The sequence below is a fragment of the Phalacrocorax carbo genome, chromosome 1, assembly GCF_963921805.1.
Source record: "Phalacrocorax carbo chromosome 1, bPhaCar2.1, whole genome shotgun sequence".
Lineage (NCBI taxonomy): Eukaryota > Metazoa > Chordata > Aves > Suliformes > Phalacrocoracidae > Phalacrocorax > Phalacrocorax carbo.
In genome coordinates, this window is record NC_087513.1 from 24,418,487 (window position 1) to 24,562,665 (window position 144,179).

General features: G+C 38.7%; 2 protein-coding genes across 6 annotated transcripts; both read left to right on the forward strand.

Moving 5' to 3' along the window:
- Positions 1–6,710: 6,710 nt before the first annotated feature.
- Positions 6,711–86,885, forward strand: POT1 (protection of telomeres 1). 5 transcript variants are annotated; one of them, XM_064446207.1, is made up of 20 exons: positions 6,711–7,028; positions 15,489–15,622; positions 20,155–20,227; positions 21,694–21,785; positions 27,543–27,653; positions 29,694–29,741; positions 30,921–31,035; positions 43,461–43,591; positions 54,807–55,097; positions 58,990–59,145; positions 66,548–66,708; positions 68,840–68,928; positions 70,040–70,084; positions 70,519–70,675; positions 72,956–73,161; positions 75,987–76,122; positions 78,873–78,967; positions 80,567–80,658; positions 83,821–83,926; positions 84,956–86,885. In XM_064446207.1, the coding sequence occupies exons 2-20, from the start codon at positions 15,500–15,502 to the stop codon at positions 85,066–85,068; spliced, it is 2,340 nt and encodes a 779-aa protein (XP_064302277.1). In that variant the 5' UTR covers positions 6,711–7,028; positions 15,489–15,499; the 3' UTR covers positions 85,069–86,885. The 5 variants fall into 5 exon arrangements, with proteins under 5 accessions (XP_064302277.1, XP_064302254.1, XP_064302269.1 ...); XM_064446184.1 differs by having other exon boundaries at positions 7,009–7,069; XM_064446199.1 differs by lacking the exon at positions 6,711–7,028 and adding an exon at positions 7,091–7,321.
- A 42,463-nt stretch (positions 86,886–129,348) lies between these two features.
- GPR37 (G protein-coupled receptor 37) lies at positions 129,349–142,982 on the forward strand. Its single transcript, XM_064446231.1, has 2 exons — positions 129,349–130,854; positions 142,080–142,982. The coding sequence occupies exons 1-2, from the start codon at positions 130,168–130,170 to the stop codon at positions 142,896–142,898; spliced, it is 1,506 nt and encodes a 501-aa protein (XP_064302301.1). The 5' UTR covers positions 129,349–130,167; the 3' UTR covers positions 142,899–142,982.
- The last annotated feature ends 1,197 nt before the right edge of the window (positions 142,983–144,179 follow it).

Sequence of the window (144,179 nt, forward strand, 5' to 3'; positions counted from 1 at the left end):
TAAATATATATTTTTAAAAATACAGTGATGCAAAGCCAAAGTGAGAATGTAAAAAAGCAGCAAAAAATAGATATAGATATTTTGAATAATCCCACTACAGCCTCTGAAGATAGAATTATCAGAATTAAGCCCTAAGAGCTGAAGATTTTTCAAGAAAAAGATCAAATGCTTTTTGTGCTTTTGGGGTATTTGAAATATACCAAGAAGCCTGCGTTTTCTTAAATTAGAAATCATTTTATGTATTAAAGTTTTCTCCAGGCTGGAGAATGTAATGATGTCTAGAAAACTGGTACCATTATCACATTAGTGAAAGCTAAGTAACTTCATAGAAACATCTCAGTAACATCTCTTTCCAAGTCTCCTCTTGCTTTTTTTTTTTGTTTCAAAGTAAGTATCTCACTACATTTTAAATTAACTCCAGATCTAACTGTCTTAGTGCATTTTGACTGTACACCTAGCGGGGTGGAGACTGGCTTTTTTGTTTGACATTGGATTGTTAAACACAAAAGGATTCCAGTTCGTGATGGCATCTATATATTTCCACAGGGAGGACAACGATGCCTGTGATAATAATGACTTTCGTTCCTGAAACTGAAGAACTTCAATTTTCCAAATAAAGTGGTTCATAAAGAATTCCATTTAAAAGATCAGAAAACAAATCTCAGGCTTTAGTATATAACATAGAAAAACAGTTGCTTCAGTTAATGAAAATAAGAGATCAAGAAACTCTTTACTATTTTCCAAGTAATACTTAAATAGCTTTTATAGAAATAGTTCTATTTGTCTGTGCTCCTTCATCTGGGTCCTGTGTCTTTTAATGACTTCCTTGAAAATATACGCCTAGGTTCCTGTCTGTTGTCTACAACTGATGCACACTTACCAAAATTTACATGCAATGAATGGACATACAAACAAATGCTCCAACATTACGTACAAGCACTTAAAAAATTAAACACCTCTGTGATGCCTATTTGGTTTTAATTACTTTGTGCCTATGAACATCATACTTTCCTTGCAGAACTATCTTAAGATATTCCTGTTTTTATTCCCGCATTTGCAACAAAAGAAAAGATCCAATGCTTCTGAAGTGTTGGGGTTTCTTTTCATTATCTTACTCCCATGGTATGTGTCACACTAACACATCAAATCCTTGGGAAATTATATAAATTAGGCTTATTTTTGCAGTAGCCTTCTTAGCCAGTATAAGCTTATAAGCATCACTGAAGGAAGCACAAACTTCTACAGATAGACAGCTGAGGTTTTAGAATAAAGAGCAATATTTCAACATTCTTAGAGCTAGGAAGTATTTAATTTAAAATATAGAAAAACTACTATGCAAAGAGATAACAAATATTTATTATTGTTCATTTCTACAGAAGGCTTTTGGATAGCTGCCTCATTAGAAAATAAAATTCTATTGCTAAGCAAATTAGCTAAGAACAGAACCAGAGTGCAAGCATACTTAATGAGTGCATTAAATTTAGAAAAGAAAAATGTCTCATTCTAAATGAAGCAGACTTAATACTGGCAAACAAAAATCTAATCTGCAGCATCTGTGATGATTCAATGAATAGGAAACCCTTGAAATCTTGAAACCAGTGGAAAGACTGACATCGACTTCAAACAGCTTTGGGTCAGGTTCCAAAATTTACAGTGACTGTAATAAGTCTTCTTATTCTATTAATATCTGTCTTATTAATGTTCAAAACCCCAGTAAATTTTGAAGTAGCCAGTAGGCACAAGAACTATTCTTTTGTGAAAGACTCTGCATATCATATATCACCTTCTTTTACAAGAAAACTTGGAGATTTTCAGGCATATTTTAGACTTATTGCACCAGAAAATTGCCACAAGCAGAGATGTCTCCAGAATCACAATAACAGACACCTTCTTCACACCCTGCTTACATTCAGTCTCCTGCTTTTTTCCTGGATCCTCTCCCGGTTCTTTTCCTTACCCCTAAATATATGAGAAAATTGCCTCCTGCCCAGAATGAGTCTTTCTTCACCCACTACTCCATTAGTCAGCTATTCAAAGCTGGCTTCTTCTGTCCAAGACGCCAGTCATGAATCTGTTCCGTGAGTGAGCTACTGAAATGCCAGCAATAGTCTGTGAAGGTGTTCCATTGCTATCATGTAACACGCACAATCTATAATCTACACAATTTGGTCTAATAAAAGGTTTATCCTCCTCTGCAAATCTTGCTTCTTAAATTATTGTAATGTACCCATTAAATACCTACTAAATGTATGTTCTATTTTATTTTTACACCCACATAAGCTATATCCATGTAAGTGAGCTTCAATTACATAAAACACTAACATAATACAAATAATGAAGAATTACTTATTTCAGTACTTACTATATACTTATTTCAAAAGACTAATTCTGGCCTCTGCATTTCAGCTTTGCCAGCAGCGGTAAGAAAAACTCATGGATCTGACTGTCCTTTCAGAAAGAAAATCATTTAAGCACGGCACTTTGTAATGAGAAGCATGCTATAATCATATGATTTTTTATTGATTCATTGCACATGAACTATGTTTATAAAGATGCAATTAGTCAAAATGCATTCTTGGAAATAATCTAGAAATTATTAAACATTTATACTGTAATCATTTTATTAACTTTAATAAATCTGGATTTTTAACTTCTAAGAGGCTATCAACTTTAACAAGCAACACTTCAGATGTACTGCAAAGAATGTCTGCCCCATAACTGGTCGAATTTGGTGTGTATCCATAAAAGTCTACTAAAAAATCAAGTGCTTGCATCAAAGCAAAGTTAAAGGAGTAGAAAAGGGCTGCCTTTAGCTGTAGAGGTATGTGGAAATAGTTTTACAATAGCTCTCAAATGAAGTGAAAGCTGATCCTTTTTGAGACCTGCATTATTTAGAATCTGAGTATATACTTCCCATTTAACATTGTATCAGCAGCCTACAAAATGTCTCATGCTGATCTTAGAAAAAATTATACCAAGACAGCAACTAATGCAGATAGCCTGCATTCCAGTAGGACAACTGCCTTGCTATTGTTTGCTAAGATATCAGAGGAAAATATGGTTAGACAGACAGAATTTTCAATATTGCTTATGAATCTGAATGCCATTGCAATGTGTGTTTTTCAAAACATTTGAAAATTTCACCCAGTATTTTCAAATGGCTCCAAAATTTTGAAAACAACTTGAGGTTGGTGCTAGTTTCCCAAACACCTATTTAGTCTCCTGCCTCATCAAGAGAACAGTCTTCAGGAGCTCCTGTGACTAAGTATTGTTTTAATGTATAAAGTTTCTGTTTCTGAAAACTTTGGTTCAATGTCTTACGTTACATATATTTTGGATATAGTTAGGGGGTAGTTTTGGTCTTGCTGAAGTAAACTGAAAGTTTTCATTGTTTTCGTGATCAATGGAGCAGAGTCTGGATGGAGGCCTGTCACTAGTGGTGTTCCCCTGGGGTCTGTGCTGAGTCCAGTCGTGGTCAACATATTCATCAAAGACCTGGATGATGGGATAGAGTGTAACCTCAGCAAGTTTGCTGATGATACAAAATGGGGAGGAGCAGCTGTTACACCAGAAGGCTGTGCTGCCATCCAGCAAGACATGGACAGGCTGGAGAGCTGGGCCGAGGGGAACCTCATGAAATTCAACAAGAGCAAGTGCAGGGTCCTGCACCTGGGGAGGAACAACCCCATGCACCAGTACAGGCTGGGGGCTGAACTACTGGAAAGCAGCTCTGCTGAGAAGGACCTGGGAGTGCTGGTGGACAACAAGCTGACCATGAGCCAGCAATGTGCCCTTGTGGCCAAGAAGGCCAATGGTACCCTGGGATGCATCAAAAGGAGTGTGGCCAGCAGATCGAGAGAGGTTATCCTCCCCCTCTACTCTGCCCCAGTGAGACCACATCTGGACTACTGTGTCCAGTTTTGGGCCCCCCAATTTAAGAAGGATGTGGAACTGCTTGAGCAAGTCCAGTGGAGAGCTACCAAGATGATCAGGGGACTGGATCATCTCCCTTATGAGGAAAGGCTGAGAGACCTGGGTTTGTTCAGCCTGGAGAAGGCTGAGGGGGGATTTCATCAATGCCTATAAATATCTAAAGGGTGGGTGTCAGGACAATGGGACTAGGCTCTTTTCAGTGGTGCCCAATGACAGGACAAGGGGCAATGGGCACAAGTTGGAACACAGGAAGTTCCATCTCAATATGAGAAAAAACTTCTTTCCTGTGAGGGTGCCAGAGCAGTGGAAGAGGCTGCCCAGGGAGGCTGTGGAGTCTCCTTCCCTGGAGACATTCAAAACCCACCTGGACGCATCCCTGTGCCCGCTGCTCTGGGTGTCCCTGCTCAAGCAGATGGGTTGGATGCGATGACCTCCAGAGGTCCCTTCCAACCCCTGCCATTCTGTGATTCTGTGATCAGAATTTCAGCTGTATTTGGGGCTTTCAACAATTCCTAAACTGGTTGGGAGCGCAGGCATCAGTTACCTGTGGACCTTCTTTGCAGACCCTCATTTCAAAACACAAATTCAAGACATAAAGGTACTGTGTTGTGACTTATTTATGAACTTTAATTTAGTAGTGAAAGCTTTAAACATGAAAGTCACACAGCACACCAGTGTCAAGATCAGAAATCTGTTTTCTGGGAGTTTTGATTGGCTTTTTTTTCCCCGCTGCAGAGGTATTATTTTCTACTACGACACATATAAATTGCAGCACGTTCCAAGATTAATGCAAGTAGCATGAGAATATACAGTACACACTCACTGGAATATTAAAAATCACCTTCTGATGTGATTCAACATATTATTCACTAATTTGTCATATTGTCTGTAATATTCCACTGGCAGAAACTGGATACTTTCCTGAAGGAAAATGAATACCTGAAAAGGAAGATGACTACCATTAAAAAACAGTATTAGAAATTAAAGAAAACCAGATTTTAGGCTAAATTTATGACAGATCCAACAACTGCTCTGTTGTCACATAAAACTGGTATCTATCTTCTTTTATCAGAATTCTGCTTATATACAGCTTCTCCTTCATTTTTCATTTTTTTTTATTATATACAGGACAGCACATACTAAGCTCAAATTTCTCTAAGTTTGAGATTACTTTATCAAATAATTTAATAGCAAATTTAGAAATGGTACCTGGGAACAGAGGCCGCAAAAGATGAGAAAAGTAAGATCAGAAGATCAAGTAACCATTTAAATTACTCAGGAGTGCAACTTGTTGTTTCCAAAAGATTTTAATTTAAGTCATCTATAATGTATAAGCTTTCCATGATTTCACTTCACCATAATTATAATTGCTAAGCAGATCTTTTACAGACATGAAAAAAGAAACAGAACAGAAAAGAGGAGCGCATCAGCGGGTTAAAACAGAATTCCCTCACTTTGCACTCTTTCAGATTTTCCAGAGTATTTTTTAGTCAATAAGGGGCTCTAAAAACGTTTAATTCCTGATTGTATCCTTCACTGCTTTATCAACTTTTTGCTGATAAATTTTTAATTGCGATCAACTGTTGTTTTCAAAATGTAGATTTAAAAATGAGGTCTTAAGCGAGGACAGACAATATTCCACCAGAAATGCTCACTTAATAGTCTAAACATAAGGTTGATTTCTCCAAACATTCTGATAGAAACAAAGGATGTGGGTAAGTGGCACCAATCTTCTCAGCCTATCTACTCTGCTGTAGTTGGCTCTTCAGATGGCCAGATCATTAGTCCTCCAGGTAACCGGGGGTGCTGAAATTCCCAGCTCCATCTTAGCTCTGACTGTGGGCTATTTTTATCACGCCTGTATAACCAGGTCTTAATGATATTTTTGCTTATAACTAAGCATGCTACATTAATACCCAGTGGAATATATAGGATTAAAATTTGTTGAGAACATTGATGATCAAAGAAAAGAAACCTGTTCCAGAAAAGGTTGGCAACAATGAAAAGTAGCACAAAACATAAATGTCAGTGAATCCCCCTCCAGAAGCTTCCTGAACATGGATGGCTTTAAGTTCCAATTTTTGAACTGAATTTGAATTCAAAGTGTAACTAGAACACTTCAGAGACTTAGCTAAAACAGTTCCAAAATAGGCGGAGGGTTGTGATGGAAAAGATTTAAAGGTAGAGAAAGGAGAAAATTACTTCCAGTGGGACTTTTTTGAAGTCGTTAAGTGATGAGAAACAAGAAAAGGAAAGCTGTCCCAGATACCCAGGACTGCAGAGATGAGAAAGGGGAGAGCGAGCACGCAGCCTGGCAGATCACATGTCTCAGAGGTACTGGAGAAAGTGGAAACCTCTAAAGGAAGAAGCCTTGCTGTTGTGATGTTGAGCCATGTACCCTCTAATTTTGAAATAGCAAGCAATGCAAACAGCATCTTGGCATGTGTCAACTTGCAGCATCCAAACATCAGCAAGCCTGAGGGTTCCTGCGTCTCCAACAACCACGAATACTTTCTTTCAAAGCCTGGCCTGATGCCTCCCGCCATTTAAACAACAGACGAACGCCAGCAAGAAGCAGGGGCTCTTTTCCCCCCGTATTTTTTAACCTTCTGCAGGTGATAGCTTTTAAGCGCCTGAACCGGGTCGCGGCACCCAGGTTTTACCGGCCACCCAACACTGGGCCGGTCTCCTCCGGTACCCCTCCCGAGAGGGCTGGGACACGGCGCTACCTGGAACCGCCCGCGGCCCGCCGGCAGCCCCAGGGGAGGCGGGGACCAGCAGGAGGAGGCGGCCGCCCTCAAGGCCGGCGCCGGTCCTGCAAGCGGGCCTGCACCGACCTGGCCGCCGCTGGGCCTCGCCGCCTACGCCGCGGGACACAGGGCCAGGCCGGCGGGCCCCGGCCACGGGGACGCGCGGCTCCCACCTCCAGCCGCGCCGGCGGATCCCGCCCCGCCGCTCCGGGCAGCGCCTTCCCGGCCCCGCATAGCGCATGCTCGCACCGCCCTCTGGCGGGACCAACGGCGGGAGGGGTGGCTGGAGCCGTCGCCACGCATGCGCGGTCCGCCCGGGCATGCTCGGTGGGCGCCAGGCGTGAGGTGAGGGCGGAAGTGGCGTTGGTGGCTGCCAAGGGAGACAGGTACCGACGGGCTTACGGGCCTCCCTCCCCCGCCCCAACCCTGGCGGCGTGGCGCTGTGTGGGAGAAGGCTTGGCGGGGGTCCTGTCCCCTCCGTAGGGCTGAGGGGGGCGGGCCGTAGAAGAGGGGTCTCCCCTAGGCCCCGCGCCCCGGCGGAGCGGAGCGGAGCCGAGCCGAGCCGAGCCCAGCCCGCGCCGCCGCTTTGTGCCGCTCTGGCGCTTTGCGGGGCTTTGCTTTGTGCTGTGAGACCTTCGGTGAGCTCGCGCCAGCCCTCCCTCCCCGAGCTGCCGCGCGCATGGTCTCTGCTGTGGGAACTGAGTCCCCGCTTTGACACAGGGCTTTACGGATTATAACTTCTCTCCTCTCCTCTCCTCTCCTCTCCTCTCCTCTCCTCTCCTCTCCTCTCCTCTTCCTGCGTAGGCACTAAGCGTGCTGAACAAAGTTTTTGTTGTTAATGCCCCTATGCTAATACATCTAAGCTCATGGTTTTAAACATCTCACCTTCTTGCAATTGCTGAGCTGAACTCTCCGAAGTGATTACAGTTCGTGTCCTGAAAGGATCTGCTTTACAGCCCAGTCTTCCTGAGGTCTGTTTGTTGTGTAGTGGGTGACTGCTTTCTAGAGCTGAAATATTGGTGAGATAAATGGAAGTGTAAGAATGCATTTTCTGCAGGGAACATCTGATTGTGGCCTCTTTTGCACAATACCAGATTAGTAAAATTTAAGCTGCAGTTAACAAAGGATATTTTGGTTTGGCTTTTTTTTTGGGGGGGGTGGGGGTGGGGGATGGGATGGGGATTCTAGTTGTATTCTAGTGAAAATAAGTACCAGTGGTGTTTTTACAAGTAAGAATAGCCTAGGACTTCTTTCCAGAAGATAAGTGCCTGGAGAGCTGCAGCAACGGCAAGCTGAAGGCTTGCAGCTAAGGGACTAAGATTTGTCACATTGCTGACATGGTTTCTCCTTTTGTTTTAGTTAGCTGATGTGTTTTCTCCTCCTGAGAATTGTCAAGGAAATCACAAGTTAAAAGATCAGACCATTAAAAAAATTCTAGACTACAGACTTTGTTCTTCGTGAATGGTCCTCTTGATTTCATTAATACTGCCGTATGACAAGATTTCTCTTGTGGCTGATTACAGGCTGTGTTTATGGTAGTTCTGTACTGTCTGCTTTGTTCAATGGTGTAAATGTTCATTTTAATGAAACAAATGGTATAAACTGTATAAAGAGTGTATGGCTATGTATTCATATGTGTGCGCATTTAAAGTGAGGCATTACCTATTCCATAATTGTTTTAACTTCTGCACAATTAGCCCAAAAATTGCACTGACTAGTATTTGTGTTTACAGTGGCTTCAGAGATCTACCATTTTGACTGACCACATCAATAAGATGCTGATGCTTTTGGCTGTTCCTTCATTCTTTATGAAACTTTGGTGAGGTTCCCTCCAGAGGTCAACACAATCATATTTTTTATTCTCTGATTTGGAGAATGAGTTTACATGGCTCTCTGCAAGTAGCATCTGCTTCAATAGATAAGGAATCTCCTCATGCCTCTGACTGCTACAGCTTCCTTTTCCCAAAATGACATTAATACCCTTTATGTCATTTTTGTGTGTCACTGAAGTATTTCTTCGTTGTAGAGAGGGCGTAATCTTTCCAATTTACTTCTCACTTCTTGTGTTTGCTTTGCTTTTCTGCTCCAAAGCTAATTTATCATTAGTTCTTGAAGAAAAGTTGTGTTCTACAGGAGGCTACAGAGGAATAGTCCATTTGTTGTAGTAAGAGCTAGAGTCAGGATGCAGTAGTGTGTATCTTTGGCTTGAGCAAAGGCTCAAATGTTGGGTGGATCTGAGTAATCCAGGCAAAGAGGTGTTAATTATGTGCTATCCTGCTCACTGGATTGATGTACTATGTTGGTAAACCATAACAGAAGAGCAGATACAACTTTGACTTCCTCCTCCATGAAGTTAATTCTGGAGTCAAGATGGAGAATATTAATATGCTTATTTTTCAGTCTTGTTTTTTTCAGGATTAAGGGCTTACAGTTTTTACAATGGAGTTCTATTGTCTATAATATTTCATTCATATTTTGGGCAGTATGATCTAAAAGTGGTAAAGCTCGTCTTGCATCTTATATATAAATTAAGGTGCTAATAGGGGCTCAGTTTGATTTTTTTTAAAAAAATATGTCTTGGTGGAGTTTTATTAAAGGAAATAGAATTGTAATGTTTTAGAGAACTAGATGTGGAAGACAAATATGATGGACTCATTTAGCAAATTAAGACAATGGGGAAAAGTCTTGCTTTGTGATCTCTTTGTCCTTCTCCAGAAAATGCTTGTTTCTCTTGACCTGGGAGGAAAAAACCAAGATATTACCTCTGACTGTCATTACACTGTTTTCCATATGTTACTTGTTCCTCATTATGTCCTCAGATACATGAGTTCTATGGGACATCATTCCATAACTAGAAATGAGTTTTCCTATGCTTTGTTACCATCTGTGAAAGTTCAGTTGATGTTCACTGAATCCAAGCGATTCTACTTGCTCAAAATAATTCAGCAACTTGTATATTCAGGAGGTTGACTTGATCAGTCTGCCATGGCTACTAAGATGTTTTCCACTGCTAGATTGTTCCCTGGGGCTTCAGACTATTGTAAGGCACGTTGGTACCTTTAGTTTAACGTTGACAGCATATGAGAACATTTTTGTATACTGAACTTGCTGCCTACAGCTGTTTGTACTGAAACCTGGAAATTTTGTACTGATTTACTCTGTTAATTGCCATACAAAATTTGGCTATTTCATGTTGCTTAGAGAACTATGGAGGAAGGGGAGAAACAGTGATGAATTATCTTGATAATAAGAACAAATGTGCCTGCCTATGTGGTTTATTTTAGTTTTGCTCCTGTCTTTCAGTCACGTTGTGCTGGTGTTCGTGTGAACAATTCTGTATTGTTTGTAGCTGTGTGATGTTAACTTCACTTGCAACTACAGCTTGTGGTTTCTTAATGATTTTCAGTGTGCACTAAAGGGTGGTATAACTGATTTGAGAGTTTAAATTCTGGTGTTTTTCCAAACGTAATCTAAGAGTATTTTTTTTTTTAATTATTATTATAATGAAGGTTTAAAAAGCCTAGAGAAAGAAGATGAAAGGCTTTCACAAAAAGACTTGAACGATCAGGTTCTTCCTACCACCCTATTTTGCAATGCAAAGCTCAAAAATTACAGTCTTTAAACCTCTTGTAGAGCCACTGTTTGATTCTGTAAGTTCATAAGCTTTTGGGTGCATACTTTGTCTTAAATACTGAAGTTACCAGGCTCTCAGAGCTTGTGTCTGGGGTGTGCTGCACCTAGAAGGAAATGCTAATTATTTTGCTTTCTTTGAGAACTGATGGAAAGCTTTTCTTGTTTTTTGTGTGTGCACCCCAGACCATACCTAGCTGCCTAATTCAGGTCTGTAGATGTTTAAACTTCAAGTTGCAAGTGAGAAGGATGAGGTTAAAACCTTCAGATATTTTATTAGAGTGTTTCTCTTGCTTCTGGACCTAGAGGCAGAGACATTCTGTGACTGCAATATTTTGATGGAATAATGTCCTCATTCCAGAGGAAAAAAATCTAAAATGACTGTTTATTTCTGTTGAAAGTTAACCCTTGCCCTAAGCCATTTCTACTAGGCAGTTGTTTTCTTGTGTACTGTAGCTTAAGATGGTTTTTATGCTTTTGGAATACATGTTAATATTCCATAGGCAATTAAGACAGAACTAGTGGGTTGGAGCAGATTGTTCCACTGTCAGAAATGTAAGGTCTAGAAGATTAGTACATAGAAAATGAAGGATAGGGCAGAGGAGCACATAAATGTTCAGTTCATAGCCATCCTTAAGCAAATTATATATATCACTCTATCTTCTATGGTGTTACTTCTGGGTTCTTACACAGTGTACGTCTTTTCATATAATTCTTTGCTTGTTAATGTTACTAAGCTTTTTGGTTGCATTCTGTCCATGTTTTTGTCACTTTCAGCTATTGGAAGGCAAAAGGTTTTTGCAGTTCATTGCCTTCTGCTGTGTTGTGGGTCCCTGCTGTTCCAGGAGTGTCCCATGATGCTGTCTACCTTTCTTGCAGCCTCTTTGTTTTTTTAACCACCCATCCTTATGAATAGCTCTGTTTATACCACTTGCAGACTTCTTGAGCAGCAGGTTCAAGCTGGAATGATTCTTGTTAGTGTTATGAAGTCAGCCTTTTGAGAAAAAGAGATACTTCACAGACTTGTTTTCATTTAGTTGCTATTCAGGAGAGCTGTGAACACCAAGGACAGCACTAAAGCTAACTTCATGTAGATTTCAGAAGGCAGTGCTGTATCAGTGTGGTTTCAAAAATTTACTTTCATAGGTCTTACAGCTGGATACTCAACATCTTTGTTTTTTAATTGCAGAGAACAAGAATCTGGGAGCTTCAGTGGTTAGCAGTTAAAATACATGATCTTAGTTTTATAAGTACAGAAGCTTAAGGTCTGAAAAAAAAATCATTTTCTACTTGAATGTTATTTACATGAATGTCCTAAACTGTAGGATTATACAGTAAGTAAATAATATGGGCAGGTCCTGCTGCATATGGCTCCTTTTTAGAAATTTTCCTTTGTAACTTTGAAGATGTGTGGAATATTTGTCCCATTAAAATAAGTGGCAAAGACTCTTTTTAAATGAAAGCAAGGGAGCTGCAGAATTTGAGGACTGTCATCAGAGATTATTTCTTAAACCTTGGTTCCTTTCTTTGTTTTGTTTTAGCAATGATGTTTGAATTGTAACAAAATGCATCTTGCTGGTAGACATCTTTGTGAGGAAAAAAAAACCAGGAAAGACTATTTAATTGCTCAAGTACTATAACAGAGAGAAAAACCTAAAAAAAAAAAGTGTTAATCCATTATGTTGTATGTGTTGCTGGATAAAGATCAATATTGCTGATTAACTTTGAAGTTGACTGTTTCTAGGTGGAATAGATCAGCTTCTCAGCCTGCTAGAGTATAGTGTGAAGTAGATACTTTGAACTGAAAATCTTTGTAAGACTTCTAGTTGCTCTTTTCACTAGGGGCTTAAAGTCCTAGTAATGACAATGCTATCCTGGTTCATATTTGGAAACTTACTGATAAAGGCATAATTTTAAGCATCAGTTAGTGATATTTTGTAGAAATTGTAATACCCCAGTAGTTAAAGCAGTCAACAGAGACGGAACAGTATCTGCATCTCTGCACCAGGCTTTTGCCTCTCCTTCAGCTCAAGTAGAAATTGAAACCTGTCTGGTGATGTACCTCCCAGCTCTGTGCTGTGGTGGTTGACCTTGGCTGGCTCCCAGGTGCCCACCAAGCCACTCTATCACTCCCCCTCCTCAACAGGACAGGGGACAGAAAATATAACAAAAAGCTCATGGATTGAGATAAGAACAGGGAAATGACTCACCAATTACCATCATGGGCAAAGGAGTCTTGAACATGGGGAAATTAATTTAATGTATTGCTGATCAAATCAGAGTAGGATAATGAGAAATAAGAACAAGTCTAAAACCACCTTTCCCCCAGTCCCCCCATCTTCCTGGGCTCACTTACACACAGAGGCACACACACTCACCCCCACCCACCAAAAAAAAAAATCAAAACCAACAATAAAAACCAAACCAAAACCAAACACCAACATTGCTCATTACCATTACTGGGGAGCTTTGTGGATGATATTATGTCTTTCTAGCTCCTTGGCCATTGGATGTTGCAAAGGAGAAGGGTTTGAGATTCCAATTAGAGATTTGTGAACTCTTGTAAGAATTTAGTAATTACTGTTTCATATCAAGTAACCAACATTTGGTAATACTTCAATTTTACACCATTAAAAGAGTGAGATTTTTGTTCCTGTTTTATGATGTGCTGAAGCTCCCTGCCTTGCTGCCCATTCCAGGAAGTGTTTGGTCTTGTTTGTGCCTTCTGGGTTCCTTTGAGAATAATAAAATTCTCTCTGAGACGAAAGACTTTCAAAAGCTTAAGTAATTAGGCTTAAATTTGTCAATTTTTTGAGTTGTAAGCTAATACGTTCTTTGCAATGGGACAGGTTAACATTATACACAGATAATTACTGAGGTGAAGGTTGGTAATTTGTAACTGTAGCTAATTCTTGTCCAGTTTCCTGTCCCTATGTAAATCCTTTCTGCATTTGTTTATTCCCAGATAATAAACTTTTTGAGTCTTGGTAGTCAAGCTTTTAAATTTATTAATCAGTATTTGGTAAGTTACGTCTGTTGCTCAAAACCTGTGGGATTTTGAGTAATGTTGCCTTCTGGAGCCTCTGTGTCTTCTGAATGTTGTAAGGCCCCCTTATTTCATGCACACTGAGGAGGAAGTTACAGAGCAACAAGTTGATTGTTGGCTTTGTTGTGAAGAAAGGGAAGCAGGGAAGATGCATGGCAGGGTGGCTTTGTTATTCTGCTTTGTTAGTCTCCCGAGTTCTTGGGGCTGCTTTGTGTTTTGGAGTAGATGAGGACTGGTTTTCAAAGGCTAAGCTACAATTTAAAGTAAGACCCTCAAGTCAGGCACTAATGTTTTTCCTATTTGAGATATGATATTTATCAGACTTGCTAGAATGTATTTTGCTTTTAAATGCATACTTTACTGCCTAGACACAGTAGCTTAAGAAGCTAAAGGTTCTTTAGCTATTACTGCTTTTTAACTCTTATATGTTAAGAAAAAGAATTGATATTGCTAGCGAAAAGTTTACTAGTCTTCTGAGAATTGCTGGTTTAAAATTAATGTGGCCAACTTTTCACTTGCTACTGTATATGACAAAGTAAAAGGTGACAAGCAACAAGAGAGGTATGTAAATTGGAAGCTAGGAGAAAATCAAAAGCTAGTCATCCTACATATAGTCATTTTGGCTGAGAGATCCTTGAACCAAAGTATTTTATTTTATAGAGGTCTCATTAGTGAATGTGAATTGTTGATAATATCTGTTAGACAAGAACAACATCCCTGGGGAGTTTCCTGGAAAATGGGGAAGAAGAAAGAACGGTAATTCATAACTAGATAAACAGTCATGAGCAATACATGAAGTCGGATATCTTTGGATACTGGAGTGACAGGAAGGTGGAGTTTTGATTTTTTTTTTTCCTGAAGAATAAGTTGTTTGATTGTTTGCTTTAATATCTATTATATTGCTGAGTGGCTGCATCTATATGCATTGACTTATGTTTATAACATGATCCAGTGGTCTTTCCATTTCACAATAGCTTCCCATTTCCATTTAATTGTAAGTGAATTTTTTGTAAGAATTCAGTCTAGCACTGAAAAAGCACTTATGAACTGAAATGAAAACATAGTTTAAGCTTTTATTTAGTAGAATACCAAGTTTTTGTGTCCATCCAAAAGTACAGGAAATACATTTTTTTTCCTTCACTGTCATATAAAAATTGCTAAACTCTGTGTGAAGTTAGGACTGTGGCTGTAATACCGCCAGTTGGGTTTTTAGAAAATAGGGAAGTGTTGTTTGCTTCATTTATTAAGACTTACTGGAACCAGAAGATTGATAATGCTGTGGCTTTTCTATAGATACCTGCTTTAAATAAAAATTGTACAGCAGAAAAACCAAAGATACCCCAAGAAGAATGAGATGACCATGTAATGAGAAAATAGAACTACTTATTGCTAGATCACTTTCTTATATTCCTCATATGTATAACTCCACTATAATAGACTACTTCTTCCTCCCCATTCTCAGTATTCTAAGTTATGTCACCAAGAATTTATTTCATTGACTTTTAGCACACTGAGAACAAACAATAGACAAGTCCTGCATTTCTTAGATTTTTTTTCCAGTGCGCTCAGTGTTTAGCATTTGTAGATGCCTATCTTTTTTTCTTTACTTGATACATTGATCAGATCTTTTAATCTGTCCATAAGCATTTTTTGTTCATTATAAGTTAAAATGACAGACATTTTACTTTGAGGCAGTCAAATTGTCTTACAAGGAAACAGCTGAATATGGAGACTGTTGATCCATGACCTATGCTGGGGAAGTCATTCAAAGTCTTTGCTTGGTTTTTAATGTGTGTTTCTGTACATAAAATATTCATATTGTTTACATTACCTTTTCATATATAAAGTAATATATTGTTGCCATTTGTAGTGTTTTGGAATGTTTGCAAAATAAAGTAATTTGGATGGCTGTCTATTGCCAAGGAAATGTTACTTTCTTTCTTCCTGCTCTTCATCGTACTAAAAGAGGCGGCCAATCCCTCTGAAGATTTTTGGTCTTGCATAATTATTTTTTTAATTATGAAATAGATAGATTAAAAACTCCCCTTCTGAGTAAATTGCAACTTCTAGTGACTCTTAATTTGAACAAGATGAGTAGTGTGAGGAGTCTGTTTATCATTTTTGTTTAGATAAAGCAGCTATGCCTGTTCAATTGCTGAAGATCATTAAAGGAAAATCTGAGACTCTACTACCAAGCCATTTGCAGAAGGAGGATTTGAAACATTTGCAAGAAGGCTTTGATCATACCAACAAATACTTTCAGGTAACTTAAATAATAAAAGAATTTTGGCTTAGTTTGAAATAGCTCCTGGTCTATTTACAAGGGCCCTTCATATCCCAGCTCAGTGGGTGACTTGCTGCAGCTGTGTGTCTTTGTGCGCATCTGTTGCATAACTTTAAGCAATGCAAAATTATGACCCTGTAGAACTTCGTTGCATGTTGATTTTGACTTCATTGATTCACAGTTCCACCCCTTCCTCTTACATTGTCAGACTTAAAATTTATAAGAGGTTTTCTTAGTTTCTAAACTGCGGACCCATTTAAAACATTAATATGTAGAAGGCTGTGCTGAAAATGGAGGAATTGGGGGAGGTTAAGTGGGTTTTTTTTGTTTGTTTGTTTTTTAAATAGTAATAAGCAGCACCGTCCTGTTAAAGATCAGATTTCAGAGTAATGACTTCTAAAGCAGTTTTTCTTTCTTGTATGAAGCAATACAATATCCAGTTTTATGAAAAGAGGGCTATGTAGCATCTACCTCCATCCAGATACAATTCGGTTTTTTATCATTACCAAGTGTGCATTTATATTTTACAGTAGCCCCAAATATATTTCAGATTGGAAGAATCTAGTATACTAGTGAAATGCAGAAATATCTTTTCATCCCTCAAGCAAATATACTCTGTAAAAGGCAGTGTCAATTCTTGAGGGTTTTTTTTTTTAACCTGTTTAACTTTTTTTGTGCCTGGTTCTGAAAATCCGTTTAACTATCCCTGACGCTTAAGTGGCAGGAAATCAATGCCATCCCAGACTTGCCTTCAGTTTCGTACCAAAAAAACAGGCAGGGGGAGAAGGCAAGCTAATTTGTAGAAAACCTTAGGTGGCTTGAATCCTTAAAAAAATGGCACAAATATTTTAAAACTATGAGCTGAACTGGCCTAATATTTTTCTGTATCCAAAACCCATTTCTGTTTCCCCAGCTGTATATTCCCAGTTCCAGCTCTAGTGCTTATCTGACCCTGTGATTGAGTTTGTTTATGAGAAATAAATGGGCAGAAGACTCTGCATGTTGATGGGGAGAGGGTAGTTTCTTGCTGCTCTCACTCTCTGGACTGGTTCATTATGGTGTCTAAGAGATGCCAGGAGTAGTACAATTAGATAAACCCAAGGAGCAAAACTGCCCTTTCTGGAAGCAGGCAGAGTGTGATGGGAGGTGATTTGATTGAGAACGATCCAGCCTCCCTTAGGTCTTGTAAAGGAACAAATAGAAACATCAATAACCATTGCTGCTAGTAAACAGGGTTTTTATTCCGTGGGGTCTAGTTTTCTGTCCCCATTCACCTGCAGGGCATATAGGCTTTCCTGCTTTTAAAAGCTATGTCTGCAAGCACCCCTGACAGGAAAGGCATTAATTGATGTTGTTCTTGTGCACAAAAGAGATGTCGAAGCAGACAAAAACAAATTATAAATTAGAAAGTGTTTCTGCAAAAAGTAAATGTTTCCATTAGGAAAGCAGAACAATTATTACCAGACTGTGATTTAAAGCATACATGCAGTGTTATAGCTGATTGCTGAAAGAGTAAGTGTATAGAATCTCTTACTCAGACTTCTGCCTTATGTTAAGAGAACTTTGTGCTGCTACTGATATGGATTAGTAGGCAACTAAAAGAGTTTGGCACAAAACCCATGCAACTGGTATTAGCACCATAAAGCTGGTGCTAATGCACCATTAAATATGTAGGAAAATCCAGCTTTGCAGGCTGAGCTTGAATCAAACCTTAGACTGCACTGATGTCAGGTTATCTTAGTGGTGGCACAGAACACTCACTCTAGACCTGCCAAAATAGGGATCAGGGCCTGCTTTGAGGATGGAGGAAGGGGCGAAGAAGATTTTTATGAAGTTTGTTCTGAGAAGAAGCAATAAAAAACATCCAGGATGCTTCTGTCTGGCTTGTGTGCCTCAGTCCATTATTTGTTAAACTTTTTTTGCTTTCTGGCATCCTTCTGAACAATACAACCTTTAATTTATATTTGTGGGAATGCAGTACAAGCAATGTCCATACATCCTCAGTCACGATTCCCTGACGCCTTCTCCCATTAATTCATCTGGATTTTGCTGTGGCAAAGCTGAACCAAACCTGAAAATCAGCTGCCAAATCAGCTGTTGGACCAGACTGAGGAATGAGGCTGTGGCAAGGAAGAAGATTTGATAGAGGAATTGCACGTAGTAGGTTTGAGAGTGAGTCTAGTGGCATATGGAGTGGGGAGGGTTTTGGAAGAATTTTGTTTATGAGGTCAGTAAGCAGTGCAGGATTTGTGGGGGAAGAGTGAATTTGGGTAGGCTCTGCTAAGGTAGGTTTTGTTGAAGTTTGGAGCCCAAGAGTTTCAGGCATGTTGAGAAAGCAGCAGGTAGTATTTCTGCTGAGGAAGAGAACTAGAGCGTGGGTTCTTGGGATGCAAAGGAGAGTGGTGGGGCCAGACTATTCAGCAAAGAATGTGGCCCCAGTATTTGACAACTTATTGGAAGATACCAGGATGGAAAAGGTAAAATGAAAAGAAAAAATGGTCAGAAAACACTCTATCAATGAATATATTCTGCTTTTAAATAGCACGCTTCTGCTGACTGAAATTTCTTTAGTAAGAAAACAATTGATATGTAATTATTTAGTAAGAGAGCAATTTATATGTAAATACAGAGTGTTCCTGAGGTGATTTTGTTTCATTGCAAAGACTTTATTACAAGAAAAATATTTTAGTATTTTATTTACCTGTGAGTACGGTTCAAGACAAACGATCTCAGCAAGAACTTCTATAATATACAATGATATAAATATATATAATAATATATAATACTCACAATTTTTAAGAAAGTTTGAATTTCGAAAACAAGTGGCAAACATTTCTGTAAGGATTCATAGACAGTTCTCATTATTTTGCAGACACTAATTGTTAAGAAAAGTATTTGATACTTAAGTCTTCTTACAAAACTCATTAGTCTTCCCTGTGAAAAATAGGAACTTACCTGTTAAAAACATACGGTCATAGATTTTTGACCTTAATTTTGGTCTTAAATGAAACATTACTACTGCCTCAAAAGCAGTAAAGCAATATGGTACATGTTAAACATAATTCAAATTGACTATTTTTTTAGTGTAATAAAATTAAAATATACTCTGGGTTGGAAAAGGATGGTTTGTGGAGTCTTAGTATTTCTTTATAAAACAGATAGTGAACTAAATTGTTGAATTTTATTGGATTCCTCCTCAGTAGCAGGTTGTAGGACTAATTTTACTCTGAGGACCTTCTACAGTAGCCATTCACTTCTGTGTATTTTATCCTAATTTGGTTTAAGAAGTGTTTACTAACACTTAAGTCAAGCTTCCCACTGAATATGTGTAGTGTAAAATCATTATGATTTACCTGACTATCCTCTTAATGTTGCTTTTGTGCATTTGTAGACAGATTGCCCCCACTGTCTCATTACAAGAAACCTTTTATTTGTTTTTCCTGACCTGTTTGTGTAGTTCTCTTAAAAATTTTATAGAGCCTGTTTTCAAATTTTTAAATTTTTCTTTAGTGAACCAATTTCTGTGTTTTTATCCTTGAGAAGGATACAGTGCTTTACCTGCCATACTGTGGAAGAATATGACTGACATTTTTGCTACTGTTGGAGAACTTTTTTTGATGAGATACCATCTTTCTAACACAACGCTTTTGTTCAAAGAGATGTTAACATCACTGAAATTGCTGGTCTGTGATTTTTGCTTCATTGTAACTTCAACTTCACTATCAAGAGAGTATTTTTACATAGTTAATAGAACCTTTGCATCTGTTAGAGCATTTATGTTATTGTCAAATTAATAGGTCACTACAGTTTCAAAACTTTTTAATACTCTTTTCCCAGCTGTATTAGTTTTTTATTTTCGCAGAAGATAATTTATAGAATCATAGAATCGTTAAGGTTGGAAAAGACCTCTAGGATCATCAAGTCCAACCATCAACCCAACACCACCAAGCCTCCTAAACCATGCCCTGAAGTGCCATGTCTACACATTTTTTTTAACACCTCCAGGGATGGTGACTCCACCACCTCTCTGGGCAGCCTGTTCCAATGCCATATCTTCATATACATCTTTTATCTCTTGACTGTGATTTTTGTTTTGATATTTATGTTGTAATCCCTGCCAGTATTTTTTGAGAAGTTGCTGTATCTTTTAAGATTTTGATCACCCTATCTTTTTAGGGACCTTTCAGGCTTTGTGCTAAAATTGTAGCCTTTGTGCTATTGTAATTAGTAAAAGGGACATCCACAGCTACTATTTCATTGTTTAGACTAAGCTTATCATCATCACCTAGTCAGTAGCATCTAAGTGGTATTGACATGTAATGTTTCCTTTGTTATATCCCAAGAATATTGTTCTTTAATGCTGTCTTTAGCAGTTGTTATTTTTTTAAGAATTCAGATGGTAATGTGCACTTATCACTTCAATTCTACCCTTTTTTTCTAGCTTACAGATGTTTCTATAACTTAAAAGCATATAGTCTTAGTTCACAATATTTATTTATTTTACTTTTTAGGGAATAGTTATTCTTTCCTACCCATTAACGAAACTCAGAGATGGGAGAAACTTTTTCAAGGTTGTTCTTCAAGGTACTACATTTAAGTATATATTATTTATTTTTTTGAACTTCTTGACACTTTTTATGACACCATGCTATTACATTACTAGTATCTGCTCTTTTAGTGTTCAGTAAAATGTTATATTTAAAATACTCTAAAAGTGTTCATTCTCTATGAAAATAGATGATTATAAACTTATGCCAGGTAAGTTAATGGAAACAAGACAGTATTAATATTTCAGTAAACTTCTTGATGCTGAATCTTTTAAAATACTCTCCTGCAAGTGCATTATGTAAATGTACAGATTTAATAGTGTATTTTTAAACTGCATATCGTAAAGAAGGACTAAGAAAAATGCATACTTAATAGTTACTATAGGAAGTATATAGTATATACTATGTAAGTGTACACTTAATATAGGTCAGTATTTTGATTAGCAGCAAAATATTTGTATTTCATTCTGGTTTAATCTAAGGACTTAAAAAATGATATTTCACCTGCTTACTCAGGATTTGAATATCAGTAAACACATTAACACATTGAAATACTTAAGTTGTTCATCGTGTAATAAATTATACTAAAATTTAATATGTCCCTCAAGTCCAAAGCTCATTACCTCCTCCAGCCAGGAAGGAGGAGGATGTCATTAGTCAGGAGTCTGTTGGATTCAAGGAACTTTCTTTCCATTTCTGTCTCGGCTTCTTCCTTACACTGGTTAGAGAATCATCATTTGTTCCCTCTGAGCCTTCCTGATTGTACAAATTCTGTGATTGTGACTGAAGAGCAGGCTGGGAGCTGCAGATCCTACGTGGTGATACTGCTTGTGACTGGTTTAGCAGAGGTGGATTAAGTTGATGGGACCTGAGTTAGTTTCCCTGCTGGCCTCAGGTTTCCTAAAGAGGGATGCAAAACTTCCTTGAGTCTTGCTAATTTCACGTGGCTGTCCAGGAGGGCCAAGAGTTTCTGCACATTCTCCGCAGCCTCAAAAAATATGTTTGCACATCTGAATCATTAGAGTTGTTTCTGAACAGCAAAAAGTAGAAAACTTTTTTAAATAACAGTGGAAGTTCTGCTTCAGTCCTCCTGGAAGTCTGTTTATTGATATGTCTGTGTCCTGGAATATCTCCAGTATATAAACTTCTACAATATGATCTGTGTTAATGTAAAAAAATCAAGTGTGACCGGATAATATTTCCTCTCTAGCACTATACACTGAATTGTCCAAGTGGAAATCTTTATCGTTTCTGTTTAATGTACACTGATGTACAAAGTGTGCACATATTAAATGGTCCTCTTCTGAAGAATATTCTGCTTGATATGCCTATAGTTAGCACATAAAAGCAGCTGTATAACTAATTGAAAGGATTTTCTCTTTGTAGAGCAACTGGAATGAAAAGTGTTAGTGTAGATTAACTGATTTTGGAAATCTCTTCACATTGCTGTTCTGTTTTGGAGAAGGTATGGTGATTGGAATTGCTTCTGCTTTTTTCCTCTAGATTTGGATAACTCGTTTTCACGGATCAACAGCATCAATATTTTAATATACGGAAAAATGGCAGAGGATTGTGCAAATGTTATACGCCATGGGGTAAAATATATATTTTTTGTAAGAGTTGTTTTCCACAGATGTATGTTGATTTATCTTGGCTTTGTATAGCTATCACCAAAATGAGAAATAGTGCATTCAGTCAGTTCAAATCTGTAGATGTGAGCTAGAAAAAAAACAGAAAGTACCTGCTTATGTAAATACTTTGTAAGAATAATACTGAAATAAAGCAATTCTTTTTGCCAGTGCTGTTTACCTAGCAAGTAAAGGATCATGAATATAGATGAATTTGAATGTCTATTCCTATCTGATAAGACAGAGTTCAGAATGAAATTGATTTAAAAGACAGTTACACTGAAAGCTTTTAAAAAAATTAATTCAGAACTATGCACATGGTTTTCTTTATTGTCTGGGTGCTGGTCTCTTGCTTCGTCAGAAATAAAAGCTTGGGTTGATTAGCATCAGGTCAGCCGATGAGTTTGTGAGGCAGTGTTGCAACTGAAGAAGGAAAACAAGCTGAAAATAACTACCTCAACTTAATATTTCTTATTAAATTGCCTGTCAGTTTGGTAACATTTCAATATTAGCCCAATATAAAATTAAAATTAATGTACAATATGTTATGAGCTCATGTTCATGTTTTTTCATTTGTGATACAAACTCACAGTAAATCATAGAATGGTTTGGATGGAAGGGACCTTTTAAAGATCATCTACTCCAACCCCCCTGCCATGGGCAGGGATATCTTTTACTACATCAGGTTGCTCCAAAGCCCCGTCCAACCTGATTTTGAACACTTCCAGTGATGGGGCATCCACAATTTCTCTGGCCAACTTGTTCCACTGTCTCACCACCCTCAACATAAACAATTTCTTCCTTACGTCCAACATTAATCTACCCCCTTTCAGGTTAAAACCATTCCCCCTTGCCCTGTCACTACAGGCCTTGGTAAAAAGTCTTTCTCCAAAAGGATGGAAAGTTATTTAGTTAAAAAAAATCGGGCTTTGTTTTCATGTTCTTAGAAATATTTTTTATGCACAAAGGTTAAGGGCTTTCTCAAATACGGAAATAGCAGTGGCTTAGTTAGAATTCTGTCAGGCTTTTTCAGCTCAGATGGACTAGTACACCTGAACTCTGGTGACCTGTACATTGAAAGAGGGTGAAAATTACAGCAGACCTTGGGGCATGACATCAAAATATCACTTAAAGTACAAATTCTCTAAGTTTATGGAACATTTCAATTTCAGTTCAGAGACACGCATATTCTTTTTATCTAGTTCTATGTAAGGTTAAATAATGACTTTTGATTAGTTCCCAGCTCTTTTTTTTTAATTATTTTTTGAGAGGGAAGGATCTATTTATATTCCTTGAGAGTGATCTTGCTGTTTCTGGATAGTAGCTTACACCCAGAGTTGTATCAGCTTCAGAGATGCATGCGTCAGTTCATGCAATATATGGGACCAAAGCTGCTAATTTCAAGAATTACACCTATAATTAGAGCTGATTCATTTATATAATGTTTAGTGGCCTATATTATAGTTTTTATATAGTTATGTGCTTATAAATATTCAGACACTGAAAATGTTTGAATCCCTGTGTTTTCAATATTGTTAATTTGAGTAAATTAACATGGATTTAATGAATGCAAAGAGATTAGAGAAGAGGAACTGAATGTTTATTGCTTTTATTATGCAGTCTTCAAACAACAGGTGACATACTCTGGCTGCCTCTTCAGATGGATAAAAAAAGGCATCCAAAAAATATCTTGCCCAAGAAGAAGTTTAGTGTTTCTCCTTTTTCAACAGAGATGTAACTGATTTGAGATTTTTATAACTTTTCAAATTTTAGTTGAAATCAGTAAAGAGGTTTGGAAGTTCCAGAACGTGTAGGCCAGACTGACATAACAGTGACATTTATCTCTGTAAAAAACAAGGCTAAAAATACCAGTTTCATAAATGTGTAGTGAATAGTTGAGAAATTTTATTTGAAGTTATAGTTGTGACTCAGTGCAGCATTCAATTAAAAAAATAATTGCAGGATCACGTATAAGTGTAAACTTCCCAAGGAAAGGAAGGATGCTGCCATATACTTTGTAGATCCTTCTCTCTCTTTGTCATTCTTATGTTGCCTTATTTCCAATTGCATCATTTGCTTTATTAAATATTAAATTAATGATAAGTAATAATAAATATTAAAAATACCGTATTTTTAATGACTCTGTAAAATACATCAGAAGTCTTTCTTAGCAGTGTGATTCCTTGTACTTTGAGGATTTTTCTGTCATCATTTACCATATGGCTTCCATAATCAGATAGCCGAGCTTGTGTCATGAACTGAATGGGCTAAAACTTTTTTTCTGAATAAATCACTGAATCCAAGAAACATTTTCCAGCAAAAGGTGCTTGCTCTGACAGGTAGCATGGTGGTAGGTCTTAGGAAGTATACATTATGTGTAGTGTGTAGTCTATTAAATAAAAGTCTTGAGTGAGAGCAAAAGAAAATTCTATAGGACATCTTCCTTTACATCTAGTATCTCTCCTCCAACCAACATAGGTTATGTGATGGAAAAGTCAGTAACACCTAGTGATTGTGAATGAAGGATTTCACCGATACAATTCTTTCCAATGAATCTACACATAAGGAATAAAAATTACCTAGATCCTTTTAGTAGAACCTGTTTAGGGATTGTGCTATTAATTTCACCTTGAAATTGGTGCATGGCCCTTTCAGCCCTTTGATATGTATGAGCTTGAGGGAGCAGCATGGAGGGGTTCGGGCCGGGTGGTAAGATGTGCAGGTCAGAGAGTATTCAGTTTTACATTGCATTCCGCTGTGAATCAGAACTTTGTTTTAATGTTTGTCGTATGCAATGCTAAAGAGAGAAGCGTGCCTTGAAGATCAGCAAAATCATTTCATTCTGTTTAGGGCAGAAAAATCTTTCAGAACCGTCAGATATGTATAAAAGAAAAAGTGACAGTCTTTATACAAATGTCTTGATTCCACAGAATTTTGACAGTGAGTCCAGGATGGGAAGTTCCTGAATTAATTTGCTAAATATACAAGCCACAGAATCATTTCTAATTTAAAGAACAAATCAGTTTTATTGTCCTGATAAAAATAAAAATCTTGAACAAAGCCCTAAGCAGCAATTAGAGGGTAGAAAGTTCAGTACTAAAGAGCTGAGTAGGAAACCACAACCCACAACCCTCAGACAGCCAGAGTGAACTAAAACCAGTCTTTGGTCTTCTCCAGTGAACTGAACCTTCATGGTACTTTCCACGTGTCTCAGTTGAGATTTTTAATTTTGGAAGAATCTGAATCTGAGGCAACAGAATGATTTCTGAAATGAGCAGAGTTACAGTTCCACAGTTATAAAATAGATCTAATTTTTTTTTAAAAAAAACAAAGTTTTAGCCATTAACAAATTATTCCAGTAAGGTCCAATGTTCCTTACAACTTCAAACCTCACAGTTTTGTAGATTTCCCTATCATACTTCCATTACTGTAATAGCTTGAGCAAATTAGCCTGGCGAGAGGGGAGGAGCAGGCTATTCTCAAAAATGTGAATAGTTGCGGTGTTGTCTCCTGAAAGCCTTCTGGTTCTGTAACAGAATAACCATCTGGGAAAATACTATGATTCCTTTATTTCTCACTTCTTTTGAATGAGGGGAGTAGGATTTCTTTTTGCTGTTTAAAAATGTTGTAATATATGCAACATAACACTTTTCTGTTGATGAAAATCCACCAATTTATGTAAATGTCTTTGATTCCCAAGTGAATTATAAGAGAACTTATAAGAATTACTCTTAGCTATAGATGAAATGGAAACTAATCTATTTGAAAATTAATATATCATTAAATTTCAAAGCACTGTGCAAAACTTATGTAAATTTTTTGCATATTTAGAAACTGCAAGTCGCGGCCTGTCAGAGTTGACCATGAATTTGTAACAAATCTGAGAATATACCTGTTCTATCTACATGTAAAATTAGTTTTTGAGGTTAGTGCTATCTTTTTTCCTTATTGAGATTGCACAGTCCTTTCACAGTGTTTTTCGAATGTAATGTTACATATTGCATATTACATGACAGTAATCACCAGTGATCTAATGTTATTCACAAAAAAAAGCTTCCATTTATTATCAACTGGGTAAAGGCTTGAGTCTGTGTAATTCTAAAGTTCCTTTGGCACAGGAGAACAGGACAAGTGAAGTCACCTGTACAGAGCTCCAGTCCTGAGTCAGCAACTGAAATGGGAATGATGTGAGCAGGGCATAGCTTTTTAGCTGGAGGTTGATTCCACTGTTGAAGGAACACCATGAGTAGCATCAGCAACAATGAAAGGGAAGACACATGCAAAATAGCTGAGTTTCCCGAAGCTTGTGTTTGTGTGTGTTTGTATTTGGAAACAATTAAACCACTTTAATGTCTGTTAGCAGGGAGGTGTGTTGCAGGTGCAAGGAATACTGAGTTGTCTAATTGTTTTGACCCATTTTAGCTTACTTAGCTCTGAGTATGGCTTATACTTAGGAGACTTACATATTATCTTTTAGTCAAAATACACATTGTATTCCAGTTTATGCCACTGCCTGAAAATCACCTTGCCCTAAGTAGTCTCATTGTCTATTAAAGTGTCTGGTTAAACTTAGGTTTTCTGCAGTAATTTTTTTTTTTTTAGCAAATCCTTTAATAACTAAATATATCACTGTCACTTAACCTAGCAGCCTGCCTTTTTCTTGTGTAAAACATTAAGGTTTTGGATCTTAAATCAGGTAGAGTAGCATTGTCAGATTGCTGAAATAGGAAGAAAGAGCCATCATAGTGCAATATTTGGCTAAAACTGTGAACTTTAATCAGAAAACTCTTTTATTTGTTGTAATCAAACACATGAACAAAAGTATTTCAGTAAAAGCTTATGGACGTGCTTTTGGTATAAGATCGAATAGAAATGTGGTTCTGAGCCCAATATGTTTATTGGAATGGATTACGCTGGTATAGCCCTGCTATACAGTTCTGGTACCAAAGGAGCTGACTTCAAAGGAGCTTTACTTTGTTTCAGAGTTCCCAGCATTATCTTTGGTCAGATAGCTTTCTTACCTCTACCTCCTGTTTTCTATCTTCTCGTTCGCTTTGCGGTGTTTGAGAAACTGTATACCAAAGTGAAAGTGCAGTTGGAAGTGCAATTGCTTCCCATGCCAGAATCTCAGGAGTGACGCCAGAGTTTGTAACGTCTCTTTTGCTACCAGAAACGTACCTATTGATTGACCTACCTATTTGACCCTTAAAGAAGAAATTGGAAGATGTTGATCCAACCAGAACAGAAAATCTCTATAGGGAGAGCCTCTTCTAAGCGCAGCTGTAACTCAATAAGAAATAAGCTCTGAGAAAAGAGTGTTTTGTCACTGTTGATCCAATGTGTGATTCCTTTTCTAGCTTAGTTAAGCTTACCCAGAAAGGAGATGGTCTTCAGTATATTCAAAGGGCAATGACTCTTTTGCTTTATTCAGTGTGACTCTTCCCCTCTAGCCCTTGTCAAAATCAGCACTTGGTCACAGTAACATCGAGAGTGTGAAAATTTAGCAGAACTTGAAAAAAAATGCATGCTGGCATTTGTTGGAAATGCAAATTCTGTGGGTAGAAGAACTAAATAGAGGAACTTAAAGGCAGTGTTCAGAATTTGCTCAGGATTTTTTTCTTGAATGTCTTGAGACTTTAAGATGAAATTTCACATCACATACTCTTAAAATAGAGTATGCGATACAGCCTATGTAATCATCTGTTTATCACCCTGTCCCCATAGGACACTATTGTGGTTGCAGGATTTAAGTTGGCAAAATCACCTACAGCGAGAGAGGATGGTAGACATGGTTGCCACCTGGAGGTGTCTGAAGAAGCTGGATCAGCTGTTTATGTACGTGGGTACCCAATTTTTTTTTACCCTTTTTTTTTTCCCCAAATACCAAGATTAACATTTTGCTTTACAGTACAAAAAAACCCCAATAAAATCTATTAGAATCTGAAGTACTACAGACTATTTTAGCGTGTCCATCAGGAAACAATCAGAACGCTTTTGTGTGTGTGCACATGCAATTTTATAACACCCCTGTCCATGCAAGACCAAAATTATCTCAGTTCTTTCAGGAAAATTTCTGCTTGTTGAGTGCAGAAATTTGACCTTAGATGGCTTTAGATAGATCCCTAGAGCTGTTTAAGCCTTTCTTGTGCATAACACAATGCAGTAATGCAGGCAAGGCACAGGATGCAAGAGTGGTGTTAGGTCTATGATTTTTAGTTTTCTCTGGGCTACAGGTTTGTACTGCTTTAACACATATCATTACACTTTGCCTTTGAAATACATGGATTCCTAGATTCTTAATTTCTAAAATAGAATTAGAGCCTTTTTTTCTGAGGAAAATATGTGCTCTGTTGTACTATTCTCACATCAATACTCTTCATCTTAAATGCTTCCATCTCTTGAGATATGGGAGTATTCTGCTGCTGTCTCTGTTTGTAGTAATACATCTGCAGCGCATGTTTGTTGCAGCCACTGTCTTTGCCTCGAGAAACTGCCAGTTTATAAGCCTTAGCATTAATATTTCTAAAGTTATAGGACTTAGAAAAATTACAGAAAGTTTAGGATATTCTACATTTGGAAACCTCTACTTGCTGGGGCGGGGGTGGGGAACACGACAATGACTGGGTATGGAATGAAACTAAGGTTTCAAAAACTTTGTTGGACACTTCAGTGGAGTATTTATAATATTTCTTATAAAGGTATCCCAACAGTTATGGGCTTCTGGCGAGAAAGTGTTGCACATTTTTCATCACTGTAATAGTCAACTACTGTTAAAAAGAAGGATGATAGCATTGTACTAAACTTCCAGTGGCAATGCTGCAAACCCCATTCTGTAGTTAGTGAAAAGGAAAAGGCACCTTCACTGGAAAACAACATAGCATTACACTATATGGTGATTCCTTTGAGCCTATTCATCAGATTTTGAAAAAAGCTTAGAAATAATTATAAAAACTTAAACACAAAATCATTTAAAAGTGACTTACTAAAATAGCGTGCCATTGTCAGTGTTTGAACTTTTGTGTGTGTAATTGTTGTCTGACAATTTTAAATTTAAGAAAATAGTTTTTTTTTTAATTTCAGAAAGGTATTTTTTTCCAGAATTGACCTCTATAGATAATTAAAGCTTGCCATGTAGCTCAGTGAGAAACGAATTAAAATTATAGTGGAGACTGTTTCATGACATTATCTGTTGGTAACGATGATATATAGGTAGAAAAAGCATGTTTCATTGAAGATAATAGATAGCTCTTGCTATCTGAGTCTGGGTGAGTGTGTCTAAACTAAATGTACCTAAATTTTAGGCACTACATGAGGCACACAGTTGAGTATTGGCAGGACCTTACGACAGTAATCCCAGGGAAGATGAACAGCTCAGTGAACATGTAGGTTGTGCTGAGGAGGTGTCTGTCTCATCATTGACCACAGAATGAAGCTAGTAGCACTTAATTTACTGACAGTCATTGAATGCTTAATACAAATTATCTGAATTTTTTCTGTGCTTCATTTTCTCAATCGTAACTGTTTACCTGACTATTTAAAATAAATATATGGAAGTAAAACTAGCTTCAGGAATGCAGTTGAGGGTGGAGAGTAAAACCAGATACCTAGTGGGAGTCTGTACTGCTGAGGTGATGTGCAGCTGTAACACGGGACTGGCATGTCCGGCAGACGGGCCGTGGTGTTGCATCAGGATGGCAGCTGAGCCTTGTGTTTCTCGTTATAGGGTGGGTATGTGTTGGCATTATGCCAAATCGGCACAATCAGTCTTTACAAGACAGACCTTGCGCTGTTTTATGTTTGTTTCAGCATTATCAAATTTCATATTTGCAGTGCCTTCAATTTTGTAATCAGAGAGTTTGCTTTTTTTTTCCTCAGATTTATACTAGACCAAGAACAACCGCTGCTTCAGAAACTGCGTCTGTGGTGAGTTTATGTTTGGGATGTTTTTAAACCATGTGAGACTAACTGCATGTAAATAAGAATGTGTGGAATTCTTTTTCTTTCCTGTTTCTTTGAATTCCATGCTCTCATCCCAGCAGTCATTTGTTTAGCTTTTAATTTTACAAATAATATGCCTGGAAAACAGAATAAAATAGAGAAAGTAGTACTTTTTCTGTACTTGCAGTATAGTTCCTATCTCAATCTCAAAATAGACTGCATGTTGGTTTAGAAAATATGAACTAGGAAAGTAACTTCCATTCTAAAGAAGATCGTGTGCTTGTGCTTTTAAAAAAAAATGGAAATATGAATCTTCCTTTGATTTAAAATCAGATTTCATGTACAGGTCCTAACATTTCTTTTGATTACTGTTTGGAACAAGCATCTATGTGTCTGAATTCAAATTCTACAGGAAATATTATATTAAAGGCATAGAAATTGGAGCATGAAATTTTATTGTTTTTTATAAGGTTAAAGATTTACTACTGAATATGATACAGCTTGACTTCATGTTAATTTTATGAAGAGTTTAATTTTTTTTGTCCCGATATAGTAATAGAAAACCACATTTTTCAGTCAGTTTGGCAGAACTTGTATTCTTTAAAAGAGACTAATCAGCATATAATGTAACCTTAAGATGAGAGTAGTCCTTAAGTAGCAGAGGGTAGTCCTTAATTTCTTTAATCTTCCAAGTGTGCTATTTTGATAGGAAGACTTACACAATGGCTGTGAGAGGTAAACTCACCCAGCCCCCCTGAGACAATGATTCTGTACAGTGAGACTGCCAGTAAGAATTACAAATTTATGTATGTGCTTTAAAAAGCCGTTTGGATGGAGATGTTAAAATCAATCAGTAAAAAATTACTTTTCATTGTTCTTTATTATAATGACTTTTATTCACCTGTTTCATGTATTGAAACTTACTGGCTAGTTTATTGTAAGGAAGATGCAATCAGAAAAAAAAATGGAAATAAGTCTTGGGTGCTTTATTGCTTGCGAATATATATATCTCTTTAGAGAGTCTAAAGTGAATAAGATAGAAATAGATAACCTTTTTTTTTAAAGATTAAATAAAGCATATCTGAGGGTGGATCGTGTTAAAATTCTGAGTGAATGTTTGAATAAGTTTTTCTTCTGTTCCCTAATTTTATCATGCCTTTCCAGTCAGTTGCACCAAAATATGTGTATACTCCTCTGAATCATCTTAAAGATGGAACTATAGTGAATTTGTATGGCGTTGTGAAATTCTTCAAACCTCCGTATGTAAGCAAAGGAACTGGTATGTACTGTTATTCAAGAGATTATCCTCCTCCAAACAGAATTTTTCTTACTATGTTTGTTAAAAATCAACCAGAACAAAAAATTCAGGTGATCCTTTGACCATGGTTCTCAGCTAACGTGAAAGAAACAGAACAACAAATATGTAAGTAATATCAATCGGTTTAGGCAGACTGCTGGAGACAGCAAATGAAGAAAGCATTTATCAAGCTAATACTATCAGTATAAAACAGAGAGGAGGACTTGTACAAAAAAAAAAGTACAAAAGCCCTGGACCTCTCCTTGTTGGAAAGGATTGTTGTGTAACTATGTGCAATTGTTCCTTGAGATTCCAACAATAAGTGGTATGATATGCTATAAATGTGGTGCCAGCAGATCTGTTACTTGTAGAAGCCGTGCAACAATGGAATAATTTTTTCTCTCTGTGAGGTGAACACTTACGGATGTGCTAGTTCTGCTAAAAGATTGTACCGTTTCACTAGGTGCTCAGTAAGTACCCAGCTAGGTGATATCCCTGCTGAATTCAATTAAGCAATAGAATTTCTTATTTGATTCAGAATTATTGAAAGTATTTTCTGCTTATTATAAATTTACTGTGCATTCTAAAGTTGGGGTTTTTTTCCCCTTCTAATGTATTTCTGATCAAGCAAAAGAAGAATACATAACGATAGTAACTGTTGATTTTTACAGTTTTAATTCTGCATGCAAGTTTCTTGAATAATAGTCAATAGCCATGAATTTTGCTTCTAAATAGAGAAATTTAGGAAAAGAGCATGAAATCAGAACCAAGAGTTAGAGGCTTGTCGCTGAAAGCTGTGCAAACATGGTGGCACATCCAAAAAATTTCCAAGTCCAACTAAAGTTCTCTTAATAGCTTCACTTTCTGAAGAGCAAGCAATCTGCAGCCTTTGTTTGAATCAATTTAAAGTACGTGAGTGGGGTGAACATCTGGGAGGTCTGTGTAAATACGTGTATGATAGCTTCAGTATGTTCAACTGAACTATACTGGTATAATCTGCATTGTGGGCATGCTATATTACTTCCATTTGGTGCACGTAGTATTCTTCTAGGGGAACATACATTGCTATGAAAGACCCTATTGACAGGAAGTTTTTGCTTTCGCTTATAGCTAAATTGTGGCTTCGCTGTACTTGTAGCTAAAGTGTGGTCTAACGCTTTCCCACAGAAAAGCCGAGACATGCGTGTGCTGCTCTTGGGCTGTCATACACCGTCAGCTGTACTAAGGCAGCCACTGGCCCAGGCAGCAGTCAAGTTATGCAGAGCAACATAGGGTTTTTCAAGAACATATTAGATTAACTGGGTCAACAAGCTTTTAGGAATATTGGAATATTTTGGTTGAATAGCTTCTGGGAATTCAGCATTTTTCCATACCATTGACCATGTCAACAGAAGAAACAGCGTACTTGCAGCACTAGGGCTCAGTGTCTGCAGGAGAGTTCTGTCCTTCCCATGCAGTTAGTTGTCCGAATGTATTTCCATTGGTGTTTATTATAGCAGGTGTCAAGACTTGCTCCTAGAAAACCTTTCTGCTCTACATTCTTACTCAATGTTGAGAAGGCAGTAGTGTTCCCCAAAATAACTCTGAAACATAAACAAAAAACAAGTGTGAAGGATATGAGATTATCTAATTTAAACATTAACATTTAAAAATAGATGTAGTCATTAAGTTGGGAACTGAGCCAGTAACAATCCATCTGTTTTTATAGCTAATATAGTGCATGTTTGGTTTTTTTTCTCTTGAGACTAAATAAAAATGAATATTATCATATTCTACATAGTCATTGATACACCAAAGTTATTTTGCTAAAAAATAAACTGCAAATCTTTTCAAGGAAATGTTGTTTTGAATGTTTTATATATGGAAAAGCAAATTAGTTAGAGACTAATGTTAGAGAAAGCTGTGGAAAAGTTGGGTGTCACTGGGTTTTTTTTCAGAAAATAATTGCTTTTTTATAATACTGTAACCCAATAAAAGTGGAGAAGTACAAATTCCAATCATTTTACATTATGAATGCTACAGTACAACAGATATTCCCAGATGTAAATGAGGAATAATGGTAAGTGAAAGTATCTGCAGGAACTCAATGCATTTAGACTGGAAACAGAAAAGTCTTCTGGCATCTAATCAGAAATTCAAACATTCATAAAATACTAAATAGTGTGTGCATTTTTGCTGTGTGTATAGCAAATGAAGTTATACTGCAAGCTTAGAAGTAACAGTAATAAAAATTATTCTGCCCCTAGAGCTGAAATCTTATGGAACTGTTTTGTGAATTAGCTACAGTTAAATAATACTTAATATTCAAAAACTATTAATTCAAAGAAAGACTCTAGAAGGAGCTCTTCAAAGGTCAGAGGTTGATTCCCAGATAGTAGTGAATGCGTGGTGTTAGGTTGCTGGAGTCTTAAGGAGAAGGATTTGGGGCTGCCAGGCGTGAAGAAGAATCGAAAATGGGAAAGCAAGCTATGCTGGATTCAGGTGCCCAGGCACTGGCAGCGGGGTGGGGGAGTGACCTCTGTGAGGAGGGGCCAGGGCTGCCCGTGCCAGACACGGCCAGTTCCAACCCATCGACCCCAGGGCACAGCTGAGCCCCATAGCCACGATGGCAGCGCCTCTGGGAAAACAAAGTTAAGAAAGGGCAAAACACTGCATGGCAGGGAGGAGCGAGGAAAAAGAGTGTGAGAAAGCCCTATGACATGAAGGTCAGAGAAGCCAGAGGGGAGGACGTGCTCCAGGTGCTGGAGCAGAGATTTCCCTGTAGCCTGTGGAAGAGACAGGTTAAGACAGACAATGAGCAGATTGATCTACACTGCAACCCATGGAGGACTCATGTTTGAGCAGGGTTATCCCAGAGGACTGCAGCCTGTGGAAGGACCTATGCTGGGGCAGGAAAAATGTGTGAGAAGGAAGGGGCAAGAGAGAAAAGGAGCTGTTACGGATTGATCACAATCCCTCATCCCCATCCCCCCCTGCACTGCTCGAGGGAAGAAGAGAAGAGGTAGACATGTTGGGAATGAAGTTGAAGTTCAGCCTGAGGAAGAAGGAGTGGGGGCAAAAGGTGTTTTATTCTTTGTTTCTCACCATCGTACCCTATTTTAATTGGCAATAAATCAAGTTAATCTTCCCCAAGTTGAGTCTGTTTTGCCTGTGATGGTAACTTTTGATTTCCCTGTCTTTATCTCAGCCCATGAGCTTTTTCATGCTATTTTATTATCTGTCCTGCTGAGGAGGGGGAGTGAGAGAGCGGCTGGGTGGGTGCCTGGCAGCCAGCCAAGGTCAACCCAGTACGTATGCTGAGACTCTCCAGGTTTTTCAGACTTTCCTGTTCTTTGAGCTATAACAAAATGAGTACAAATCTGGAGAAGGGATCTTGAGAAACAAGTTTCCTTTGAAGATAAAAATCTCTTTAGCTTAAAAAGAACAATAATAACACATAGTCTTTATGCTTCTCAAATGGAAGGACTAAAAAAATTTACAAAACTCTTCCTTTGGGTGAAGATCTCATCACTGATATTCTTTCCTGCTTGACATGCAACTAAAATCTGTAAAAGACTTAATTGTAAAGGTACAAGTATAGTCTAGACCTGTACACAACAGAGAACAGTATTTTGATTTTAATATAAAAGACTTATAAATTATCTCAATATTGATTTACTTTATTTGGTCTTTCCTGCACAGGCTGCCGAACAGCATCTTTCTGTCACTGTAGTGAGCTTCTCCAAATCTTCATTTTGTGGTTGTGTCTGGTGATTGCTTGCTTATGTTAGACCTGTTCAAATGCCATCAGTCTTACTATACCTACATACTATATAGATATATAGAATGCATATATATATATTTACTTGAAAAGTTGGTCTCTTACTGAGTCCAGGTGCAGTTATAATAGATTTCTTAGCTGTATTTATAAAGAACTGAAAAGATAAGCTGTATCTGTAATAATACAGAATATTGCTGGTGGTGAATGGGAAGGTACTTTCCTCTTGAAAAATATTGTAGATTTAAAACTCAGGCTTAAAAGCAAAGAAACAAAACAAACCCCACAGATCTTTGAAAGGTTTTGTTTCCTTCATTCACATTGCTGGGAACAAAAAGGGTAAGAAGAAAATGAAATGTAGAAAGTGCTGCTTTACTCTTTGAGTAAATCATGGAAGGGCAGTTCTTGAAGGGTCATGTGGCCTAGATTTGTCATTTGTCCAGCTTCATTAACAAGACTTTGGGGACCTGAGGACTTTGAACATCTTACTTAGACAAGCACTGATTGCTGGAAATTATTAAGACAGCTTTTCATTCCAGTTATGTAAGAACAACAAAGTTAAATTTCAAGGTAATATATCTCTGAAACAACTAGGACACTTTTTTGCAACTGAGTTATTTGACAAGTTAATCACTTCAGTTTCATAAATAGTAGAAATTTAATAGGGAAAATTATTATTTACTTAACAACTAGTCCTTGCCTGGATGTCATCAATAACTTCCTAATATATCTTCCCTGTATATTTTCACTTGGTAATATAAAAAAAACCCAACACAACAATATCAGTGGAGATCAGAGACACAATTTGAAGGTATTTATGAAGGTAGTTCTGATTCACTGGCTACTTTATCATGAAAATCTCTAAAACAGTTTTAATTGATTTGGGGTTTAGTGTAAAAATATTCACTACTTAGTTAAATATTTCAGTGTTGGTTTTGGGGTCTTTTTTACACAATCCAGAGTTACGTCTGCTTGAGAGGGTGTAAAATGCTCAGTGGTTGCTCTGAATTGCCAGGGCATGAAACGGCTCTTGTCAGAAAATTCTTTAATCGCTTTAGATGTGGCACAATCCTGCACTATTACATTCTCTTTCTGACACTGTGTTAATAGAATCATATAGTTTTAATCTGGTACCTGCTGGAAGTATGGGCAGTTGAACCACTGTACTTAATCCATATGGGTCTTTATTTTCTATATAGGTATGCCCCTAGATGAGAGATATTGCTCCTTACATGTATTAAAGCTTAAGGCTGATGCTTTGCACTGTGTTCCCACTGAAAGCAAGTGGTACCTAATTTAGCCTAGTCAGTTTATATAGCCTGTAATTAAATGTTAATCAGTTTGATTACCATTATTGCATTAGACAAATGTTAAAATACTGATGAATGAAATGAGTTTTCAGTATGATGATAAATTATTATTTATTCCAGTGAAAGTTGTTTTAGCTGAGCGTGCTTTAGCTCGGGGTGTGTAGTTTGGAATGTCTCTACATGAAAATTTTATCTGAAAACTGTCCAAGGAAGTACTTCAGGTCCTGCTTGGTACAACAGGCAGATGGGTTACTGTCTGCTGGTGCTGGATGGTCTGTTGGAGGTGTTCAAAATTATATTCTAACCTTCCTTCCTGAACAGTTTGAGAGTCTTTAGATGTTTTACATTTTTTAACAAAGATAATTCTCTCCTCTCTCCCCTTCCTTAAGCCCAAGGACATCTCAAGTATTTAGCCTGAGTAAAAACAGTAAATATAAAAGAAAAAGAGCCTCTGTCTTTGTAGTGTCCAATTACAGAGATTATGTGCTTGACCATGACATTTTTGGGACATTACAATGTGTCACTACTGCTTCCCCAACTCTTTATCTTTTTTTTTTTTTTTTCCCCTGCAGATATTAGTGTTTTCCATAATGCAAGGAAAAATTATGGCAAGAAGGATCCTTGCTGCTGGTTAACAATGTCATATGAGTAATGTCCTGTTTTCCTGGGGAAACCCCCACCTAGCTTGTTCTCTTAGATATATGCAGTATATTCATATGTCACATGTTGAATTAAAATCTCATTTTAGCCTTTCTAGACATCCATGTGGACGGTAACTATTTTATTTTTATTAAATATTTATTAGAATCAAAATTAATAAAGGATAGCATTTTCAGAAAGTACACTTCTGAAAACCTTGAACAGCTCCAGGTCAGCAGTTCTTAAGAACCATAAATCAGATTCTTAAAGGTATTTTGAAGACCTAAGTTTTATTTTTATTTTCAATTTTTATTTGATCTTGAGCCAAGTTCATCAACATTCTTAGCCCAGAATTTGTTTAAAAATATGTAGCTTAAAAAAATTACTTCAAACTAGAGCATCTTGGCAACTTTAATGAAAATAGTCAACTTTTAGTAAGTAATAGCAAACCAACTTCAGAGTGCAAAACAAACCAGTCACAGACTGTTGTGGTGTCTCGTGGTCTATTTGTGAGGAAGTAGACTCATCTGCATTGGTTTTGTTCTTTATTGTGTTCCGTTTTGTTTTCTCTAAATCAAAATACTGGGGACGTATTTAAATTTTGCAGAACAGAATAAAAACTGTTGCAGAGATAGAGATAGTGATTTAATTTCTGGAGCATAAAGATGAGAGCGAAGTCCTTTTCCCTTCTGTTCACAGTGGTTTGTATGTGTTTCTTTTTCTAAGAATCACTGTTACCTATTATCTAATAGTGAGAATAAAAAAAAGTTTAAAAAATTTAAAAAGGAAATTAAACAGTTGAATAACTAGTTAATAGAAAGAAATCTCGACAGTTGCTTTGATCTGCAATTTACAAATGACAGCATTAAAGCATCTGTTTAGCCAGATGCTTCTGGTAGTTACTGAATGTTTGTATCTCTTAAGCGTATTGCTGTGTTAGGAACAACAAGCTGTAGTAAAACATCCTCAGTTTGAGATTTTTTGGGGGGGCTTCTGCAATATCTGTGTTTGTACGTACTTATATATACACACACATAGGAGTGTGTGTACATCTGTATTATTTTTCTTCCTGTGCTATGTTGAACATATTTGGTAAGTTAGCTGGTTCAGCTGCTTGCTTTTAGTAAAAAGACACTTGTGCATTGAACGGCCTCAGTAATTCTTGAAAACAGTATTAATGTTTGGTGTAGTTTTGGAGAGAGAATAATTTGCTACAATAATGTGTGTACTGAAATATAAGAAACAGAAGGCAATCTCTAATCAGAGTCCCTTATTGCCAACAACGTTGCCAAAAACATTTTAATCTCTTTTCAGGGGGAAGTTACTGATTCAGGGTAGTGGGTTTTCAATTTAATGTTAGTCAGGAATACATATATGATTGCCCAGAAGGGGACTCCTAATTAGATCGATTAGACCTTAAAAATTTATACAAGCATATTTGATAGGAACATCTGAAGTCCTCAGTAAAACTAAAATAAATGTTTAATCAGTAAGTGCTAAATGCCTTCCTACATCAGTAATAACTAATTTGGAAAGCTTTTGCAGTAATTCTGGTTTTCTTATGATGACTGAAAAATAAATTTGTAAGTGAAGCTGTGGGTTTTGGGGGTTTTTGTTGGGGTTTTTTACATATCTGTACACCTTGGAGAGATGCTGACTTCCTGAGCATGCTAGTGACTGACATAGCAGTCCATAAAAAGAGTGGAAATGCTATGGCACTTATAAAAAGAAAGCTAAAACCTGAAGAATGAATGTAAACCATCATCACAGTGGAGGAAAGTAGCTTTTCAGTGACTGTTACAGAGCTACAAAACATTAATATTTCAAACTAGTTAAAGTCAGGACCTAGAAGCACGGAGATCAGCGTCGTCCATGTAGTTAATGAAACCTTCTACTGATCTTGCCTTGGAATTTTATTGACTTTTAGTCCTTGCAATAATAAACTCCTTTTCTTGCATAAATTGCTTTTCTAAAGCTGCTTCACCAAATAGTTGTGGCATTTTTTGTAATGAGATTTAATAAAAACCTAAGTAACAAGTTAAAGTAATTGTCTTTTTAAAGAACAGTAAGGACTAGTCTGAAAAGATACAAGAAGCATGTAAGACAGATGCATCACTCTGTACTTCCATTTAAACCAAACATCACTTCTCTCTCCTTGTTTTTGTAAACACCAATTCTGCGATGTTACAAGTGTCCTTGCAGATAGCTGCCCATTGCTGGTTGTCCCTCACGTGATGTTGTGCCTGAGTGGGAATACCTCTTCATAATAATTAAGTATATTAAAAAATCCTATAGGTGCAGTTTGGAGTTCTGTGTAGTATTAACCTAAAACCAATGCTTCTACTGAGACAGTCTAATATGAAAGTATAAACTTTCTTCTATAGTATATGAATTTGCTGAACTGTGCATCCATTGGGTCATTATTCTAAACCATATTATTACAAGGAAAAATTACCAGTTTTAAAATTTCCCTTCTTTAAGAGAAGTTAATCAGTGGAGTAAAGTTATCTAGTAAAGGAAAATTGACTCCAATATGTAAACTGTCATTTTTTAAAAAAATTCAGCGTGGTAACTGGGGGATTTTACTTCATTGGCAAGTATACTGTGGAAAATCAAAAGTTGGAGCAATGGTATTTGTTATATCATTTCCTATAACACTGGGACATTGTTTAAATTCAGTAATTCTATTTAGAGTTTGACTCATTATTTGTGCAGAAAAGTGAATTCAACCATTGACCTGTAATGCTGCTATGGAAAGGAGAAAGCAATTTTCACATTCCAGCTGGGGAAGGAAAGACAAGTGGCTTTTTATTTTTAACCTTCAAAGAGGACTTGCTGGATCAGGATTTCTTTAAAAGAAAAATCAGTCTTCATGCCTTGTTCTTGAAGAGCTCTATTGTAACTAGGTTTATTGTAGAAGTGATGTTTTGAGGTGATAGTTTAGAATGGAAGTCTAAAATCACAGAGATGGAGAACCTATATTATATAGAAGGTGTCCCCTGACAACATAAGGCAAGTATAATATTTTATACTACTTTGAGTAGGATGATTATTAGTCTTTTGAGTATGCTAACTGCACAGAAAATGGAGGGAGTGTGTGAACTTTTTTTCCCCCTTAAATAGGCAGCTGCACATGTATGAAGCTGACTAGCGTATGTAATCACAGCATCAAAGGATAACAACTATTTTAATGTGGAGTGGTTTTATTATTTCACTCTTGATTTCTATGTTGGATTATATCAATGCACTGTAACATGTTATCCTGTATCCTCATTTTGCTTATATCGCTTTGCAGCTGATCTGTTAAGTTAACCTGTAGAATTCACACCCAAAGAAAGAGAACAATCCGTCTTCAGATTACAGCGGTAAATACTTGCAGTTTTGTCAGCCACTGTCTAGACTTTATTCATGTCTGCTTATCCTAGCACAGAATGTCAGAATAGGTGCTACATGGCACCTGACCTTGTGCCTTCGGTGGGAGTGTGCAAAAGAATGATGCTTAGCAATTTCTCAGTGCAGTAGATGAGAATTTATCATTATTGAGTCTGTGTAAAACTCTCGGGGAGGAAGAAGAGTAGTGATTTTTTTATAGAAATACTATAGTGGTTTATATCTGTAGGAAAAGTAGTTTTATTTTTCTTAGTAAAACTTTACTGGATTTCTTTTCAACACTTCAGTCACTCAAAACATGAGGGAATTTAAACTTTTACAATTAAATGATAGTAGAATTTAAAGGTGTATTTGCTGGCAAAAGCAGAATAGTTCTTTTGAAGGCATAGGCGGTGCACGTACAAGCATGTATTTTAATCCAGTCTAACGTATGTCTCATGGTTGGGGAATCTGTTCAGAGTTTACATACGACAATTGTCGTCTTTTGACTGCCTTCCTGTGGCTTTTATTTAAGGCAAATCTGTCAGTTTTAGTAGACTGATAATATTCTCTTTCAAAGTGCTCTAGCAACAATTTATGTGTCTGTAGCTTTATAAAATGAATGATGGAGATTTTATTTACTTTGTTTTAGTGCTATGACACCTTTGTTCAGTTCCCAGATATGTACTTTCTGGTTTAGTGTTATTATACTAACTACATCATAGAATTATAGCTAAGGGAAGTTGGCGTTTTTGATTTGTTTGGAATTTTTGCTTTTTTGTTTGGGATTTTATTTTTGAGAGTTGAAAAGGTGTCTGTCATGGGCAAAACAGATTTGACTTGGGGAATTTAATTCATTGCCAGTTAACATAAACATTTAATAACTGATTCAGGTATTGAGAAACAAAGAAGAGAAACATTTAAACACTTAGGGAAAACACCTTTTCTCCACCTTTGCCAAGCTCAGCCTCGCTCCAGACACCTCTCCTTCCCCTTTCCTCGTCTCCATTCCCCTTGTTATTGTTGCAGGTTATACTGTCTCTCTTAGTGGGGCGCAGAGACTAGGGTTAGTACCTACCACTTTCTTTCTGCTGCTACTTGTTCTTTAGTTCCCCACCGCCATCCCCACCGCTCCCCGGTACCTTCCTTCTGAGTGGTGTCCTCTGCTCCAGTGTGGGTTCCTCCATGGGCCTCAGGTTTTTTTGTGGGTGTATCTGCTGTGCCGTGGCCTTATCCACAAGCCACAGTCGCTTCAACCTTGAACTTCATTTACAGTCTTCCGGTGTTTAATTTCACCGTTGCAGAAGTTAAGAAAGCTCACACTGTGAAACAAGAAGCTTCTGGTCATTTGTTTCAAACTGCAGTTTTATATAGTCAGTTCCTGTAGTTTGTTTGAATATAAGCAATAGAATTCATAAACAGGTTTATTCATTGCTGGTTAATTTTGCTTCTTTACTATTAACTCGATGCCTGCTGAATTATGATCATGTCTTTGTGTGTTACTTTGTTTAGGAAGTTTTGTATCTTGAATAGTATTCCTATTGTTGGTATCTCAAGAGAATGGATGTAAGTCTTCATACAAGTCTGTTTCTAATAGTTACAGCTACTTTCTTTTTACAGTGTTGAGATTCTGTTGTGGGCTGTAACCAAAATGCAACATAAAAGTTGACAAAGAGCTTTTAGTTTAAATGGGGTCCACAGTAGTAAGCTTATAGTAGGAATAAATGGGTTCTGTACATAGAGGAACTGTTCCTGCTTCTGGACGGTATGTCTGCATTTTATATGCAGGTCAGCAGTATGAATAAACTAACTTTTAAAGTGAAAACTTATATTCTTAAAATAGCATTGTGAAAGCCAAAATGCCAGTTAACGTAGAAGGCATTTGAAAATTGGAGGGTTGCCCAAGCATTTTGGGTAATTCAGATCTAGTTAGTTATACTTTTTCAGTCAGAATGAATAATAGCAGAATCATTTCATTCATGATTCCAGTCTGAAAGTACTATGTGTGCTGCAAACAATTTGGATATATCCACTCTTTTCAGAGTACAGAAAAATACTGAGAGATAGTAAATCAGTATTGTACCAGTGTAGAAAAGTACAAAATTATATTATTTAAAAATTTTCACCACTCTTGCTGATACTAGTTTTGTGCTTTCTCATTCTGACATTTAAGAATGATATGCTGAAATGGAAAAGCAAAGAGAGTTCATTGCAAGAGTTCAAACTCAGAAATTTTAAATTGTAAATCATTGAGTACTCTTAATTTAATGCCTAAAAATTGTACTCTTTTGCTTGAGGATCTCACTCTTTCTAAAAGCCAGAATTTTGTGTGTGTAAATGTATCAGGGTTGTCATCAAGGTAAAAATAATGGGTTATGATGTCCTTGCTCTACTGATGTGCTCAAAAAGTTGTAATTCAGCCCTGAACTGTAAGTTTCAGTAAATGCTAGCATAATAAGTATCCTAAACAAAAGCCCTCTGTCTTCTTGATTAAAAGCAACTAGGACAAGATGTGCAGATGTTAGAGGTTCTAAATATACAGCCCAGTTGATACTGGATATTTGAAAAGTTCTCAGGCAGGTTAACCAGCTGTGAGAGAGCAAGTGTACCCTCACTCTATTTTACATTTGTAAGATACATGAGCACACATGCTTCTGTAAGCTGAAATGGAAAATACAGGTTTCATTTATGTCATCTGCAAATACTGCTCTGTTTTGGGCTGTTTTGCACTGTCATATTTGTATCTTGTTTTGAGTTTACTTTTTAGGTCATTAATAGAAGTGAAATTCTGTTAATGAAGTTTAACTTCAAAAGGGCCCATTTCAGATTTGTACTACACTTTCTAACTACCACTGTGTGACTGTATCCTTGCAGTATATATCTTGCATGGTTTTTTTTGAAGTGAAAGATAAGTAATTTATGCTTTAATTTGCTTTTAGAACCTGTAGAACTCATTACCTCTTCAGAAGACGGTGCAAAAATAAATCTTAGAGAAGGATTGTACAAGAGTGTATATATGCTACCCATTTTATAGAGGAAGTAGTTGAAAGCTGAAAAAATAATATGCCTGTTGCAGATGGAAGAAAAAGTTTTGTGTGTTCCTGGCTCACAGACCTGTGCTTAATCACCCATTTCATTTTCATTTATTTGGGTTAATTATCGGCAAGATGGGCCACACATCAGTCGTTATGCTACTAAATTGGCTTTGAAAGAGTTACGCAGATCACAGCAGAAAAAAATGATCCATACAGTTGTTCATCCCAAGTTTAATATCTGTGTATTAATAACTCTATAATGCCTATTATTCATTCAAACACTTTTATATTTTACAGATTATTGCTCAGTTGTAACACTTGTGGACCCATCAAATGTGAAGTTAACATGCACTCTTTTTAATGGAAATCCAGATTCCCTACCAAAAATTTACAAAGTTGGAGATATTGTTCGATTTCATAGAATAAAGGTATGTCCTAAGATGTGGGGGGTTTATGTGCTTGCTTTTTTGCAGTGAGAGGACTGTAGGAATAATGTAATTCTTCATGTACTAAAATGAACATGTGGAGACATTGGATAAAGCAGTTGATTAAAAACCCAGATATGGTTATGGTATGGACCAAAACCAGAAATAAACTATCAAATTTTTTAAACAATGGAGCACTAAGCTGATATCTCTTCAAAAAAGTGTTAGATGTAGTTATGACAACTCCAGAACAGCTTTTTTGCTTCTTTTCATATTTGTTAACCTAGTTGACAGAAATCACGTGGTAATACTTCTAGATGAACAGAATGTAGCTGACATAAATATGCACAATTTATTCCTCTTCAAACTAATAGAATTAAGTGATTACTTTAGAGCTTCTGTTGTGGATCAGTTTAGATCAGCTAGAGAGTTAATCAAGGTAATATGATAGATATGGGGTTGTTGGTGTGCAATATGATCTAGCTGCTACTGTGAGGTTTTCCTGCCTTACCCTGTATTTATCTGTATCAAAGGCTTGAAGGAAAGAGTGTTTATAGCTTTGGTACTGCTTGTGCAGGAAGTTTTTTCTTATGCCTGCTGCAACTCTGTAGGGAAGAGGAACCACACTGCAGAGACTGAAGGGAAGGATTGAAATGCTGGACCATACTTTAAGAGGTGCGGAATAGTACCAAAGACACGATTTTATTATGTTACATATTAATTTGCAGGATAACCATACATAATTATATTTTTTACTTTTGCTTAAAATAATTATAGCAGAAATGAGTAAATGTCCTGAAAGAGGCCAGCTGAAAGAACAATTTGCATATTTGAACACTCTTGAGAGGTCTAGGAAAGTTAGGCTTGTAGAAAAGGATAATGAAAAGGATAAAGATCAGTAGTACTAAGCATGTACATTTTGATATGCTGTAGCAGGATAACAAAGTTAAACCCTTGACAAGGAATATAAAAAGTGGTAAGCGTTATGCAGTAATTGAGATTTGTACCTCTGCTGTTATTAAGAAAGAACTTGTTAAGATTCAGAAACAGTCTTCAGTTATTCACATATGTTATAAATATTTACAATTGTGAGAGAAATTAGCTAACCTATTCTAACTTAGTGTAAAGCTTCCTTAAAGTCATCTTTATGTATAATTAGAGTGGAATGAAACTATATTTAGATTTTGAAGCTTGTGTTTGCTAATCAGTACCTGAGATATGTTGTTAATCTTAGAAGTTCATTGATTTGTCATCAGATGGAAAAGTCTTAAGCTAAATTTTACATATTCTCTGAATCAGCAGAGTATCACACAGACATACTCATTTCTGAAATTCAGTGGAGGTAGAAACATATTTATTGCTTCTGAAATCAAAATACATATTTTCTAATATATGTGTGAAAAAGGAGAAGGTAGAAAGAAGCCTGATAAAAATAAGAGTTGAAAAGTTGCATGTCTGAGGTAGGTTAATATTGGAATTTTGGGGTTTTTTGAGATGTGGAAGTACAGATTAAAAAAAAAACAGACAAGACCACTGTCAGGGAAGGTGTATGCACCCTCTTTTATTCAAACATAATTGTGTCTCAGCCCCTCTATCTTTAATATAAATTTCCTAAAGAAGCATTGATACAGCACATGTAAGGAACCTCACCATTCTTCTGACTTGGCATCAAATTTTTGAGATCATTTTAAAATCCTTATCAGTTGGCACTTCATTGTCCAAGATGATGTTTCAGTATTTAAAGATCGGGACTGTTAATTCCCTCCCCACATACACTATTTTTTTTCATCACAGGTGAGCTGTTTTAAGTGGTTTCCAGCCGTAGCTGACCTCCAGCTGCTCAGTCTGTATCTCCTCAGATGCATAAGCTGACAGCTTGTTTGATTACTTTCTAAGTTAGAATGATCTAGAGACACTAAGGTGTCTTTTCTGGATGGGAATGTTTCGACTACCCCAGGCTAATAGTTTCTTTGGAAGTTTTCATATCTGATCTGAGCAGGTAAAAATCTGACGTAGAAGCCTGGTGTCAACTTCTGGGAATGAACTGGGGGGGTGACCTCTTCCTCTCATTCACCTACAACCAGCATAGTATGTGTGATTGCTGTGCAACAGTTTTCAATTTAAAAAAAAATCAACTCTAATTAGAGTTTTAATTACACTGTCTGCAGTTCCTCCTTCAGTCTCTTCTCCTTTTGTCTTCAGGCCTTATCACCTTCTCTTTTGCTGAATGGAAAGCAGTTGTGAGTAACAGAGGCCATAGTCTGTCAGAGCTGCGCTTACCAATGAGGACAGATATACATAGTCCTTACCGGTGTGGATTCAGGTTTCCCTGTCCCAGATATGCTTTTAAGAGACTTCCAAGAAGTTGACGCTGATAGCAAACACATTTTAAAAATGACTGCTCCCAGCTACAGTCTCAGCTGCTGATGAATAACTTCTCTTCATAGTAATACAGGTGTTGGTAAGGTCTGATAGTTCAGAGCTAATAAAAACTTAATGGAAAGGATTTATTGGGATTACTCTGGGTAGGGAATAATTTTATTTGCTCAGTATTTGTTGCAGAGAATGCAAATTTTAGGTGTCTTTGTAGCAGAACTGAAAGACTATCCAGTTTCACATATCTGTTAATATTTCTTGAAGTGCATTTTTATTACTTCTGTGATTCATGAGAAATCATCATAAGTACTTTGTGATTTGCTGTACTTTATTTGGGCCTTCAACCACAGTCAGTGCTCTGCAGAGACGGCAGTGGGGAGGATCCCCCTAACCCCCAGTATAAAAGCTAAGCCTGTGATCTAATTGTCTAGCTTTCCTCAATCTTCATGGCAAAGAAGGAGTTATCTCAAGTGGAATTTTCTTGGAAATTTTTTTTATGGTTCAATGTGGATGCTTTTAATATCTTAGGTTATCTTAATGCCTAATGTTTAAATTGTTAATGAGAGGGAAGAGGCAACCTGCTGGTACTGACCAATACAGTATTTTATCCTCACTTGACTTGGGAGTTTTGGTGTGTATTCTGCCTTTCTTGTATTATTCAAACTCTGCCATGATGATAGAATTGTTAATTCTCTCACTGGCTTTTCTCTAGTATTCCTTATTACCTCTGAGTGATTCAGAAACAAGAATCTATTTCCTCACTTCCAGTGAAGTGAATTGGTATTTGATTTCCATTTTAATGTTTGAGAATTGGAGAAGAGTGAAGCGCATTCTTATTTAGGTGTTCATCTTGTTCAGCATTCTCTAGTTGTCTGGTACAGCCACTGTCTAGGATCTGGTTTGGTGGGTCTCTTTGTCCAACTACACAGCATTATAGAGCTGCGTGATGCATGTGGGACACTTGGAGAATGAAGACCAAAGGAGTGACTTCTCATTATAAACTTTACTTATATGACTTCCTCAGCATAATGCAATTACAATGTCTTAATTCCCTAGCTTTTTGTCATAGTATTCTTGATACTATTCTGCGCTGTTACTTTGGTGCCTTAACAACTTCTGTACATAGGCTCCAGTTGCTGTAACAAATGTAGTAGGAGTCTTAAAGTTGACAGCTTCTATGTAACACAGCACTAATTCATCACCACTGCACTTCTCAAGTCATGCAGTGAATAGGAAAATGTCCTGTAGAAAAATAGGGTAATGGAATTGGGGTATCGTAATATAAATGCACCATGAGCTGAACTGTGTTTGCACAGAAAGCAGTAACTGTGTCATCTAACTTTGGAATAATTATAAACCATAATTCTAGTGTTTTAGCTTTGTGGTTAGATGTGGCATCCTAGATATTTCTAATCACAAAATGGAGAAAAACAGGAACAAAAAAACAAATTCCTTGCATGCTATCAGTTGCGTATTCATCTGGTTCAAACTCTTTAGATTTACAATATAAATGCATTGCTGCTTTGAGCAAAAGTACTTTATAGCCATGATAGAGATGGTTATTCCATCTGTAGGTCAGTCAGTTGATAAGATGTATATTTTGCTAGCGAGTTTCTAAGCTGTTTGCCTGTCCACAGAGGACTGGGAATATGAATATCAAGAGTATAAAGCATGGCTTCATAAAAACATAGACGGAACAATCACACTCCCTTTTTGGTTATCCTTACTAGTTCTGTCCCATCTCTCTTCTTGTGAATCACTCTCCTTAACCTAGTAATACTTAACATAGCATTTGTTGCACTAGGTTACCTACTCTGATCTTTAAACCAGTCTGCCATTATTTCTTGGAGCAGTCTTACTTCTGCATTTTGCTAGTGGTTTCCTTTTCTCTGTGTATTCCCTGCTTTAGTTTAATACAATTTGTCCCACGAAAGTTGATTCCTTATCTTTCTTTCTGCTCGATGCACTATGGAAGGCACTGAAAGAAAGATGGGAGAAGTATCTGCTCACTTCTTATTCCTAGGCAGCTCTGGCCATAGCTGTCATGTTGTTAAGGATGAGGGGGAAAAGTCTGGAGCTTAGATAACATACTGAGCGAACATTAAACTTTGGCAGAATTTAGCTGCCAGACTCTTAGCATCCTCTGAGTAAATGTGGTCCAAATATATAAACTAGGCCGAAGTTAGGTTTGAGACTTTTTGCTAAAAAAGATGTCAAAGAACATGTTGCCCGCAGCACTGCAATCCTGTTTTCAAATTCTTGCTCTGAAGAGTGGAAGCAATTACAGTTTTCTTAGCAAACAAGTATGAGATTATTTTTAACACAGAGAAACCAAAGTTTTTCTCATAAATATCAGTACTACATTGCTTTTGGCTTCCCTTCAGAAATTATGTAAGGCATGTACTCACTTTGAAGTTCTGATGGAATTTAAATTAAAAACAAGTATTTGTCCTATAGTAAATAATTTCAGGAAACATTGACTGTAGGCAGCGATAGAGTTTTTTCATAATTCGAAGTCTTAGAATTTTGCATGTTTGTTTTCTGAAATTTTCAACTGAGTACTTTTGGTCAAGTTTCCTGATCATGTCTTAAATATGTAGGAAATATTCCAAAATGGTAATTTTTTACTTTACTATAATTTTCTCAAATATACTGTGCCACTTTGAGGAATATTTCTAAAGCAGTAGCACAGTGCCTGCTAGTTTTTCTAAATTATTATCAAAACTGAGATTATTTCAACTAGTTTAAATATACATACTTTCTGCATACAATATTTTTCCCAGAAAATAGTTAAAATATGTTCAGGTGAACTGGTAAATTAAATGTACGATGTACAATTCCATTGCTGCAGACGTTTCTGATAGTCTTATTTTGCAGACAACAACTCTCAGGAACGGTGGAGGATAAGCTATAATTTATGATCTTAATATCGAGATGTATTTTTCATGTCTTCATAAAAATTCATTTTACTTCCATATGACTAGCCTTGTTAACTTTCTTTTGGAAGGTGCCTGCAGATAGTTTTTGTAGTTTAGTTTTCCTGTTGTTATACTTAAACATGTTCAAAACGGTTTCATTCATATCAGGACAGAGATTATTTACTAACTTACTTCAAATTGATTCTCTATTTCATTATTACCTGTCTGCTATATTACATGTACATGTACACTAGGATTACCTTACTAAAATACAAGAAAATATAATCAGCATACCATATCTTCCAAACTTGTTTAGACTGCAATTTACTTTACTTAACTTGGAAAAACATTTACAAAATATAAGGAAATGTGCCAAATGTATTCAGGTATTTTTTTGAAGAAAACTTCATATAAACAACATCAGTGACAATCATAAAAAATTTTACAAAGAAATTAATCTCTGGATCTGTTAAGGCTCAGGTTGTCTAGCATGTTTTTGAGCAATAAGTTATTAAATTAGTAACAATTTTAACAAAACACAGTATTCTGGGGATATCGGAGTATTTGTCTGTTTGCACATTCTGTTATGGGCTGTGTATATCATTCAAATGCTTGATCTACAACTATGTTTTAGCTTGGAAGTATGTCTTCAGTGTTCACAATGGTTTTTTTAGCCTTCCATCCCATCTCATCCCACCCTTGTGCACTGCATGCCACTCAGAATGGAAAGCAAGATTTCCTGTTTCCAGATCAGTTTTAAAAATGCAGGCTTCCAGATTGTAGAACTGAAGTCATTCTCATGTTGCTGAGTCTGGAGAGGGCTAGTGAGAAACATCTCCAAAAGTCTCACTCTAACTTTTAGCCTCTTCTTAGCACTGTGCAATTCCTAATAAAGCTCAAGAGTTTCAGCAGCAGTGGAGCAGGGACAAATTAAGGGAATTAGTTATTAATATCCTTGTAGGTGATGCTGGACATAAAATGTATTGTATTCTTCAGTGGCAACAGTCTGAGATGGACAAATCATCATAAATCCAGGACTTTGATTTTACTCTAAGTCCATAACACAAAGGAGTGACTCCCATTTAATAGGCCATTTAGGAATGAAATTGTTGAGGCCATTCATACCCTAAAAGACTCCAGGACAATTCTTGTGGGATTTTTTTTTTCAGCTGGTTTGAGGCATATAAACATAATTTCTTAACAAGACACCTCAACCTGCTTTTGCTTTGTTTCTTGTTTAAAGTGTCAGAACCACTGATAAGGTAGTAGCATTTAACAGGAGAAAGCAACTTTTGTTTATAACTTGTCACTGCTCAAATGGCAAGCAATACTTACAGGGTGTTTCCAAGTTTTAAAAGCTCTGTGGTTCAGTTCAGACAGGTCTGAAACACATGCCATCTTGGACCAGTGACCCCTAGATGCCATTCCATTCTGTGTTGGCTACCTGTGAAGCCAAAAACAGAAAAGAAAGAATCCAAGGAAGTAGGCTAAAGATGCATCTAAGTGAACTAAATTTTTCTGCCTTGACACAACAGAAAGCCTATGTTTTATTTGTTTGTGTTTTTCATCAAGTATCTGCTTCAGCTATCTTAGAACATTTTTCAAGTTAAAGTGCAGTGATCTGTCTCTAAAACTTTGTGTAAGGTGGTGAGTGAATGGGGAGAATTGAAGGGCATCCCTTTGTGACTTGGAACCCCCATTCCCTAGCATAAGGTAAATTTTTAATCCGTCTTCTAGAAAGAAATCCCTTTTTGTAGCCATCATTTATAAGAACAAATTAGAAGAGTGTGTGGCACCTAGTATATTGTGTTCTTTTGTACTATTGCAAGGGATATTTGGATGGGGTTTCACTTGAAATATAATCCATGGGTAGGTATTTCCCCCACACTCCTACAGATCTTTTTAAACATTCTATACAATCAAAATATTTAGTAATCAGTGATGGGTAACCTTATGGATCTAGAGATGATAGGACTTAGTATGGCAAAGGGGGTGTTTCCAAGGATTGCTGTGGACTAAGAGAGTCGTATGTTATTGAAAGAGGTTACCTGGGGAGGTTCTGGAATCTCCATGCTTGGAATTTTTCAAGGCTCAACTAGCCAAAGCCCTGTGACCCAGCGCTGACAACAGCCCTGAACTGAGGAAGAGGTGGGACTTCATGATCTCCTGAGGTCCCTGCCAACCAAAGTTCTTGTGGTTCTGTGGTTGGGCCATACCCTTCTAGTACTTGGACAGTATCCCTTTTCAGTACAGCCATTTATAAACCTCTCTATATATTCATAAAGCTTTTTGTTCCTGGAGGCTTGTGATCAGAATCTGTGTTTGAGAAGGAGGGGATTTTTTTTTTTGGTCACTTCTTATCTGCAGATAAGGTATCTTGCTTCTGTGTCAACTGAACCCTGTCTCACAGAGTGGCATGTGCTTATATACAGGCGTTTAACTGAGGGGAATACAGTGCTCACCACAGTAACTACAAATCTTGTGAATATATTCCCTGTAGAAACTTTTGCACTCCTTCTTTCCGTTTCACTAGCATCTCACATATACTACGTTTCTGCAGTTAAGGGAAGACTGGGTAGCAGCATGTGAACATTGATCCGTTATTTTTTTGTCAACCATGAATCACAGATATCATAAGTTTTTGACTTCTGCTTAGGTAGAAGATACCTTACAATAAGATCTTCAGCTGAATGAATACTCAAATTGCAACAGAAGTTTGGACAGTGCATTTCAGGCAATATAATATTTCAAGTAAAAAAAAAAAAACCACAACATAACTTGAAATCATTTTATATGTATAAATGATAATCAGGTTTTAAGCTTAATGCACTCATGTTTCAAAATACTATCTCGAATTCCTGATCTTTCCACAAATCAATAGTTAAATTTTAGGAAATCTTCCTTCTCAGTATTAGAACATGTACATTAGCTTAGTATATGTTTTACAAGGCATTTTTTCAATATTCTAAGATGATCTGTGACTCCAGTGGTTTCATAAATAGTCCTTTTGCTTCTGCAATTTAACAATCAGTTTTGATGGAAAACTACCTTGGAGATGCTATTATTCCAGCTTTATCCACTACTTACTTTCACACTTTTCCATTGAGTGAGGTGAATAACATCAGCTTCAGTTTAAAAAAAAAAAATTCAGGTGGTTTTTGTTGCTGCAAACCTATTCATAAATATTTCAAGATTAGCTTCTTTTCAATAAGCATACTCAGGATAGAGTTGTACCCCATATGAATTGCTGGAGTTTATTGTCCATGCAGTTTGTTGAGGTGACATTTCACCTTTTGTCTTTAGTTTATAAAAACTATGCCAAAGACTCCCACAATATATACAAGCATTTACTTGCCTCCTTAGAACAAGCCAAGCACATTATATCTACTCATTGTTTGTCTCAGAAGACATCCTTGTTTAGAAACTGTTATTTATTTAATATTTAAAATTTTCAGGGAATTTTTAAAGTGCTCGCCATCTGCCCCCCTTCCCTGTTCTCCCTGCCCCAATTTTTTAGAAAATCCCCAAGGTATCTAGAAATGACAGAAAATCTGCTGAGGGGGAATTGTCATCATATACAAAAGTCTCAGATTAGCTATTTTCCCTAAGTTTAATTCAATTTCAAAATCGTTTTTGTGTGGAAAACATAACTAGTTTACAGTATCACTGCTTAACTTGATCTGAGATCTCCTTAGAGTGCCATAATGAAACAACATTTGCCCATGGATTTTGTTCATTTTACACTCCAGTGATTCCTCATAGCTTTAGCAATTATTTGTTTTTAAAGGACAATCATGGCGAATTTCTGTTGACAGTCATCTGTTCTGTGGGTCTGACATAAGTAATTTTCCAGCTATGAAATATTTTGTTCTGTAACCCTTTCCACATTTACTTTTCTTGTTTGTTTTGTTGTTCACTAAATAATGTTGTTGAATACTGTTTACCTTTGAGACCACTCAGTGGCTTCTCCACATACCTATACCTAAGGAAATTCAATTTTGCTTCAAGATCATTGGTAATTTTCTCATCACAGCACTTCAGGTTTTCCTTCTTACATGCTTTATTTCTTTTGTTATTTTATAACTGCCTTTCCCTACATTAAGGCTGACTTCAAATCCACTGAACGAGGGTGCTAGGAGATGTCAGGAGCACAATATGTTCAAGCACAGCCTCATGAATGCTCAAAGCATGACAAAGGATTTGGGAAACAGGGAGAATAGTCTATGGTGAAGTATTAGTGGAAGCTCAGGGAGACAAAGTAGTTTCTTGAACTGGTTTCCTGAAAGGTTTAGAGCCCTCATAAATAGGCTAGAAGTCTAGGACAGTATTTTTAGTAAGAAATAAGTCAAGATAATTTGCTGATGATTCAAAAGAATTAGTGAAGAAATAAGTAGGTAAACTGGAAATTAAAACACTTCAAGAAAAACTTGACATGCCGGACAAGATACTTAAAAATGTGCTTGAAGTATCTTTTGGTAGTGGATGAATGAGTAAAAGTGATGAAAGTAAGTTTTCCTCCCCTCTGGATGTTACCTATTTTGAGAAGCTATGGAATATAGTGGCAGCAACTCAGGTAAATCTGTGTATTTGTATTCGATAATGTCTCAGTGTTACAGTGGTATTTTTCTTCCGGATCATGGGTAATGGGCATGAATTGATTACGAAACTGTATTTTCCTGATTTGTCCATTGTTTTTTCTTGTATTTTCAATATTTAAACCTAAAGGTTAAAAGACTAAAGATTTTCCCTGTTCCAATGAAGAAGAATGACGTCATGAAATGATGTGCTGCATTGGTCAGGTCTGGAGAATGCTTAAGTAAATAAAAGTTTATCCTAGAGATGATCATTCATGCATTTATGCATTACATCAAAGTAGCAGGGTTTAAAGACTTTCCTGTCACCAAGATTAAACTGCTTTGTTTATGAATTACCAAGAAATACTTGATCTGTGTAATTTTTTAATTTCAGGACTAAATTATTCTCAATGTTTCAGTAAAAAATGTTGCTGTTTAGAAATTTTGTCACATCTCCCAGATTCTGCACTTTTAAATCAGTAAGATTTTCAACCATTTGAAAATTGAGCATTGGGAATCCTAAAGTAGATAGTCTCACAAAAGCTATATTCAAAAGTCTTTTTGCTTTTTTGGTAAGCAAATTTTAATTGAACAGGGGTGAGTCAAAACAGCTGGTTTGAGATTTCTGGATAATGAGTCATGCAGTGCCTTGATATATATATGTGAAAATATATAAGTGCAGGGAACAAGAAGACTAGACTACATCCTTGAAGGAGTGCTTCAGACTTTGAACACTGTGTTTTATATGGTAGCAGGTACGTAGCTAAATCAACAGGATACAGGGGACCTGCTGCGTGCAGGGCAGTAGACATAAGAGTAATTGTGAAAGCTGTATTCATAATTCAAGGGATGGAAGCTGGTCACTGTTTGCTTTATAGAGAAAGAAATAGCTCCTGGAACTGATATTTTCTTTTTCAGTTCCATAATATCAGGAAATGGGGCTATTGTGAGAAGCAGAAAACAGGAATCCGTAATAACTTTGCTCTGCCATCACTGTGCTGTGTGACCCCTAAAAATTAATTTCTTCCATGCCTCAGTTTCCCCATTGTAAAAGTAATCCTGGTATGTTCCCCACACAAACATTTTGAGATTTGTGAATAAAATACTCTGCCCTGATGCTGTATATTTACAGGTAGGTATTAGTCTGCCTGTTTAAAACTTTTGTGTTAGATTATATTTTCTACTTACTCACTTTGTTTTCTTGTTAATGTCATTTTTTGTTTTGTTTTGTTTTTATACTGACTCCGTTCTCCTTAGCACCAGGAACAAAAATGATCAATGGTCCAGTCTTCATGGAATGCATGTCTCAGTGAAGTGCAACCATTTTTCTTTCTTCATATTTTGTTACAGATCAAGGAATACAATGGTCAGATACAGGGAATTACCAGTGTGGGATTTGCATCTTTGACATTTGATGGAACTGTAGGTGCGCCAGTAGTTCCTCGAACCTCTAGCAAAGTGTACACTTTCATGGATGAAGAACAGAAAACAGTAGAAGAATTACGAGTTTGGGCAGCCAGTAGTCTTTCCATCTCTGGGCCAGCAGCAAAATTGTCTGATGTTCAGCCAATGCTGTTCTTTGATCTCACTTGCCAGCTAGTAGGAAAAGCAAAAGTGGATGGATCTTCTTTTCTTCTAAAGGTAGATTTATTTTTTTAAAATAATTTTTAAGATTTATTTAGTAAGATGTGCTTCAGCTTTCAATAAAACAGACATATTTATTGATTTAAATAATGTTATGTAGATAAATATTTCAAAGTTAGGCAAATTTATGATCCTTGACCATTTTATTTCTATGAAAAAAAAAAAACACAGAAATCCCAGTTGTCTTTAAAGTTGTTCATCTGTTTTATCTCTTTAGAGAGGTTTTGTAAGACCCATTGTAAGATGGATCATCATTTCACAAACATTTGTAGATAAATATCACAAGATTTCTTGAACTTGAAAAATATTGTTAGTTTTAAATTTTAACCTTGGTTTTTTAGTTAGCAGCAATTATTGCTCAGTTTTCTAGATCTGGATATAATTAATTCAGTAAGTAGCACATTCTAGAAAATGAAAGATTGGTTTATGTTATATATCTTGATGGATTTTAGGTAGCTTCTTTTAGTTATACATAAGCACTTTGGGGATCAGTGCTCACTGAAAGTACAAAATGCAAAGTGCCACACAACAGGAGAGTACTTTCCAAGGGTGATCCTTAACATCAGATAAATAAAAAGGAGGTCTGCATAATTTTCCTGGGTTTAGCTCCAGATGTATCAGTGTGGTGTTATTCTGAAACTCCTCTGTATTTCTTTTTCTTTCTTGTGTAAGTTGATTGTTAAAATGTGAGTGATGAACAGCCTGTTATTTTCCATTTTATGACTTCATAAAATTATTTATTGGTTCTACCGTATTAAGCTGTATTGTTACAATATTTTTAGAAACAGCACACTGCATTATCCCTTCATTAAAGCAGCAAAGATTTTTTTCTTGTGCAGAACAATTCATGCACTACACAGAAGCAAACCTTGTGTCATCCTATAATATGCTTTGCAGCTGTTCCAAATATTTCCATTTAATTATCCCTTGCGAAATAGATGTCAAATACGACCCAGTAAAATTTCAGAACTTTGTGGACTGTAATTAAGTTGTTCATTAATAAGTATATGTTCAGCATTTCCTTTGCAAGGGCAGAGACAAGTTTCTTCAATTATTAATATTTCCTTACATCCTTTTCCCTGTTGTAAGATCTGAAGTCAATTTTGTCAGTTTTGTATAGTAAAGATAATGACTTGGGGGGGAAAACTTAGGGTAGACGTGGGAAGGTAAAAGTTTGAAATCAAATAACAGTAGATCAATTTTTCTTATGTTAATTCCTTTGACAGTATATTTTTTTAGTAGTATAAAATATTAAATACTTAAATCCATATTAAAATACATTAGACAAGCTTAAGAATGATAGATTAACATTGGTATGCTGTTGCTAATTTCCTCCATTTTTCATGCATGGCAAAATACCTTTCTCATACTAGAAGCTGGTCATGATAGAAGAGAAGCCTTCTTTAAAAAATTGTAGGCAGATCTCTGATTATTTTGTTGATTTGCTAAACAAAAGAAAAACCCAGATTCAATACTGGCTCAAATGGAGTGATCATTAACTATTATGTTACTCTGGTTATATGTTTTATAATAATGATTTAAATTTATCGTGTCATTCCAAGTATATCAGTTATATTAATCGTTGATTATACTATAAAATATAATTATTATTTTAGGTGTTGAGCTCATGTAACGAGTGGGAATTGCTTCAAAGACAACTAAAATTAATTTCAGTGATTTTTGTGCATCACCCGTAGCATAACTTAATATTACACTTGATAAATTAATTGGGATTTGCGCAGCACCTGAGGCTGACATGGCATAAAGACAGTATCGCTAACTTGTTAGTGCTTACCGTTTTCTGAGAATTTTGTTGTTCAAACTGATGGAGACTAAAAAACTCATACTAGGATTTATTCTGTCATTTATGCCTGTCATAAGAGTTTTACTGTTATTCTTTTCTTTCCTTCAGTCTGTAAGTTAAATTGTCTACGTTAAGCTAAGTCATACAATTAGCATGCTCTGCTGCAGAGAGAAACAGGTTTCGGTGTGTCTCTCCTATTTCAGTGTTTTGCCGACCATGGCGATCAACGGATGTCACTAACTATTCATTAGTTCCAGTCTGTTCATGACTAGTAATGGAACCATTTGCTGTTTCTTAGCCAGAATTAATTTAATCAGTGTTGGTTTTTAGACAAGTGTTGGTTTTTTAAATTAGGGCTTCTGTGTTTTTATCCATAATTTGAATAAAGAAGCTGGCAAGCTCCTGAGGTAGAGAGCTTGGTCTGTTTTCATGTTTGTGCAAGTAAAATACAAACCCAGCTACTTTTCTAAGGATTCTTTTTTTCCTGTAAAGAAAGCTTACTGGCTTACAGATTCCTCCAAAAGGTGCCCTGACACTAGCCCCATTAGTTCCTCTGGCAAAGGACATTTTAAAGCTAAGTAATCATCCTTGTATCTGACAGGGAGCGTTCAGGTTATTTCAATCCATCTGTCAGATCCATCTCTTAAGAGTAGAACTACCAAAGTGTCCCAAGTAAAGCCAGTTGAAAAATAATGGGAAACTTGGCAAATTTAAGGTTCTTTGTCAAAGTGACTGAATTCATAATATATTTGCACTAAACCTACATTTCTCAAGCTCAGTTCTGGAAAAGCTTTGGTAGCTCAAGCAATGGGCAACCTCTCTTTCAAAGGTGGTTCTAAGTATTTCACAGTACAGGGTCAGAAGATAATAGGCTTTTTTTAGTCTGGCAGCGTGTACCACCTCATTATCTGGGTCCTTCAGAATATACTTTTATTAGGGAACATTAATTTGATGTTATGGGTCATTTTCACTGTGAACAGTTTTCCCTTTTATCTCCTGATTTGGGATGATTATTTCAACCATGAGTTATTCTCAGTCTACTTAGCTTTGCTGATTCTTAGATCTTTTCCTGTGGGTCCTTTTGATCCACAGCAGTTAAGCATAAGGGGTAGAAACCCTTTAAAAATTAAGCTTTGGAGTCTTTTTGTCCTCCCCTTCTGCAGTGCCTAACTCATGGGACAAAATACCTTGGTATCACAAACTGTCTCAAAATTCGTGTCTGTTGAACCTATATGCATGAAATCCTATGAAATGCAGCATTTCAGTCTTAGAGTCCAAATGCCTCTAGATTTTTCTTTTTCTATGATAGTATTTCAGAACATTATTTCTATTGTCTTTGAGAAAAGTATATCTTCAGGAACTCAGGAAACCATAGTTTACAGAATATATCGTAAGCAGCTATCACTGAAATGTTAATGTTTGATTTAAGTAGTAAGATTTTGGTTCCAAAGTGCTAAGTCTGTTGGTAATCTTACTTTTTCACAATAACTTTGATAGCTCAAAAATAACTCTGTTGATATTTCAATATCGAAGTGTATCAAGAACTTAGCTTTAGGAAAACAATTTTAGAATCCTCGTTATTAGGTATACGTTAAATACAGATGTTTTTCTGATACTTTCTGGATAACTAGCAGTGCACATTGATGTAGATCATCAGTAATTAAGGAGTATATGCTGTGTACTCAGTCTTCACATACTGTAGCTGGAATGGTTAAAAACTGTCAGGATTAAAAATTAAGTATAGACAGTTCTGCATATGGTGAATTCTTAGAGTTGTAACTGCTGAATAAACAGTTGAGGTTTTGCTAGCACTGATTTTTTTAAAATATTAACAAATCCCAGGTATTAACATTTCATCATATTCTCTATAGAGGTTATTTTATCATCTATAAGGAATATGAATTTTAAAAAAAAGATAAAATCTAATTTACGTAATTTAAAGACTTTAAGACTGAGACTCCCAATTAAGATTTCTTATTGTTATCAATTTTCAATCAAACAACAAATCTATTAAAAAAAAAAAAAAGAAGTTATTTAAAATCTTAAAGTATTGTGAGCACATTGAAATAGTTCATTTGATTGCAGGTATGGGATGGCACAAAATGTCCTTACCCAACATGGAAGGTGCCTGTGGAAGCAAGAGACCTGGAAGGAGAAAAAGTTGTTCTTCATCAGCTGCAAAATCTGACAGTGGACATTCTAGTCTACGATAACCATGTGCAATTGGCAAAATCACTTAAGGTAATGCAGTTTGGTATTTCTAACTCTAGTTGTGTGGCCTATATGCTGCCTAGAACTCACTGCAAAGAATGTGACAATTCAGTCCCACTGTTAATTAGATTCAAATGCTTCTCTTCATCTTTCACTGTATTTCCCATACCTTCTATTTGAATGCAAAACACCTTTAACATGTGTAAAACAGCCTCATTACACTAAAATTGCCATGAAAAAAATTCTTCCAATTAAGCAGTTCTTTCCAGACACTCTTATATCATATATAATCCTGTGAAAATAATGCACTCAGAAAATGTATCCTGTGCTTCAGAATTATTTTTAAATGGTATAAAGTAGGGTTAAACTTGTAGTCCCATTAAAGGACTGTAATTCTAAAGTCAATAAAAGGTTTTCTGTTCTATAAACTTCTGCAATTTGCAGTGCAATCTTCATTTAGTGGGTCAGTAATGTTGATTACGCTTAGATAGAGAAAGCGACAACATAATTAAACATTTGATCTTCAGCAATACTGCCATCTTGCTTCTGAATATAGTAAATTAGCAAAGAATCACAGAATCACAGAATGGTAGGGGTTGGAAGGGACCTCTGGAGGTCATCTCATCCAACCCCCCCGCTTGAGCAGGGACACCCAGAGCAGGGGGCAGAGGAACACGACCAGGCAGGGTTTGAATGTCTCCAGGGAAGGAGACTCCACAGCCTCCCTGGGCAGCCTGTGCCACTGCTCTGGCACCCTCACAGGAAAGAAGTGTTTTCTCATATTCAGGTGGAACTTCCTGTGTTCCAACTTGTGCCCATTGCCCCTTGTCCTGTCATTGGGCACCACTGAAAAGAGCCTAGTGCCATCATCCTGACACCCACCCTTTAGATATTTATAAGCACTGATAAGATCCCTCCTCAGTCTTCTCTTCTCCAGGCTGAACAAACCCAGGTCTCTCAGCCTTTCCTCATAAGGGAGATGATCCAGTCCCCTGATCATCTTGGTAGCTCTCTGCTGGACATCTTTTGGTTTTTGCCTTGCCCTCTATACCCAAGTATCGTATTTAAGGAATTGTTTACCAGAAAATAAAGATAAGTGATAGCCATTTGTTAGGATGGGGCTATCAGCAGAGATGAAATCAATTTGATATATTTAATGCCCATTCATAAATAAGTGACAGATAGCAAAATGGCTTGCCTACTCACAGAAATATTTCATTACTTGCAAGTTCTATTCCAGAATTTTTCTCTTGCTAGCTGGTGTAATATATTGATATAAATAACTGCTGATGTTCCAGTGAAGCAATAGGTTTTGAAAATTAAGGGAAAAAATGTTTTAATATTAATAAAACATAATTTCTTGAGTAGCTGATGATACTCCCTGTATTATTCTCTCCAATTTATATTCAGGAATTCCTATTGAATATGGGGTATGTGGGATGTCTTCATCAGCTCTCTCAATTTTTTTCCTTCCTGTAAGCCCTTTCTTTCTTATCTCTGAAGTGTCTGTGCCTTTGCTGGATACTGCACTGTGTAGCAGAAGCTCTAATGTCAAAGGAAACTGTTAAGAAATCTAGTTTGACCTACTGAGCAACATGGGCTGGTTTTGTCCTGGCTACGTCCAAAGTTGCAGTAGTTTCACTCACGCAAGCTGCAGTAAGTGAGATCATTTTTGAACACTGCTTTTTAGAGGGTTGTCTTACTGGAGCTATTGAAGAAAAAGTGCTGATACCATAACAAACTTCAGGAAGGTTTATTAAGTTCAGGTTGCAATATGTGCAATTAATGTTATTTCACAGAATAAGGAAAATAAAATTTTGTGGGGACTCTTCCTAAAATAGAAGATTTAATAAAAGGTTACTTTTTAAATACTAGTCATATCATGTCATATCATGAGAAAGTATAATTTAAATACTCTATATTAATCTGTATAATATTTTATTTAGTTTAAGGTCTTGTTATGTAAAGATATTTTTTTTTAAATCATTTATGTAGAAGTATAAACATGGAGAGCATTTAGTGTATGCATGTGCACCTTCCCGAACGTGAGCACGAGAACAGTGGGGACAGAAACTGCACTGGATGTTTACGGTTTCAGAAACAAAAAAAGTGCACTCTTTTTCAGCCATCCCTTCTGCATTTGACAGTAGCTTAGAATTGTCTTTTTCAATGTAAATTGTTATGGAATTGTTAGGTTACACTCTCCCATGTTGTCGTGTATTGTTTGCAATGACACTTGCAGCTCTGAAATGTTTTATGTAGGAACGATGTTTTACACAGCCTTTATACCAAGAAGGATTTTATCTGTAGGCACATGTTCAGACAAGGAAGCTCTGAGTAAGCACTCCAGTCTAGAAAAAGTGGGTAATGTATTACAGTGAATTTTTAGCAAATCCTGGAGTACATTGTCAGGGATACTGCTGCAAGAGTTTGTTAAAAGCTCTTTGTTTGGATTGTCTGTCCAGAGAACACTGAAGATACGAGCATTCTATCCCATTTTCTGAGACAGTCAAATAGTATTTACATTCTTCAGTGGAGAGAACTTCAGTAATATTGAAGGTACACTAAAGTTGATACCGTAAATAGACTTTTCACCCCCTATATTTACTGACCTCCCTTTCCTGCTGGGTAAGACTGTGGCTTTTCAGCATTTGTTCCCTTAGCAGAACACAAAGAGAGTTTTCAGAAATCTCATCTCTGAAGTGGATTGTTTCCTGGGGCGTAAAGACACAAGCAAGAGCTACAGCTAAGCAAAGACGATGATGTTCACTGCTTTTTTTTTTTTCCCAATTTCCCTCTTCTGGCTGCCTGGGGTTTCTGATTACTCTAGGAACCCCAGACTGCAACTAACTCTATATGGAGTACAGTTGCTCCCCATAGGTTGGAGTTTGTTATTCTTCAGCCTTTCTTATTCCAGTGTTTCCAGAGGTTCTCAGGATTCACTGACCTTGCCGTACAACTCAGGAATAGGTCTGTGACATGGGTTTCTCCATCTGGGGCATTATTCTAGATGGGAAGCATCAAGGTGAGTGAGCATAAGCGGTCAGTCAGTGCACAGTAGGGATCCAGACGTCCACAGATGGTTGGAGATTTCCTTACGTACTGTCATTCATTGAATATGTGGTACTGTGCATTCCTGTTATGGCTTGATGCCATCAGTTTTGTGTTGCCATGCATTTTCTGGATAGTACAATGAAAACAATTAACCCTGAGCATGCATACCAGTCCTAGTCCATAGTTTCACAGTATTTGCTTCATGTTCTGTATCTTCAGAGGCAGAATTTAAATATTTTCAGCTGTTCCTCCTGCTGTATATAATGTCATGTCTTTCTTGATACTAGTTTGGACTAAGAAGTTTTGCCTGCTTTTCTAGTGTCTGAGTCACATTTCCAGTCTGCAACTTAAATGAATTATATGGCTGTAATATCTTGCTTCAGATCTTTCAGGCCTGGGTAGCATTCTTTTGACCTGTTAGTGGTATTTTCCCCAATTCTGTCGTTGTACTGGTTAAAATGGAAAAAAGCCAAACCACAGCACCCCCCCCCAATCCTACCCCCCAAGTCCTCCAAATCCTTTAATGGATTTAAGTTGGTATTTTTATTGCAAAGGACCACACACAAATGCTGTGTATATGCTTCCTCTCCTTTGCAAAAACTTGTGCACAATTTATTCAGTAAAATTAGACTGTTGATATGACAAAATGATGACGAAATCTCATTGAATATCATCAGCCCTAAAATAGGCATAAAAATTAGTACAGATTATTTCTGTAAATGATTCCTGCAGATAAAGACAGCCTCTTGTCATGAGTGCCTTTGTGGCCAAACATGAACATTTAACTGCCATGATAAATGAGCGTTCCAAATTCACTAGTGTCTTAAATGTGAACAAAACCCTGTGTGTTTTGAAATAATTATGAGAATTTGCTATGCTAAACGATTTAGTTGGCTGATTACAAGGAACTACATATGTGACTTCTTCATTTTAATTCTTTTCAGACTTAATATGTATTTTTAACAGTCACACTTGAACTAGACTGCAAATAGGGTATTAGTGTATTTTATATTACTGCAAGAAATGCATTCTGATTGTTTTAATTTCATTTTAAATGAACTTGCTCTAAATGAGGTAGGTAGTCCTTAAGCAGAACTGCTATAAAGCCAAGGAGGGATTTGTTTTTGTGGTAGATTTTAGTGATGGCTCTGTAAATAGTGGTGTTTACTTTAATGTAGTTTATAATTTCTTCTCAGTCAAGTATATAAAGCGTGCTCGGTCTGCAGGCATTCTGTAAACGACAGAAAAACAGCACCGTTTTTAGCTGTAACACCCACATTTGCGCACCGTTAACGGTGAGCAATGCTGCCTCCCAAAGGAATTCAGGGCCACTGCACCCCGTCTTGCACGGGCCCGTCTGGGGTCTGCGGTGACATTCATAACCTTCCGGACTTTTTCAGTATTTGGCAATGCTGATTATAATGCATCTCTTCTAAGTTCTAATAGTTCTAACTTATATTAAAATATATAAAACAATCATATTGTCAGAAAAGGGATATAATAAAATGCAGCTATAGGAAGATATGTTTTTACAGTGCTCGTAAATCTTGGGAAGTTGAATGTTGCACTAAAACATGTGATTCGGTTGACTTTTGCATGAATTTCAGCACACAAGTTTAGAAGGCAAAACTAGCATTTTGTATTCTTGGCTTCTGGGCTCTCCTCTCCCATGTTTAATGTTTTATATTTGTACATATAGTAAATGCGTAGTTTTTTCACACATTTTTTCTGAAAGAACGAAAATCTCCAACTGTAATTGACTTTTTCCTGCTTATATACGAATTACTCTTTGGGGGAAAAAAAAACCTATTTTGGCACTACTATATTGACATAAGGTTATTTGATAAGCAGAACTTAGCTAAGAACTTTAAACAAAAAAACTTTCTCCAAAAGCATTTGTCATAGTCATTAGATTAGTTCTATAATATGACTGTCCCTTGCATTTTTGGATATTCAACATAATTAAGTGAAATTTAGCATCTGGAAAGAAAAAAAAAAAAAGCCTCCAGATAAGCCTCTTAACTGCCATCTAAATGCACAAGCTGTCCTGCTGATACGCTTTGAATGAAAAAAGTGAGCAGCCCCCTAATGGTGCAGATCAATTAAAACTCTGGTAAGAGCTCCATGCCAGAAGCAAAATAGGTGCAGGCTGAAGTGCACTTTCTATGTCCCTGGTGCCTGAATTTGAAAAAACGCTGCCTTTTTCATGTGCGATCACTGTTTAAAAGAGTAGTTTGATACCAGCATTATATAGTCATAGTCTGTTCCTTGATACAGAAGAAGATTCCAGAATCAAGCTGCTGCTGTATCCGCTTTTATGTGTATATACATACATTTATAAGTATTGTACTGAGTCCTGGCCAATCCAGTCGAATAGGAATACTTTTTAGGTTCCTATTGGTTAAATCAAGAGCTGAAGCTGAAATAAGACTTAATAGACTGGCTGCTGTAATGATAATGTTAATTGAAGTAAATTTAAAATAATTTATCATTTAGATAGGGCTATTTAAAAGATACTTAGAGTGAACATAAATCCAGGTTATTGAATATGTGTAGCTTGCCAGCTATCCGCTGGATCTTAGGTTATACTTCAAAAAATTATTTAGGCGCTAGTTAATTTGATTCAAAGGCCTTTTAAAACACTTCAAAGGGAAATTAACTATATAATTAAGTCTCCAGATTATCTACCTTTAGAACCTTGGTTTTCGTTTGGGTTTTTTGGGGGGGTGGTGGGGAGGATTAATGGGAGTTGTATTTTGAAACAAAAGCAAAGTTATAAAGATGCGTTCGATGTTCAGTACTCCAAAACTTCTTTCTTAATAGGTACTTGTGTAAGTTAGTCTAACTCCATTTGTTTAACTTGACAAAACTGTTTCAGAGAACACAGAATAATTGTAAGCAAAACAAAAAGCATTTTCTCCATGTACATGAGAAGAAAATCTAACAGCGTTAGGAACAGTGGCGAATCTTTGAATTTCTAACTCATGTTGCCTTTTGTCCTGGTGCTAAAAAATGTTACCTGTAATGTAAGAGTAAGATATGATGAAGAAATCTGGGTAAGCAGATGTGTTTGCATGTGTACATAAACAGATAATATGCCATGCATGATGATGGACAAGAGGTCAGTTACACAGTGTGATCATACACGGGCAAATCACAGCATGTCAGTCTCTGGAGGGCTGTGTTGTAAATATAGAAGACAAATTGTGCCCTCAGGAAAGGAATACATTGGCTCGTTTGATCTGTCTTCCAAAGTCTGCCTGAGAATTGGATTTAGTAAGAAGGCTTATGCTGGTTCTGAATCAGCTTTTGCTGCCAGTAATGTTGTCTGATAAAGCAAAACAAACAGGTCACCCAGAGACGTTTTGGAGTCTTCATCTTTGAAAATATTCAAAACCCAGCTGGAGACAGCCCTATGAAACCTGCTAGAGTTGAGTCTGCTTTGGGCACAGGGATTAGACTAAGCCATCTCCAGAGATCACCAAATCACAGAATGGTAGGGGTTGGAAAGGACCTCTGGAGGTCATCCCATTCAACCCACCCTGCTTGAGCAGGAACACCCAGAGCAGGGGGCACAGGAACACAACCAGGCAGGTTTTGAATGTCTCCAGGTAAAGAGACTCCACAGCCTCCCTGGGCAGCCTGTGCCACTGCTCTGGCACCCTCACAGGAAAGAAGTTTTTCCTCATATTCAGGTGGAACTTCCTGTGTTCCAACTTGTGCCCATTGCCCCTTGCCCTGTCATTGGGCACCGCTGAAAAGAGTCTGGCCCCATCCTCTTGACACCCACCCTTTAGATATTTATAAGCACTGATAAGATCCCCCCTCAGCCTTCTCTTGTCCAGGCTGAACAAACCCAGGTCTCTCAGCCTTTCCTCATAAGGGAGATGATCCAGTCCCCTGATCATCTTGGTAGCTCTCCGCTGGACTTGCTCAAGCAGTTCCACATCCTTCTTAAACTGGGGGGCCCAAAACTGGACACAGTAGTCCAGATGTGGTCTCACTGGGGCAGAGTAGAGGGGGAGGATAACCTCTCTCGATCTGCTGGCCACACTCCTTTTGATGCATCCCAGGGTACCATTGGCCTTCTTGGCCACAAGGGCACATTGCTGGCTCAGGGTCACCTTGCTGTCCACCAGCACTCCCAGGTCCTTCTCAACAGAGCTGCTTTCTAGCAAGTCAAGCCCCAGCCTGTACTGGTGCATGGGGTTGTTCCTCCCCAGGTGCAGGACCTTGCACTTGCTTTTGTTGAATTTCATTAGGTCAGGTCTCTGACAACTTCAGGTGTTTTGTGATTCAGTGAGAAGAGGGAAGAAGCTTTTTGAGGCCTAGAGTTTTCCAAGTCAATAGCTAACACTGTTGTTTTTTTTTCTTTAAGATTGGAAGTTTTCTGAGAATTTACAGTATACATACAAAACAAGGAGGTGCTGAGAATGAGAATGTCTCACCTATAGAATTTCATCTTCACGGTGGCACCTGTTACGGTCGAGGAATAGGAGTCTTACCAGAAAGTAACCTGGATGTTAAGGAACTAAAAGCGTAAGTTCTGTATGTGGGGTTTTTCTTCTAGATAATTCTGGAAAACTCTAGGCTAATGTAACAACTGCGCAGTTTAAAATTGTAAACTTATGTAAGAACCAGAAACTCTGGAACAGAATGTGTCTTCAGCACCACTAAGATGAAGAGTAAGTATTTGGGCAGATAGATAAATAAAGGCTAATTTCTCAAATTTAAAATACAGCAGGGATGAAGTTTTCTATTTTATAGTGCTTTAATAGTAAGGCCTGGTGACATTAACATACTTATTGTTTGATAGTGTCATATGATCTTTTAAAGATAAAAGCTATGGTTAAGCAAATAAATTGAGCACATTTTAAGCGTGTGCATTATATAAATAAGGAATCATAGAATCATTTAGGTTAGAAAGGACCTTTATGATCATCGAGTCCAACTGTTAACCTAACACTGCCAAGTTGACCACTAAGCCATGTCCCAAAGCACCACATCCACATGTCTTTTAAATACCTCCAGGGATGGTGACTCAACCACTTCCCTGGGCAGCCTGTTCCAGTGATTCACAACCCTTTTGTTGAAGAAATTTTTCCTAACAGCCAATCTAAACCTGCTCTGGCACAACTTGAGGCCATTTCCTCTCGTCCTATTACTTGTTACTTGGGAGAAGAGACCAACCCCCACCTCACTACAACCTCCTTTCAGGTAGCTGTAGAGAGCAATAACGTCTCCCCTCAGCCTTCTCTTCTCCAGACTAAACAATCCCAGCTCCCTCAGCTGCTCCTCATGGGACTTGTTCTCCAGACCCTTCGCCAGCTTCATTGCTCTTCTCTGGACTCGCTCCAACACCTCAGTGTCATTCCTGTAGTGAGGGGCCCAAAACTGAACACAATATTTGAGGTGCAGCCTCACCAGTGCCGAGTACAGGGGCACGATCACTTCCCTGCTCCTGCTGGCCGCACTGTTCCTGATACAAACCAGGATGCCATTGGCCTTCTTGGCCACCTGGGCACACTGCTGGCTCATGTTCAGCTGACTGGGAACCAACACCCCCAGGTCCTTCTCTGCTGGGCAGCTTTCCAGCCACTCTTCCCCAAACCCGTACCATTGAATGGGTTTTTTGTGACCCAGGTGCAGGCCCTGGCACTGAACCTTGTTAAACCTCATAAAGTTGGCCTCAGCCCATCGATCCAGCCTGTCCAGATCCCTCTGCAGAGCCTTCCTACCCTTGAGCAGATCGACACTGCCCCGCAACTTGGAGTCATCTGCAAACTTATTGAGGGTGCACTCGATCCCCTCGTTCTGATCATTGATAAAGATAGTAAACAGAACTGGGACCTCCCCAGTTAGCCAGGACTGATGATAGATGATTGAAAGTGGATTAGTGAGCACTTTCACCACCCCAGGATCCTTGGGTGGATCCCATCCAGCCCCATAGATGTGTGTGTATTTAAGTGGTGTAGCAGGTCACTAAGCATTTCCCCTTCGATTATGGGGGCTCCATTCTGCTCCCTGTCTTCCAGCTCAGGGACTGAGGCAAAGAAGTCATTAAGTACCTCAGCCTTTTCCTCATATCCCTTGTCTCTGTGTTTCTCCCCTGCACCTAATAAAGGATGGAGATTGTTCTTAGCCCTCCTTCTGTAGTTAATGTATTTAGAGAAACATTTTTCATTGTCTTTTACAGGAGTAGCCAGATTAAATTCTAGTTGGGCTTTGGCTCTTCTAATTTTCTCCCTGCATAACCTCATGACATCCTTGTAGTCCTCCTGAGTGGCCTGCCCCTTCTTCCGAAGGTTATAAACTCTTTTTTTCCCTTAGGAAAGGCTAAGTAACCAAAGCCCACATTGCTTTATCAGGAATTCTGTTTCCAGTAGTATAGATTTCTTTTGGCACTACATTGTATTTAAAGTTCCAGAAGTGATTTGGAAAGGAGTGTGTCATGTGTTATCTGCATCATTAATACACATCCCTGCAACTTCTGGCTCGATTGAGTTTTATGTCTACTGCAAAATTTATGTCTGAACATTATACCCATGCATTGATAAACATTAGGTTTTATGTAGGTGTATGTATAGTCCCACATATATATGTGTGTGTGCGTATGTATATGTATTAAAGACTCCTCTAGGTTATAATATATTTAGCCATTTATTTTTAGATTCTTAGAATCCGTGGATCTGGCAGGCAGTCAGAATATGGAAAGCATGTCTTCAGTGGAATTAGATGGCATGTTCAAAAATATTACAGGTAAGAGCAATTGAAAGCCGATTTGCTCTTTCTTCCAATATGTATGTGGTCAAGATAAGGTCACAGTTGCTGCTTCTGTAAGTGTATAATATTACTTTCACATACAAAGCCTTAGCCAATTCTTTTGGCTTGTTAGACTGGAAATTGACATTAACCCATCCTGTCTTGCAGCAGAAGCCTGTCATATACATGGGAAAATACTTGCATAGGAAGTAGTGGATAAATTATTGAACACAGATGGTGTTCTTAACCATACTACATGAGATCATAAAGCAGAGTGATGTAGCTCCCTCCCTCCAAAAGGGGATTCCTCAGAGATAGGCACTGAAAACACTACTAAACAGCTGCTTCCTCAGGAGCCATTTTAAAGCTGTTGGATGGAAAGTTGTATCAGTGGCAGAGTTGCAAGGTGCAGCGCCGTGGAAAAGTAGTTCTACAGATCCCACAGTATGTTTTTTAATGGATTTTTTTAGCCTAGAATAAGAATAACTAAAAGTGAATTAAACTCTAAATCTGGTTAGACATAGTCTGCATCTGCTTCTAGCTTTTAAAATCCTATGTTACTTAGCCATTATTAACATACTGTGACAGGATATTTCTGGAAGGGTGCAAAACACAGGAATAAATAAATACTTCATGTCTGGACCATAACACTGCCAATTTAGAAAGAATTTTGCACATATTTACTGCCCTGTGTATGTGTAGTAGAGGTTGTTCAAGGAGGGAGCAGGCAGTCTGTATTGTTCTTAGAATAATATATTTATGCTCTTGTCCAGAAAAATTACAGGGGGATGAATACAGTTTATGTCAGCAGTATCATTCACAGTATACATTTGAAAAGTGTTCATTTTGATAAGCATTGCTATTTAGGTATACACTAATTTCTCCTCAGATATATTAACTCTTGATATCTAATGTTTGCCTCCTGCTTACTCTGCTTTTTCCTTTTGCTATAGTTTTCATACATTATTAGGACTCCCATTTTCCATTGTGCAGCTTTTAGTTCTGTGTTTACATCTATCTGCCTATCTATATATCTGGTTTTATGTGTCCACATGATAAAGAAGAAAAGAAGGAAGGAAAATAATTAGGAAGTTCTTCTTTTTTTCAGATCTTGAATCACACTTACAGAAATGTCAGCAGTTATCTGTTACAGGTAGGAAATATTTTGACCTCAAGGTGAATTTTATTTTTACTAAAGAGCAAAAGTATTTTTGAGACATCAGCTCAAAGGTTGAAGTAATATCTTTTACTTATTATAGGAAGAGCCATTCTAAGTTTATGAATGTTACACTGGTTTTATTCTGGTTTTAAAGGAGTAGAGCATATTTATGTATTCTACTTTCTTTTCTTCTACGTATTGAATTTCTGTACCCTAAACTACACCGTGATGACACAGCCCATTGTGATATATCTTAAAAACCGTACTAATGTATTGACAAAACTGAGGCTGCAACTGGGAAGGGAAGAAAAGATGGGAATTAAGGGAAAACACATACTTGCAATGTCCATTTCCCATATTCCAAATATTGTGGTGTTTAATAAGTATGCGTGGGTTTTTTTGTGTGTGTGTATGTTCTTATTTTGCAGTATTAACAGATCATCAGCATTTGAAAAACACAGAACTGAAAACCATTCTGAACAGCACCGCTCCTCAACAGTATCGCATTAGAGCAAAGCTGAGAACTTATAAACCCCAGAAGCTCTATCAGTCTATTAAACTTCATTGTTCCAAATGCAACTCTTTGTAAGTGTTTTACACAACAAAAGTAATTAGCAATTGCTCTATATATTTTGGGATGCCTAGGTTTTCAGTGTATTTTCATTCTCTTTTTTGTGTAAAACGAGCTTGAATATATTCATTTTGAGCAAAGATTTGAAACTCACTGGTAACAGGTAGGAAAATTTTAAATCATCAGATGAGTTCCATTTACAGAATCCTTTGAGTGCTTTCAAAACAATACTTTTTCTGTATTTTCAAATGTAGCAGTGCAGTTTTTCCTATACCAAAGTTGTATTTAAGTACCTGTTTCTGTACTGCAGTTTTAAAACAGGGTATGCAAAAAGGTCTGATTGTCTCCAAGTGAATGAATAAAATATCTTTCACTAAAGTGTATCTTCCAGAGAAGGCATCTTTTCTGGACTCAAAAATATCAGGGAAACACCCTTCACCTTGGTGTTCTGGTCTTTTTTTCCTGATCGGGGTCAGTTCACTGACTGTTTTATTATTGTTATTTCCCCTTTAATGCCATTTGTCGTTGTATCAAATAATGCTTAGTCAAATAATCATATACCATTTCTGGTGTTTGTTTATCTAAAAATGAAACAAAGTTTGTTTGAAATGGCCTATTTCTAATGAAACTACTGAGTGGCATGCATTACAGTGCTATTCACAATCATGTGAATACTGTGTCACTTTTTTTTTTGCCTGACTTTAGCCAAGGATCAGTCCCAGGCAAAGAGCTTAATTGCTACTGGTGTAAACTATTGCTTTCTTTAAATGATGGCACATTAGCATTCTCCTAGCCTTTTGAAATTTTTTGCACAATCAGGATTTATTAGGTACAAACATCACTGAGGCAAGAAAACGCCCCTGTTATCCTTCTCTTACAGCCTTTGGATGCAAAGTAGCACGCTTACAGCTTTAACGATATTGGTCCTTATCAGATGTTGTTACAACATTCTCTTGGTTACTAATGCAAGAAGTGCTTCATCATCTTCACAACATACAAGTACATGATGTTTATTGTCAAGTATAAAAAGGCTATAATTACCAACTATCTCTGCCACTTTTTTCACTTTTTTGATATATTTGCCAACTCTGTATTGCAGTTACAGTTGATAGAATTTTGTTTGTTCCTTGTGAACTTTATCCTTATTGCACAATTTTCTATTACTATTATAGCCTTTTTATATATTCTTGACTTGCTGATGTCTTCATTTCTATTCATTTGGGTCTCCTCCTGTTTCACATATTGCTGGCTTCTCTTTGCCACAGAATTAGGGCAGACTTTTAACTGGGTAGATTTGTGAGGCTTTAGTTAGCATATTTCCTAGTACTACTACCACCATCTTACTGCAGTGATGGGACTACTTGCAGTGCTTTCCCTTGCGTGTAGCTTAGTTCAAAAACAATTCATTCCATTCATGCCTCTGTGGGAAATCTACAGGCAGGCTGTAAAGGCTGGAAGAGTTTAATGGGTATATCTGGAAAGATGACCTGTTGTGTTAGGTCCATTGCTTTTGCATTAAAAATAGTAATCCAGGAGCACAGGTGGAGAGAGTTCATTGAATAGCACTGTGTTCATGAAATGAAAGTTCAGATTCAGGAAGACTTCTTGTGTGCCAGTTCTACAGTCATAGCATAAGAGTATCAAAGTTTGTTGTCATAGGCAGGAATTGTTCTATTCACTGGTGGTAGCAGAGGCTCTTGGGTTTGAAAGTGAAATCTTCAGAATAATCTGCAGAAGTTGATGGTATTTTTTCTTTAACTCCACTCAGAAGCTTGGAACCTACTTTCTTTCAGTGTTTGATGACATAGCCCAGGCTTTTGCCTTCTTATTTTTTTTTTTCCATTGTTTTTTTGTCACGGCTCATATTCCACCTGAAGGCAGCAGGTCTGTCTTGCTTGGGAGAAAATATTTTTAAAGTATTTTTAATCTGTGTGCCAACCACTGGCTTTTTGCCTGTTGGTAATGTTGGTAAAATTTGAGTGGCCTTCCTTACTTCTCTTGTGAATGACAACTGGAAATGCATGAACGGTGCACTCTAGCAGGATAGGAAAGAAACTGTGTGGTACAGAGTCGCAGATTTTCCCTTTACAGGATGTATATGAAACTATATTGCTCCTGCAGAATTATCCTGTCATAATTTGCTATACAGCTCTAAATGTTTAAATTGATATAACAACAAAGTTATTTTTCCTGTGTATATTTTAATATTTATTTGGAGTACTGTTGTCCTCATTGTTAGACTGCCTAAGGAGAAGCTGTTAGAATTTACTTATTAATTTTGGAAATCATTTTAGGCAAGAAGTTCCAGATGGAGATGACTTTGACTGTATTTTACGAGGCTCTGCTGTTACTGCCCCAAACCCAGAATTACAGAATACATCCTGGTATGATTCCGTAATGTGGACTACACAAGACCAGAAACAAAGGAAGATAGCTATCCATTTTGTAAAGCATGACGAAATGCTTCAACAGCCTGAAGATACATTGCTTATGATAGAAGGTAAGATAAATTGCAAATACACCACTTCTTATGGCAGTGTCCACTCTGAGTATCTACAAAGTTAAGGTATGTTGAAGTTGTATCCAGTGTAAGTAGTGATGATCATAAAAGCATCTTCAAAGAAAAGAAAAACCTGGGCTGGAACTTTAAGTTACTCTTGCGCAAACAGGAGAAAGTCACCTGTGAAGGTCTTGTAAGGTGTTTCTGTCTATTTTACAACTGTGCCAATAAGGTTAGTGTTGAATCTGCTAAAATTAACATCTGAATAAGTTTTTTTTTCTAGCTGTGCTTACTGATTTTTCAGTTCTGATTTGAAAATTCACTGAGTTTTCTAAAAACACGTATTTTTAATCTTAATGTGGAAAAGTTTTGGAAGGCTTCTGATAATACAAACCTACAATTAACTTTGTCAGCCTCTGGATGTCAGTGTTGTTTCAGATTAATAGAGCTTCTTGCAGCATGAGATTTTTTTGGTTTGGTTTTTATCAGATTTCCTCAGGGAAGAGAAATAGTCACTGATCTTTAAACAAAGCAATTTAGCAATAATACTAATAAAGAATGTTTTGAATAGAATAAAAGTAACAAGTAATTGCATATAGTACCATTCTGAGTTTAAAACAGTGTCTTCAATTGTGCTCAGGAAGTGGTGTGATTAAGCAAATGTAAGTCGGGTGGTCCTTTGTGTAAGGGTCAATGACAAAACCCCTTCTGGTTTCTGCTTTGTTTTATATTCAACTAGATCTAATAGCTGCTTTATTTCTGACACGTTCCAAACTGATTTTTTTTTTTGCAATCTAACCTTATCTTTGTGAAAACAAAAGAAAAAAGAATCTGTTTCTACTCTGTTTTCCTAAAATAACTGAACTATATAACTTGGTACATCTTTTTTCAAATATTAAAGTGCCAGCAGCTAAGTATGTGTGTATGTGGATATATGTACTTCATGTTGGAGCACAAGGAAAAGTCATAATCAGTGTTTTAACACTTTTTTCCCAGAACATGAATCATGAACCTTGCCAAAGCTACATGCTATTTTAATTTTTATCATTAAGTTTTTGGAGGTGGAGATTTTGAAGTCACCCTAGAAATCTTCCCAGCACTTTTCGAGATACAGACAACCCTCAAAGGCCAAACACACTGTGACATTTATTAGACAGAAGAGGTCTAGATTCTACTATTCTACTTTTTTGTTAAACACAAGCAATTTAGATTTCTACAACACTATATGCTATTCTTCCCCATAGTCATTATGCTGAAGCAAGAACTTCTTTTTGAGTGTTTGGCATCTGTTAGGCTGGAATTGAGGAAATAGTTGGATAATGGACAGAATTTTACGTGACCCCCCATAGGGAGTGAGGGGAATCCATAACCAGAGCTACAGATTAGTTGAACTGAAGAGTGAAACGTTACAGTTAATAAGTAGATTAATGCTCCTTGCATATCATCATTATTTGTACATGAAATCACTGTGATTCGTGTCATTGTCAACCCCTGGTCATTCTCTGTGTTTTATGCCAGTCTCTTAGAAGCTGGAATACATTTGCCCAGTGTAACTTTGTATTACAGCAAAGTTCAAATTCTGGAGACCTTTTAACAGTGTCATTTAAAACTACCCTGAATTTTGCATGTTAATCCCTTGAATGAGAGTTCAAATGTATATGAGAGGCTTTATCTGTGTCACAGTATTGGAGGACCTGTGTTCTCTAACCTTTTGGGAAGGCATTTCAAATATCTGTTTTTGTTTTTGTTTTACTAGAAGTTCAGCTCACTGAGGAGGTTACATGTTGTTGTGCATTTCCTGATCGTCAGTAATAATGCAATTTTATTGATTTTATTTTCTTCTCTTTCTTCTTACCTCTGCAATAGAAGTAACAAATATATGCAATAAATACATTACAATCCAATGTCGTAATTGCTTGTCATAAAGTCTTTGAAACATATTAGTTACAGTTAGCGGTAAACATAGATGTAGAATATATTTACTTTAAAACAGTTTGCTCCCTTTTTTATTTTTGTTCATGAGCAGTTTAAATCATACATTTTAACTGAACTATTACCAAATAACTGTTCTCTATATGTTACATTAATACATGTACCACATTTGAATGAATTGGTGAAATGTCAGAAAGATCCCATAATCAGTTCTGCAGTCCATACTACAGAGACTGAAGGTAGATTATCCCATGATTTATAATAAATTTGAAATAGCTTGTTTCTGTCACTGGAATTGGAAGATCTCAGGGTTCCATCTGGAATATATTAAATTTCTGCTGTGTTCCTAGTGTGGCCTCAGTTTAGTAGCACTCAAATTAGTATGAAGTTTGGTGGTTCTGCATTTCCTACTTCATGTCAATTATGACATGGTAGAATAACTACTTTTTCATAAACTGCTGGCCACTTAATAGATGATATAGATTTTTGCCACTTAAAAGCTGAAAAAAACCAGTTACTTAGGAGCAATTGCAAAAAGTCAGTTTATTCTTTTTTGTGGGTTCCCCTCCCCCAAGAAAATAGCTAGTAAAATCATAGAAGAAATTATATGAAAGTGATCACAACTAAATACAATGTAATGGTTACAGTAATAACTGAAGATACTGAAGACGATACTAAGGCATCTGCTCTGATAAATGTCCATCTTTGATTCTTTATTGAGTCTCTTATTGAGTAAGAATGAGAAGGTTATGGACCATTTTTTTAGTTTTCCATGGTGGGTCTCAATTTTTATTGAAGGTCCTGAAATCAACATCTAATCAGCCAAGAAATGCAAGTTTTTCAATATATTCTTTATTACAGTTTAAAAAACCATGTTCTTCTGTTTTTAATAGGTGGAACACTAAAAGAAGTCTGGAAGCTTACAAAAAGATTTAAATGTGTTATTCCTGTGAGATCCAATAAAGACGACCTTGAATTATTAGATCTTTCAGCTCCTTTTCTTTTACAAGGAAGCATAAAATATTATGGGTAGGTTAAAAGTATTTGTTGATATTTTAGTAGTTGCAGTAATGGATAGATGTCATTTTTGTCAGTAATTCAAACTGCAGTACTCAAGGGATAACTTATCCAAAGATTCTATGATGCAAAATAAATAACATGATCAGCAGGACTGAAATCAGGGATGAAATGCCATATTACTACCTCGTATCAAAGGACTCAACTGCAGTTGGGCTTTATATTACATTATAATTCTTATGCCCTTAATTACACTGGACCCGATGTTGAGTCTTGCTGTGGTGTGTGGGTAGGGCAGTATACTACAGAGACAGGAATGCATATATGAGTCTCTTTAGGCTGTAAAACTCCTAAATCTTCCACTTTTGCTCCAGATCTTCCATTTTCTGGCTAGAAAATACTATTTTCTGGTCTTACTCGTTAGACTAAAGTCAAAACATATGTTGCTTTAAAACTGTATGCTGGTTTTTTTGTACAGATACAATATACATGGATAGTATTTAAATAGAGACACAGAAAATTATTTCAGGCTGTCAATCCACGTCTCATCATCTCTTTCATTCCTAGCTTTGTGAGAGCTTGGGTTTTGGAAGAAATAAGAGATTTTAGACAGCCTTTCCTCGCCATTTACCGTTTATTGAGATCCACAACACTGCAAAGCGCCCTTACCTATGTGTGCATTTCAGTCACTGTAGAGACAACTTCAATGGGTTTCTGAATTCCATAGTTCCAAGGCTATGGAATATAGTACACACATCTAGGTCTGGTATCTGTGCTATGCCATGCCTTACTGTGTTCCTGCTCAATGAGAGCTAACAGCGGTATGTTCTCCCAGTACTGCACAGCAGTGTGCAGTTACCAAGCTCAGAAATACCAGCCTACTTCATGCAGGCTATTGAGTCCTTCCTCTCAGCAGTCCTAGTAAGTTCAAGCAGGGTGCTGTGTTGCACTACTTCAGTCCTGTAGGCAGAAAAAAAAAATTCCATGCAGAAAAAAAAAATTCCATGCAGAAATATCACATGAACCCTAAAGGTTCCCATAAAGGCCTCATAAAATGAATACAGTTAATTATTTTTCTTTGCCATATATTGTTTTGACCTTTCCAGATACAGCTGTCCATAGGGTTTTTAAATAAAGGCAATGTGTGAGTATTCCTACTGGGACTGGATCTTCACCAGTACAAAGTATTTCCCCTTGCACTTTCATAATCCATATATTTCCCCAGCTACACACAACTCCCCTTCAGACGTTGCTCTCTGTTTAAATGGTTGTACTGCAAAGCCAATGCTCTATAAGATACTGCATCACTGTTTATAGGATATTTAGTAAGGAACCTCACAAGGATGTTGACATTTCAGAGCTTAGTTCCATGTGCTTTTATCAGTAGCATATACTTAGCAAAGTCTAAAATCAAAGATTCTGTGTAGTAGAATTAAAAGCAACGTTATTTTTGCTGTAGAAATGAGCTTGAATATCTATAAATATTTATGTGTGTGCATATGCATGTATATTCATATATATAAAAATAAACATACATACACTTGCATATAAAAACAAAATTCACAGCTAAGTTACTTTATTGGCTTTTGGGGTTTTTAAAGAAAAAAGTAGCATCACTGAGCTTGGCTTTATATCACTTGAGCAGAACTAGTGCTATTGATTTTTATGGCATGTTTTGCATGTAATTCTAAAAGATAATAAATGTCTATTTTAAGTTCTAACTGTAGTATACTAGCACAGAAGCTTAATTTGGAAAAAATAGTTGTTCTGTAATTTTATTTCTGAGGCAAATGAGAACAACTTTGAAAACAGTTCTTCAACATTTTTGTCCACTTGCAGCATTTGCTTACTATGTCATGTAAAATTCATAATTACTTGTGTAAACACACCAGTAATAAAAGAGATTGTTTTAATAACTCATAGTTAGTATTTTTAATGTAGGTAAAGCAAAATTTCTCTTGTAAGCCTGTTGTGTTTTTAGAGCATGCTACAAGTTCAGATTCATTCCTGCTTTTACAAAGTGAGGTGTTTGTATTGCTAAACAACAAAGTAGTGACATATATTCATATGTTTAGCAATGTAGTGATCTTAGAACCATAGAATGGTTTGGGCTGGAAGGGACCTTTAAAGATCTTCTACTCCAACCCCCTGCTATGGGCAGGGACGTCTTCCACTAGATCAGGTTGCTCAAAGCTCCATCTGACCCGACCTTGAACACCTCCAGTGATGGGACATCCACAACATCTCTGGGCAACCTGTTCCAGTGTTTCATCACCCTCATTGTAAAAAATTTTGTCCTTCCGTACAATCTAAATTTGACCCTCTTTCGGTGTAAAACCATTGCCCCTTGTCCTGTCACTACAGGCCTTGGTAAAAAGACTCTCTGTCTTGCTTATAAGCCCCCTTTATATATTGAAAGGCTGCAATAAGGTCTCCCCAGAGCACTCTGTTCTCCAGGCTGAACAACCCCAACTCCCTGAACTCTAATATACAGTTTTCCTCCTGTCTATTTACTGAAATGGTCTTTTCCAGACCAAAATGATTTATTTCTTCTTGGGGATAATTCAAAAGCAGCATTAAGGGTTTTGATGTGGCCTAAAGCTTGTGTGTCTGGTGTAATAATTATTTTAAACAGCAACAGAAATACTTTTGCACTCCCACTGAGTAAGAAAATCAGATTTATTTTTTTCTTCTGTGCAGAAAGTTTCTAGTATAAATAAATCAGTATTTGGTTAGCTTCAGTGTCTTGTTTTAAATGCTAGGTGCAAGCAGTGTTCAACTCCAAAGCCTATCAAGAGTCTAAGTTCCATTGCAGCAGAACAACGACCATCATGGGAACCAGCTGAAATAGCACAAGGTCAGCTGACATCATATTGTCCTGAAATACTTTTCTGCCTTGATTCTGAGGTGTTTATATGAAATAGTTTGGTTTCTGGGTTGCAGTTTTGTACAGAAAGCATGTAATTTATGGTTATGCTTGAGTATAAAGCTATAAAATTTATTCACCTTTTACCAGTTGAAATAACATAATTACTTTTGAAACCATTACAGTATGAATTAAAGGATTTTATAGGTTGAACAGTTTCTTCTACCATAGGTGTCACTAGTAACATGCATCAAATACAGATAGTACAGTTGTGATGGATTTTTGGTTGTAGATATCATTTTTAAACCGTGTACATGCTTGCAGTCCTAGAAGTTAGTCCCGCTTTTCTTCTTGAAGATATTTTTTCTGACCTGAGCTGAAGAAAGTGTTATTTAATGATGAGTACAAGTTAGACTTTTATCTTCTGTAAGCCTTATCCATGCTAAGCATATTCTAGAGAGTCGGCAAGAAATAATATTCAGATGAAAGGAATTATACCATAATGTATATGTGTGTTGCATGCTTTGTGTTTTCCTTGTGTTAATTTATGTAGTCAACACATTCAAATGCTGGAGGTAAATTGGAGCTTAAAACTTCACAACACATTAAGGAAGAATAATATATTGATGTTTATCAGTTCATGTTCCAACATATTAAGTTGGAATATCTAGCAGTATCTAAGCTTGGTAAAGACTTTATAAAAGAGAAAAAAAAAGCTATTCAAGCAATACAATGGTTCTTTCAAATAAACTGTCATAATTATATTCTATTCAATAAAGTAATACATAACTGGCAGTGTTACAGCACCTGCAGTTGACATTTAATACTCAAAACATAAACAATATTTATTAAATTCTTTCTGGCATTTAAACTACTTTATGTATATTATTCTTTTATCATCCATATTTTCAGACTAACCTGCAAATAGATCAGTTGAACATAAAGTGACTAGCCAATTTAAGTAGATGTAGCCAGAAAAGACTGATGCAGAGTTGCAGTAACTTTGTGCATTTAAGATATTTTATGTTTGCAGCATAACAGTTACTGCTGCCAGTGAGAGAATGACTATAGTCATTTACTTATGCTGGAATATTTTCAGAACCACCAGCAAAGTTTTTCTGAATAAGACTTTTCCTGGTAGCTTTTACTACATCATATGAAACAAATTGTTTTCCTCAGAAGATACGTTTTCAGGTGGAATGCTTTCTTATTATCACTGAATTAAAAGCAAGTCTCCTTTAATCTTCCATTGATAAAAGAACAGGAGTGGGAGGATCCTACCAAGGTAGGATCTAACATCTAAGCAAATATTAGCATTTCTTTTACTAGGATGAGAATAAGTACTTTTAAATCTCTCTGCATTTTTATAGACTCATCTAGTAAAGTATTTCTAGGCAAGTTGTAATGCACTCGGAAAATACGAACCACATTTTGTTTTTCAGAGCCTCTGTTTTTTGGCCTCTCAATTTATACTTCTAATGACAGTATTCAAAATCAGTTACTATTAAAGGAGGGATATTGTCAGCTTCAGTTGTTATGGTTTGTCTTGCCTATTCACTCTAAGGAACAGATCAATTTTTTTTTCTTCAGTTTTAGGTATTGAGCTGCTCCAGTATGTTTTTATTATGAAGTTTACACTGGTTGATGGAACAGGAGCACTAAATGCATACCTTTTTGATTATGTAAGTAAATCTAGGCAAAGGTAGAGTCTACAGATTTATCTCAGTCGGGATTTTATTTGTTTTTAAAATAGTAAATGTAGGTATAGAAATATTCGTTCTATGTTACTTGCAGTGTTTTGTGGGGACATGTACAAGTGCTGTAATGTTACGAATACTGACCATCAATGAAGATGCAAAGAATGTAATTTATAGCAATTTTTTTCAATAAAATATTGAAGTATGGAATATCAAAGCATAAAGACAAAACTGAAGCTTGTAGGTAGATTATTTGGTATTTCCATAGACTTTTATACATTTCCATGGCTGAAATTCTCTTTTATTGGCAATGTTAAATTATGCAGCCTGAAAGCTATGTGATTGATGGGAGTGTTTCAAGATTTATGCAGGTAATGTCTGGATTGGTTCAAAATCTCATTATCTTTTTTTTAACTGCCAGTAGAATCTATCCATTCAGTAACTCTGATTTTTGTTTCATATGACCATGGGGTAGAAGAGGCCTTCCTATCTCTGAACCTAGGTGGTACTAAGCTATAGCTATACAGATATTTGTCTTTGATTTCAGAAGCAGTTCATTCAACTAATTTTCTAACCTTAGAATTACCTATCTTCACTTTTCTCTGAAGCAACTTAAGACCATTCCTGCTACCTGAGACACTGAAGAACAGATGGTTTTCCTGTCTCTACACACTGTATAATGGTTTTACCTTCTGAAGGCTAAAAAACCATCATTCATTCTATCTTCTTCCATATAAGAGGTTTTTTTCATATCAGTTTTTTCTTCCATATCAGAGTTACTTGAAAACTCTGACCATCCTCACTGTTGTTCTGAATTCTTCCCAGGTGGCCCACATCTTCCTTGAAGTGCTAGAAAAGCATAAGGCATTGCCAGTTAATGCTCCTATATGTATAAACCAGTATGGTGATCACTTAATTCCTTGATTCACGGTATAATCCCTTCACCTATGAGTAGAACCTCGGCTTTAAGAAATTATTCCTCATTCTTTTCTGAGCAGTTGATTTGGCTTGCTTAAAAGCAGTGTTTTATGCATGTATCTGGTGGAAAGTGGAGGGGGAGGGTTGGGTTTTTTTGTCCTACTAACTCCCAAGTTTGTAAAAAATTAATTCTGATTCTTTACCCCTGTATACTTGCAATTCCCCCACATTGATTTTGTCTGTAAACATAGTGGGCCTGTTTGCTGTTCCATAAAGGATGGCACTAATGAAAAAATGTCAAAATCACCAGACTTAGGCAACCCCCTGCAGAATCCACTTCAGACATCTTCCATTTTGACAGTAAACTGCCATTTACTTCTCAGGTTTTTTATTTATTTCCTTTTTAGTCTAATTCATAAGCTTTTTTACACACACATGCACACAGCCATTTTAGTTGCTATCTAAATTTTGAGATGGTATGTCAATCATTTTGAAAAAGGAAAATAATAAAAAAGTGAGAACTTGGTAAAGAGGAGAGTTATAATCTAAAATAGATTAGTATTTCATTGTACCTTTTGTCCTTCTGTAAGTGCATTTTTGTGTTTTCTTATTCCAGCAGTTCACAGCTGGGAATATCAGGATTCTCTCAATACATATTTGGAGTAATCTTTATACCCCAGAGGAAAATAGTCAGTGTAGTGGCACTTCAGAGTTATAGCTTTGTCCAAAATGGGACACAGAAACAATTTAGTGGGATTTCTTTCCACAGCAGTGCTATTTAATGTGTATATATCTGCATATTTTCTACCATTGTACTAAATAACTTTGAAGGGAATACTCTTCCTTGATTAAATTTAAGCCTATGAGTAAAAATAATATTGGAAAAAATGTGTGTTTTCTTAAAATACACAGTGTATTAGCAGCAAAGGAGGTCAAAGACTGCAATCCCCATTTCAGCTAGTCATCTTTTCCTTCTACTGTATTTTTTTCCTTTTCATATCGAGAAACTAAACTGCAAATGGAAGGTGGGGGGAAAGATTTCAAACCACCTCTCAAGGCAGAATTCCAAAAATCTCTACTTCAGGGTAGCTCAGATTCTTATCAGATACTGCTCGGTACTATAGCTTAGCTGCAGGAAAAAAAACCCCACAATTTCTTCTGAAGTGCCTGCCAGCTGCTAGCATTCCCGCTGGTGGTACTTCAAAGACAAGCCAGTACCTTCCAAGCCTAAATTTGGGTCTTTCAGCACCACCTGAGAAGGAACTGGGCTGCTTTGAAGTGCAACTTTGCACTAGCTTCCAGTCACACTCATGAAGGAACGCTCTCAGTTCTTTTCTTTCCTCTTTATAGGAAAAGTCACTGAAGGAAAAAATGGAAAAATTTTGTAGTCAGAAGAATTGGAAGAATGAGAGGAAAATGTTGTTGTCTCTGTCAGTTTCGCTGCTGGATTATCCGCTAACTTGTGATCACTTCCATTAAACGTGTCATACAAAAATTAAACAAAGGCAGATTATTCTGTATTTGTATCTTTTAACAAAAAGGAGAAATTGCCATCAAAAACCTTAGCTCACTTTGAGAGGTTTAAGATAATGAGCCTTTAGAGATACAAAATCAGGTAACAAACTGGGAAATAATAAAATGGGAGTTTTGTCAGTCATGCATACTCCGTATGGTTTAAAAATACACAGAAGAGGTTTATTTAACATTTCAGTGTTCCATTCTTTATTTTACTCCTCCATTCAGAAATGTGTCCCACAGTATAAGCCTTTCTCCTTTTCTCCAATTAAAAAATGACACTCAAACCGAGGGCGTTCCACTTGTATGAAGCCAGGTTGCAGTGCCCCTTTGTTTTCAGGTGACTTTGTTCCTCTCAAAATGTTCTGCTCACTGCAGTGATGGACTGTTGAGGATGACTGCTGAGGATCACACTGGTGATGGAGGTCTATGAGGAATAGCTGCCAGTTATATATGCAGACCTACATGTGTGCTTTCTGGGTGGCTGTAGACCCTGAATACTCAGGGGTGCTGACATACAGCCTTAATTTTTTCAGACAGTTTGGGGTTTTTTTTCTGTATCTGAACAGTTTTAGAAATAAAATTGTTCTCCTGTTGTATTACCTATCTGGATAATTCTAAGTTCCTTAAATTATAAAAGAACATGCAGTCAGGGTTCTGGCTAATGACTTCTTACACAATTCTAACACCTCATATTTTTCTGTTCTCTTCCAGGAAAAGTTTTTCCAGATTCCTGCCTCCGAAATTTTAACTAATAATTTTCTTCAGCAAAAGATGCAGATGACCATGAATACGATTTGTCCTCCAGGAAGAAAATTAGGTCAGCTTGCCATTATTTTAAAAGGGGGATGGGAAGGGAAAGGGTCTTTCAATCTGCTACTGCATATGCAGTCTTAGAATTCAACTTACACATGGGCAAAACTCAGAACAGAGAAATGCAGGAGCCTGTCAGGAGAGTTCCAATTAATTTGTTTTGATACATTTCTGTAATAGTAGAACTCCCTTTTGAGAAAGAAAAGTAATGGTTCAGTAAATTCTCGTGTAGCATGCAGTGATGTGTGAATACAGCATGTCTGTGCAGGCGCTAACATGTCATTTGTATTCATGTGGAAGTTAACCAGAACACCCTCATACTGAATTTCTCAGCACATTAGGGAAAACTGAAAGGGAATTCAGCGTATGGCACATGCTTTGGGTGAGATTCTACTTTTGAATGCACGTGTTGTTTTAGAGCATCCCTTGCTACAGGAAACATCCGTGGAAATTTAGCAAAAACTTAATCCAAATCCAGTCACAGAGGTTTTTATGCAGTATTTCTGTTGTGTCAGAAAGGAGCTCTGCCTAAACTGCACATGTCCAAGGTAGCTACATGTCTCGCCGAGCTCCGATCTCCGGAGTGTACTCCCTCTAAGTACATGGCTCTCAGTGACCACCACAGCCACATTGGAGTCTTTACCATACTTAAAAAAAGTGGCCCTATTGTAAAGGGTATAAAGGATGTTCCTTTTGGGACCAATTAAATTGTCTTATTGAGACACATTGCGATGAGTTTTTATTATTGGGAAATCTTTACATGTGCTATACTGTGGCGCAGCTACTGGTACCAAGTGTTTCAGGGGGGTGCCAGGGCGGGGAGGACAAGGCTTGGAAGATTGTCACTGAACACCATTTCAGATGGTGTGGGAAATTTTAAGATACAAATTGGAATTTCAAAATTAGAAATTCATTTTTATTCCTATTACCTGTTGTATGCATTTAGATATCCTAGTTAAGATCCTGCTCAGGTTATACTTCTCCCCTGTAAAAGTTAGAAATTAACATTAAACTATAATTTGGGTTTTGTTTGTAGATGACTTGCCATGGCTGGAATGCTTTATCAAGTCCTACAATGTCAGAGATGCGATGAAACATCAAGTTCATTACCGAATTTTTGACACAACAGTTGCTGAAGATGTTGTGTAGTGGTGTGTCGCTAATAGGAAGTACTCCAGTAAGAATCCAGTTTTGGGGGGTTTGGGAGATCAGAGACCATATAAAAAAATCTTTGTTCCTTTCTTAGGAATTCAGCCTGTATGTATGAAGTTATAATTTGTATATTAATGTGAATGGGAATTACGCTTTGATATATTTACTACTTTCCTGGCATACAGCCTTGTGATCTGAGTGCAAGCAGAGGGTCTAAGCTTTTCACTGGAGGTTGCTTGGCTCAGGCTGATGGAAGCAATCTAGTATCCATCTGTCCTTCAGAAAGGCAGCAATGAGATCAGTCTGAACTGGTGAGTTTTACTTAGAAGTAGAGTCAGAATGATGCTGCTTTGTTAATTTCTGTGTTAAAATAAATGATGTCAGCAGTGATAGGGAAAAAGAACTCTTTAGTAAACTTCCTCTCAGACTACTTTATGCAAGCACATGTAACCACTCTCAGTAAGCCAGTTCGAGAAGGAGGTCGTCCATTTTAAGACACTTCTTTGATTTTGCACTGATATGTACATGTAGACAGAACTCTTCCTGTTAACCATACTAAGGTAACTGCTGTGTGTACCAGTTACTATGGATTTTGACGGAGTTACGAATGTGACCGTGTAAGGATTATCACTAAAATTAAAGTTAAGCTGTGAAAGTAAGGCAGCGTAAAATTGTAAAATGAATATTGACATTTGCTAGATCACAATGATTTTTAAGGCAGCCCTGTTGGATAACAAAGTTGTTACATGCTTATTAGCTGGGTCTGTGTTTTCAAAGGCTCTCATGTATCTGGCTAAATTTACTGTCAGATTGCACTGCCCAGATCTGCCTTTTCTGTCTTGCGTAATCAGATTGTATGACTAAATTTAGAGATACAGAACTCATCTAGTGATATCATGGCTTGAAAATACTGACGGACTAGAAAAATTACTTGGTGGATTTATTTTGCATTCAGAAGTCCATAGGACAAATTCAGGACATGTTTCTCCCCTGATAATTAATGTAGAAATTCCTGTCAAATCAAATGCTTTCCATCAAAGCAAAACTACTTAACATTTAAAACAGCTGTTTTTTTAAGGGAGTTTAAAAACAGGGTGGAATACTTGTAAGAAGATTATTATTTTGATAGTAGATGACAATTTTTAATTTTTCAGGAATGTTTAGTAGATTATGCAATTTGTCATGTAAAATTTCATCTAAATATCTTTCTGGTACTCTAAAATATTATATAGGCTTTATATGTCAGAAACCAGGAAATTATGTTCTTTATTGATTGGCGTATAGGGAGAACCAATATTAAAAGTAATTTGTGGATATTTCCTTTAAAAAGTAGGAAAAAAAAAACAACTTTGGAATCGAGCAAGCAGTTGACCAAAGAGTAGTACTGGCTTACAAAAGCTTGCCTGAATCTGTGAATAAACACATAAGCGAACAATAGTTATAACAAGTTATTAAATGGGTATTATAAACTTTAGACACTGGCTATATCCAAATAATTTCAGAAGTTAGGCGTTAAACTGAAGGTAGCCTTCATTTTTACGTTTCTTGTATATAGTGTATGAAAACACTGGAAGGAAATGTTTTTATTTTTAGAATTTTGTTAACAGCTCTGACAGATATTGATATTGTACATTTTTTCTAAATAAGTCTTTGTAAAATAATAGATGAGAATGTTTTGAACTTCAGTGTAAACTAAATCCATTTCAGCACATCCCCTGTCTGAGATGCCTGCCAGAAAACTCTGCATATACATTACTTGATTTTTCTACAGTTGAATATTGTATTAAAATGTTTAATAAATATTTTTCCACATATTGAGGTTTTTTTGGTATTTGAGTTTAGTTCCTTGTTCATAAGACTGTGAAAATTTTGTCATCGGTAGCCTTCATCCAAGAAAATGTTCCAAATGAACGTATAGTTTGTTGGATTGAAACATAGATGTTTAATTCTCTTTCTAAATATAATTCATAAAAATTATTTTAATCAGTAATGAAAAGTCACATATTTGACAATACTAAAGATCACTGTATAGAAAGGGATTAGTATACTGTTGAAAATGTTTGTGTCTCATTGGTAGCCTTTATATGGATCAATGGAAGTCACTGAGATGGGACTCTGGCCTTTAATTACTCGTCCTGGTCAGTGTTTAGGCCTGCGAATAGCTGAATGATGGGTGGAAATCTTGAGATTGCTGTGACCTGAACTTAGAGCACCAACAGACTCCAGTTTCTGAAAGCTGAGCATCTCAGGCAGCAGTGACTTTCAGCTGTTACCAGCAACCTTCTTGGTAGAAACAAAAGTCACATTTCTCTTGGACAGTTTCTTAACCAGATATATGGTTTAAGTTTCTAAAACATTAATAAAAGGTCAAATCTCTATTTTAATATTTTACAAAAATTACTGAAATAGATTGTAATCTATTTAAAGACACTCAAAAATTGAACCAATAGTAGATGAGTTTAACATTGGTACACTCAGAACCAATGAAAACTCCAGGCATATCTTCCTGGTGTCTCATCTTCTCCATCCACAGACATCCCAGCCTACAGGGTAACTGCATCAAAACATCAGCATCTTATTAGAAATGTGGGCTAAATGGCAGATACACATGGAATGGATATCTGGGAGGTTGTGAAGTCTCATTCCCTGGAGACATTCACACCCCACCTGGATGCGTTCCTGTGCCCCCTGCTCTGGTTGTCCCTGCTCAAGCAGGGGGGTTGGACAAGATGATCTCCAGAGGTCCCTTCCAACCTCTACCACTCTGTGATTCTGTGGTTCTGTGAATGTGAAGTATATAGCACACTGCAACATCACCACAGGCATGGGCAAAGAACATCTGATTGTAAAGGATAAGTTATGAGGGAAAATAATAAAACTATAAAAGAACAATAAGGGAACATAAGCCCATCCCCCCCCACCCTGTTACACCAGTGAGTGCCTAAATATGGTAAAATTGTAGGTTAAAAAAAAAAAAAAGAGAGCTTTCAGAAAGAAAATTAACAACAGAAAACAAAATAAACGTGGGATAGTTTTTTCAGGAATGCCAGTATGATCAGGCTCCTTGAAGTCCTTGTTTTAAACACTTCCTCTTGGGAGTCTCTCTAAAGTCAGTTGGACATAAGCTCTTGGATGCCTCACACGCTCTTGAAACTCCAGTTGGAAAGACAGAATGTAAATGAGTAACATATATTGCAGAAACGAGGAGGCATTCCTGGTACATGACCTGCTGTTCTGTGGTGACTGAACTTTCTCATCAGCTTTTCCTGTTATGGGATCCAGAGATTTACAGAAGAGACTTTGAAATGCTTTGCTTAGTACTAATCCTTTGGCTACTGAGCAGCAGGAGGTGGGATTGCAGAAAGACAGCGAAGCCCACAGGCTAACAGGCTGAGGTTTACAACAGAAGGAAGAGAGTTTCCTGTGTTAACAGGGATGAGTGCTTAACTCTTCAATACCACAGTGTTTTATGTCACAAGAATTTATTCGCAGTGGGTCACTTTTTGGCCAAAGCCATTGCATTCATACATAAAACTAGCAGGAACTGGGGGACTGCAATAAGGGGCAAGGCCAAATATCAAAATGGACTTGTGAAAAAATTAAGCAAATACATATGTTCAAGTTGTTCATATGTTCAGATGGAATGGGAGCAATGCAGAAAATTTTCTTCCGTGGAGGAGAGAAAACATTTCAAATAAGAATTTACTTCAAGCATGCATTGTTCCAAGTGTACTGAACAGTGAATATTAAGAATTGGAAACAACGAAATTCAGCAGAAGATGGAGAGAGAAGGGAAGAACAGTTTCAGAGGACAGTAGCAAAGGCAAGAAGTGATGGTAGAGAGTCTTTCTGAGACACTTTGCTGCAGCTCCTGTTCACATCATTTCCTATACACGGAATTCCCAGTAAGAACTCGGGTTTGTGGAAACATCCATCAGGTGAAGGATTACCAAATCTGAAGTGCTTGAAAAATATAAAGCAGAATTATGTTATAATGAATGAGTTCATATTTGTGGTAAAGCTATGGATGGACTTCACCCCAGAACAATGCTACAAGGTGTTTTCCCTTGTTTTCTGCTACAACTCCAACACATGCACACAGAGGTGCCTCCATAAAGCTACTGCAATGCTATCATTTGTCTGCATAAACTGAGCAAATTGAAAGTCTAGGAATAAATCTACATTTAGTAGATAACTTGTTTTCATTTCAATTTTTGCAAGTAAACTAGGAGGAAATATGCTTAATGTGGAAATCTGTGCCAGAGAGGAAAAAATGATTTTTTTTTGTCTCATAACTGTTCTAATTCACACAGAGCTTTGAGCATAAGTTTGTTCTGTACCTTCTCTTGTGTGTGTACAGTCTGTGGACTACCACTGCTAAAAACCATAGTTTTGTGAAGTAAAAAGCTACATCGTTATAATTGAGTCCATATTTAACTGTGATTTTGAAGACTGGCTATCAGGTAGCTTTGAATTATGGAGGTGTTATTCACTGAAAGGAAACCTCTGGATGATGGCAGTTTAGAAGTGCTGCTTGGATTTTGTGACTAAAAGAGTGGCAGAACCGAACACTGAAAATTGGACAGATTTAAGTGCAGACTTTATTTCTCTCTTCTGTCTACAAATGACCCCTTAAGCAACACAAAGCCCCTCTGAAGCAATGTTTCAAATGAAAAATATCGTCAGTCACAGGGAGATGTGTACTACCGGATGGTTTTATTGTTTTTAACGGGGGTGGGTAAGAGGCTTGCGACAGACAATAATGCTTTTATTCTGGCGTAGATTCTTATGATTCATATGATACTCCATCTTTTTCCTGTCACCATTTCCTACGCTAAAGGTGCAAAATCCCATTAAAAAAAAAATAAAGCCGTTGCAGTGATTGAGTTTTATGTAAACCCACAGTATAGAGAGATGTCAAAGGTCATCTTGACATGCCGCCCTTTGATTTCTCATCATGCATAGGTACCCCAGTACATATAGTGATGCACATATGGTCTCACTGCTCATAAAGCTACAGTTGTCTTAAAGGGAGACAGATACTTTACTACTTTACACTTCCACTATTTGCTGTGTTTTGCCGAGGGTCAACGAACTAGCATTAAAACGGAGAAGGTGAGGATTTGCTTTTCCCCTACAGGTCAGTCAATGCATTTCAGCAGTGTGCACTGCTTGGGTCTTTCTCGCAGCAAAAAAGAAAGCTTGAAAAGCTTCCTTTGAAGGGATGGGAAAGGTCAGAAGTTACACATGAAAGGACAGTTGGAAATGAGGATTAATGAGGACTTAAATATCTAACAGTGCTCTTCTAAAAATCAGATATTGTAACTTGAAAATCTTGTTGCAAATCTGTTGACTGCCATGATCTGTATGATTTGATAATTAGTATCCTTTTTAATATTATTATTCCAATCATACATAAGTGATTAACTAGGCTACTACTTGACAATTATTTTTCTAAACAAGTTTAATTCCTCTGGATCCAGTTACTGGAAATCGTTTCTGTCTGAACTGAGAGAGCTCAGTTTGGTTTTTCCTTTAAAAAATGATTGTGTGAAAAAAAAACTTGGCAAAATTATTATATTTGTCATTAGCTAGATGCATTCTTGCACTTCACCAAGTGCCAGGGCCTGCTCATATCCGATCATTTTTTCTGGCAAGGACTGTATTACACAGTGATACCTCGTAAGTGTACCTTTTCACAGCAAGCTTACCAAGGCGTTGTAAAAATAGCAATTGGTTTCAAAGCTCATTTAGCTCTTCTGTAAGGCCTGGAAAATGTGAGTGTCTTTGGCCTACTTTGCAGTCTGTGTAAAGACATGACTGATCTGATGTGATAGGACAAGGAATTCTTAACTCACTTCTTGGTGGCTAAGGCAAAGGTGTGTAAGCCTCATTTTAAATATTGAGGTCATAGGCTAGTATGCGTCAGGAAAGCATAGAGCTGTACCAAATACTCCTGTCAAGAGCACATGCAGCAAAGCAAATCAGAATTTGAAATCAATTGCAGCTGAAACTGACACAAGGGAAAATGTGACAGTGATACATTCTGCTTTTGGTAATTCAGCTTTGGTAAAGAATTGTGGTCTGAAACTTAAACCAAATAATAAATAAAACCCTAATCTGATCACAAGTGTAATGAAACTACTTGCTCAAATAAAGGGGAGACCTCAGAAGAGGCACTGTATTGAGAAGCACTTTTTTTCTTATTGAAGATCAACTTGTCTTCCTTGAGTGTTTAATTCTTAAGGCATTTCTCCTCATAGTCGGTATACTTAGGTTCCCAATCCAGTCCAAGTAACCCTTGGATTTTCCAGTTTATTTTACTGGTACTGAAGTCTAACCATCTATGTCAGTATAGAAACACCATTGCTTGGAGCCTGTCATTGCTTTGGGATCTAGCAGGCTATCCTGAACATATCAGGTGATAAGAAGTGTCACTAATATTCGCTAAGAACTCCTCCATGCAGTCTTCCCTACCTGCAGTGAGGCAGCTGGAAGATTATTGTACAAGGAGTTAGAGATCTGTGTGCTTGCTGCTTTCTCGTGTACACAGGTGTACTCTGAGTAGCCTGTGAGTGCTTACCAACAGCGTAATCCATGATTACTCACGTGTATGCCTCTGTGCCATGGATACCATGCAACTGCTTTATACAATAGCACAATTAATCAAGGTATGCGTAATAAATGCATAAGAAACCAATTTGCATGTATTCAATATGTATTCAATCATATGTATAGTGCCTTATCTTGTGCACTTCAAATAATACATGCATCTTTTTGGGAACCATACCTTTACTGGGATAAGAGTGTTGGAGCACGCTGTCCAAGGGACTCATCAAAGCTGAGCCCAGATTCCAGACTTGACAGCTGTCAGGGACTGATGAGCCTCTACCCCAGCATGGACTGGAACGCCATGCAGCACCCGTGACCCACAAGGAGGGGATAACCTCATTGTGCAGCACCTGCGCTTCCCAGATTCAAGAGGGACATAAGATTGCTGTCACCTTTTCTATAATTTCCATTCAAAATAAGTCATCTAACCAGCTTTGACTGCTGGTGCCTTTCTTACTGAGTTCCCAAAAGAACTGGCACCTCCTCAGTGCAAAACACCATCACTTTTCATCGAACATACCAGTACTCCCCTGGTTTTTTCCCCAAATATATTCACGGAGGTTGAATATGAAAAAAATGCAACAGTTGCTCTTGATCAAAAGGAGAACACTGACAAATTCAAAACAGCAGCAGATTAAATCGCAGTTTACAATAGCTGTGTCTGCACACTTGCAAAAAAAGTGTGGACAACTGTGCGTAATGCCAGGGGGTACTGTGGTAATACAGCCCCTTAGCTACTCCTTTACAATTTGTGCTTACTTCTAGGGTTCATCTTGTTGTAAAAGAAAATTCTTTGTTGAAAAATTACTTTTGACCAATTTCCTTGGTTAAAAAATAACATTTCTGATCTTTGCGTAGGGAGTAGAGGGAAACAATTGCCAGTTGGCACTGTTTGAATCTTGATAAGCTTATTTTTTTAGAAGACTGTAGAGAACTAGGTGCCATAACAGATGGGATCAGTGGTAATAGATATATTTTCAATAAGCCCACCCAGTACCCCACCATATTTCATTGCAGACTGGAGTTGGGAGATGGGCTACATGCAGTGTTCTCTCTGCAGACAAGTGAAAATTAGGCCCAACAATGTTATGACTTCATCATATTTTCTTAACAAATTTATTTCAAGTCAGGAATGGATCAGTGCTTCCTGCCTCCCACAGTAATGTCCTGGCTGAAATAACAGGTGTTTCCCCACTGTCTCACACGACACTGTAGTTACCTTCCTTAGTCAAAATTAAAAAAAAAAAAAACAAAAAAAAACCAAAACCAAACTAAAAGAACTCCAAACCACCAAAAAACATAACCACACAAAAAACACTATGAAAACTTCTCAGACTTCTTGTAGGTGGAGTGGTAGATGTGGATGTGCATAAGGCACAGTGCCGTACTGACAGCAAATGCAAAGGCACCTGAAAACAGTACAGCGCTCTCACTGGTACTGTTCCTCAGTGGAGACTGGAGAGAAGGGTGAAAATGAGAGATGGAGTTACTTGATTTAGACAGTGAGATTTGATCACAGAGAGTTTCCTGATTGCCCAGCCTCCCTGCTCTGAAGATGTGAGGCTTTTTCTTAACAAAATTAGGGGGAGGTTTATTCACCTTTGCATACAGAGTACCTGTGCTGGTTTTGGCTGGGATAGTGTTAATTTTCTTCACAGTAGCTAGTATGGGCCATGTTTTGGATTTGTGATCAAAACAGTGTTAATAAGACAAGGATGTTTTCATTATTGCAGAGCGGTTCTTACACAGAGTCAAGGCTCTTTCTGCCTCTCACCCCACCCCGCCAGCGAGCAGGCTGGAGGTGCACAAGAAGCTGGGAGGGGACACAGACGGGACAGCTGATCCCAAATGACCAAAGAGATGTTCCATACGATATGATGTCATGCTCAGCATAAAAAGCCGGGGAAGAAAAAAGGGGGGTACGTTCGGAGTGATGTTGTTTGTCTTCCCAAGCGACCGTTACACTTGCTGGAGCCCTGCTTTCCTGGAGACGGCTGAACACCTGCCTGCCCATGGGAAGGAGGGAATGAATTCCTTGTTTTGCTTTGCTTGCGTGCGTGGCTTTTACTTTACCTGTTAAACTGTCTTTATCTCAACCCACAAGTTTCCTCGCTTTTACTCTTCTGATTCTCTCCCACATCCCGCCAGGGTGGGGAGTGAGCGAGCAGCTGGGCGGGGCTTGGTTGCTGGCTGGGGTTACACCATGACATCCTCAAACCAGCATCTGTATGAATTTCCACACCTTTAGACCTGTGCTGATGTCACAGTGGAGTGGGAGGGGAGATACCATTTCCCTGCCTGGCTGCAGTGGGTTGACTTCGGCTGGCTGCATGAGCTGCTCTCTCACTCCCCCTCCTCAGCAGGACAGGGGAGAAGAAAAGGTGGAAAAGCTTGTGGGTCAAGACAGAGAGAGAGAGCGCACTTTTCATGGGCAGAACAGACTTGACTTGGGGAAAATTAATTTCGTTTATTGCCAATTAAAAATAAGAGTTGGATGGTAAGAAACAAAAACAAAAACTTAAAGCACCTTCAACCCACCCTCTTCTTCCCTGACTCAACTTCACTCCTTGCTCCTCAACCCCTTCCCCCCCTAAGCAGCACAGGGGGATGGGGAATGGGGCTTGTGATCAGCCCATAACAGCTCTTCTTTACTGCTCCTTCCTGCTCCCCATTTCCCCCTGCTCCAGAGTGGCTGCAGTCCTTTGGGATAAACCTGCTCCAGTGTGCATCCTTCCCATGGGCTGCAGTTCTTGTCAGGAGCCTGCTCCAGCATGGGCACTCCACAGGCCATGGTTCCTTAGGAAATATCCACCTGCTGCAGTGCCGCGTCCACCATGGGCTGCAGCATGGGTAACTGCTCCACCATGGTCTCCTCCACGGGCTGCAGGGGAATCTCTGCTCCAGCACCTGAAGCACCTCCTTCCCCTCCGCCCTCTCTCACTTTGTGCCTGCAGGACTGTTTATTACACTTTTTTTTTCTCACTTCTTATTGTTGCAGCATTTTACCCTTTCCAGAGGTGCTGCCATCGTGGCCTCCTAGAGGCCACCCTGCAGCCCCCGCTGCCAGCCCCCGGGCACCTGCACCCAGCACCGTGTATGAACTCCATAGGCACAGGGGCAGGCTCCCATGCACAAAGACACTGACGTCTTGCCATTGGTGGCTGAGATGCCCTGATTTTACTTAAAGAGAACAGCAGGAAAATTGACAGCACAATAATGTGGGAAGTTGTTAATTCAAAAATTCTGGCCCGTTCACTGATGGCGCAGAGCCAGGCTCTTGATGAGATGTGAGGTTTTGGTGAACACAAATAAGTTTGGTTATGATCTATAAATGGCTTGATTTCTCAAATTATGAGCAGAAATAATGTGGGACAGAAATGTGTAGTGTTCTACCCTTCTATACCCAGCTATCTGAAAAACACTTTATTAAACACTTAAGGGTATATCCTTCCCTGTACTAGATGCACACAATTTAAATGGTACTTGGCAATAGAGGCCTTGGGCATTTTAATCAAGAGAAGAACTTAACACTTAAGGCCTAATTGTACAAATAACCCATCTGTCTTCCCCAATGCAGAACCAGAGTGATATTTTTAAGGCTAAATCAACCCCTTAGACAATCTGTTGCCACTTCTACCCAGCTGTACTTGAAGCGGTGGCACTATTAACTCATCTGAGCGACATGCAAGTGGATGGAAAGGGCTTCAAATAATTGAGCAAATGATTATCACATCTCTTCTTTTAATGGTGCTGGAACTACTGCAGCCCCAAAGATGTATGTACTCACTGGAAGAAAATGCTGTTTCATTTATTAACGTGTAAAAAAAAAGGAATTGGGAAATTCTCCACAGATTTCTCTTAATCTGGATTTTATTATTATTATTTGCAGATATTGTAAATGTGCTTTTCATGTAAATAAGATTTTCATTACAAACCCTCTAGCGTGAGCTTTTTATTCTTCCCTTTATTCTGTAATGGGAATCTCTTTGGCATATATCTGGAGAATGTTTAAGCTTTTCTTGTTTACCCTTATTGTTCTGGTTGCATTAAGATGCTTTCAAAGGGAAAGCCACTTTAGCTACACAAATTGAGGATGACAACTGAAAGTTGGCTCTAGAGAAGAGACAAGCATAGATATAATCCCAGTAAGCCTTTTGTGAGTCCTCCTGCAGTACAGTCCAACAAAATCATGACTTTTTTTATATAGGTTTTGCCATAGGCTCTTGCATTTGGCTAGCCATATGTCCACTTAGGCAAAATCCAAAGTCAAAACCTATGCCGTATTTCTTGAGGCAGTGGCTATCATCTGGACAGTTCAGTCTATTTATTCAGCTATTGTCTTTTGCAGCCACTTGAGATACAAAGATCATTGTGAAACTGAAAGAGCTTCAAGGTGCACCAGTAAATTCAGATTTATTCAGGACAGATGAATGAAACAAGCAGTCAGGTGAAACTATTCCCCAATATCCGAAGTAATTGCTAATATCTGAAGTAAACAATGACAGCTCTGAATGACAAATGTGTTAGATATAACACTATTCGGGAAGTAACATTTTTACTAGCTTTTTTTTAAAAAAAAACCAACATCAGGAGGAGCATTTTAATTCACTGTGGTCATACTTCAAACTTAGCTGAGACCATCAAGTGAGATTCAAACACAGAACAGGAATGAAAAAATAAACTGACACAATGAGCTGAAAGAAAGCAAGGATTAGTCAGAAAAATTGGCATCAGACAATCACAATAGCAACTGTATTTCATTGTAATTTACTTAAAACAGTAAGATCTCAGCCTGAACAATCATGTTATTTTGTTAGAAGTGCATCAGAGGTATTTTCAATTTGATCTCCATGGACAGAAAACATCTGATTAATACACATAATTTTTAAGCCAGTCAAGCCAGGGGCCACAGCCAGAGTTGGGAATCATGTGTGTTATGCCCCTCACAGGCAGGCATATAGAGGCAGTCCCTGTTGTAGCTTATGCATATTTATGATCAGTTGCAACACATAAATGAAACAGATGAATGGGGGGGATGTGAAGGAAAGGATTTCAGGATAACAGTATAATTAACAAACTTGCATAGCAGCTACAGGTCAGCTGATTGTGCTGTTTTCCCGGAAGGGGTGTTGTCCCATTTAGAGTCCACCAAGTACAAGAGATTCAGTTTCCTTTCTTAGCTTTGCTACAGGTCAAGGTTTCAAATACTGTTCATCTCCCATTTGAGAAAGTAACTAAGTTTTCAAAAGCACTTTTTAGAGAACTGTTCAGCTTGTCTTTTGAAAAGCTGGCAAGGTTTTTGTCCAATGACTTTGTTAGATGCTTCCATTCAAGAGCTCTGGAACACTAGTGAATTATTCCTTTTCCTAAGGAAATGGACTCAAAGCAATGGAGCATCATGCACAAGTGTGAAATAAATCTTGCCTCTGTGTTAAAACCATAGCAGGAAAACTACTGTATATGGAGAAAACCAAGTCTGATTAAAGGTCATCACTTAATACTTCTAAAAGAAATAGAAAAAGCTCCTACCTTCTGAGATTATACACCTGGGTCCTGATATTGTGCATAATCTGTGTGGGTATGAAAAGTAGCTAGGAACTGGATCTTTACAACTCCATGATCATTCTTTTTGCACATCCAGGCAAGGCAGGAATCAATTTTTGAAAGTTTGCCCAATATATCCAGTGCTGGTTTTCATTTTCAAGCAAGTTAAACACCTTGTGCCAGCAATTTTAGAGTTTGAGTTGAGATTGATAACAGCCCTTCTTTGAATGCTAATGAGCAATCACTATCTTTAACATTTCATCTTTGGAAATATGGAGAAGAGTCCTCTTGTTGCTTTCTGAAAGTCAATGAGCCTTATTCATCCCTTCTGAAATTACAGCAATTTCAAAGCAGTTACATTACAGATAGGTTGGACTATGTGAATCAGAATCCCCAGTGTGGGGCTCTTTCTAGGTAATGGAATGAAGACCTAAACATACTGCACTTTATAGCAAAGATTTACTGTTGGCTTCAGACTGCTCCAGCTGATTGCTAATTAGACATTTGGCCTTAAAAACAAAACTTTATGTGAACACACAGAAAAGCTTTCATGATTATGATTGTTAATCTTGTTAGAGTGGCACAGTTACCAAAACCATCATGGGAAAGTAAGTATAGATATTATACCAGTACAGGCAAAAGAACTTTGAAACTTATTTCATTGGCAAAAGGCTAGAGCTCAATTCTTTCCAACATAGGAAGCAATTATTGTATCTCAAACACCCTACTTTGTTATGTGTTGGTTTGGTACACGGAAAAGAATTCCTCTAACAGATGTATCCCTTTAACACATAAGCTATCCTTTACATTCTACCTTTTTGAGAAAAAAGGAGCTTGTGTTCATATATTTAATAGGTTTAGTGCTCCTGCAGGAATTAATTTTAAATTGCTTCACCTGTAACAAAGAATATGGATGGAATTGGTGCACCTCAATGCAAGAGGAGCAGACAGCCTGGCTTGATACCAAGCTCTGTGAAGCTGCTCCTGTGTCTGGTTACCTGACTGCATTCTGAAATACTGCCCAACTCTGAGAACTCATTTTGTGGAAGTGTAGCAGTGACTTTCCAGTCTGGGAAGGACACTGTGGGGTCAAGGGTTCTTACCTGATACTTAATCTTAGATGGTAATTCCTCTGAATTTCATCTCGGTTCTGTGAATCCAGCTTGCTGCGTTGACCTCAGACACCACCACTGATGTCCTGAAATATCACCACTGGATCTTGAAAAAAAATGCTGCCCTCTCTAACATCCCCATGGCAGGCCCTGTGCATCAGCAGGCTTTGCATAGATACAATTCTTTCTGAAGATGCAGCTTCATAAATCCCTTAAGCCCCAGCAAGTCCATGATGCCACCGAAAAGATGAGTCCTGCATTTGTCTCTGGTCATAAGTTCCCAGGCCCTCCTTCATGCTGGTAGTAGTAGGGTTGCATGATCTGGCTCAGCATCCCCCTGATGTAGCTCAAAACTAATCTTTGCAGAGAGAGAGAAAAGGAGGGAAAAGATGTAGAAACTGTCTACATAGATGTAGGGAGCAACCATCCATTTTGGCAGCATTATTGTCTTAGGTCTTAACCAATTACATCACCTGTGAAACTGTTTCCAGCAAAAGGCCATTATAGGAGAAATAGTACTAATGGTTGGCTCTCCAGAGCTCTTTGAAAAAGCTCAGATTTGCCTCCTCTTGCTGCTGGAAATATTCACTATTCACACTGGACTCCGCAGATCTTTGCAACATGATTTCTCCTTTTAGTGTGATTTGATCAACAGTAAAGTCATTAAGAGGATGACCAAAAATTGCTCTCATTAACTTGTCATAGCAAAGATGAGTGCAGCTCACATATCTCAGGACTGTTATTTCAGGTTGTCTCCCTGCAGACTGAGGGAGAAAGTCTGTGCTGCTTTATATTCATCTTGCTTTTGCTTTCCAGCTACAGAGTTTAGATAGTTTTCTTTATTATCTATCTGTCTGTCTGTCTGTCTATCTATCTATCTATCTATCTATCTATCTATCTATCTATCTATCCATCCATCCATCCATCCATCCATCCATCCATTTAATTTTGGCGGTAGGGAGAAGAATGTGAATTTTGTAGGATAACAGGCAGGAAAATGCTTCCATTGTCCTTGCTATTGTACAGTAAATCCATGTCCTGCAATGGCTTTAGCAGCTACCTGCAAAGCCATCTGTGCTCTTAAAGTCCTCTCCCAGTACACACACGGTTCTAAGATTCCAGTTTTACAGTCACTGTTCAAAATCAAAGAATGTTTTAACTTGCAGAAAACCTTTTACTACTGTCCCAGCTGCTCATTCATGACATCATAACCAGCTAAGGTGTTTCTCCTGATGATGACAGATGTCCATAGGAGATTCAGCACTGAAATTGCTGAATTAATTTCTACAATGTCTTAAGATATACACAATATACCTTAAGAACAGCCTTCTGAAATTCATCACCAATATGAAGAGAAAATTTGGACAATACAGAAAGAGAGTCCTCTTGGAGGCCAAAAGAAAAGCTGTGCTAAAGACTCCCTCAACATCCTGATGCTGAATCTTAGAGAAAACATTTCTAGTCAGATGTTGACCTGCAGACAGGAACACAAATATTTTACAGCTAAGTTCAATAAGGAGTTTAGCACTATGCATGCATCTATACTGAACAACTATTACATAAAAACCAGAAACAGTCCAGAGAGCAGAAGGTCATGTATAACTTGGTTCTTATCGACTGGCTGCAAGCGCTGCACCCCCCATGAGTCATTTTGAATTGAGATTGTGGAAATGCAAGTGTTCATACAGGGTTAATCTTGAGGGGCTGTAGTTCTTCATTGAGCCTAGTCCTTACCCTCTGACTTCTAGCTTCTTCATATTGAATCTTCTTTCTACCTCTTCCTCTTCTCTCCTTTGCTGCACAGTGAAGGGCCAAATAGCACTTAGAAGATCTGTGCACTTTCCTTCATTGTTGAATAGAAAATGTGACTTTTTTTTCCCTTACCTAGTCTTATTTAGGTAGGGTTGTCCTGACAATACGCGGAGGAAAAGGTTTCATCTTTAGTAAGTCATGGGTTCATTCACCAGCAGAACCTGCTAGATTATTTCTTGCTTCCAGAGGCCATTAAGAACCTGGCAGCTCTTCCTTACTGTCCTGTTCTGCAAATGCTTTCTCAATTTTGAGAATTTCCCCATCAAAACCTGATAAAAAGAGAGGTTAACTGAGAATTCTTAATTTTTAAATTACAGTGAATTACTAGTGGAAGAAGTTTTCTCTCCACACAAATTGGCATCAAATCCACTTCCAGATTTATATTTGTATCCAGCTGCATTCTCCTACACACCCTCTCCAAAAGTTTATCGTCTCCTCTGGATTTGAGCATGGCAGCTCTCCAAACAATTTTTAAATGTCTTGGCCTAAAACAAAATTTCCTTAAAAAGGAACGTTAGAAAGTGATAACTTCAGTCTATGTTATTCCTCAAGGGCAGCTGTGAAAACAGTCACACAAGAAGTTGAGTTACCAGAACCAAGGAGTGGGAATAAGTAACAGAAATGGTGGAGGTAACATCTTAAACTGTATTTGCTGATGAACATGTAGTGACATGTAACCACGGCCAGAAAGACCAAGTGGATAGGGCAGTCCTTGAGTAGTGCATCACAAAGTATTTATACTTATTTTCTGGTTTAACTCCTGGTTCGTTGTTAAAATCTGTTGTATTGGGTGAAGTTTGGAGAGCTGTTCAACTTTCAAAATCGCCTCTGTCAATTTCTGAGTGGGTTTCAAAAATAATATTCTTAGATAATATCAGTCCTTCTCTTCAGACTGAAAAACCCCATTGGTTTACAGTGCTTCACTGGGCTATATGCTGCCCTTACTCGGAGCTGGCCAAAAGCCACAGGAATATTTTAGCCCAGTGAATGATCAGACCAAGCTCTGAACTATACTAACCAAATCAACATGGATTTCATTCAGCTCTGAGCACTGGCAGGACATGTTTGCCTTTTCCTATGAAATAACCCAAGGGAAAGACTCGTTTATCTGCTGAATAATTACAGCTTTTAGTGCAGAGTGTGTCGTCTTTTTTAAGATGTGGGTAGCCTTGCCCTAGGAAAAGACCCTTGTTACACTGAACTCTGAAGTAGGCAGAGAGAGATTTCACCCAGATGAGTCCACATAAGTGAGACTTCATGCAGATGGGCACATATAAGGAGAACATAACTGAGGAAAGAAAAGCAGCTTTCTTAAGGAGCATCTGTGTCCTTGAATAATCCAGTAGGATTGTGTTGGCTAAACATCAGAGAAGTTCACTGAAGTATAAACTGTACAAAATAGAGAAAACAGAGGAGATGGAGGACAAAAGAACATTATATTTTACATGCTTGTGAGTCACCTTCGAAAAAAGCCTGTGAATTGCAGCTGATGACCATAGCAAAGAGGTAAGAAGGTGAAGGAAAATGTTATACAGTGATGGAGTCTGGATTTGTTGCTTTTGATTATTTTTTTTTTCATTTTCTAGCTGTTCAGAAGGGTTTCTTGCAAATCTCTAGTACTTGGTTGTCAAGTGGGTTGGGTTTGGCTATGTTCCTTCATGTTTCTGAATTAAAAAAAACAGTATTTTCTTCCAGAGAAACTTAAAATATTTTCCATGTCATGAGTTTTAGCCATGTCTGAACTGCAAAGTCCTCACAATTACAAGTCTGCTTTTAGTACACTGATAGGGAAATAAACATTCCTAACACAGATGGATGACTTCTGAACATGGGAAAGTACAAATGAGGTGAGTTATGGTCCAAACTGTTTACAGCCAGTTAAAAAAACATTAATTGCAGTGGCCTCAAAATCCATATGGCAAAGCCCTTACTCAAAGAATAGCTTTGGCTATTTTCTGAAACATGTGGACACATTTAAGAATTAGAGGGTGGATCAGCGCTTTCCAGGTAGACCCATATTTCCACAAGGACAGAGAAATGGACAGAAGATGTGCTGCTGTGGGTTGTTGAACCAGCAAAAATGTGGGCTGTGATGTGGCAAAAGCAGAGTAAAAATTCCTTTGTAAAATGGACAGTGACAACTAAGTCTAAATACAAATATTTTGCAGAAACGCATCCCATTCAAGCCCTTCTGCCGGAACACAGACAATGCTCAGCTGGAGGCTTGCCAGCTGCCTGGCAGCACCAGATGCTGAAGATCCATTTTTTTTCTCAGTCTATTGCTCTAGGGCTGCATCACCATGTGGCCAGCTCTGGGCCTCCAGGCCTCCCAGGTTATCTGCTTCCCATCATGGAGTCTGGAAACCAAGAGTGCCTTGACCTGGGATGAATGTCTGAAGGATAGGCTTCTAGCTCCTTAGCAGGAAGCCATCCATCTACAGCATCTGCTTTAGGGTTTACTTCAGCATTTCTTTTTGGTTTTAAGTCACCATTTTGGAATTATCAGCACAGCTGAAAAACTTCATTTGCTTATAATAAATAGATAGTTCCATAGGATCCAGCTGAAAATCAGATTTTAAAAGGCCATCTAGTCCTTTTCCCACCCCCAGGCAGGTCTATCTATGCCTAGGCCTTTCCTACAAATGTTTGCTTTGACCAGCTGTAACTGCCCTTACTGCCCATGGCAAGGTCAAGAAAAGGGCTTGGATGGTGAATACTGTGAGATGAAGTTATGCAGCACGGCAATGTTTAGCAGGTACATATTGCTGTGGGAGGCACAGCACCTGCAGAACTTCTTTAAGTTTGTACCACTGCATAGCCAGGATGACCTACATCTGATCAACACAACTTCATATTTTTGTTGGTAAAGACTGGGTGAGCCACCTCACAATGCATATGTGGCCGTGAAATCTGCAACATGGATTTAAGTTAGTAATGGGGATAATCCTTTCTGAATTTTGTGTAAGTAATAAGTAATAAGCAATAATTAGCTAATTAAAAAAGTCATGAGGATGAGGGGAAAAAAGGAAGAGGGAAGCACATTATAGAAACTGAAGTGCTGAATGACATTTTAATAATCAGTGAATATTGCACGTCTTTTTCTTAATAATCCAGAATAAACTTATATATAGAACATTATATATATATATATATATAACATTAACATGTTCTAAAACTTGGCATATTATAAGAAATTGTTTACAGAGAAAAAGTGGCCTTAATATCTCTCCCAATCTGTCACTAACACAAAAACGCTAAATCACTAAACAAAGATCTTGCTTGGGGAGCTTTGCCATCTATCTAACCAACAACATTCATGATTGCCTCACATTTGAATCATTTGACACATTCTTTGTGAGACCAAAACTACACATTTGGAAGTGAAAATAAGAAAAATATGTTTGTTAACAATTTGCATAAACCCTGATTTCAGACCAGACAATGCAAATTTGTCATGTATCATAAGAAAAAAACATAGATTGAAGTGGATATTTTGGGAAAGTAGCAAAAAAGCAGAACCATGAGAAGCTAAAATCCTACCAGCCATTTGTATTTACTTTTACTGTGTCAAACCTTCAGTCAAGTTAGTAATAAGCACGCAGGTCATTAAACAGCTTAATTGAATTTGAGCGACATCTGCTTTTGAACAATTAGATGGCACAGCATATTTTCATAATGAAATAATTGACTTAATTTCCCTCTTCTCTCACTGGAAGTTTATTAAGTAGTTCAGCCATTAAAGTCCTTATTTATTAGTGAAGCCCAGATGGCCAACCACTATAAGTGTAACGAATAGCTGAGCCATGTCAGACCTTAATTAAGTGATTGCAAATTACAGGAACATCACTCAAACCATAGAGGCTGAAAATACACTTTTCCACCATTATAATTCCATAATGATTTGTGGAGAGAAAAAAAAATCTGACTCATTCAGAAAGTAAATGTAACCACAACTTAAGGAAAATGTGTGACATCCCTGGTGTTACCCCTGTACCAAAGCTCTGTCACTGCTTCTGTTGAACTTGCAACCTCTGAATACTCTTTCTTACATGCATTTGCAAGGTGTTATCACTCCTGTGCTTCATGTGCCCTCAGTGGGAACTGAGGGTACTCAGGAGCTGAAGGATTAGGTGAGAAGTCTGTCATACATATTTAGTTATAAATCTGTCTCATTTCCTCACTGTGAAAGGAAATAAGAATGTAATAGCTACGGACAATTTTTTTTCTAAATATAAGTAGTGGCCAAATAACACTCAGCACAGCTGAGGAGTGCAACACAGGGTGAGACAGGTGACTTTCTTCTCTGATTCAACTGGTTCATTTAGCGTGTGCCAGCTCCCATGGGAGTGTTTCCGTGGGTGAATGTAAAGTAGTGACCCACAGCCCTCCCAGGCCCCATCTTAGCAGTTTTTCTGTCCCAAAATACCTCTTTATAGAGGGTGGAGAAAGCTACTGTGATTTAGACTACAGGGGATTTGCATTTCCTGATGAACCACAGGTGCCACTCAGGCCAGTTTTCTGCCTGCTTTGCACAAAGCTGGTGGAAAAGACATCCAGAGACCAAGTTTATTAACAAAGGATCATGGCAAATGTAAGCCCTTTATAAATACAGATTTATGGCTCTCATGAGATGTGGTTTTTGGCAGCCAGGTTTCTCTGTGGCTCGGCTTCTGTTTTCATTCTTTGTTTCTAAGCTGAGTACTTGGGCAAAACAATCACAGCTTAAATAACAAAAGCAAATTTTTTTTTGATGTTTAAAGTTTCCCAGTAAGTTTATCTCTCAGAAGCACAAGAAGAGTTCCCATAACAAAACATAATTCTAAACTAAGATGGGAAGCATTGCAACCCAGGCATTCAATACTGTTATTTAAATAACTGCAGATACTAATTAGACCTGCTGTCCAGGCCAGTGCTCAAACACTGAAAATCAATTTAAGCTTAATGTTGCACATAACTCTTCCTAGTGTAAAGGCTGTGAAAAATCTATAACACATTTCACTTTCCCTTTAGACATGTAGGGACTTTCTGGATGTTGCCATCAACAAAACAACTAGAAGACAACTTTTTGTTGAACACAGTCATGACACAAGACCACCGGTCCTTGTATTCCCAGCTCAGGGTCCTTAGTCTACACGGTGTCACAGGGAATGTTTTCTGAGGCAACACACTGGAGGTGACATTGTTCTTAAGTTCATCCTGTTCCTTTTGGTTTTAACTTTTTTTCAGTTCCAAAGGCCACAAGCAATGAAGACTGCTTCACAGCCAAGGCTGGTGTTACCCCACTGCAACCATACCACCTAACTGCAGGAGACGCTAGATGAATTTAGCCATGGTTTTAGGCCATCAGTTGAAACTCTCAACATTTTCCTCTTGTGAAGTGGGGAAGCTGCTGGTCACACCACCATTCTAGCACAAAATGGAAGGTGAATTTCACACTGGATGCATTAAGGATGAGAAAAGCAAACAGACCGAGGACAAAATGGCTGATGAACTGGTAAATGATGCATTGCTGATGCTGCTGAAATCAATAGGTCTGATTTGCTTTCAATTTCGAGAAGGGCTGGATTTCACCAAAAGCTTGCATGCACTTAACTCCTGATGGGATTTATGCCCACAATTAATTGCTTAGTAGTTCCTACTTCCAGCCTATTCTTGACGCATTAGAAATATGAACTCTCTGGCACAGGACATCCTTAAACCACTAAGGCACATCAAAGGACATTATTCATCAGCACTGTTTCTTATACTCTTCCTCAGCCTTTGACAGATGGGAGGGACAGGGCTATATTTTATGAGATTTTTACAGTTAATTGACTTGAAATTTTCTTGCAATTACATCTGGAGGAAAACGGAAAAGGTTTGAGAGTTAACAATTCCCCTTGTAACTTTGTGATGAGTGTACCAACTGTTTCTTTATCTCACATTGCTTACAATCATAGAATCATAGAATATCTCAAGTTGGAAGGGACCCATAAGGATCATTGAGTCCAACTCCCTGCTCCTCACAGGACTACCTAAAACTAAACCATATGACTAAGAGCATCATCCAGATGCTTCTTGAACTTACAGGCTTGGTGCCATGACCACTTCCCTGGGGAGCCTGTTCCAGTGACCAGCCACCCTCTCAGTGAAGCAACTTTTCCTAACATCCAATGTGAACTTCCACTGACACAGCTTCATTCCATTTCCTCATGTCCTATCACTGGTCCCCAGAGAGGAGATCAGCACCTTCCCCTCCGCTGCCCCCCTTGAGGAAGCTGTAGACTGCTATGAGGTCAGCCCTCAGCCTTCTCTTCTCCAAGCTGAACAAGCCAAGTGACCTCAGCCACTCCTTATAACTCTTGGCATATTCCATTATAGTTCACCATTGGGTCTCATATGCAAAAGAAGATAATATTCTTAATGAGATATTACTGTCCTTTTCTTTACAGGACTATAGCGTATTCAACAGTTAATAACCTAAATGGCCATCCATCCATTTGATCTTCTTAAGAAAGTCTTCCTTTGTTTTATAAAATAGGCTTGGCCTCTTGTATCACTTCAGTATTCTCACCATTTTGTCTTAGCTAAAGGGATATCTTTGAAAGATCAGGTATGCAGCACTGGTAGCTATATATACATTTAAATATTTACATACTGTCCTCATTTATGGGCCAGAGTGTCATTTGAAAGAGACTGGGACAGCATAATCAATCTCAGTAATGTTATGCCCTTTATTGTGGCCAAAAAATTAGACTCCAGAAATATGATGTGCAGCTACCAAAGTAGTACCAACAACACCAAAAAGTAGTTGTGGGATTTAAAACATGTGCTGGACGAAAAAAAGAAAAGGAAACAAAGAAAAGTGCATCAAAAACTCCATGTTACTAATTTTGCCAGATTTACTTCTCTTATTCTCTTATTCCAGAAATAATTTGGTACTGACTGTGATCAGATCTTAATTCCTATTGCATCTGTGTCATCTGGGAAGATTTGTCAGGCAGGAAAGAAAAGTCACAGAATGCTACATGTCAGCAGTGACAGGTGGAGACCTGAAGTGCTTTGTATCTTGAACCCTGCCTAGTGGTCACTTCTCATGGAAATAAAAATAGTGATGAAACCTGTAAGCTCATCAGCATCTTTTTATTATTCTTAAAATGGTCAATTTTCTTCTGCCAACTTGTCTCTGAGAGAAGAACTTCTCCATAAATGTTCATGTTTTACCAATTGCAAGAGTGAGGATTTCACAAGGACTCTTGTGCCATGTATCATGGTCAAAACCAAGAAGCTTAGCAGTTTGCTTTTGCTGTAAACATGCCTTGATATTTTGCAGATCAGATGCTGGAAAATGATTGACATTCATATATGACAGACAGTTTTAACGGCTTCTTATTAAAATAGCATATGTCTGGATCTACTTTTTTAGTACTAGTGGGTTACTTATTATTTGTTATTAAGCATATGTTGAGAATGATGTGTATAAACACTGTGAAGATTCTCTTTAGAATATCAAGAAAAAGGGTCTGAAATTTGCACTTGTTAGCTGTTTTCAATAATGCAGACTTGATTCCCACTTGTGTAACTCTGAGGAGGATATTCTGAGAGCCAGCATTTAAATTGCTAATGGTAAAGAAATGCTTCTTTACAATCATACTTTCAGAATCAAAAGAAACATGTTAGTGGGAGTGAAAATAATGGACCCTTCAATAGGTGCAATATAGCAAGGTTAATAGCCTTTTCCATGACTGTGGGCTGGCAAAATACATAGGTTCTGGCAAATTTATATCAATTTCTAAGTAAGGTCATCATATCAACTTTCTTGTTCAGTTTCAAAATCCAAGTGCCTCACTTATTCCACCTACTCTACACCAGAAAGGGACCATTTTGATCCTGGGGTGAGCCAGCTTTTAAGCCACACAACCAGACCTGCCCATTTACACCAGGGCTCTGGCTGTTTAGGGTCTTCATCGTGGTGCTATTTGAAGCTAATGGAAAAGCTTCCCCAGGTATCAGTGGAGTGTACTCAAGATCATAGTCTTCTCATTTAATTTTCTAATTCTGAGAAGGTCTCTGGTATGAAGGTCTATGCCTGGACAAGAATACAACTGAACTAGAATAGTTTTAGATAAGTCGTTGGATGGTACCTTACAAACTCTTTCTTGGCTACCCCAGACTGCATGCTAGAGACATACATTTAGCTGTGGGTTACTTACAGTGTAACGTGTGGGGGGGAGGAGAAATGGACTCTTAATGCTATGTTTATTAAAAGCAACAGTCCAAGATCAGACGTACCTTAAAAAAACAGATGCGGAAATATGTTGTGACCTAAGTGACAGACAGAAAAAAGCATTGCCAGATTCTGACTGGCAAACCTCTGAAAATAACCTCTCAGCTGCTGGTCTGAATCTGCCTTGGCACCTTTTGCTGAGCATTAAAATACCTTTACAAATTTGCTGGATAACAACACAGAAGTTTATTATTGTAGATATGATTTCATTTTTTTAAAATCCATTCTAGTCTTTCTTGTAATTTCATACTTCTAATCATAGCACTAAAGGAAGAGGGGGACTTTGATCAATGCTCACATTATATTTATTATTTGTATTGCTATTGCACCCAGGGGTCCCAATTAGTATGGCTATTTCCAAACACCAGTTAAGCAAATGCAAGCAGAAAATATGATCTGAAACATTTCTCATCTTTGATAAACCCATTAACTTACTTCTTAGACCATACCTCTTACAAAAGGTGCATAATCTGTTAAACTACTTCATATGTTTTCTTGCAAACACATGATGTGTTAGAATTCATGAAAATGAACTCTAAAGCATCAAGACCTGACCTTGCAGGAAAGTGGTTTTTTGGGGGGCTTTGGGTTTAGTTTTTTTTTAGGAAAAGATAGCTCTCTGTTTATGATAGTCTTACACTGTTCTTGAAGCATTCAATATCAAATACTTTTTGAGACATGGTATTTTGATAGATGGACTGACCCAGCACCTGCAGTACTTTTGGTATTTTTATTCTTACACTATTATGCTGTCTGCATGCTGACTATGAAACAGACGCTTCTTTTGCCTTCTTTTTGTTGTTAAAACATATAAACCCTCCAACCAGAGAAGTCTGAGAGATGCAAAGTTTGTTTATTCTTAGGGAACAATTTCCTTAATGAGCTGCTTCTATTGTGTTTCTTAAAGACTCTTAGATTTGCAAATGAATTTACAACCTAGATGTCTGACTATAATTCACAAATTGCATGCTCTAAATATAGGAAATACTGTACAAATGGATCAGCAAGCGCACTTTACCACTGCAATCCAATTAAAAAGGCTGGTTTTCCTCTTCCCTTAAGGAAAAGGTACAAGATTGGTCCTCTATGGCTTGCAGCAATGCCTTCTATTTTGCAGGGGAGGGAGCTATTCCCTACATATTTTAGGATGTGGATGTGTACAATCATTCAGTGTGCTAAAGAGAATCACACAGCAAGTGCTGCTATGCAGGATAGGCTAGGGATGCCTGTGAAACATACATTGTTTCATTCTGTCTCCAAGATTAAAACAGATAAATAAAAATTATAAGGATGGAGGAAATGTTCTTTCCCACAAACCTCTGGCCTAACAGCATGTTCCAGCCACTTGTTTTGCCTCTACATCCCCACCTCATCTAGGGAGGAAGGAATATTTAGCTAAGCCTTCTGATCTGTTTATGGGTAAATGTGCCTGCACATATTTGATGGTGGTAATGCCACAATTTGTTCTGCCAATATAAATGAAATGAAAATGATGTTAAAATAAATATAACTCTGATTACAAATCCCGGCTATTTGTCGGCATCTGGCAAAAGATTTCTGTCCCATCTTTGTACCCTCTCAACGGTCAGTCCTAACAGGGAGGCTGCACTAAGGGCCCTTAAAATATGAGTTGTAAAGTCACAGAATGCTGAAGGAGAAGCAGTCAGTATATTGGTATGTCTTTATCTGTAGTATCAGTAGCACACAAGTCTTTGGGCAAATTGCAGGTGTGGCAGGGCAGACAGCAAGTGCCTCTGTGCAAGGCAGAATGTGGGTGGTGCTCGTGCTCTGTGTGTGTGTACATCAGATCATCCACCTGTGTGGTACCTGGGGGAGAAAAATCTGAGTCAGAAATGGTTTCCTGGCTTATACGTATGTAGCCCCAAACTAGTATTTAAAATGGGAGAAGTATGCATTAAAAAAAAAATATTTTGAAATACTGATAGTGACAGCTGAAATTATCTCTGTCTCCTTTCATTTATTTCCCAATTCAAATTTCCGTGCAGGGCCTATTTATGCTGCATAACAGTTAACACTGCAAATTGATGCGATTTCTACACAGCCTAAACCACACAGATGAAACATATACAGGAACATATTCACCACATTAACTAGCAACATCAGTCAATCACTTGCACTGTAAATTGAAAATTACAATAGAATAGATTGTATTGGCTAAACACTTTCTGAAAAGCACTGAACACCTTCTGGATGGGAGGCAAGGGAATGGAAAATAACTTCTTCGGGTTTATAGCATCCACCCCCACCCCTAAGTTCCCTTTCCAGGATTTTGTTCATTAGTGTAACATGTTCACGGGGGAAGGAATATTCCTTCACACCTGCCTTTTCGTACAAAAGGTCAAGCAAAAAACCAAACGTGACTCAAGTTCATAGAACCACTGCAATTTCAAATTAGGGAGACACTGTTGAAACTGTTAGGGCTGAAATGTAACTTCTTCGGTTCTCATTTTTCCTTTTTTCTTTTTAATTAATCTTTTTAATTATTATTATTATTTAGCTTCCAAAGGGGAAATGTGAGTGCCAGAAGCCCACCAGTTTACCTCGGCAAGCCAACTTGGTCACAAATTGGAGGAAAGAATGATAATAAAGAACAGATCCACTTTCATATTGACTGATGGTTGTTATAGAACATAAAGAAAGAACAATTTTTACAGTGATTGTTATAATTCTGAATGGTGTCCTCCTCTTTATCCTTTTTCTATCTTGGGCAACTGTACTTACAGATGTTAGTAGACTTTTTATTTCTGTGCAAATTCTCCTCCTGCAAAACCAGCTACAAACGCCAGTATAAATTGCCTGCAAAATCCTCTTTAAAGCTCAATTTGTGTCTATACTGAACACATTGATGTTGAAGAAAAACATGAGAATTGTGCTTATTATTACACAGAGAGGTTCTTCAGGCTAGAGAAATAGCCATCCCTTGCTTTCTTTTGCCTTGGAACCTAATGTTGTTCACCACCTAATACTATTTATTACTTAGATACAAATAATTTTGATATAGCCTTACATTTTAAGGTCTTTACTGAGTAAAAAAAAAAGAGTCTTATATAAGACAGATTCATGATCAATATTTGCATTTTAAAAATGATATTTATGTGTCATTCTTGGTACAGCATCTTTCTGCAAGTATTGCTGTAACTCACTCAGGTTTATGACAAATATGATGTAACAAACTCCTCTGCAATTTACTTTTGTGTTGTAGTTTTTGCCAGCTCAGAAAAAGGAGCTTGAGGAGCTTCAAAGCCATCTAATACACGTCTAGACCCTTTTTATTTGATCTTGGTATGAAGTCTTATTTATACCCTCCTGTCAGTCAAAGCAATAACAGCAATATGATAAATAATTATAGGCATGCATCAGTTTTGGGGTCCCACAAGCTGGACAAATAACTAAATAGGATTGCAAAACCCATCCTTTTGGCTAAATTTGAACAGCTTGAGTCTGATTTCATTCACAGTTACTTGCCTGAGCAAAAACAGGAAAAGTAGCCTGGAGGCAATGAGAAATAATATCAACAACAAACAAGTGTCAGATCAAGTGTCTGATCAGTCAGATCCTTTTCTTGGTTTTTTGTATGATTTTCTGTCTCTGGGAAATGCCTGTTTAGAGTGCAGAGGTACTGGCCTGAGTTCAAGCCAGAAAAAAAAACCTGAGTCTTTGAATGGAGCCTTCAGGTTCTCAGGAGAACACCAGGAGCTCAGCAGAGCTCCATCGTTCCTAGGGTTTCTGGACTGCCGGGATTGCAGCTGCCCATTTTGGAGTGCAGTTGACAAAGTATCTGATACACCCCACCCCAAATAATTTTCTTTTTCCACCCGCGTTAAAATTTCTGTTCTGTTCTCTAATAATGCTTAGAGGCGCTTCCTCCTGCTAGTGGATGGACAGGCAGCAAGCTGCCCAACTACTGCTCCGTCACCAGCAGGCTTCTACACACAGGCTTTCACCTGGCTGCTCAGGATTACTTCTCAGTGAGTAGGTAATGTAACATGCAGAAATGCCCTGGGGAGCAGAGGTGGGGCCATGTTCGCTTCCTTCCCAAGAAAGTCCTAGCCCTAGGATGCAAGGTAGGCAGGAGACAGGTGTCTGAATGACTCCAAGGAGGGAACTGAATATAGGTTGTTATTTCCCTGTGCAAGGTTCTAGTCACTAACCTGTTATAGAATCACAGAATCAATAAGGTTGGAAAAGACCTGTAGGATCATCAACCCAACACTACCATGCCTCCTAAACCATGCCCTGAAGCACCACATCTACATGTCTTTTAAATACCTCCAGGGATGGTGACTCCACCACCTCCCTGGGCAGCCTGTTCCAATGCCTGACCACTCTTTCCATAAAGAAGTATTTCCTAATATCCAGTCTAAACCTCCCCTGACACAGCTTGAAGCCGTTCCCTCTTGTTGCTAGTAACTTGGGAGAAGAGAGCAACACCCACCTCACTACAGACTCCTTTCAGATAGCTCTAGAAAGCGACAATGTCTCCCCTCAGCCTCCTCTTCTCCAGACTAAACAACCCCAGTTCCTTCAACCTCTCCTCATAAGACTTGCTCTCCAGACCCTTCACCAGCTTCGTTGCCCTTCTTTGGACACGCTCCAGCAACTCAATGTCATTCCTGTACTGAGGAGCCCCAAAACTGAACACAATATTTGAGGTGCGGCCTCACCAGTGCCAAGTACAGGGGCACCATCACCTCCCTGCTCCTGCTGGCCACACTGTTCCTGATACAAGCCAGGATGTTGTTGGCCTTCTTGGCCACCTGGTCACACTGCTGGCTCATGTGCAGCCAGCTGTCAACCAGCACCCCAGGTCCTTCTCCACCGGGCAGCTTTCCAGCCACTCTTCCCCAAGCCTGTAGTGTTGCCTGGGGTTGTTGTGACCCAAGTGCAGGACCCGGCACTTGGCCTTGTTAAACCTCATACAATTGGCCTTGGCCCATCGATCCAGCCTGTCTATGCAAAAGATGAGTGTCTAACCCTCAGTTCTGGACAAGCCGCTCTTTCTTTCTTTCTTGTAACTCCTACATTCCTGACTGCACAAAGGAAGAAAAAAGCTGCACTAGTCGGAAAACAGTCATCTTCCTGGCCAAGCACCTTAACTAGTATAATATAACAGAAAAACTGGCTGCTACTAGCACAGTATCATCAACTTCAATTGGTTTGAATCAGACATTTAATGCTTTACTACCTGTCAGCTTCAGAGCTAGTAAAATCTCTTGTCCCTTCAGTAATTATCTACCTTTGCTGCTTCATTTCTTCTGCCACCCGTTATACCCTCCCCAGCATTCACACTGCATGCTTCTCACTAATCTCTCTAATACTTGTTGTTGCATTCTCCATTAGTTACAGCTATGAATTGCTAAGCTGCGGCATCTTTGAATAGTTCGCTTGATATCTTATTGTTAAATACTTAAGTTGCAGCTCATCAGTTTAATTTTTATGCTGCTACAGCAGGATTGCTGAGTTTTCAATGGTAATAACAGTAGCATCCTTAGAGGATATTCAGAGATGGTTATTGCTAATGGTACTCAAACTTCATCAGTCTTGCAATGAGGTGAGTATATTTTTTTAGAACTGCCAAAGTATCCCATGAAACATAATTTCTCTTTTTAAAGCACATCTTAGCAGAAATGGCTAAAAACTCTCACTCTCATTCTAAGATGCTGTGGGATTTAAAAAACCCTTGTGAATTAATTGCTGTGATCCCAGGCAAAGAGAATAACGTGTTGCTCCCCTCCCCTTCACATTTTACATTTCACATTTTAATAGCAATTTTATGTCAGACTTTTTTTTTTCAATCATACCAAATCATGTCAGGTAAAAAATTCAGCAGCATGACCATAGAATCATAGAATCGTTAAAGCTGGAAAAGACCCTTGAGATCCTCGAGTCCAACCGCATCCTCCCTTGAACATCCTTGACTGCTTGTTTAGAGAGAGGTCCTCTCTTTTCAAGTTATTGTAGCCTTAGTAAAAAAATGCATGTAGGGTGGAAAGAGTTTTCTGCGGGTGTATTACATTCTCTCAGGACTGCTCTTCTTATTTGGTCTTTACTTCCAAGCAATCCATAACAGGTTTCTTTGACATCTCAATGTAAAGCAAAAATCCTGTGTTTTCCAAGACTGTTCCCACAGAGGTTGGGAGATCTTTGCTGAATAATTTTAGAAATGCGCTACACAAATATCTGCTGGACACAGTCATTATTTAACTCACTTCATTGCTGGAGAATGAGGTTTTTGAAGGTCTTTCTCCAGCCCCCAGCTCTAGAGAAGAGGATGCTGTACTGGTATCCCACCATGGCAGCCTAGGACAAGACTGATTTGTCTAGTCTTCTCTTACAACATCTAGATGATAAGATGTCAGAAACAGCAATATTCTGGTAGCAGGAGAGGAAAAAAAGCTGCTCCTACACTTCTTGTTATTATATGCGGCAGGGAAAACCAGCAAGAAAGACCAGGAACTTGGTGCCTCAGTTACACAGAGCCACATACCAGCACCCATGAGTGACACAAAATGTCACAGTTAGACGAAATATGATAGGCATATTTCTACAGGGGCACTGCAGCATTTGTGACTGTGTGTGCATTTCTGTGTGCTCAGCACTGTCCTTAAAAAATAAAGCACTAGGACACATGTTGATGAAATGACATTACCATTCCTAAAAGTCCTGCCACATTGAGCTGCATTGTCCAACTTGACAATGACTCTCTAGGATAACAAATGACTGCAGACCCTACACAGTTGGTACCAGGATGCATTACAAATATATTTTTAGAAATTTTCTGTCAAGCACAAAAGTAAAAGGGCGCAAGTGTTCTGAAAAGTATGAATTCAAATTTAATCAGTAATAACATCACCTGAAACACTTTGTTATGTGAAAGTACCGAGTATTTCCCTCTGGCTCTTTTGTGAATACACAATTAGCATAATAGTTAACATTCTTATATTAACAGGCACAATAATTTTCTCAATTTTTGTCTGCTTGCTCTGATAATCTGCCAAGCTATTAGTCCATGTCAGTCTGATATAAAAGGCACTCTAGAACATGTGGATAGAAATATATCAAAAAGGGATATTCAGACATAATAATATATTAGATTGATAGGGTGGTCACTCATCTAATGGGCTGGTCTGTAAAACACTAGCAGGATTCCCATTATTTTAGCCAGTACATTGTTTCGGGGAAGTGCTGTAGGAGGTGTTAGCATTCAGATTTTTAAACACCTCTCGTTGCAGCCAAGGTCCTGCTGCTTCTCCTTCATGCTGACAGCCAAGACCACTCCCCTCTCTTCATTTTGTGGATACCAATTATAGAGACTCAAGAAAAAGATCTTTAGCAGCATACACGGCTGAGATGGAGAGGCATTTTGCTCAGAAGGGACAAGATCTTATATTTCACGACTCACAAGCCATTTCACTGTGTATTCACTGTATGCAGCAGGTACAGGATTAGAGAAGCTGCTGGTCCTTTGGGGGAAGCCGTTAATCGAGCCTTCACAGTTTCAGCAAGGTACACAGAACAACCCGCACGTTACCAGTGCTGCAGTGCTCACTGGCATCACATCTTCCGATTTCCCCTGCACCCCCTCCTCCCCTATCTTTGGTGATGGATACTTTTACTGTCATTACCAGCAGACACAAAGAGTAATTTCCTGACTGGGTAGGTCAGGGGCAGGATACCCAAGACAGCTTGTGTCCGTGTGTGTGTGAGGGTCCAAAAGCAGCCCTGCCATGAGCCTACAGTGCCTCAAGGTCCTGCCCTTACACCACCAAGAGAGAAGAGCCCAGGCTGCCACTGCAGCATGTGCACAGCTCTACTGCAGCAGACCCTCAGCACTGCTGTGATCCTCTGGGGATAGCTGGTGCTCCGAGACAGCTGCCAGTCGCTTCTTGGTGCTGTTCCCTTGGGATGGTGAATGTTTAGTGCACAAACACTGGTGCTGGCATGTGTATGGCTTGGTCAGAGTGCTGGAGCATCTGCAGCAAAAACAGGATGCACACCAGGCATCTTGCAGAGAGAAGAAACAGCTCGAGTGGCATAACATTTCAAAGAAACAATGAAAGGGAACCCCTCTTTCCCTGCCCTTCTGCAATACCTTTCAAGCTTCTGCTTGAAAGCTTCCAAAGGAAACAGGTGTCAGCATTTCATAGTGATCAAAACAATAGATTGTTTCCTTAATACACTACACAGAAACTTTCCAAGAAAATAACCTAAAAATTCAGCCTGAAGTAAATACTACTACTCAGTTTTGCCAATTTCTAAAAAAATGGAAAATACTCTGGAATTAAATTGAAAATCAGCATTAATTATAGGTGTCACTGCCTGTTCTGTCTCTAAAAAAGTTTAGTATTGTTTAGTTTTTCCTGGAATTTTTAAATAAATAGTATTTATAATCCATAATATATAATTTTAGCTGGTGTTTCTAAAGCTGTTCTCTAGTAGTCTTAGTCACTGTTCATTATTTGCAGCTTGGTAGCACACACAGTTCCAAATAGCATTGGAATGCTGTGTATTTGACACTTTATAGGTGTTTTGCTGCAACCCAGTCACATGCCCAAGGACCTAGAAATATCAAGGCAATTAGAAGACCAAAAATAGTGATCCTCTTGCAAATAAGGGGTACCAAATAGCGGCCAGTTGAAGCACTTGCTCAAGGGCACACTAAAAGAGCTCTCTCAGAGACAGCTACTGAGCTTGCATCTCCCAAGGTCTTACCCATAGCAGCATCCTTCCCTTTCCAGCTGTCTAAAAAATGGGAGATAACTGGCTCTGCTGGGTAATTATGTGTCAGAGTAAAGGAATTTGAAGAGTGGCACCCTTCAAGGCTCTCTCCCTTTCCCACTTCCCATGTTGTAAATACGAAGTCTCTTGATGAGATCATTACTGGACACAGGATGGAATAGTACCAGTATGCTGATGATGCAAGATATACTTTTCTGGCCTTGTAGCTGCAGGGCCTGCTCCATGGGAAATTTTGAAAGATACTGTTAACTGAATGTGTCAGGAGTTATTAACTCCCAAATCTGAGAAGATTTGTGTTCTTGGAAGAGGTCACACACCTCAAGAGAGTACTCAAAGTCCCCTGCCTATCACCACACTGGTTATGCTAACAAAGCCTTTTTTATTACTTTTATTCAGTTGCGTTATTCCAAGACCCTATCACAGGACTCTTGATAGGGCAGTTGACGTCATTGCAGCTGTACATTATCTCAATGTGATGGGCTATTGTGATACATTATGTCCACCCAGCAAATTTTTTGCATCAGCTGCTGCTTATTATTTCTGAATCTTTCGCCAGGCTTTACTCTGGCTATATTTAAGAGCTACTCACTGAGCTATAAACTGGTGTGTCTCTGTGCTCATACACCACCCACTGTTGAAAGTTTCTACCATTGAATATGAAGTCAGCTGGATAGATTAATTCTGTTATGACAGCCCACCAGAATAAAATTCCTTCTACATCACATCTGTTCCCATTTAGCCATTCCCAGTGTTATGAATTTAGACTGAAAATATGCCTCTCCCTTCTTCATTTTAACATTAACATAGAACACAAAATAGAAAGTGTGACATATACACTTCTGTAAGTGTATCACAGGGCACGTGTTTGTGTGGAGCAGTACGTGTGCCTATATGCATTTACAGCATACAGCATTATAAAAAAGTAATTAATATTAAATTGAACTACGCAATCTGTACAAAAAATCTATTACAGGCATTTCAGGGTATCAGTGGTATGCATTTTTATATTCCCATAATAATTTTATAAACACTCTATTAAATACTGTGCAACATTTTGATTTGCTCTTCTATGTGCACAATTACATTCCAAATGCTATTCAATATTATACTCTTTTGTACTATACAGATGTCACAGAATATGAAAATATTTTACTGTAAAATGCACATACTGTGACTTGTGCCTCAGAGGGTATCCCCTAATTTATAAGTGCTTGATGAAGATATTTAGATTTTATTTGATATTATTTACTTTTGATAGCATAGCAGGAAAGCTAGTGTGCAGGGGATCATCCTGATGGATTCGCTATGACAGATCTTGTGTCTTATAAAACCTTCTACCCCAAAGAAATCAGTTCTCCTGCAGTGATGGCTCATGGGAAGCTCAGATCACTTCCATTAGCAACGATGTATTGGTAACATTACTGTATTCGGATGTTGGGAACTCATTTTAGCTTAAGATGTATACAGTGAACATAAAGAAAGCACTGGGTTTTCTTGGGTGGACTCAGGGTAGCCCTGCACATTACTTCCCAGCACAAAAATACCTGCAATATTTATATTTTTCCTTCCACTTTGCCAGCCTTCTTTCACAATTGCTCAGTCACCACCCTGTATTTTTCAGGGAATAAAGCAACTCTCACCAAGAACACTCCAGGGCCCTCCGACAAGAAACCCCTTCCCCCACACATGCCCTCAGAGTCTCACATCTGCCTGTCTGAAGTCATTAATCCAAAGACTTCAATGAAGGCAGGATTCTTGCGCTAACAAGCTGGCAGCTTGGGTTGTGCTCTGTTTCCTGGCTCCAGCTAAAGCCTTCCCTGCAAGTGGTTAGAAAGAGTAGCCCCTCATTTTAAGCAATGTTCAAGTGGGTGACTCCAGCTAAACTATGAGTGCTTTTCAGAGAGGTTCAGTCTCAAAAAAAGAATGAAGGACCTTCACGAGCATAAAAGCACAGCCCTTTCCTATTTAAAATATGAATAAAATATTAATTAAACAGATTTTTAAAATTCTTCACATAAATCACTTCTGCTGTCCCATACCTTTGTGATGTTGGAGGGGACATGACAGAAACCTTAGTTCACAGCGAGGTATAATTCAGCCTGCTCAGCCTATATGATGCATATGTGTTTTACATGAAATGTGCATGTGTTTCACTCTACAGTAAGCTAACCTTTTGCCAGCACCCAAATGAAATACAGTTTGACAGTGGCTGCTAAGTGAAAAAAAAAAAAGCGTATCAAAACAGATAAAATCAATCTCATGAATTAGACTATAATAATTCTTAATTTATAGCCTATTAGTAAAATTAGAGAAAAAATAATGCTATTAGCTTTCTTTCAAAACCTAGTTATTTAAGAAGGGATTACAGATTATTTGGTGGATCTTGAATTATTTTTTAAAACAATTTTAAACACCTCTTGCAGCCAGTAATATCTTTTCCATCCAGAAAACATATAGCTTTCTCTTTTTTCAGGCTCCCATGGAATAAAGTTGTTTGAGAAGTCAGTAATGCATTTCTAAAGCTCTTTAAAGAGACCAAACTGGATCCTTGGCCTTTTTTTCTGGTTTCTTTATGCTACAAAGTACTGTCACGAATCCTGATTTAGGATCTTGCAGACTACACCAATTTTTCATGAATGAGTGGAATGTACCTCATTCAAAAGAGAGAAGCAGCAATGTGTTTTATTGAGGTAAGATAATAATTTGACAGAGTTCAATGAATTCAATGAAATTCAACAAAGTTTAACAGGGGTTTGCCAAGGTTCAATAAGTTTGATGGCAAGGTTCACCTTATTAACTACTGCATAGAAGAAACATACAAAGGAAAATTGAGTTACACTAGAGTTAGGATGATTCACAGAGCCTGGGGATGCAAAAGGGTAAGGATGACCATCCCATTGACTCAGGAGGTTCAGAGTGGACCCTCTTGCTTTCTAAACTCCTCCTCTGAGAGGAGTTTAGTTGCAGCTAGGTCCAAACCTAGTCTCAGACTTGGTCAACAATTTCTAAGGGATTATAAACACAAAATTTATGTAATATTTCATTAGCATCAATTCAGCATGCAATCAAAGTTACCCAGACCAAATCAAAGTTGTCATACTACAAGGTTATGCACGATATTGGTCACTTACCAAAGATCCGTTGGTCAAAAGTCTCCCTGCCTTGAGCAGCAACCTTGAGAGGTGTCCCAGCTCAAGGGGAGATCACTACCATGCAGCCATGCTGCGCAGCAGGGAGAGCTCAAAGAAGGCTCATTTAGGCTGTGGTATTTATGGGATAAAGTGGTTGGCTCGTAGTCAAATTACATGTGATGGAAAAGGTATGCAGAAGACTCCTTGTACCGACAACTTTCTTTATTCCTTGATAAATGAGTCTTGGAAAAGCCGCCCGCTATTCATGTGTTAATCGCATGATCCGGTGTTCCAAACTCACATGCCTTGATGCTCACTGTCACTCTGCTCCTTTGTGGGTTTTCAGGGGACAGATTGAAACTAGAGGAGTTCTTGGCCCAGCTACGGCACAGGCCTTTACCTCCTTTGGAGCCTGCACCAAACTACTGCCTCCTTGATTAAGGGGTTGAATGCCTCCATAACAAGTAGACATATTAAAAAGCAGCTAAAACAAGGCAAGTGAGACTTTCCCAATGTAAGAAAATTGCTGATTGCCAAACACGATCTAGGATGGCTCTGCGACACCCCCCAGGAGGAAAGAGGGCTGCAGATAACAGTCCAGAGCACTATTTCTGTGAGCATCCCTGAACCCCAAAGCAGTACTTAAAAGCTTTAGAATCAAAGAGGCCAAAATGCAATTTACTTTAACTTTGTCCCTGTACCTTTGCTGGCCTGATTAGCAAAGAACAGGCACAGCCAAAAATTTGTCCCACTGTACAAGTCATTCACCCACCACTCAAGTGAAGACATTTCTGGTATGGGAAATGATCACACTCTCAATGCCAAGATATTCTCAGTCTTGTAAAAAACATCCTGGAATTTATTAATAGGCAGGGCTAACAAGTGACCCTTCATGATATTTCATTTGACAGAGACATTCTGGTAACAATAGTTGCTTGCTTAAATTAGGGTATTCACTGATGATTTTAAGCGAAGCATTTGCAAGCTGAGGTTGCCACCTAAACAAACATGAGTGCTGATGCTATTTAGGTAGAAGAAGCACAGCCTAATACAACATGACCACGAGCAGCTTTTACCAAACACCTTCAGAAGATTTGTGTGGTCCAGGACATCTGTGATTCATAAGGCCAGTGACAGAAAAGCTAGCATTCCTGACTGCCTCTTCTCCCCAATGACCTACTGACATTACCAGTGACTTTATACTATGTCCTCGTTAAGGGATGCTGGCAAATTGGAACAATGCTATAGAAGGCAAGAATTTCATACTTTAAAACAAATATGTAAAATTATGCTAATACAGAAAATCAAGCTACCTCTCAAAGAGGTAACAGATACGTCCCTCACAAGGGCATAACATGAAAATGCACAGAAAATAACCCTCCAGCTCCTGGGATGCAGTTAGTAGATCTCCCTGTTCATTGTTAACCTTCAGAAGCTATCAGTTTATCATGGCATATAGAACAGGGAGAGAGGGAAAAAATAAAAGGAAAAAACAAAAACAAAAAAAAAGAGGACCCCAAACTAAAACAAAATATAAGAGTTGGCAACTAAGGGTGTGATCCAAATTCATTGCAGTGAATTAGAGTATTCTCACCAGCTTTAACAAACTCTGGATCTGTGCTTAACTGAGAACAGAGATGACATGAAAGGGAGAATGCGTATGAAATTTATCATATAGTTTTAAATAACTCTTCTCCCCAGAGTGATGTATTTACTTATGAAGAAGAAAGCAAACAAAATATACAGAGTGGGCTAGTATTCAGGGGAAAGATGAACAGTAGAAGACGACTTGTATGAGCAACAGCAAAGCGTAAAATCTTATGCTTAACCTGAATGAATGTATGAATATTCCCCCAAAAAGCTGCATGATGACTTCAGCAGTGAAAAGCAAATATATTTATACAGTTTCATTAGACCATGGTTGAAGTGCCCAGTGGCTTTCCGGATAAAGCCAAGAAAAAGTTAATGATACCAAAGGGGATTGTTAAAAGATGTAAGATAAATGCAAACATAGGCCAAAAGTAGGGCTTCTTTGGCTGGAGAGAGGTGGTCAAAATTCATGACTCCCAGATACACGTATGTAGTATTTGTTCTTATTGAAAGCAGAAGGTTTGACAAAAACATGAAATTAAAAATTGCTATTTATAGCACACACGTAAGAAAAACAGTTGTATCCAGCCAATTAGTCCAGGTTAAAGGCATCCCTGAGTACACACTGAAAATACTAAGCCCTCAAAAATTATGTCTGAAAAGCCATACAGCATAGCAAGTATAGCCTCAAACATCAATAAAGGGAAGAAGACTGGTTTATTAAACAAGAAGTCTAATTTCAAGCATATTCTGTAATGTGAAAGAACAGAACAATTGCTGAGGGGAAAAAGAAAATAGACGGAAAAAACCCAACCCCAAAACACTCCTCTAAACATTCGAAGGATAATGGAACGATAAGCAATAACCAGCATGGGTTCATAAGGAACATGTCGTGCCAAGGAAACGTGATTGCTTTTTTGATAGAACTGCAGAAATCCTGGATGAAAGATACACAGCATGATTTTAATAAAGGATTTAATACAATGTCTCACTAAATCTCCAAAAATGAATTCAAATTGCTTTGGACGTAAGCACTGTCATGTAAATTGAAAACAGGTTGAAGGATCACAAACACTGGCTGATGAGAAATGGCAGCGGATCGCACTAAGTTGTGGGGAAGTATGCAGTGGGTCTATTGCAAGGTATAAAGTTGTTTCTTGTTTCAATAACTTCATTAATAAGCTGGAAGAAAAGGTAAACAGCATGTAAATGAGATCTGCAGATGAAACTACCGTTGGAGTAATGCTAAAGTAGCAGAAAATAACAAACTAAGGTCCAACTTTAAAAAAAACAAAAAGTAAAAAGACAGCAGCAAACTACTGCATTGGAGAAGGGACAGCCCACAGCAGAAAAACAAATATCTTGTATAGGCAAAGCAATGGCCTACACTTACCTGTAGGAATGAAGGGCAGTGTACATATGAGGGTTTGGCATGCACTTCATTGCACACAAAAGCTAGGGTATGTTTGGGGGGCATACTTAGCAGCTTAATGTGGCACAGGGAGTGAGAAAATCCTCTGTGCACAGAGGAAGCATTAAGGTTTTAAGTGTTTACAATTAAATATATTTTAGCATTCCAAACTAGTGAAAAATCTTGAGATGCACACAGGAAGGAGAGAAGGAGACCACAATGCTGGGAGATAATAACAGGGGCTAGGGCCAAATAATCTAAAGTTGTCTGCTCCATGCTTTCAAGGGATGAGGCAGCCTCTACACTGTAGGCTCCCCCTCTCCATTTTGTTCCTTAAGCTGTTCTTCTCTCAAGGGAATCCCTTCTGCCCCACTCATGACTCTTTTTTTGCCATCCCTCTTGGCTCCTCTCCCTCTTTGTCCGTCAGAGTCCTCAGCTCCCCTTCCCCTCATTTTCTTCATTTCTCTTTATACTTCACTGGCTGCTTAAAGCCAACAACTGAGAGTGGCCTCTGCCACTCTAAGATCCATGTTATCACCCAGTCTGGGCTGGACTGCAGGTGGGGTTGGAGGAGGTGCTGCTCTGCTGGGCAATCTGGGCCAGCTCAAGGACAGCAGTGCTTCCAAACTCTTTTGGATCTATGAACTACTGCCAACTTTGGAATTTCTCAGCGCAGTTTCAACTGGAAATGGTGGAGCTTTCATTCTTTTGTCAGGTTCTCCACACCAGCTGTGAAACCTTTGCTACAGCCTCACAGGTCTTCCTTAGTTCATTGACCACAACTTAGAAGTCACCACAGTTCAAGTCTTAATTTCCCTTTAACTTCAGTTTTGCATCAAATAACAAACTAGGACATGCAGTGACTAGCTGGAGCAATGCTCCTGATGATTATCTGTGTCACAAGGGCAGCCTGACTTTAAGTTCTGAAGGCTAGTTTGTGCTTTTTTAGGGTTTATGGCTCCAATCCAAATGAGCTGAAATAGTCAAACTTGGAGATCAAGAAAGTGAGAAGGACCATGGCCATTCTTCTGCATGGGGAAAGTACAAGGACTGTTACAAATATAGGAAAAAAATATTTTGTATAAAGCAGCTAGCAAAAAATAAAACCCCAAAAACCAATCAATCAAAAAAATACCTAAGAATTTTCTGAAATGCTATGATCAAAAGAATTTCACCACTGTAGACACTTCAGAAAAATCAGTTAGGTTGAAAGCCGGCACCAGGTACCATTTTAAAAGCATATAAATGTTTAATATGTGTCCACAAGACTCTTACTGCCCTTCTACATTTCTTACTGATTACAGAGTGAAAATCTTGGATAGACTTTTAAAAAGGAAAGTTTTTATTATTTTTGTCCCTGATCTGAATTTCATAGCCAGGCAAGTCTTTGCATCTCACCTCTAGGACTGTAGATTATTGAGACCTTTTATCTGTTTTACCACTTTCTGCAGAGAAACTTGTGAAGGTGATCACAGGTAAAAGGGATGATGCTAACATGAGAGACTGAAATAGAATGATTTGACGTGGATGGACACGGCTCATGCGGCTTCACCCTCACTGTCTTAATCTACGGTCTATCAAGGATACTCACTAATAAGATACTCTTTCCCACAGCTCCACATTCTATAACTTACTCCTCAAGTAATTAACCTTAAAAAAAAGTATCGATGACTTCTCTCTCCAACAACTGATGTTGTTAAGTAGTCTATATATTGTTCTGCCTTTTGGATAAAACAGGACAGAAAAGCAGCAATCCAAGTATCAACCACGTTTTAGTTTTCCAGGTAATATAGATCACTTGCCTTTTTATTACTAATAGTAATAGAAGGGTTGCTGGTACTTATCTTTCAAAACAAGGATGGCCTAAACAACAAATCTATTTGGACTATGTGATATGAGCACTGATGCTTATCTTTCAAACAAAACTCAAACTTCGGTAAAAGAGAAAGGTTAAAAGGAAAACTATTATAATTTAAAATGTGAAACTAGACAGGAACAGCAATCCATACTCAGGAGGCAACACAAGCTTTCCTAATGGACATCAATGCAGAATCAGAATAGTAATTACAAGAAATTTCCAATATTACCATTAAACTTTGAATTCCTTTTTGAATTTCAATTTCAAATTTTCAACATTTATTCATTAGTATAGAGCCTGATCCAGCCACATAAACAACTGAATTCAACAACGAAAGTCCTTCCATTGACTAGGGGAATTTGGTCAGTCTGAAATAAAAATCCCAGTGATACCAGATCACAGAAAGAATGTTCTGTCTGAACTCAGATTTTTTTGACAATGTAAAAGACATCAAAACCCAGTGAGATGTAAGAAGACAGTGTAAACAAATCAGTGTTTTTTCTACAGGAAAAAAACCTGTCATATTACATTTGCCTAAATGAGGAAGGAGAGTGGAGAGTAAGGTAGCTGAGCACACCATAGTTTAAACAAAAAAAAAAAAAAAGGACGTTGTTTTGGGAAATATACTCTTTTTCTCCTTCATTGATGAACTGCTGAATATGAACCCTGAGGAGAAGCAAAAGAGACAGCAATAAACCCTTCTTGCTGCAACACAGTAACATGTTCAGGCTAGGAGTACCGCTTATTCAGAAAATGAATATTGAAAATGTCAAAAAAAACCAACATTGCAGGCATTGAAAGCCTATTGATTTCTTTATCATAGCTGAAATGTTGTAGAACACCAACAGAAAAGAATGAATGTATTTGGAAACTTTTCAAATCCCATTTTTTTTTCCATGTAGGAACATGTTTATTGGTTTTCCTTTTATAGATTTTGGCTGCAAAAACCTCTCTGAATTTTAGTTCCCTCATCTAACAGAGAAAAATGCCTTTTTTTTTTCATGTGTTATAAATGTCTGCTTGTGGTTTGTGAGACTATTTCTAGGCTGATGCATGAATTGGTAGAAAGACTGTCAAAACACGTACAACTCCTTTAGAAGAGAAGCACACTATGAGTTGTGAAAGCCTGACTGAAACGAAGGCTGTATCATATGACAGAGTAGGAGCTTTATCCAAAAGGACGATCTTATAAGAAGTACCAAAATTTTTTTGAAAGACACAGGGCATATGCACACACGCACGTGCACACACGCGCGCGCACGCGCGCGCGCACGCACGGACAAAAATAAAAAAACACAACAACCCAAAACCAAACAACCCCCTTCCTCCAGAAAATCAGCTCAGACTTTATATGGATTGCAGGAAAATTTCAATTACATATTTGTGACCAAAGAAACTGGGAAAACACAACCTTCAGGCACTAACTTTCAGCATCTAACAGGGCCGCAATAGTACACAGGGGACAATCATAATGGCAGATTAACTGTATTTAAAGCCAGCAAAAGAGGGCCTTTTTAGACTGACACAATTAGGTAGTTATGGTGAAGCACAGATACACCTAACTCTACACAAAACTACATCTCAATGAGATGAGAAACCCCTAGGAAATATCATTCCTCTGATTCTCTGTGATGTAAATGTTTCAACAAGACAAAAGCCCAGAACAATTCCATCATGCCTATGTAAATACAACAAGCTCCTCCACTCCATGCAGGGAATAGCTACAAGCTACAAAATCCAATTTTTTTTGCATGTGCTGTTCTTTGTAACAAGCCAAATACTTGATGAAGAAAGTGTGACAAAATGTAAGCAGAGAATAATAATTTATGGGAATTTTTGTGTTTAGAAATCAATTTTCTCTGTTATAAAGCAGGTAGAAAGCTGACACTAGAAAACCTATGCACGACTCAGTTCTTCTCTCACCATTAAAGGATCAGTGACGTAAACCAAACACTGCTTAACCTTCTTCTTCGTGATCCATATTTCTTCCAGAAGCACGCAAAAGGGCAATATGTCTGCTAACTGCTGTCTGCTCCTTCCATATAAAAGCCAGAAGCAATATTCCACAGTATCCTTTAAGAACAAGCAGTGAATTTATCATATCTGTTTGTAATGCCCTTTGGGAGCCTTCAGGAAGAAAGGTGCCGTAAATGTAAGCTCATTATCATCATTAACTCCTTTTATACACCAGCTGAGCTCAGAAGAAACAAATGGGAGAAAAATATAAGGGAAAAAAAAAGGTTCAATATATTTATAATTCTTTCTTTTCCTGGTAGGTTTTTCTGCCTTTTTTTTTTTTTATTCATAGGTATCTTTATTGGACAAAACTTATAATTAGGAAGTCTTAAAATGAACTTGATCATTTAACTCCATGAGATGACACTTATATTGCTAAAGAAGAAGAATTAAATGGCTTGAGTTTTATTAAGAGACATTCAACACAGAAGTGCCTCACTTACTACACTTGTTCTCACAAGCTTAGAAATGCCTTAAGGTTCCCACAATCGCACCTCACCTACACGTGTGAGAGAATGGTTTTGGGAAAAGGAAAAGCACAAGATTTCTGTTTGTCCTGTTTGTGTGTTTTCTGGGTCACCGTCACGGCCGGGGGATGGCACTACACCTAGATTTGAATGGGGCAGGACTCACTAGTTTTAGCCATTGAAAGGTCACGTTTTTAATCCAAAATGATATCCTAAGCTCCTTCTAGGGCAGACATGTGCGAGCGGCACCTCCAGACAGCAATTCATACCGCACACATTGGACAGAAGTATCAGACAATTGACCTCAGGAAGGCACTTTTCTCTCTCTGTTGACGACAAGGTCAGCCTAGCAAGCACCTTCACGTAAAGCCCACCTTTCTGCCAGCGAGGGGAATTTGTGCAGCTGTGTTTTTACATATAAACAATAATTAACAATTCATACGAAAGGATCCTTTCGACACGATAGCTTGATTCAACCTCACTGAGAAAAAGTGTTACTAATCTTGTCTCTGTTATTGCAGCTGATAGATTGGTTTCATGCATGTATGTGATTTGTATTTTCTGTTACTGTAGGTATACATGGTTTTCTTTGTTGATCATTAATACACTGAAGACGAGGCCCCAACCCGCAAGCACACCCCACATACTTGGGATCTCAAGACTTCAAAAACTGGCCCACAAGAAAAGTATTACAGGCATGTTAGATCCACAGTCCTGATTTCAGTCCCTAAAACAGGGAGCTCTGGTAGCTTTGACTAAATTTCTGATCTTTATATCAAATGGGTTAAGTCTAAGGGGGGCAAGAACGCTGCTTAAACTGCTTTATGGGAAAAGTTTAAAGCTTTTAAACCCATTGGGAATAAGCTACACTAAAACTCTTAAAAATGGAAACAAGCGCAATAGAGAATCCCTAAGGCTACTTACGGTGGAATATTTGTTTTATCCAACTTTGGCAAGGTAAGAAGTCACCTGAATTAAATAAAAATCAGAGAAACAAGGAGAAAGAGCTGTGAAGTTTATCTGACTGTACAAAGCCAAAAAAAAAAAAAACAAACCCAAAAAAACATACACAGGTGTTCAAAACAGGATGCAAAAGCAGACGCGCCGCTCCAGGCACTGAAAATATGCGGAGACGCTTCCGACGCTGTTCCGCTGCGGGGTGACGCGCCGCACCCCATCGCCGCCAGCGGCACCCTCCCGCCTCGCCCTGCGCTCTCGCTCGGCAGCGCGCCTTTCTCCCCCCGCTGCGCCCCAGCCCCGGCAGCACGGCGCCCTCAGGGGCTGGCCGAACCTCCCTCCATCTCCCCTCCCGCCGCCGACCGCTTCCCCCGCCACCTCTCGCCCTCTCCTCCCGCCGCCCGCGATTCGCGCCGCGGTGCGAGGCTCCGCGCCCCGCAGCAAGGCGCTTCGCTCGCCTGTCGCTCCCCCGAGCCCCGCTGCCAGCCCAGGCAGGCAGCCGGACCCCGACACCGGGGCGCCGGCAGCGGCGGGCGGCCCCGGGCCCCCGCAGCGGTGGCTTCCGCCGGCGGATCCCCGCACGCGGAGGCCGCGGGGCCGGGCCAGCCCCGCCCGCCCCGCCGCAGCCTCCCCTCGCCCCGCAGCCCGGCTCCCGCGGCGGGCGGGCGGCGCCGCGGCCTGGGCCCGGGCCGTGCGGCGGGTCGGCGCCGCCGGGCGGCGCTTGCGCACTGCGGGCCGCCGCGCTCCTCGCCCGCCTCCCCGTCGCGCCCCCGAGAGCCGAGCCGAGCCGGGCTGAGCTGGGAGCAGGAGCAGAGCCCAGCGCAGACCGCCCGCGCTGCTCCCCGCCCAGACCCTCCGCCCCGCTTCCTCTGGTGCCCGCACGGCTCGGGAGACGGGAGCGGCCCCGAGGGGTCGGTCCCGGGGCCGCGCCCGCCCGACACCGGCAGCAACTTTGCCGCCCCGGCCGTCGTCGCCGCTCTCCGCCGCGGTGCGAGCGCTTAGGCGGCGCGGTGATTAATCCCTGCAAGAGTTTTGCAAAGCTCTTAAGCACTCTAAACCTGCGCGCAGCGACCGCCTTTCTCCGGCGTTGCTGGAGAGGAGGAATTAGTGCTTGCGCTTATCCGGAGAGGGGAGGTGTTTTCCACAAGGGACCTGTCCTCGCCACCAACTGCCCGCAGCGGCGGGAGGATGTAAATAGGCAGCACGAGGCCGGTGCGATGCTGGGGAGGAGGCAGCGGTCCCGGGAAAGGGCGGAGCGCCGGAGGGGGGGTCCTCCCGGCGCTGCACTTGCTACATTAACTCGGCGCGTCGGAGACGGCGACACAACTTTGCGGGTTTGCCCCGGGAGGCGGTAGGAAGAGCCTCCCCGCCGCTCCACTGCGCTCCCCTCCCTCCCTCCCCGCGGCGGGCGCCGGCGGCAGCGGCGTGGCGGCTGCCCCCGCCCCGGCGAGGCAGGCTGTCGGCGGGAGCCGGGCGGGCATGCCTCCCGCTCCCAGCCCCGCCGAGCGGGGCGGCCGCCGCCTCTGAGGGGAGCCGGGCGAGCTCCGCCGCCTCCCTGCCATGCAGCCCCTCCGCGCCCCCGTCGCCCTGCTCTGCCAGGTGCTGAGTGCCTGGGCCGCCTGCGCCCTCGTCCCCGCCGCAGCCGCCGGGCTGCCGGCGCCCCCGGAGCGCGCCCGCCCGCCGCCAGCCCCGACGCCCCTCGCCCCGGGCCGGCGGGCGGCCGCGGCTCTGCCCGGGCGCGGAGCCCTCCCCGGCGGGGCCGGGGCCGCCGCAGCCGGCGGGGCGGCGGGGCCCGGCGGCAGCGCCCGCGGGGCGGCGGGGGCCGGGCGGCGGCGGGCGCGGAGCAGCGGGCGCGGAGCCGGCGTGGCGGCGGGCGGTCCCCGCTGGCTGCCCCTGAACGGCTCGGCCGGCGGCGAGGGCAGCGCCGGGGGCCGCGGCAACGCCACGGGGCGCCGCGCCCGCCTCCGCAACCCCTTCTACCCGCTGACCGAGGAGTCGTACGGCGCCTACGCCGTCATGTGCCTCTCCGTGGTGATCTTCGGCATCGGCATCATGGGCAACATGGCAGTGATGTGCATCGTCTGCCACAACTACTACATGCGGAGCATCTCCAACTCCCTGCTGGCCAACCTGGCCTTCTGGGACTTCCTCATCGTCTTCTTCTGCCTGCCGCTGGTCATCTTCCAGGAGCTCACCAAGAAGTGGCTCCTAGAAGACTTCTCCTGCAAAATCGTCCCGTACATCGAGGTAATGGCGGTGGGTAGGGATGCGCGGGCCCGGCCGCCCCCGCCCGGTCCCCGGCCCGCCCGCCCGAGGGGACGCGGTCCCCGCGCACCCCTCCCGGGGCTCCGCCGCCGGCCTCCGCTGCCCGCGTTCGTGCCCCCCCGGGCCGGGGACGTCCGGCTACGGCGTGGTCCGGGTTTCCCGGCCGCTCCTGAGGCAGAGTGGGTCCCCGGCCCCGGCAGCGTTGGGGTGGAGGAGGAGGAGGAGGCGGAGGCGGCGGCTGTGGCCGCGCCGGGTCCGGCAGCATCGGGATCTCTGCAGCCTGAGGCTGAGCGCGCCCAGCTCGTCCTGCCGCTCGCCCGAGTTCTGCCAAACTTTCCTTGCTCCTTGCGATGCCGAAAGGCGAAGAATCCCCTCAGAATTAGAGTTCAAGTTTTGTTGCTTGTATTTGATGTTTTCCTCAAGTGAGTCAGGAAAGCGGCTGGAGCCGGGTGGCTGGGGGCGGGCTGTAAGAAGGTGATTGCAAAAAGGACCATCAGTGGGACGTATGTGTGCTTCATTTGTACTTCAGCATTCAAATCTCACACATATTCATTTAGTTTATCTTAAAAAAAGAAGTGACCCCAGCTCCATTTAAATCGCAGCTTCTTGGCAGCTGTTCAGAGGCTCTGTCAAAGAAGCTCTCAGCCAGCTGGCCTGAGTCCTGCCGGCAGCGTTCAGGTTGTCCGCTTTATTTATTTATTGGAGCCGAACACTGAGGCTTGTTGGTAGGGTGGTAGCCTGTAATTCTGGCTGGCTCTGCTGTATTCCCAGAACCTTATGTTCAACATTCTTCTGTAACTGAAAGCTGAGGGAATAACTGTTGATTATCCCGTCCTAAGAATGAGAGATTAGGAAAAAAAAAAAAGCCCCCCAAAAAAACCAACCCACTCCAAACCAAAACCCAATTGTTATTAATACACAGAATATCAGTTTTCACAGCTCATTGCTACACAGTAATACATAATTAACTGTCAACCAATATATTTAAGAAAGTGTTTAGAAAGGTGTGACGTGTGTAGCCACTAAATTGTCATTGCTTCTTTCATACATGATACATTCTGTTACAGGGGGTTTTTGACAAAGGGTGGAGCTGTACCATGCTTAGATGAATTCAAGGCCAGTAGTATACCACTACATTTGAAAAACTCAAGTACATGTAATTATTTTGCATTTAAGAAGATGTGAAGGAGTAAATAAGTATTTGTTGAGAAACTGATAGTACTAGGAGCTTTTAAAATTTCCGGATTGGATTCTGAGGCTACTGTGTTAACCAGTGAAGTCAGTTGGACTGTTTCATTTAAGTGTAACAATTAAAGTAGGCAGTGTAGCTTATCTGTTTTCAGGACTTTCCTATAGTGACATTTCACAATTCCTAACCTTTTTTTGGGTGCATCCACATTCAAAATAGAAGTAATTCTTTGTAATGCTGATTCTAATTAAAGGTCAGTCATTGCGATGATCTGCATGGCCATGCTGTTCTTTAAAATTAGTTACTTGTGCTGTGCATCTTTGGGTACTAAAGAGTTTGCCAAACTGAAAGTAGTTTAGCTGAAATGTAGTTGCTAAAATTCAAAATCATAATCCTGAAAAACATCCAGCTGCTGCTATCCCCCCTTTGTACTCTAATGACACTTTCTTTTTTTCACTTTAGAGTTCTGTAGATGTTTAGAGTTTAAGTCTTACTCAAAAACTGGCACCAATCCAGTTGTGATGGACCAGTAGCATGGTGCCTGTCTTAGGCTTAATTATTACCGGGGTCTAAAAGTGAAACATCCCCCTTGTCCCTTAGGTAATTTAATTAATTTATATCTAAGATACAGATCTAAAAAGATATAGCCTTAGAGTTCTGTGCTGCTCCCAGAATTTTGTATTTTTCAGTCAATAGTCATTATATATACTGCTCGTATATAAAGTATATTCAGCACCCTGGGAACCATACGTAAAAGGCTGGATTTCCCCCCCTGTAAACTGTACACATGAGTGGCAGATACTGATCACTGCTAGTGGATTGTGACTCTCCACAGCTTGCCTTGGGCTTGGCAAGAAGGACACTGTCCTGCAAATCAGCATTTGACCCTGCTGAGAGGGCGAAGGCAGTTAGAGCAAAGGTTCACCACTTTCCAAGTGTTGTTCTAACCTCACAGGCGTTGTACAGTGACACTGACACCACCAGGAGCAATGCAGATGTGGAGCACATCATGAAATCTGCCCTGTGAGCAGCTGCTGCTCCATGCTCTGTCAAGGATCATTCACAGCAGTGCTCTCATCCAACAGCTGAACAGCAGTGTCTTCTCCCATGTTGTAACTCACCTGGGCAGGCTTATCCCCTTCTCACACAATGGGAGAAGGATGAAGTCTTAGCTGCTTGAGAGGAAAGCTGTAGACAGCTATCTTCAGGAGAGGGTTCCAGACCTTCATGGAATACAAATAGAAGCATCTTCTTGAAGATGGAGAAATTTTAAGCTGTTGTCCATGTTTTCAATACGTCATCCCAGTGTTTTGTTCTTTTAAGTGTCCCTGTTCCATGCTTTGCATCTCTGTTTTGCATGCCAGTTCTCCTCATATTCTGTTTAGGGAGCTACGTGCCTCACCCAGAGTTGTAGATCCAGAAATATCTCACTTTCAAGTATCAAAGACTTGTTGGACTGAGCCCTGTGTCATACCAGCTTGTACTTTCAGAACTAAGGAACAGGGGATGTCTGGTTGTACAGAGCAAGTGATGTGGTGATCACAGCATTTTAACATAACTCAAGCATGCTTTGTATTGTGTTTGAAGGTTTCAAGTGATCCCAGTGAGGAACCCTGAGTTTTCTTAGTTTAGCCTCCTGTGGCCAATTGTTTGTTATTTGTGCTGCTTAACGGGTATTGTGCAGAATTTCAGCAAAGCATCTGTTGCCAGTGATAACACACATGCACACAGTCTGGGGAAAATGTTCTATGATATCTTCAAGCACGTTTGTATAGGTAAATGTTGAGCTTCCAGGAGTGGAAGGTCTCCGCAGTATCTAATTTAAAGGGCAGTTTTCCCCATACCTCATAAAGATCTGCTGTGACCATTAAGCGGTCATTTCAGCGGTGTCTTGTATGACAGTTTGGTCACTTCTAACTACCCTTTAAAACTATGTCATGGCTATGCTTGCATCTTGCATAAGTAATGCTGTGCACATGACTGAGGAAGAAACTGAGTAAATTCTTTTGAGAAGCAGAAGCGAGACCTTCTCATGAGCTCTTTAGGTGTTGAGAGTAAAACTGCTAAAGGACAAAGCTAGAAAGACAGATGTTTAGTGGAAGTGGATGAAATTATCTCCACTGAGAACTTTACTTGACCGTGATGATGGCACTATCCTAGAGGAGCAGTTTTGAATGCCCTGAGAGGTAATTGAGATGGGAATTAGAACTACTGGGTCAGCTAGTCTGCCCGTAAGGATGTGTGGAGATGTGCTTCTCCTTTGGAGTTTTCATCCTCTGCTCAGCAGTTATTAAAATTTTGCCACTTTTCCACAGATGGTTCAGAAGCCTAATTTAGGCATGCGTACCTGAAGTGTTTATCTGCACACTGTCTTTATGTTGTCTTCCATATACTTTTCTCAGTATTGCTCAGAATCAGGAGGTACTGGGTAAACAACAATACGAAGAAAATGGCTTTGGCTAATTCCTGTTCCACAAGCCCTGCCAATGTGGAACCCTTTTCTTTTTGTTTAAGCACACCCCGTCTTTTTAGCAAAATGACTAAGGGGTGGGGGGAAGGAGTACAGAACAATATAGTTCCAATTCCCCTACTTATAGATTTATGCTAGGCCTTAATAGAAAGGAGTGTGGATGTAGACAAAATCAGTAGTTTTACTGTGCTTCTAAATATTTCACAGATGTTAAATACAACAGCCTTGTGAAGTAACAGTTTTATTTTTCATTTTAATGCTAGAATCCAGTAGTGAAGAGGTTAAGTAAGTTGTTTCAGACTGAGAGCAGCTTGCACAAGATGACAAATGGATTGTGTCAACTAGGACTAGGAACTATCTTTTGGGCTTTAAAAGGAAGGTTGCTTGAGTTGTGCGCATTCTGCTCTTGGAGGTTACCTAGAAGCTTGATGAGTTTGAGAGAGGTCATTGGAAGTAAACATCACTTTCTATGCTGGCAGATTGAGACAAGCTACTTATAGCGGAGTGAGGATTTAGAACTGCAGAACTGTCTAGAACAGGGGTTTGCAGAGGTTGATTTACCGTCTTGTGAAGTCCGGAGCAGAGCAAGAAGTTGCTGAGGCCAGTGATGGTACTGGGCCCTGCTAAGTGCTGATAAATGTGGGCGCCTCTGCCTTTCTGATGCCCCCTACAAAGAAGAGAAGGACAACATTTGTGGTGTCCTCATCTGGACCCTATCATGCATGTGAGACTGGCTTGACTCTGGAGGAGGCTGATAGTGAAAGCCTCTGAAATCTGATGCCCAGTCTCTGCATGTGCTTTTGGCAATCAATTTGTGGCATTACTCCTGTTTCTGGTGGGTAACTTCCAGCTCAGGAAAGCTATCACAATTAGTAGCCTTAGCAGAAAGCATAAGGATTGATTTGGCCTGGAATACAAATTACTTTCTTTGCCTGGAGCTGACCCTCCAGGGAAATCTGAGGTGAGGCTTTTTCCCCTTTCTCTCTTTTACTTGGTAGAAGCAAGTGAGAGGCATGAAGAAAGTGGCTGTTCTCTGCCTGTCCGAAGCTGTCAGAAGAGATTCTTATTTTCAGTTTAACTTTAGGAAAGCAAATACATTTTTTATAGGAGTTTATAAAAGCTGTGTGTTATCTGTCTTTTCTATCTTTTGTTGTGCGGCATCTTCTTTATGTCTCTTCTTTGACTCTAGTCAGAGCTAGGCTCCTGAACCTCCAGTAAGTCCTCTGGGTGGCAGACAGAAATCCTCAGTGAGGTTTGCGGTTTCAAAGCTTCATACTGTTTCCTAGGGCAATGGCTACATGTGTCTTCTACTGAGCAGAATAGCTTCAGCACTTATTCAATAAATAATTGTTTAAAACAGAAGTGTTAATATATCTTTGCCCTTTAGATATTAATGGCACGATGATAGTAGCTGCCATGTTGGCTGTTCTGTCAACCCTTTTTCCTCTGCAAACCATGTCCTTAGGGGCTTATAAGTTGTCCATCAAAATTTGCATTTGGCTGAAACTTTGCATGTGGCATTTCAGCATGGGGATGAATTTGTGTCAGGCTAGGTTTAAAATTGGGTCAGTAATATTTAAGTTATGTATGTGTGGAGAAAAAAAGGCAGCATCTGCTATTCCAGCACCACTGACTACTCTGAGCACTGGGATGTCATTTCTCCATATGACAGGATTTTTCCTGCAAAGGAGGAAGAGGCAGATTTTTAGCAGTAGTTCCATGTTGTTAATATTAATAATTAGTGCATGAGTCCCATGTGTAGTGTGATGAGGATATGATCCTCAGTGGAGAATGGTAATCATTTGTTTAATTAAAAAAAAGTAAATTACATTTACTTATATGGTAGCATGGTAGATTGCAAACAGGAAAATGAACAAAAATTAAATCTCTGTGTTTTGCAATTTTTCCAACCCTCTGGATAAGCATGTGGTGTACTAATGAGTATTTCCAGTGCCATGACAGTCTGGTTGGCTTTTGCTTCCAACAGAATTCAAGAGCAGCTCTTCCAAGGGGATTCTGAGTCTGAACACTATTACTCTTAGGATATACAGAAGGATACGAAACACACAAAGCACATGTGGTCTGTGTCTCCCTGATGTGAATGTTGATAGTACTACAAAGGAAACAACCGTATTGTACCTGTTGTTCCATATGTGTAGGACATCTCTGTGACAGTAGTTTCCAGAATTACCAACTTGTCTTTTAGATGATTAAGGTGACATAGATTTTCATCCAGGATGCTTAAACTAATTGCTGATGTCAGAGGTGTACCCTGGCCCCAGTACTCCTCACCAACTGAATGACTTCTGCCACACCACAGTAGTGTTTTAACTGAGTGACCCTTACCTATTTTAAAGCATAAAGCCATTAATGTTTAATAGTACTTCATGTAAGAAATAGAGATATTTAATTTTGTTCTTTTATACAACAGTATACAGTAACAGTAAGGACTGTTGTCCTTTGGGGGGGAAGGGGGCTGGATTTTTTAAATTGAAAGAACAGAAACCAGAAATCTAGATAAACTTAAACAATTAAATTACTGTTTGCAAAGAGATGACCTTTTATTTTGCAGTCATCCAGTCTTATCGCTGAACTCTACTGTAAGTGTGGAGCAGCACAAAGAAAGTATTGCAGTCTGTACTAATTTTGTTTATTTATCTTAGGCAAAACTGACAAGTCTGCAAGAGCCACCGTGGTATGTTGCATTAACATGCTCTGAAGCTGTGAAGTTTGATGTGGATATAGAACAGCCATAATAAGACTATAATGACTTAGTGGAAAAAAGTACTTGTTTATATGATGTTTATATGATATGATATATCAATATATATAAAAATATAAATATAAATCAATATAAAGAGTCTACAGGGTGTCACTGAGAGCTCAGATATGACTTGGCTAGTAGTTGTCAACCTTTTCTGCAGTTCAGCATTCCTGTTACAACCAGAAAATCTTTCGAATACCCATCCTGCCTTGTAATGAAGGAAGAGTGCCACGTAGTTTAAGAAACTGTGTTATCAACATAAAATATATTCTGTTTTAGAAAATCCAGGTTCAGCTGGTAGAAGCAGCCACTTATTATAACTCCTTTATCTTGTTGCATATAAATTCAGCCTACATTGTTTCCCCTCACCTCTCTGTCAGGAGTGGTCGAGAACATGATGCCTGAGATGATTAATGGTCCTTCTCATTTCCAGCCTCGAGTTGCTCATGGCTGGTTGATTCCCATTCTGTTATATTCACTGTCCTTTGGCTTAAGTAACTTTTGTATCTCAAGATAGACTTATCTGCAGATAGCAGCAATATCACTTCTTGGTCTTCATCTTACTGGACTGAGTGACCCAACCTCTCTTTTATACTCACAGAATTTGGCCTTCATTGGCCTTTTCACCCAAGTTGCCTTTTCTGATCTCATTTCTCTTTTTGTTTTCGTTACCTGCATCCAGTCAAGCAGATATTAGTGAGAGAGAATTCACAGTCTTATTTCCACTGGCATTGCTCGCTGTACTACATCTGCACTGCTTCCCTGGTCAGCCAGGGGCTCTGCTCCTAGAGGCCAGGGCCAAGAGCTGTGGGACCACAGCCAGGAGAAGAAGTAGGACAGGCCAGGGAAGGCCTGGGAACACTTTGGTAATTGTTAAAGTTCATGAAAGGGAATGGGTATGTTGGAGGGACAGAGAGGAGAACTGATGTAATTAAGCTGAGCATTTCATGAGTTTACTGTTGTTCTCCCTGGCCTCAGTTCCCCAAATGAGTTTTTGCCACAGATGACTAACAGCTGGTGAGCTAATGATGAAAGGTTTATGCAGTGTCTCAAAGGAGTATCACGGTGCCCACTAATATCCCTGTCAATGCTTTTAAAGGCGCAACAGTATTAAGAGACTCTCCTGTAACAATAATGTCTTCTGTTGTGTGTGTATACTGTAGCTGCTAATCCCTTCAACAGCGGTTCTCTGCCCAAATAGTGTGGGCACCTCCCCAAAGCAGGGGTTACTTCACCACCTCCTCAGAGCAGGTCAGCGGTTGTCCAGTTAGAAACTTGAGAACTTTTCTGATATCGTCTAGTAAGAGAAAGATGTAAACTGATGTCATCCCGAATGTCTAGAGACTGAAGGAGAATCTTCATAGGGATTGAGTGGAAATAAATCAGACAACTAAGTGATCATCAAAAACTACTGAGCCTGACTTGCCCTTGCCTTGCCTCATTTCCTGCCATGTTATTGGAATTAAGACTGCAACAGCATATCATCGTATCAGAAACTCAGCTGTTACAACAAGAGCACCATTAAACTCCACGCAGCTTCGCGCCACTTTAGGATTTGTTAATTTGTCCTTTGCCTACTCCCCATCAAATGAATTACTTTTGTTCAGTGGTTATTTCAGGGTAGTGTAACAGATTAAAAAGGAAACTTCTCTGGCTCCTCCCACGTTTTCAGCTTAACCCTAATTATTAGTATAACTGGTATGAAGAAAGACCCCTTAACTGAAATTGTGTGAACATGCAGAATGAAGGTCCCAGTTCTTGCCCACACAGGTTGTGAGCAGCACCCATTGATTTTGCTGGCTATTACTCATAGCCTGCAATGTGGGGTAAGTAATCAGACCCTTAAATTGCTATACTGCCTTTAAGCAAGTCTGCTGGAGTGAATCCCTGTTCATCTGCTTGGGAGCGTTTGTTCATTTTTTGCAGGTTTTTCCATGGCATCGCTAACTCCATTAATCTATGGAAAATAGGAAGCCGGTGCCTGTTCCAGAGAAACACTAGTTTTGTTTAGCTTGTTTCATCAGTAAATCCACAGGAGAGTTTTCAAAGCCGACTTCCACTGTTCTTAGTTGTTTTCTCTTGCTCTATTTCACTGTCTTAAGCCTCCAAGTTGTGGGTCAATTAATGTGACAGGAACCCCGTAGGTTATGTTTGTTCATGGTAGGCATGTCTTCTTTCATTAGTCCGGCCTTAGCAGCTACAGAGTTTTAATGTCTCAGCCACTGTATAACAGCCTGTTTGCAGTGAAATGCTAAAGCAATAAAACCGTGCGCATCGGGGGCAGGGGAAGAGGCTGAGAGGGAAAATGTTTATGTACAGAACTTCAGATTTTCTTCTGTTCTGCTGATTTTTATTTCAATCCCTATTCATTCCTGAATCTGAGTTATTTCCCTGTCTCCCATAATTGTAGAGACCTGAGTTCTGACCCTTTTGTTATTCATGTTGGATGTTCTGGCTAAAGGTTTTGCTGTCACTCTAAGGAATTTGAAGACTGCACACACATTTGAATGTTACGGAAACAAAGTTGCTAGTCTTGATTTTAAAAACCTGGTTCTCAGCAGTAATACATGAAAATTATCTTTCATTAGCTAAGTTTATCACTGTTCATGAAGACTTCCCTGTAACTGTAATTTTTCTTTAATTTTTTTTACTTTTTGCAGTATTTACCAAGCTTTATTTGAACCTTGTCAGACAGTTTAACTTCCTAAATCAATAGGTTTACTTATTAAAAATGTTTACAGTATGGCTTTGTCATCATTAAATATTCCTGCAAGTTAATTATAAGAGATTGCATCTTACTCGTTCCATCTTTTAGGAAGCTGCTTCAAAGAATTCTCCAACTAAGCCAATGCCTAACAGTTCTAATCCCAAGTGCCTAATATTTTTCAGTGATATTCAATTTTAGCAGTTTGATATAGCCATTAAATATTGAAGGCCAAAATTAATGATACATTTATATAATTGTGCATAATTGTACTATCTGTCTTTGCAGAACTTCTTACAAGAGATACATAAACAGGAATATTTCAAAATTATAGTGGAAATCAGAAAGTATTTTTTTTCAGTCTGCCTATATGAAATTTAAATATATCATTGCACATCAAATTGGAGTAAGCAAAACTATAGTGACCTGCTTAATATTGCCCTAGATTTCCCAGTTAATTGCACAGACACGTGGTTTATTCATGATAAAAGAAAGCATTCTTTACATTTATTAGGAATATTATTTAACAGTTTCTTTAACATCAACACATTTTCTGCATAACACAAGCATGCAAACCCAAGAAAATAAATTAATTAGAATGCAACAGGGAACCTAATCTTTCTCCAACTGAAGTTAATGGGAGTTCTGCTTTGAATTTGAACTGAACTTGAATTTATTGGAAATAGGATTAGGCCAAAATGTATATAGTTGTCATGCAAATTCCTTTTTAAGAAATCTAATTATAAACAGGATAAAATGAGAGGAAATTATGTTTCATGAGAGTGCAAGTTTTCTATTCATGCATAGGATGATGGTTATTAAAGCTAGAGAACACATGCATTGCTCTGTACTTTCTTACAGTATATAATTGAGAGCTCTGTCCAATCCATCTTTAAATCATTTAAACAACAAAACTTTTGCCATTTCTCCTGGCCTGCCGTACACTCTCTCACAGGATGTTCCCCAGTAAATTAAGCCTAGATTTTCCTGTGAATTTTTTCTAAATGACATGTTGAAGATAGATTGTTAAAGCCTAACTGTTATAGGGAAGGTTGGTTTTTGCACAGGCCCCAGAAGTCTGAAGATTTCAGATACAGTCTCTTTGAACTCACAGAATGGAATGGCTTTTATGTGCCTACATCCCATCAAAATTTCACCTAAAAGCCTAAGTCCACAAAAACAGTTGGACCCTACTCTATTCAATAGATGCCTAATCCACAGGGTTCCTAAATTTTGTAGATATGGAAAGTTTCAATGTTATGATCCCCTGCAAGCTTGATGAACATGTGATGTGGGTGTAACTTCATACTTATGCTGAAGGAAGACTCTCCCATCTCTTCCCTTTTGGCTTAAATTCTAACCCCTGTGGTGGAACTGATCTTTCTGAAAAAAACATGCTTTAGAAAAATTTGGGGGTGGGGCTGGGAGAAAGGATTTTAGTTTTGTGTATTGGTCAGTTCCTCAGTTTTCTTTTCCGCTCACTGTTGCACAGATGCTTGCATGGGCCTCCAGGAGAGGATGGCACCAAGCTGAAATAAGTATTTTTAAGCAGAAAACCAGAAGGATATACTCTTTGGGGAGGCATGCTGGATGATACTTCAGCAAACACTGGAAGCTAGGTCCTGTCTGTGATGCTTCTTTCGATGATGCCCAGCACCGTGGTGCTTAACTGTCTCCTACACTGATACCCCTAAACTAGGTCTTGCTTTGCATTTTTCAGGCAAGGGGCTAGACTTAACTGGTGTTTCAGGGTAAAAATTGAGCTCTCTTTACTATGAAAAGAGTATAAATCTCTTCCAGAGAAGAGCTCAATGGTAAAAGCCTTTATCCAGTGTAAAATAAATTAATTCCCACTTCTGTCTGGGTGAGTTCAGGCCTTCATTTTCCATCTCCAACCAGACTGCCATCAACAGGGGACCAGGGGACTTCTGAAGGAGATGAAGTTTTCCCACTCGCCACTGAATACTGGACTGTAGACTTGTAGCTGTCTTGCTGTCTTTTTTTTATTATTTTTCCCTTTTTTTTTTTCTTTTTCTAGACAGCACCTGTATTAACTTGTATTACCTTTCCTCCTTCCCAGGTGGCCTCTCTCGGAGTCACCACATTCACACTGTGTGCCCTCTGCATCGACCGATTTCGTGCCGCCACCAACGTGCAGATGTATTACGAGATGATCGAAAACTGCACCTCGACGACCGCCAAGCTGGCCGTCATCTGGGTGGGCGCGCTGCTGCTGGCCCTGCCGGAGGTTGTGCTGCGCCAGCTGGCAAAGGAGGACCCCGAATACAGCGGCAGCCCGCCGGGGGAGCGGTGCGTGGTGAAGATATCCACCGCGCTACCTGACACCATCTACGTGTTAGCTCTCACTTACGATGGGGCAAGACTCTGGTGGTACTTTGGCTGCTATTTTTGTTTGCCTACCCTTTTCACTATTACCTGCTCCCTGGTAACAGCGAGGAAAATCAGGAGGGCAGAAAAGGCTTGCACAAGGGGGAACAAGCGACAAATTCAGCTGGAAAGTCAGATGAACTGCACAGTGGTGGCTTTGACCATTTTATATGGGTTTTGCATCATTCCTGAAAACATTTGCAACATTGTGACTGCCTACATGTCCACAGGGGTCTCTCGGCAGACTATGGACCTCCTGCATCTCATTAGTCAGTTCCTTTTGTTCTTTAAGTCCTGTGTTACCCCCGTTCTCCTTTTCTGTCTCTGTAAACCTTTCAGCCGGGCCTTTATGGAGTGTTGCTGTTGCTGCTGTGATGAATGCATCCAGAAGTCTTCAACAGTGACAAGTGATGACAATGACAATGAGTACACCACAGAGCTGGAGCTCTCCCCTTTCAGTACCATCCGTCGCGAAATGTCCACGTTCGCCTCTGTGGGGACTCACTGCTAATTGTCCTTAGGTCTTTATTTTCTGTATCTTCTTCCTTTTCCTTCTTTTTTTTTACTTCATATTTTTCTTCTTGAGGCAAAATGCGAGGGAAAAAAAAAATCATTGGAAACTACTCTGGAAACCAATCTGCATATTAACAGTTGTGCTTTGGAAAATAATTTGTTTGGTTATTAAAATGAAAGAGAGAGAGAGAAGGAGAGCCAGCACTTAGTTTTAAATCATGATATTTTGTATGGTGCTAGGATTTTGTTGTCTGGGGAGGAGAATCCATATGAATCCATTTTATTTAATTCCGTAGCATATTTTTGATAATCACTGTAAAATGATTATATAGGCATTGTGGGTTTTGCAAGATGTTTCATGTGAAAGATGTGGTGGAAAGTATTTGAAGGTAGTTTTAATCCAATTACTGTACGCTATTGTGAGAGGACATGGACTTCAGAAAATTTATAAAGTAGCATAAAAATAAACGAGATTTTATTCTTTAACTTCATTGTCAATCTGCATTTAACAATGACACCTACAAGTAGTATTAAATTAATAAGTAAAAAAAAAAAATCTAAGTTTTGCATAAAATAATTTAAATGGTCATATTTAATTTGCCATTCGTGTCCTTACCCTTGGAGGCTATAGTTACAGTGTTTAAGAAAGATGGTTATAATGGTATTAGGTTTACATGAGTGGTTGTTTTTTTTTTAATGTATATTACGAAGGTTCAGTGTGCCTGATTGAAAATTTCCTTCTTAACCTGCAGGTATACAAAACCTGAGTTATTCTGTACTTCTTACAAAGAAAGATTTGCTTTCTCACTAAATTTTGTCTTCTGTGGTTTCAAAATCAAGTTTCTTTTCAATTTGTTATTGGTTTTACCTTGAGATTGCATCCTCAGTCTCTGTGTATATAGCTCCTACTGGCTTCGGTGAGAGTCCCATTGCAGAGGAAGGCATTCTTTTGCCAGAGGTTTGCTGACAATAAACATGAGGGCCTGAAACATGTGGAGAGTGAATTCCTTCTGTTTTAAAAGGTATAAACACACTTGGACGCTTGGGGCTTGACCCAGAGCCCAATGCAGTCAATGGAAAGGTTTCCATCAATTTCAGAGGGCTCTGGATCAGACTGGCATCTCCTATTTATTCCAGGATATGTAGCATGAATATTAATCACAGGGGCTCTGTATACCGATTATAAATCATGCCGCTCTCACAGAGGCGGCTATTCACTAGCAGCTCACAGCTCTGAAGCTGTTTTTGAGAACCATGGTGTGTTTTGCTGATGGCTTTT

What these genes read in the sequence shown, in the direction of transcription:
- POT1 (XM_064446207.1), top strand. Translation starts at nt 15,500, where the DNA reads ATGCCTGTTCAATTGCTGAAGATCATTAAAGGAAAATCTGAGACTCTA. An exon ending in TTTCAAGGTTGTTCTTCAAG is followed by an intron (nt 20,228 to 21,693) that starts GTACTACATTTA and finishes TTTTTCCTCTAG; the next exon opens with ATTTGGATAACTCGTTTTCA. An exon ending in CAAATGTTATACGCCATGGG is followed by an intron (nt 21,786 to 27,542) that starts GTAAAATATATA and finishes CTGTCCCCATAG; the next exon opens with GACACTATTGTGGTTGCAGG.
- GPR37 (XM_064446231.1), top strand. Translation starts at nt 130,168, where the DNA reads ATGCAGCCCCTCCGCGCCCCCGTCGCCCTGCTCTGCCAGGTGCTGAGT. An exon ending in AAATCGTCCCGTACATCGAG is followed by an intron (nt 130,855 to 142,079) that starts GTAATGGCGGTG and finishes CCTCCTTCCCAG; the next exon opens with GTGGCCTCTCTCGGAGTCAC.